Below are 135,364 nucleotides of genomic sequence, written 5' to 3' on the forward strand. Positions count from 1 at the left end.
CAGGGGTTGGACTGGAGGCTGGGAGGCACTCAGGGCTCTTGCTGTGGTCAAGGTTCCAGACAATGGTGGCTTTGAGTAGGGTGGCAGAGATGAGGTAACCGAGAGGCAGATGGGTTTCTGAGATAGTTAGGGTGCAAAACTGACCCTCTTCCTTCCTTCCCTGGCAACATCCACACACCACCACATCCATATCCATCCTCAAGAAGCCAACACGAAATCAACTAACTCCTGAGACCCTGCCCGTTTCTAGAACGGGCAGAGCTGGAGATGGTCCTTCACTGTCAGCCTTGGGAGGAGGATGGGCAGGGATTCCCCACTCCCGTGAAGGCAGTGGTGGAAGCCTACTCAGGACCTCCCAGATGGGAGATCAGCTCTCCTGAGACGCTGCCGTCAGGGCTGAGGTGGTAGTTGGCTGGCAGTACCTCGCACACCGATCTAATGGCTGCAAGCTTATACTCAACAAGCCAAGTGATGAGAAGCAGCAAGATGTGGTAGGACAAATGCTGACTGGAGCCTGCCTGTCTGGTCCAGACCTTGCTCAGTGACCTTGAGCAGGCACTGTCAACGGGCCTGTTTTGCAGCTTTAGCGGATGGAGGTTGGCCTTGAATCTCCAGGGATGGCAATATTAGAAATCCCCAGGCTTTCTCAGCACAGCACCATGGGAGGGGGATGGGGACTTCAGGGAATCAGGTAATCACATTTGTACACCCATTAAAAAGTTCACCTTAATCAAGTAAAATGCATGATGTTTCCAGAAGTAACGCTTTTTGACATAAAAAAAAAAAAAGGCAAGGCTAGTACAGACATGTGGCAGTTCTGCTGCTTCTGCTCAGAGGAATGAAGCAGGCAACCCTTAGCCTTGGCCTCCAGCACCAGAGCCTGCATGACCTTCTGACACTCTCACGCACACACACACCAAGGCAGAAAAGGTTTTGTTTTTGTTTCAGTTTTTAAAGCCTTTTTATTAAAAAAAAAAAAGAAAAAAAAAAAGAAAAAAAAACCCACCCAGAACCCAAAACCCAAATCAAAATATTTCCCATTGGAGGCTACTTCTTTTTTTGTCTTTTAAAAATTTTATTACACAAATATCTCCCATTCCCATGTGTCAGAGGAAAGATGTCCTTGCTCTTTCTAAAACCAATAGTGGAGAACGTTTAGAAAACGAAAGTCCAACTAGCTTCCCTCCTTCCCCGGCCCAAAACAACCCCAATGTGTCAACTGAGATAGCAGGACTTGCCCCCTTAATGCTTACATTTAATTTAAAATTTTTAGCACAACATTGGAGATTGACTCTAAATCAGCAACAAAAAATATATATTTACAATTTCTCCGAAAAACAGAAACAAAAACAAAAAACACAACCAAACCCTTTAAACATAGTGACTTTAGGAGTTTTATTTATGGAGCAGTTATTTTTTTAATCACCAAGTGATTTTATATTATATATATATAAATTTTCTTCCTTTCCTTTGTGGTTTTTCGCCCCGGTGCTTGGAAAGATGGAGGCGGGGTGTCTGGCCCTGCGGTCTGAGGAGGGCAGGCTCTCCTGGCAAGGCCACAACTCAGAGCAGGCTGCAGGAAATGTGACGGGACTCCCGGGATCCTCCGTCCCCAGAGACATTTCTTTCCTCCACGCGGACCAACCCTCACCTCTAAAAACCATTTCCCCCCCTCACAGTCCTAGAGAAAAAGGAAACCCAACAAGGGCATATGGTCCATCTGTTGCCACTCCTGGGCTCCCTTTCCTGCTGACCAATTTACGTGCGCGGTAAAAATGCTTGTTTTTCCAAACCAAAAACAAACGAAAATAAAAACCCCCTCCCCCCTCCCAACCAAACCATCAGCTTGGAAATTTCTGTGGATGAAATGTCCCAAAGTCAGAGGCACTCTCCCGGCACAATCCCTGCTCTGAAGGGGTCTCTCCACCTCCCCTTTTATAAAAAGACAACAAAACGAAACAATCTTTTCAGTACTTTCCACAGGAGCAACCAAAAAAAGGCAGGAAGCTTCCAATTATAGGTCATTAACAATAATATTAATAAGGTTTTTGCTCAATACCCAGGGTTCTTTACAGAGAAGTTCCCCTAACTGAGGCACTCTGGAATAAGTCACTGGCATTTCCTCAAAGTTTCAGCCCCAGGTCACTGGGGCCTGGAGACCAATGGAAGGGGCAGAGGGTCACGGGAGCAGACTGCTGCTTTTAAGGTGCAGCCAAGAGAATCAGCAGATTGGAAGAAACAGACACAATGCCACCCCTTACCAGGACCCAGTTTTCTTAGGAGGCCAGTCAATGCCAGGGTCAAAGCTGGGCTAGGTGGCAAAGAGGGATCCCCTCTGCCTCTATTGCTTTGGAAGTGGCAAGTGTGCAGTTGGCGTCTCTCCTCAGGGTGGCTCACACTTCAGACCCCTGGTGCCTGGGCTCCTTCCCCTCCCCCCGGAGGGTTTCAGGAGGAGGAGAGCCTGAGACTGGGCTGCAGGAAAGGGGCCAGGAAGGGAAGGGGCTGGAGGACGAGAAGGCGGGGCAAGGTTGTGCTATCGCTATCCTCACAGATGGGGAGCAGAGTGCAAATCCGCGTCTATCACTTATAAGCTCTTGCCACAGGCTGCTGCTATTGAGCATCTCCTCACACACTTAAATATTGACCCAAAAGAAATTCCGACCTTTCTTTCCTTTCCTTTTTTTTTCTTTTTCTTTTTTTTTTTTTAAAGTGCAAAAAGCTCTCTGCTGCCCTAGAGAGAGGATCTTTGGACAGGCCGTTCAATGCAAAGTAAAAGGGGGCAGCTGATGGGGCTCAACATAGGGCGGTGGAGTGGGAGACACCATGCTCCCCTCCCTCCCTCCCTCCACACACACGTGTAATACACTCAGCCACACACACAGAGGCACATGCACACCCCCTTCCACGGCTACAGGCAGAGGGCAGGTGACTGGCTTCAAAGCAGGACCCCCCCCCCCCGCCACAAGGTGCCAGATCAGTGAGCCACTGGGGCTAAACACGGGCTGGGCTCTGGGGCCTACACTACATCGGAGGCCCAGAGCCTGCTGGGAGGCAGGTGGGGAGCCAAGTTCTCTGCTCTCCCCAACTTGGGGAGATCAGCTGCTCCCTCTGAGGACACATATCCTGGGAAAGCCCTGTCCAGGCAGGAAGGAGGAACATGTGGAAAGGGCAGCGGGAGGCTAAAGAGGGAGGGGAACAAGGAGATGGTGCCTGTCTCAGAATCTGCCTAGGAAGCAATAAAATGGGGGTGTCCCTGGGGTACACAGTTCCAGCTCCTCTGAAGAGCTTCAACCCCAATAAGTGCAACAAGGACCTCATAGAGACTAGCAGGCAAGTCTGGGGTGGGGTAACCTCATTACGTGAACTACCACGAGCATCGGACAGGATCAAGCTAAAGGAAGAGGGAGAGCATGGACACAGATGAGAGGTTTTATACACCTCAACAGCACCAGTATGATCGGCATGGGTCTGGCCTTCCTGGGGCTGCTGGCCCCTCCTGCATAAGCCGGGAGAGTGTGGTGGAGGAGAGACACGCACTGGACACCACAAGGAGAACCTGGCCACGGAGACAGGGCCGCTTTCTTCCCTGGAAATTTGCTCAGAACCAGGCACGGCTGGGGACCATGGATGGGGAAAAGGGCCCCCGGGCCCCGCACAGATGATGGTTGCACAGACACCCCAAACTGAGAGCCCGGCCTCCTGGCCGGTGAGTGAGCAGGCGGGCGGGCAGGTGAGCAAGCGAGCAGGCACCTTGACAGCACGCAGCCTGTGCTTTCCCCTTGGATTCGGATCAATTTGCTACTCCCTTCTCCTCAGGAGGGAGAGGAGCAGGCAGGTAAGCCTGGTGTCTACCACCCTCTCTGCCCGGCCTGTAGGGAAGGGCTCAAGGGACAAGAGAGCAGAGAGGGAGTGTGACGCTGGCCTCAGAGCCCGTGCAGGGTCGGGGAGAGAGGCTCTCCTGGCTGGGGAGTCAGGGGAAGATCGGTTTCCTGTTCAGTCTGGGCTGCGTGTGTTTTAGCTGATCTTCTGTATCAGCTTCTCGTCAGACAGGCAGTAGAGACTGTTGATGGACAAGTCTGAGATGAAGTGCTCGCAGGCTTTTCGAGTGATCTGCTTGCATCCTCGAAGGTCGATCAAGGTGACATTGGCGATGCGCCGTAGGTAGATCAGGGTCTGGTCTGTCAATTTATTGCAACCTGTGAGGACAGTGAGCATGAGGACAATGCTGTGTACACACAGCCAAAGGAGCCTGCCTCCGCCACCCAGTTCCCCAGCTCTTTCCCTTAAAATGCTAAGCAAAAGCCCTCTTTGTCTCATAACTACCTGTCTCAGAGACCAGAAGTGCCCCCTGATGCCTCACTCCCTGCTCCGCAAGGTTGACCAAAATGCAGCGGGCAATGGCCACGCCCTCAGGCACCTGACAACTACCTGAGGCCTCCATCCCCCAATCAGTGAAGAGAGAGAAATCCGTGTCCTTTTCCAGATATGAGGAAACAATTTAATTCGGTTCAAACAAACCCAGGTCCTCTGTTTTACTGGTCAAGCTCCAGGGAGGGCTGAGCCCTTCAGGAGGCACGGGGCACTGTCCTTCATGAAACGTCACAGCGGCGTACCTGCCATGTTGAGCTCTGTGAGGGAGTAGCGAGTGGAAGACCCAACAGCGGTGAGCAGATTGGAGGACTGATCTGTCAGGTGGCTGCAGTGACTGAGGTCGAGTCGAGAAAGGAGGGGCATGTGACGAATGATGAGGCGAAGCGTGGCGTCCGTGATGTCAAGGCCTGCCAGCCGGAAGTCAGTCATGTTCCGGAGCTTGCTGCGATTGTCCTGACCTGCACAGGCAAGGAAAGAGCCTAGGTCAAAACTCTTACCTCTAGTCCAGCTCCAAAGCTGCAGGCAGCTTCAGCTCCTTCCTAGCCAGGCCTCCTTGCAGGGGTTAAGCAGAACTGCCCACACCCAGCCCTGCCTGCAGGGAGTGAGCGGGGTGTGGGGGCAGTTTCTAGGAAACCAGACACGTTTTCTTTCTTCCCAGCTGCTAGATTATGCCTCATTTACACAGCGAAAGGGTATGTGTGGAACGCTCCACCCCTCTCCACACTCCCACACTTTTCCAGGCCATAACTCAAACAGCTTTTAATGTCCCACCTCAACCATGCAGACTTCCTGGACTTCCTCACGATTACACTATCTGGGTCCCAAACTCCAGTACCCCCTATGTCGATTCCCTCCTTTGCCTGCAGGCAGGGAGATGGCTGTAAATAGCTAACCTGTGCTTATATACAGCCCATCACTCTGTTCTCCATTTGCACTCATCCACAGCATCATTTCGGATACTTCCTTAGTTTCTGAGACAAAGTTTGTCAAAAGACAAAGCTACCCTAAGATGAAGACGGAGAGGTCAGGCCCAGAGCATACCTGGTTTATCAGCCGGTGGAGTCAGCAAGTCCCGAATTTGAGGGTCCTTGATTCCTACTGCCCACCGAAGATCAAGGGTCCTGAGAAGGGGGCAGCTGGAGGTGCTGAGGGCAGACACTGCAGACCAGGAACAGCCTGCTAGGAGGAGGTCTTTCAGTCCTACAACGGAAGAAACCAACCTTACACTCGATTACATTTTCCAGCTTTGGTGGTAAAACCAATTGCTTAGCTCCTACCAGGGTAATATAGTGTGAGTGACTTCCTGTCTTCCTAAGACCTCAAAATGCTGAGGGGAAGAAGGCATTCTAAGGGGCCAATCATGGCAGTATCATATTCAAATCTCTGCAGTGGCTGTGCCAACAAGATTCATTGTCTTTGCTGTCCGGGTGATGACTGACTAGTCCAGTTAGTCTGGAGTGGTGCCTTGGGGACTGGCAGTTAGAGGGCCCTGGGTGAAGCCCTTGCTAATAAGCAGGATGATGACAATGGCATGGGACTGCTGCCCGATATTGCCCTAAAGCAATTTTATTTATTTTTAAGATTTCATTTATTTATTTGACAGAGAGAGAGAGCACAAGCAGAGGGAGAGGGACAAGTAGGCTCTTCACTGAGCAGAGAGCCTGACGCAGGACTCGATCCCAGGACCCCAAGATCATGGCCTGAGCTGAAGGCATTCGCTCAACCGACTGAGCCACCCAGGCACCCTGCCCTGAAGCAATGTAAAGCAGCACTGCCTACAGCCAGCCTTCCCTGCCTGCTCACCTGGCAGCCTGTTGACGAGCCATGTCAGTTGTTTCTTGGAGATGTTGGTCCAACTGAGGTCAAGGCTGACTGGCTGCCTCTTGATGATACCACTGAGAGCCTGGGGTACAATAGCCTTACACCTACTCAAGTCAATTTTTGTCCAAAGTCTCTTGTCGCAGCACCTGTGATAGAAGGAGAGAGAACTAGCCATCAATAACCCAGTACCCCTTGTCAGAGGAGCTCCCATCAAAGGGTGCTGTGGGCTTCTGGGAGAAGCAGAGCCTGCGGAGAGCCACCCTGCTACTTAGGCTCTTCTACAAGCAGACGAGTACCACGCCCTGGGTTTTTTGTTTTGTTTTGTTTTTTTGTTTTGCCTCAGAGAAAAGGGCTTGTCTTTTACTGCAACCCTACAGGGTAAGTAGTGGATAACTTGACCAGTTCACCAATTTACTCTGGAAGGGCTGAGAACACAATTGTTAGGAACACACAGCAAACAATATACTATAACCCCTCATTTGTATTAAAATATGGCTCCCACCAAAGCTGGTAGAAGGAAGTATTAAAAATTTTAATTTCTTCTTACTGCCTGAAGACTTAGGCTTGCCTCCATTCTCTCCCTTGTCAGTCAAACCCAGCTGCCCGGGTGATGCAGGGCATTCCTCGGCACATATACAATCCAACCTGCCTTAAGCTGTACAAAGAGCCCATTACTGTATCAGACCAAAAGAGGCTCTTTATCATCAGGCCAGGAGAGTCTTCTCCCTGTCTTGGGTTTCTTCAGTGCTATCTTTTTATTTTCTGCTCCAGTCCAGACCAGAACTGGAAAGGAAAGGCCTGCCTTTCCACTGCAATCTACAGTCCACAGGCCACAAATAGCACTGTAACATGCAGGCTTCTGTTTAATATTTTACAGCCCCTGCCCCCAAGCCTGGCTCAGAGTCTGGTCAGCAGGGGAAGGGGAGACAGCACATAATACGAGTCTTATGTGACTTGGCCTGGAAACTGAGAGATAGAGCCAGGCAGGCCCACTAGCCCTACAAAGAGAAAATATTAGGACACTTTAGGTAGATCACATATTAATTCAGATTTGGGAAATAAACTCGCGTTTGCAAAGAATGAGGTCTTTATTTAAAGACTGAAAATATTTCACCAATGGCACATGAGACTTGTATGGCAAAAACAAGCTGCTTATGATAGAGCAGTGAATCTCTGACTTTAACATGTATCAGAAGCCCCTGGAAAACGTGTTTAAAAACAGATTGCCTGGCCCCACCCCCAAAGGTTCTGACCCAGAAGTACTGAAACAGGCCCTGAGAATCTGCATCTCTAACAAGATCCCAGGTAATGCCAGTGGTCCACCAGTGGTCTGAGCATCACATTTTGAGAACTACTATAACTGGGCTTGACCCAGATACAAAGGATATGATAGGTCCTAGGGTCTAGGAGCCAAAGGAAAAATTAATGCCCTATGGAAACGTTTGTTCATCATCTCGAGGGACTTTCCCCCCCTAAGTGTCTTACTGTTGAGCTTGAGAAGGAACGGTAGGTCTCATTAGGAAGGATGAATAAGTCTCAGGAAGCTTCAAAACTGGACTCTGCTTCCTGGAGAAAGGAATTCTGGTCCAGATTTAGGGCATAAGAACAAAAACTGGAAAACTGTGAACACATTCACATTTTGAAAAGCATGTCCACCTCTTTTGGCAGATGGAGAGGTAACTGAGGCAGGAGCTTAAGAGCGGTCATCTGTGTCACCAGCAACAGGGGTGACTGGCACAGCACAGGCTCTTCAACAACTGTGTGATGAGTACAGGTGACTTGAGGGGGGAAAACTAATGACTAAAGTTTTAGCACAAACTGTACAAATACATCCCCTAAATCAATTTCATATATCCAGTAAAGAGAAACAGGAAAATATGGAGCAGGGAGAGGAAGCAAAGGGCCAAATTTCCCTGAGGACACCTGTAGGCACAAATGGCCACATCTTTAACAGGACCCACTATGTAGGGAACAGACTGAGTTGATTCAGTCCTTGGGGACCCAGCAAGCCTCCAGATGCCAAGACGCATGCAGTTCTCATATGGAAAACCTGCCACCTACTCCCGTACCCCTATTCCTGATCCCTGTATCCCTGCTCACCATTTATACCACGTCTTGCACACTCGCATACATTCACAAAGTTCTCTGCGGCTGAGGTAGCGGAAGACAGACATCCAGACCTCCCGCTGCATCCAGCTTTCGTCTCCATCCTGAGCCCAACTGCCCCGGCCATTCAGCCTGGCTGCACCCCCCTCCTCTGCACTGTCATCTTCCTCCTCCTCCTCCTCCTCTTCCTCCTCCTCTCCCCCCAGCCCCTCCTCATCCCCACGCTGGGGGGTTCGGGCTGGGCAGTGCTGCACTAGCACACGGGGGGAATGGCGAAGGTTGGCAGAGGAGGCCGTGATGGCCTGCAGCTTGGGCACAATGGAGGTCCCGTGGAGCTCTTTGGTGGGCCTCTGCAGCGTGACAGTGAGGTACGATCCCCGGATCTTGGCTTTCTCAACTTCAGACAGCTCCTTTTTGCCGCTGGGATTGTTCTCCTTTTCCCGTACCATGGTGCGCTCTGTGGCCTGCAGCCGCAGCAACTGCCGCCGTTTGAAGCGCTCATCGCGGCTGGCACTGTGGTGGTCGCTGGGGCCAGCCCCAGGGGATGACCGAGTCACCATACCCCGGGGGGAGACTGGGTCATGGATGAGCTGCAGCATGGAAGTGGGTGAGTGAGGCGGGGGCGTGAGGGGCTCGTCGCAGCTCCGCAGGGGCCGCAGGACTTTGGCTTGCACGGCTTCTTCATCACTCTCTTCCATTTTCCGCTTCTGCAAAACAGGCCCGCAAAAGCCCCGTCAGCGCCTTTTTCCAAAACCCTCTAAATTTACGTGAGCCTCACGGTTGCTCTCAGGAGACTCGAAAGAAGACAGATCGCCGCTCTTCTATGCTGAAAGGGGTACCTGCAGGCTACAGGGTGGTCACTTCCTCAGAGTCTACAATCTGCCGGATTGGCAACGGAGCTCAAGTCTGTGCTGGAGAAAGCTGATTACAGAATAAACCCTTAAAATAGGTCACTTGGGAAATCTACCTGTGACACAGAGGTTTGTGTCCAAGTATAGAGGAGTGAGATCCAAATTTGGGCTGCATGATTCCACAGCCCACCTTATGCATCTCTTGCCCCAAATTTTGGGATTATAATTCCCTGGATAAAGATATCCTTTAAAGAGGCCACAACTTTACCCCTATGCAATCTGACCATTTTTCATTGTCTCTAATTTAGCTCCTTCACCCTGGAGATGCTTCTGATGGTAGATGCTCGTGGTAGAAGAAAAGCAGCATACAGATGCCGTTTCAACTAGGACACAGAATCTGACAGCAGTAAACACCACTTTAGCTCCACCAGTGTCTGAGCTGGACTCTACCAGGTTGCTGCTTCCACTTCGTACCCCACCCTATCCCTAGAGAGCAACTGTATGGGAGTTAAAGCAGAGAATGAGAACCTCTGTGAGGAACTGCAATGCTTCAGAGGCATCTGCGCTGGATGAAGAAGAGGAAACTGGGTTGGGTTCAGTGAAGCCAGCGTTCCACAAAGGCCCACAACCTCATCCTAGGCCACTTTTCTCTTCCTGGAGCCCACTGTGACTTTGCCGTGATGACGCTGAACCAGTGTTCCACTAGGGACCAGTGAGTAGCGGTTCAAACTTTCCTCAAGGAGACAGTTTCCGTCCCTCAGCAACAAGCCCCGCTCCCTGTCTATACCTTCTCAGAGCACTATGGTTGGAAGAGAATGACCACCTTTTGGGTGCCGGCTTTTACAATGCAAGAAGGTAACCCTAAAACACAGCATCTGTCAGCCCATCTGTTACAGGAGGGAGGCAAACACCCACCACTACCCCCTCTGCCACTGCTGCCAATGAGAAAAATGTAAAAGCTTCCAGTGTAACAACTTGAGGTAAGGAGAACTTCAGCACTAGTCAACTCTAAATCCCTGCACTCCCAAGATAGACTGAAAATTCAACTACCTCAGTGTCCAAGTGGGAAGAAATAGAAAGAAGACAAGGAAACTTGTCTCTACTCCTGTGCAATGGACCCAGGGGAGACCACCGGGGTCTGGATGGCTGCCACTAGGCCAACTGCCTCCTCCGCATGTGCCCTCAACAGGCCTTGTTCTTGCTGGTCTGAGTAACCAGAGTCCTTTTGGCCCTTTAGCATTACCCACCGGGCCAGCAACCTCCACTACTCAGGGCCAAGGTCATGGCACTGGTCCCCCTGCAGGGAGGGGCTACCTCTGTAGGACATGTTTGGGCACATGGGCAGGACTTTCTGCAAGGCCACAAAGGTGAAGAGGACAAAAATGTGAGCCTGCTTAACTGGAAATTCCAGCACACCACTGTACTTACCTACTGCCTCAGGTCACTGCCTGCCTTCTAGTTTCATTCCTCAGGAGCAACTGTGCTCACCTCACTGCCCTCCTCAAACAACCCAGCTGTGCTACCTCTTTTTTAGGGTCCCAGAGTGTAAAAGGACCTCAGCAATTTGCAGACTCCAAGTGGAACAGTATTCAGTAATAAAAAAAAAACCCCAAACATTAAAAACTCAAACAAAAGAAAAAAAATAATTAACCAAAGAGAGGAAAGAGGTATCATACACAATACAAAATAATCTCTGTGGGTCAGAAAAACCATGTGAATAAAGCTGCAAAGGCAAACGTATTCTAACCATCCCCCAAGCCCAGCGTTTCCTTTCTTCTCCAGTGCAGTCTGGAAAAAGCTCCCTTACCTGGGCTTTCTCCGAGCTGTCCTCCTGGTAGCACTTTGGACACTCCCAGCAATTTGGCAATTCCTCATTAAGCAGCCCTTCTCCATCCATCTAGAGTAAGACAGGGATATTAAAAATCTATCTCATTAAAAACAAACAAAACGAAATGAAACAAACCCCAGCCCTTTTTTAAGATTTAATTTTTTGAGAGAGCGAGCGAGCGCACAAGCACGGGGAGCCACAGGCAGAGGGTAAGCAGGTTCCCCACTGAGCAGGGAGCCCGATGCGGGACTCGATCCCAGGACCCTGGGATTATGACCCTAGCCGAAGGCAGACGCTTAACCAACTGAGCCACCCAGGCGCCCCCACCCCAGCCTGTTTCTTAAGGCTCCTTTATCACACAGTAACAGCCATGTGGTTGGGAAGACCATGGAAGTTACCTATTCGTAAACACGTTGACCCATAGGGGAGGAAAAACCCAGCCACTGGGAGACTGGCCACCCTCACTCTTGGTTACTTGATCAAAGTTAGATTCCATGAGGAGATTCCCAAGAGTCTGGGTCAATGTGGGGTCTCTCCTGACATACAGATGTATATATTTATCTCTTCTAACACATTTATTTTCCTGAAAGTTTCCTGCCACTTTGCAAAAGGAACTGACTACACAATTCAGAAGGTGCCAGACCTCATCTCGATTGTGAAGCACAGTAATTATGACTGCTTGGGTTCAGACACTAATGGCCTGGTCTCTGTGACAGTGTTCTCAACTCTAAAGTGGGGATAAATAACAATTCCTATCTTACAGGGTTATAGTGAGGATTAAATAAATTACCTGTTAAGTGTTTAGGAAAATGCTTAGCATATAGTAAGCACTTTATCAACATGGAGATGATACCATCTTATTGATCCTAAGATGCATAGTTTTTCACATTTGAATATTTCTAAAATTGGGCGGCTTCTCACAATTAACAGTATCTTACAATCACTGTCAGCCAGATGGCAGTCATGATATAGTTGTCACCCTTGGAAAAATCAACAAAACACCAGCACCGATGCCTTTTAAATTGAAAGAAATATGAAGAAATAGGGTAGACCGGACTTCACAGGGCTGTCTTCAAGATGTAAACAAGAGGGGTGCCTGGGTAGTTAGTCAGTTAAGCATCTGACTCTTGATTTTGGCTCAGGTCATGATCTCAGGCTCGTGCTCACATTGGGCTCCGCGCTCAGTGGCGAGTCTGCTTGAGATTCTCTCTCTCTCTGCCCCTTCCCCCACTCACGTGTTCTTACTCTTAAATAAATAGATTTTTAATAAAAAGATGTAAACAAGAGAATGCATGTAAAACAGTGGTTCCCCAGGTGCCTGCGTGGCTCAGCTGGTTAAGGGCCGACTCTTGATTTTGGCCGGGGTCATGTCCACAGGGTTGAGAGATGGAGCCCTGCATCAGGCTATGAGCTGGTAGTAGAACCTGCTTAAGATTCTCTCTCCCTCTGTCCTTCCCCTCCTCCCTCTCAGAATCAATCAATCAATCAATCAATCAATCAATCAATCAGTGGTTCTCTACCCCAGCTAAACATCAGTATCATTTAAGGAGCTTCCGTAACACACTTAGGCCCAGGGTCCATGCTTAAAGAGTGGACATGACTTCTTAAAGACTGCATCGACTTCCTTATTACCTTAAGAGGCCCTCAAGTGGTACCAAGCCTGATACAGACTGAAAACTCATTAAACATTAGCTGATACTATAACTCTCACCATCTTTCAGGAACTCATATCCAGAGATACAATGAAGTACATAGCAAAGATGCTTAAAGGCACAATGCATTCCAAAATAGACCAGGCAGTTCCACAATGGCCTAGGGGCTCCAAATACACTCTTTGGAGGCCAGACTGCAGGAGAACCGGAACTAGAACTATTATTTTATGTCCTGGGCTATCTTCAGGGTCTGGCACAGTGGCAGACACACAGTCTTCTAGACATCTGAATCAAGGACAGATGTTAGACCATGACATGACCCATAGCTGATGGTCCACATCAGGGATGCTGGTAGCCTCTTGTGACAAATTCCCCCTCTCTGCTCCACTCAGTGCCTTCACTCTACCAGCTGAGGCCTCAGGTGCCCCTTAGGCCCCTCCTCACCTGGAGGCAGCCAGGATGAACAATCTCATTGCAGATACAGCATTCCATGAGTTTCTTCTCGAAGTCCTGTGTCTCCTCATTTTGATCAACCTCTCCACAGAGGGAACACGTGACTGAGTGAGGCAGTCTGGGCTACAAGAAGACAAAGATAGAAACCAAGAAAAGAGGAGACTCAGATCCTTATCAGTTCAGCTTCCCTTTAACTCAAGATGGGTGATTTGCTTCCTGTAATTCTGTTGGGAACACTCAGGGAGCATGGAAACCGGGTGAAAAGAGGTTTCTGGTAGAGAAACCAGTGGAGGAAGAAGATAGAACAAACCAGCTGAGAACTAGAGACAGAGACCAGTTTACTCTCCCCAGTCTGTCTCAGGCCTCACAGGTCCCTCCTTTCTAATACACTTAAAGGGACAGACAGCAGTGATCTGTCCTTGAAATACTGCTCTCTCATTTGAAAACTGGGTGAGGAAAGATGAAAAATTAAATAGGATCATTTTTAGTATTAGATACCTTCCTTCTGAACCCAGACAGAAAAGGAACAAAACAAAGCAAGCCAAAAAGAGAGAGATTGCTTTCCATCTCTTAAGTCTTTAGAACTCTCACTACCTATACTTCAATCCCTTTGGCACCACCCCTTCTCCCCCTCCCCCAAGTTCTTTACCCAGCAGGCCACTTACTGCCAAGCACTGCCGAAGGACACAGGACTGCTTCATGCGACCAGGCCCCCCAAACTTCTTCATGTCCCTGCAGTAGTGGCAGACTCCACACTCTCCTTGCACACAGGCTTTGCATTTCCGACAGCGCACTCGTCTCCGCCTGGCTCCTGACACTATGGGGGAGGCGGCAGCTGGCCTCACAGGTGTTAACCGAGGAGCCGGTTTCATAGTGTGAGGCTTTGTGATGGGGATGGTAGGAACCCGCACCTTTGGCCGGGCGGGGAATTTTAGCTGGAAAGAGAAAGCAGTGAGGTCAAATATATCAAGTAACTTTAAGGACTCGAGAGTGTAGAAGATTACAAAGCCGTGGGCAAATCTGCCCACTGCCTGTTTTTGTAAATGAAATTTGACCAGAACACAATGACGCTCATCTGTTTATGTATCGTCTATGGCTGCTTTCACGTGCAATGGCAGAGTTGAGAAGTTGCCAGAGACTGTATGGCCTGCAAAACTGAGAATATTTATTTATTGCTTTTATTATATTTATCATCTATGTATTTACCTTTACAGAAAAGGTTTGCCAATCCCATCAGGCTTTTTACTTCAGCCACATCCCTCTCACTCTGTTGAACTGTTGACAGTCCCCCCTCCCTGAAGCTTTCTATGTACCAAAGTCACTCCAGGGGCCCTCCAATATTTCCTTAGCCTGAATATTACTACTCAGAAGATACTCGTAAAGAAGACCCTAAACTACTTGAGGGTGAGATGGATCTTGCTCATTTCTTTAGTATTCTGAATCTGGTACATAACAGATACTCCAAGAGCCCTTAAGTGTAGAATATTATCTCTCAGGTACACATTTATAATTTTATTACTTGCATCTGTCCTGGTGATCTTTTCAAGAACAAGGACTGGGTCTTTTAGTTCTTTAATTTTCCACGGTACCTTAAACATGTTTCTGACACAAAACATTCAACAGCCAGAAATGACTAAACTGTTTTGAGGCAGTCTCATGTGGTTAAGCATAGGCTAAGTGGGACCCCTCCACCTAGGAAGTGGTTCTTTTAAGACATCTTTCACAGCTATACACCTAAACACTCCTGGAATGTGATGGTTCTGCAAGTTTCAACTGGGGAACACCAAAGAATGGCCTATGTATTTGCTGGACTCATGGCCAGGATCAGAATGCTAGCCCTTACTTTTATTTAATAAATAACCTTGACAAAGGACAATACAGGAAAAAATTATACAGGACCTAACTGAAGAGGCATGAAAACTCCTGACCATTTATTTGCTAACAGGTAATTCCCTTCCTTCTTTTTTCCAATTTGATACTGAAAAATCCACATTAAGGGGTTTCTTGAGTGTGCACTCACTCCATCTGGCCATTTATATATGTAATTATTTTGACTAGTTTTAAAAAATATCTGTGAAAATAACTGAATCATGGGGCCAGAAGGATAGGAACCAATCCATTCTGGTGAATAAATGCACACTTTTGCATCTAAACCTGGAGGCAGGTTCCTAGTTTAGTTCCTAGTTCCTAGTTCTGTTAGGAGAGTCACCTCCAAAAACAGCCAATTATCCTGACCTAAGAGTTAAAACAGAACTGAATAATGATTTTCTGTCAGTTTATATTAATGCACCAAAAGCTGTCTGCCTCTCGTTGTTCTTTTTCTTCCTGGAATGGTGATGGTCAGCCAGCAAATGCTTCAGCAGCCTGAAGATCAAGAAGAATAGTTTCTTACCTTATCCCTTTTTGGCCACTGTACTATAGGGACTCCAGTGAGGGCTAACTTGGGATCGCTGTTGGCAAGCTCCTCCAGCAAAATCTAAGGGTAGGACAGGACAGAAGAGGGGGAAAAAAAGCAGGGCACAGTGAACAAAGAGCCAACCACTCCCAACAGTATCTAGACTTAGCCCCAGTCCCTAAAAGCAATGTGGGAAGGGCAGGCTGGCAACTGTGTTTTCCCTTCACTTATAGAGACTCATTGCAAAACAAATAAACTGAAGATGAAAGAGAAAACTCCAACTAGTGTAGTACTATCAAGACTTTGAATTTACCTTTGTTCCCAGCCCCACACTTGCATACTCACTGTACTGTTAATATGTGCGCTGAAGTAACTAGCTACGTGGCGACAAGTGTTACTTGTCACACAGTTCTATATACGGCAGTAAAACTTTATATTGCCCCTTTACTTTTCAATACCGGTCAATGAATATTATCAAGAAGTAAGTACTGCCTTCATTTTGTAGATCTCAGCAAAGTAGCAAAAAAGATTGGCTAGTACTGGATTAATAATATGAACGGCAGTCTTAATGACCTGATTCAACCCAGAGCTCTAAGGCTGATTACAGAAATCTCAACTTCAAATCAACCAATCAATTGACCAATCTCTCTCACACACATAAAGTCAATTATTTGGCTTTATTCTTATAAATGGAGCAGGAACAATTGTAGGGACAACAGTTTTGATGGCTTTAACCAATCTACTTTGAATGACTTGAGGACAATGCTACAGTAAGAAACTGCCAGTTAAGTCAATCATACTGGTTGAGTGTTATCTGGAAGCAAGTCTTTATGTTTTAGACAGAGATTTCTGAATCCCAAACCTTCTAGCAGAATGAAATCCCTCTTCCTCTGACCTCATGAACCCTAATGCAAAGGTAACAGCAAAATAACACAAATCCAGAAGATAAGTTACAAGATTCCTTTCAGGTTGCCCTAGTATATTAACTGTTTCAACAAAAACTAAACTTTGATCCTAGACAGTGAGCATTCCTGGGCCATCTTTAATAATCATTTCTATATTCCTGTGGACTCTATGCCTAGAAGACCAGGACTTTTTGAAGCATGAAGCACTTCGTCTACCAAGCATTTTCACCCTTAACCTAAGGATCATGATCCAAATCCCGGAGTTGGGACTCAGAAAGACCCTTTAAAACTCACACCCAGGAAGCTCCTCCACGAAGATCCCCTTTGCCAAGTCTCCAGATGCCTCTCACCCTCCCCCAAACTGATTTCATTTGCAGACGTTTTATTTACTTCAAGTTGCTATGGCATCCTATTCTGAAGCCTCCTGTTTAACACCGCACAGCGTGGGGGTGAAGAGGCGGGGTGCGGTGCCACGTGGGACTAGGCTCTGGTATGGGCTCCAAATCTCCCTCGGGTGAAAAATTCAGGTCCATTCAAAATGTGTGCTAGGGAGTGCACAGTTCCCCTCCCCCACATCGTACTGCTGAGGAGTAGGACTCTGCCCATTTCCTCTGCCGGAGAGCAATGAGCTGTCCACAAACAGGGACTTTCCACTTTCAGCAAAACAGACCGCACAGAAAGATCTGCGATTGTTTAAGAGTAGGAAAGGAACCTAACTGTTCACCAAAGCAATCTAATTCTACCTGCAAGATTTTTTGTGGGGGATAAGGAAAGGTAGGTAGAGAAACTGTCTCTGCGTGGGGGGTAGGGGGCAGCTGTTCACCCATATACCCCTCACTTACTGGGGTCTGTGTGGGTGTGGAGGGAAATGCAGATTTCCTTCCAAGCCTTATTTTTTTGGGGCCATACGACCAAGCTCGCCCTGCTTCATCAAAAAAGGCAGACTCCAGCTGAGGCCCTCTAAGAAACCATATAAAGAAGCCACCACCCTTCACCAGAGGGGGTTTGGGACGGGGAGCCGAGAGCGGGGGTGGAGTGCGGAAAGGCTGACGCCTATCTGGGCTCCTGGCATTCGGGAGAACATTCAAACACAAGCCCACACCCCACACATCACAGGAAGGGGAAGAGAACAGCGGGCGTCTGGGCAGAGAAGGGAAAAGGATTCCCAAAAGCCAAGCGACCCAATTCAAAAGCATATCCCACCAGGAGAGGGAACAAGTGCAGCGACGGCTCACGCAACACTAAGTAACCTGAGCATTGTCCTGGACTCGCCCGGCAGGCTCTTCTTCTGCCTCTTCGCTGAGACAAAGTCCCTACAGTTACACACATCCCGAGTCAGAAAGGGTTTGCCGCCCGCCCGCCTGACCTTGCGTTTTTCGTTGCTCTGGAGCTGCCGAGGCTCTTGGTTGAAGTTTCCCCAGCGTCTTTGTTTTGTTTTCTGTATTGGAAGTTGTGCTGAAGGAGTTAGGTTTTCTCCCTCTAGGAAAATCCCAATTTACTTGAAAATTCTGGAATCTCCCAAAGTACATCAGGCAGGGCAGTCCAGTTATAACCCTTCAGGCTACCCAGAGGGAGCAGCGTGTCGTGCTCTGAGCTCCTTCTCAAGCCCTTCAGCTCAGCCGCGGCTTCCTGTGCCTGCGAACAATGCTGCTGCGTCACCCACATGCAGCTCCCAGAAATGCTTTGCAACGGAAGATGGCAGGAGGGGGAGCTGAGCTCGAGTGAGCGAGCCAGGCAGAGGGCCCAGCCGTCCTGCTGCAGAGTCGGGAGGGGGTGTGCTCGGCGAGGGCTGTCGGCCGGTGATTGGAGGAAAGGCTGCCCAGGAGGCAAGCTGGGCCGCGCCCCTGCCTCCTCCCTCCCACCACCACTGCAATAGGAGAACCCAAGGCCGGCCCCAAAGGGCTCCCTCTGGCCGACTTCGGAAGGCGCCAGCAAAAGGAAAGGCTTTAACCCATTCTGCATCTGGGCCCCGTGAGTGTCCTTGGCTCCGTCCACACCCTTCCCCTCAGGGTGACCTCTTATTGTTATAGACAGCACTCTTTCTTGCTGACCACTCACACACAATTCTCTCCTCTGCTCTTCAAGCAAACAGCAAGTGACCCGAAGTTCAGCCTGTGCAGGAACCAGGCACCCGGAGCTGAGCTCCTCTGAGTTCCTTTCTCCTGGCACACCCGCCTGCTTCACCTGCCCTTGCTGCTCTCCCAAGCCCAGGATCCAGAACGAGCATACATATTTCCAGGAAAACCTTCAGGAACGACACATTTCAACCAATACTGAGATATTCAATACATATGTCTGTTTAATATCAACTACTTCTACAACAGATGCCTGCCTCTGGTTGCGACTGGGCACTCCACCACCGGAACAGAAATGTCTAGGCAGCTCTTCTAGCAGTTCCATCATGACCGAGTCAAGCTAGCTGAGGCTCAATCTCAGGTCGAGGTGCTTTACTCTCCTGCCTCGGAACCAGCACAAGGAGCCACTGCATTTGTGTTTGCCAACTCCATATCCACTAGTCTCCTCAGACTCTCCAGGACTCCAGCACTCCTGCACATTTCCTATTCATTTCCTATTCCAGTCGTTTATTTTGCCTGCCCCATTCTTCATGTTCCCTGGATGAAGCTGGCGACTCTGCATCTTGTCAGACACCTCAACCATGCCATTTCTGACAGCCCCTCGAGTGATGTGTGTCACGCGCTCTCCATGCATTGATCACGGTCAGGGCGAAGCTCAGACTGAACAAGCACTCTCTCAAGCTACAGCGTACTGTATTCTTGGAGCCAGATTTATGTAATTTTTAGACTCTCATAAATGTAACTTGGCTTTTTCAGAAATTACAGAAGCTGCTTTGAAATAAACATCTCAGGCCACTAAGAACCTAGCTGGGAAACATTCTTACTTATTTCCAGGACAGTTGTTTCAGTGAGTTTCTAGTGCAGAGTCAGTGGCTAATAGGCTTTATGGGGCCTAGGCTTTGCTGTCAGGGGCTACGTATTTTAATTTTTACAGTAGTTTACCAAGGAAAGGAGGGAGGGAGTTCTGTGCTTTTTGGCTGAGCTCTTCCTGAAAAAGTTTCTATGATCATCCCAATCCTAAACCTCTAGTTTGTACTTTATCTTAAGACTCAAAGACCAAGGCAATCAGCCTATTATGTTTGAAAAACTTTCCTTAATAGTGTGAGAGGTCTTCTTGGAAAATCCTTGTTTTGGTCTTAGTCCTATCTAACCTAGAGGGATGATAAAGAATGAACACTTAGGAAAAACATATTATCGTGTTGTAGCAAGTGAAAACCGTAAAGGTCACCAGGAAAGGACAAAAACCAGACAGGATACTAGGAAACTCCAAGTAAATTTCCAAATCACAAATTAAACAAGGCCAGTTTTTTTCTATTAATTTAGAATAAAAGATAGGCAACAAAGATCAGAATTAGTAAGAACATGGCATGTAATACAATAATAAAATGAAAACATTTTGAGGAATTATATGTATTTTAACCTAACCTTGTATGCCTTGTAGCTGTTAAATTATTTAAAACTTTCTATTTAGGGGTGCCTGGCTGCTTAGTCGGTGGAGCATGAGACTCAGTCTTGGGGTTGTGAGTTTGAGCCCCATAGGGGGTGGAGAGTTTACTTAAAAAAAATAAGTATTAAGTAAACAAAACTTTTCACTTAGTAAGAATGTGTGAATTAGGGGCGCCTGGGTGGCTCAGTTGGTTAAGCGACTGCCTTCGGCTCAGGTCATGATCCTGGAGTCCCGGGATCGAGTCCCACATCGGGCTTCCTGCTCAGCAGGGAGTCTGCTTCTCCCTCTGACCCTCTTCCCTCTCGTGCTTTCTATCTCTCGTTCTGTCTCTCTCTCAAATAAATAAAATCTTTAAAAAAAAAGAATGTGTGAATTATTACAAATAACAGTAAAAACTGCAAATGAAGTTTTATTTACAGAGAGTGCCTCTTCCCCCCCCAATCTGGTTTATGGATTAAGATCTAATAATGGGTCCTCTACCAGTTCTTCTCTTTAACTAGTGTCAGAGTCACCCCCAAAGTGTCAGATGACGCAAACTTGTGATTAGTGTCTATATTTATCTGAAACCATGACTCTCTGCCTTCAGTTCCATCGTACTCCTGAGATGGAACCTACTGTAAATTTTTAGATCACGGTTACAAAATGTTAGAATCTCAGATCAGAGCAGGAATAGTAGCCTATTGCACCACAAATAAGAATTCTGGAATTTATAAATTGAGAACCATTTATATAATGTTGGTAATGAATATGTATCATCTAACAGGAAAGTTTATTAACTTTTAATTTTTTATTTTTTTAAGAGCTCGCCTGAAATTTTTATTTTATTTAAAGATTTTATTTATTCATTTGACAGAGAGAGAGAGAGAGAGAGAAAACGCGTGCGTGCACGCACAAGCAGGGGGAGCAGCAGAGGGAGAGGGAGGCAGGCTCTCTGCTGAGCAGGGAGCCAGATGTGTTGCGGGGCTTGATCCCAGGACCCTGAGATCATGACCTGAGCCAAAGGCAGATGTTTAACCAACTGAGCCACCCAGGTGCCCCTAACTTTTTACTTATTTATTTTATTTTTTAAAGATTTTATTTATTTGAGAGAGTGAGAATGAGAGAGAAAGAGAGCACATGAGAGGGGGGAGGGTCAGAGGGAGAAGCAGACTCCCCGCTGAGCAGGGAGCCCGATGTGGGACTCGATCCCGGGACTCCAGGATCATGACCTGAGCCGAAGGCAGTTGCTTAACCAACTGAGCCACCCAGGCGCCCTCTTTTTATTTATTTATTTATTTATTTATTTATTTTTTAAAGTAGGTTCCACGCCCAGCATGGAGCTCAAAGTGGGGCCTGAACTCATGACCCTGAGATCAAGACCTGAGCTGAGATCAAGAGTCAGGATGCTTAACCAACTGAGCCACCTGGGCACCCCTTATTTATTTATTTTTAAGTAATCTCTACATCCAACGTGGGGAACAAACTCACGACCCCAAGATCAAGAGTCGCATGCCCTTTCGACTAAGCCAGCCAGGTGCCCCTTAACTTTTGAATTAATAAGACTGGCACCTCCTTCCCTCAGGATAGAATCCACCCACCCACACTCAGTGTTCAGTCAACACTCTATGTCATGCATGGTACCTGTAAACCTAGAATGCACTTACTTTCTCAGCCCATTTAAATGCCTGTTCCACCACTGACTTGTAAGCCCCTTGAGGGCTTGATCCATAGCATGTTGGCATATTTACTCCAATACTCAGCCTGGTTCCTGGCACAGAGTAGGCAGGCATTATTCAGAGTAGTGGAATAAATGAATTTCAAAGATTTGTAACATCTAATTTTCTGTAATAGTGATATGGCTTACTAAGTACTCTACTAACATTATCATTAATTTTCAGAATAGCTCCACCGAGGTAGATGATATTTTACAGAAGAGAAAACAGGCTTTCATAGATCTAGTATCTTGACCAAAAGTCACGTTTGCTAAGCTTATCAAAATAGCTCAGAGAAACCAAGAAGGTAAATACACAACACTGAATTCGTTTCACTGAGGTGGGCAGCCTATGTACATATATTAAAAGCTCCTTTATGACCAAAATAAATACAAACAACACAATAAAGTCTGATTAAAAACTCAGTCTTCCAGCTGACGCCCACCACATTGCTGTGACCCACTGGCAACAGTTGGCATGTCCCACTCTCCAGCACCCCTGCAATGCACATGCAAAAGAGATTTTTTTCCCGCATTAATGGGATTGTACTATACACAGCTCTAAGTTCTGTCTCTAATCAACATCTATCAAGCACAAGACTTCCTGATTTCAGAGATGCGAAAGTATCTCACAGTGGGAGAGAACTCCATTCTACCTTTAGTACACTTTTAGGAGTCAAAGTTACCACACCCTCCCAAACATACACACTCCTGATTACTTTCCCCTGATCTTTACCAGTAAGTCAACACTTTTTAATGTCCCCTTTTTTCTCGAATCCCCTTCCAATTTTATATTCTATGATCTTTCTTCAACAATGCGGAATTTAACATTTAGAATCTTCAAAGCCCTTTCCCCCCATCACTAAAATGGACTTTTCTTTCAGGGATACGGAATTATGGATCTTTCATCTCACCACTTCTGCTCTCATCTCTTCTGCTAGTTCTTCTTGAGAGCCACACAGGCTGCATCAAGAAACAATTCCTCTCTCTGCAGGAAGAGTAAACTCTGGGTTTGCAGCTGTCCTCCACGGCAGCATAGGCTTCTACGCTATACGCACCAAGTTCTCCAGCACTGAAGGCTCCAGCTGTGCAGTAATGGCACCTACCCAATCCAATGCTTCTTTACTTTTGGGTGATGTTCAGATTCTCAAAGTATTCAAGCTCTAAACTCACACTGTCTTAAGCTCAGATTAAACATAAATGGTCAAATGCAGGAATAATTAATCCACTTGATCTTAAGTGAAACTACCTGCAGAGCTGGAATCTAAATCTGTTGTCTTCTGGTATCAGCTGCATTTTAACTATGGTATCGGGTAAACAAGACAAGGTGCGGGACAAGCCCCTCCAGGAATAATCAAACACTGTCAGCCCACTAGTCATCCTGGTGGCCACTCCTTCTTCATGCTCTGGTCTCTATGCCATTCTATCTTAGCCCGTGATGGCAGCCATGTTTTTCATGATTCCTGACAAACACAAGGAAGCTCTCTCTAGACACTTTTCATTGCTAAGAGCCCTCTTTAGAGATCTCTCTAACTCATTCCCTTTCTTGCTGCTTCCTTTTATTCTTATAAGTATTTAACCCAAGTTTTTCTACATTTTCCCCTATCGCTCTGCCTCCTCAAATATCTTTATTTAACTACTATAGTTAAGGGAGTTTCTGTATTTCTATCATGACACTTGACCTTGTACAACTGACTAGTGGATTATAATATGGCTTCCTACAACTGGATTCAATGGAGTCAAATCCCTTATTCTTTCTCATGATTCAGAAATATAGATATTGAGACCAAAAGAATGTCAGTGAGATATAAACTTAGAAATCTTTTTTAGGGATCCTATACACAAGTTAATTAATTTAATGTTTCCTATATGTATCTATGATGGAATAGCTACATAAAAAAGAAACTTCTGAGGGAAAAAGGGAAAGATGCTACAATCAAACTCTCAGGAAAGTATAAACATGTATGTCCCATCACAATGGAAAAGAAAAAATTTAAATGTTTTTGCTCACTCTAGGTGGAAAGTGAATTTAAAATCTAGTTTGTGAGTCTGGAAAAGCATAGTTAAGCTTGTTTTGTGGCATATTAATCATTATAGAAATAGGACCACATCTACACCTGGAACTTTGTTATTTCCTCCCCTAAATACAAGCCACGATGATACCACCTGTCTTTTCTAGAAAAAACCTTATTAAACAAACTATAAAACCAACTGTCCCATTTCTATCACTACCAGAGAGGACCAACCTCACCAGGTTACCACTCTTTTTTAGCCTCTTTAGTTTTCTACCCTTTCACTGATGCATAAACAATAAGATACAAATAAAAAGTTTATCATAAAAAGAAAAAAACAGAAGAAAAGAAAGTTCAGGTCCTATCCTAGACATTAGAATTCTTTCCTGAGGTGGCTGGCAGAAGTGGCCAAGGAAAAACGTGAATCAGGAAATCAGGATGGAACAGACATACTGAGATATTAAACCCATCTTCCTTAGGGTCACATGAAATTATTCAATATAAATACTTCTGTGGCTTAAAATAATCTATATGACAAGTTTTGAAAATACTTATTACCAATTGCGAACCAGCTTTCTAATTCACATATCCATGCCCTGCAACCAAACTGTCGCTCCAAACAATGACTTAAAAAGAAAACTGATATTCCCAGCTTTATAATTTTTGGTGTTCATGGTAATGGTTATTTGTGAGGAAAGACGTAAGAGAACTTCCTCCAATTTAGACACCTGATATCTGGATTCCTGAAAAGTAAGCTCATTTCTTTGAGGCCAATACATGAAGGATGGGACAGACTCTGAAAATTACTAATACTGGGAGACCTCTGGAAAAAGTAGAAAAATATACAACATGAAGAACCCTGATATAGCAATCAGATAAGTTATGTTATGTTGTTGTTGTTTTTTTTTTAATCTCTATGCCCAACGTGGGGATTGACCTCACTACCCTGAGATCAAGAGTCGCGTGCTCCACTGACGGAGCCAGCCAGGCGCCACAGGACAGATTATGTTTACGACACTTTCTCAGAAGCTGTCCCAATGATTTTTTAAAATTTAAATCTTAACAGTAGATAAAAATGAAACTAGGGGCGCCTGGGTGGCTCAGTCGTTCAGCATCTGCCTTCGGCTCAGGTCCTGATCCCAGGGTCCTGGGATCGAGCCCCGCATCGGGCTCCCTGCTCCGCGGGAAGCCTGCTTCTCCCTCTCCCTCTGCCTGCCGCTTGCTCTCTCTCTCTCTCACTGTCAAATAAATAAATAAAATTAAAAAAAAAATGAAACTAAATATATGACACCTACTCAAGAAAGAGAAAAACTTCTTTCTTATCTGCTTAGGGTGAGACTACTAGAGATTATTATTGGCCACTTTTATTCTGAAACAGGCCTCTTTACCTGCGGGTCACTTGTTTAATATTTCCTAATACTAATACTTTCTTAGGCCCTCCTTTATTTTTAGAATGAATCTGAAATCTGTGTTTTTAGGTCTAAATTTAAGTCCTAACTGAACATACAAATGTCAGTATTTTCCCAGCAGGGACCTAACCTCACTTTAAGAATTTAAACACTGTGAGCGTGTGCGTACACACGCGCACACATACATATTAACTTCTTTCTGAATGGACCAGATTATCCAGAATTCCTGTACTTTCTAAGAATTGAGAAACTGCCTGCCCGAGCCAGATCAGTGGCTATTATGCAACATAACCAACCCTTACCTTCACGTCAGCAATAAGAGCATCTTCATCTTCTATCCCTGTGGGGACACATTTCTTGTGCAGTGGCAGAGACTCCAACTTATCTACAAGACAGCGGAGTCCTTCGAGCTCAAAATGGGTCAGATGCACCTGCCTGTCCTTTCGGGGACTACACTGGGGATCCCACACTTGGCCATTGTGAGAGCCCCGGCTAGAGTCAGAGGATGAATCCCCTGACAAGGTCTTCTTCAGACTTGGAAGACTTCGGCAGGTTTTGCCCAGTCCGTCATAATCCAGGTTGACCCCATTGGCCACGGGGCTAGTGAGGACAGACCGCCTGTTGCTCGGGCGCCTCGGTTCTCGATCCACTGCTTCTTCATCCCCATTTCCAGATTCTAACCCATTTAACTCCAAATCTGCCAGTAAGAAGAAAGAATATAGTAAGAACATGACACTTGACCCACGTGATCAACAAGAGAAACAGGCAGCATGGGAGGGACCCTGAGGTTATAAATGACAAAGCTGTCGACATTTTAAAATGGTCTCTCCTCGTCCCAACCTATTTGCCCACTGTTGAAAATCAGTTACAGCTAAGAATAGGATCCTGAGTTAGTGGGACGACCAAGGTAATGATCAATTGATTTTTCAAAAGATTAAGAAGGGTCTGTGAACTGTGTGCTAGAAATAAGTCAGCTGAAAATGGCTGTAAATTAGTTTCAAGTCCAAACTGAAATTTGGGGTTATAATTTCATTAATTTTTTATTTCATTTTACTTATTTATTTGACAGAGAGAGAGAGCACAAGCAGGGGGAGTGACAGGCAGAGGGAGAGGGAGAAGCAGGCTCCCCACTGAGCAAGGAGCCCGAGCTGGGGCTCCACCCTGGGATCATGACCTGAGCTGAAGGCAGATGCTTAGCCAACTGAGCCACCCAGGCACCCGCTTCATTAACTTTTTAAGAAGCAGACAGTACAAAGCACATTTGCTTTTGTTGAAAGTTTTGGTCATAAAATTAAACTTTGGAATTGAAATCCTATCAATATGGCTAACAAAACAAAACAAGTATTTTTTAAAAGATTTTGATAGTCAAAAGTTTTAATGAAAGAAAAATTGTTAAATGTTCACTGGTCCTTTATCATGAAAACAATATAAGAAACAGACTCTCAACTATACAGAACAAACTGATGGTTACCAGAGGGGTGGTAGGTGGGGGGTATGGGTAAAACAGGTGATGGGAATTAAGGAGTGTCCTTGTTGTGATGAGCACCAGGTGCTGTATGGAAGAGCTGAATCACTATATTGTACACCTGAAACTAATATTACACTGCATGTTAACTAACTGGAATTTGAATAAAAACTTAAAGTATAAAAATTAACTAACCAATCCAAAGGGGGGAAACAAGTAATATGTTTACTATTAATAATTTAGAAAATGTAGGATGGTGCAAAGAAGTAAGTTAAGTCATCCCTTATCCCTCCACCCTTGAATAACAACTCAACAGCTGATGTACTTTCTTTCCATCTTTTTTTTCTTTTTTAAAGATTTTATTTATTTATTTGACAGAGAGAGACACAGTGAGAGAGCGAGCACAAGCAGGGGGAGTGGGAGAAGCAGGCTTCCCGCAGAGCGGGGAGCCCGATGCGGGGCTCCATCCCAGGACCCTGGGACCATGACCCGAGCCGAAGGCAGACACTTAACGGCTGAGCCACCCAGGCGCCCCCCTTTTTTTTTCTTTTTAAAGATTCTATTTATTTATTTGAGAGAAAGAGGGCATGAGTGGGAGGAGGGGCAGAGAGAGAGAGAGAAGCAGACTCCCTGCTAAGCAGGGAACCCACTGCAGGGCTGGATCCCAGGACCCTGAGATCACAACCTGATCAGAAGGCAGATGCTTAACTGATTGAGCCATCCAGGCATCCCTCCATCTTTTTCTATGTGTATGTGCATGACTATGATTGCACTGGGATTATGCTGCATATACAATTCTGTATCCTGCTTTCATGTACTGGGTGACCATTTTTTATTTTCAAACAAGAATATAAACTATCCTCAAAGGAAAATGCTGAAGCAAAAAAATATCTGGCTCAGATTGAAGATTCCGTGAAAGATGTGACCATAGGATATTACAGTGTTGGCTCCTCCACACCTTAGGGCATGAAAACAGCCTAAAAATGTGTAACTAAAAGTATTTTGCCATCCAATAAAATACTTCTCTTGATATAAGTTGGGGAAACATTAAAGCATAGAGGTTAAGGATATAGATTTTAGAGTCTTACCAACTTGATTCAAACTGTACTTTCACACTTATTAGCTATAAGATCATGGACAAGTTTTGTAATCTCCTTGAAACTTAATGTCACCTTTTGTAAAATGAGGATAATAATACCTACCTCACAGGTAATAATTAGAACTTAATGTATATAAACTGCTTAGTAAAGTGCCTGGAATATAGTAAGAGATAGCATGACGAAGTTTCGTTTTTACTGTGCCAAAGACCATTCTTTACATAATAAAATAGAGTAGACAAGTGATCATCTTTCTTAAGGAGCTAAGTATTAACAATTCAGACAAAGAGGAGATCCAGATATTTCACGTGGCCTAGTAATTCATATCTGGGTAGGAGATCAGCTATAACCAGTGTTCAACTCCAATGAATGAATTTGGTAGTTCCAAGCGGGTAAATTCATGTTCGTGCAGAACACTTACCCATACTGAGGGACTCTTTTTGAAATTCCTTAGTTAGGTGGGAGCGGTTTGTTATGCAGTACACATAGCGCTCCAACACGTACCAACACATCTCATAGTAGAATGGATAACGGAACTTATTTGGAACCTACGTGGGAACAAAATAATGGGAAAAACAAGCTGATAACAATTTTCAAGGAGAGAGAGTAAGATAAATTGAACCACTGCAAAAATTAACCCAGGAAAAACACTCTAGTCAACACCTAGGGAGGCATCTGGAACAAGAACCTAAGTGGATCTGTCAACCTAAAAATTGTTGGTCTCGGGAAATAATCACTAAAATTAAAAGGTATTTCAGAACCACCAAGAAGGTGTCTTGGGAAAGCATCAAAAAGTAAGTTTTGGGACAGAGAGTAAAGTGTTGAGTAAGACACAACATACTTGAGAAAACTGTTTCAGGGTTCTTAGGATGCAAAGGCCTGCCAAGCAGTCCTACCTTTACTAGTTTTAATCTGAATTAGAAGACCATGAGACAAAGAATCTAATGGACAACAAGGACATGAGATGAAGTTATATGTTTTTATTATGTCCTTACCTATGAAAGTATGATTAGAGAGACTCATTCTCAAGCTATGTCTAGTCTAGGACATAAGACTACGTATTTTCCCACCACCAGCTCTCAGCTGGTCTGTAGAGTACTTTGCAGTCTGCCCCAATGGCAGGTCCACAAATTAGATTGCTGCTCCACTAGGCCTAATCAGCCACTGCCTTTAGTTCCTTTCATTCTCTCCAGAAGCAGCATAAAATCATTCCAGCTGAATAATAACAAAAAGAACTGCCCTTCAGATCTAGCATAGTCAAAACAAAGGAAAATCAGCATGGATTAATCAGTGAGGAAGACCAACAATGGGGACTACCCTATATATATTTTGCTGTCTTCTTTTAGAGGACAGCTTTCAAAAAGAGAAGCCCAACAATACTTATATATTGTTTTGAATATGCAACTGAGAACGTTTTAATCTCCTTTTCAAAGCTCCATGTCAGGCAGTATTCCTGAATCAAGGAGATCTGGATGGAAGGCCCTTTTCAAAACCCTTCACCAGGTCACAGAGCATGACTGTGGAATGAGAGTACTTTTCTAGGCAGGAGAGGCATATACTTTTCATTAGGTTTCCAATTCAGAGGATATAGGCTCTGAATCTGGGTATCTTAAGTGACTACAGTTTTAACAAAGAGGTTTTTCCTCCTTTATTTTAAAGTCAAATTAGGGGCACCTGGCTGGCTCAGTCGGTAGAGCATGCAATTCTTGATCTCAGGGTCATGAGTTCAAGCCCCACAGTGAGCCTAGAGCCTATGTAAAAATACATAAATAAAAGTTTATTTTTAAAAAGAGCCTATTAATTTACTTTTGGTAAGGTGTGTGGGGGGAACCACAATTAATATATACTAGGTCCCCCCAAGTTAAACACAATACACAGGCCTCCCTGCTCACCTTTCACACATATTAACACTTTTCTGGAAGGGTTTTATTAAAAGTTCAGGACAACCCAAAATTCTAAAGCCGTTTGGGATTCTGTTGAGAGCTGAGTAATATTGACAGTTTAAAAAAAAAAAAAGAAAGAAAGAAAAAAGAAAAAGAAAATAGGGCATTTAAAAGTACTGCGGGGCCACCTGGGTGGCACAGTCAGTTAAGTGTCCAACTTTTGGTTCCGGCTCAGGTTATGATCTCAGGGTTGTGAGGTCAAGCCCCGTGTGGGGCTGCACGCTCAACAGGGAGGCGGTTTAAGCTTCTCTCCCTCTGTGACATGGGGCTCGATCCCAGAATCCTGGGATCACAACCTGAGCCAAAGGCAGACACCTAACCAACTGAGCCACCCAGGCACCCCAGTAAACAAGGGCACTGGATTGTCATCGTCTTTTTTTTTTTTTTAAGATTTTATTTATTTATTTGATAGAGAGAGCACAAGCAGGGCGGGAGCAGGAGAGGGAGAAGCGGGCTATCCGTTGAGCAGAGAGTCCGAGGCAGGGATCAATCGCAGGACCCCAGGATCATGACCTGAGCCAAAGGCAGATGCTCAACTGACTGAGCCACCCAGACACCTCCTTTTTTTTTTAAGATTTATTTTATATATTTGAGAGAGAGGGGCAGAGAGAGTGTGCGTGTGCGCGGAAGAGGCACAGGGAGAGGGAATCCTGAAGCAGATTCCCCGCTGAGCGTGGGACTTGATTCCAGGACCCTGAGATCATGACCTGAGCCGAAATCAGGAGTTGGCCCCTTAACCGACTGAGCCATCCAGGCACCAGCACTGCACCTTAATTCTAACAGGGCAATCCCTATAACTCCAACAATACTACTCTTGTGTGTTCGATTATAGGTAGCTGCTAACCAAAATACAGGTTTCAAAATAGGCACCAAAATGGTTGACCATGTTCACAATAAATAGATTCCTAATTGTGATTTTTTAATTTTTTAATTTTTTTAGATTTTATTCATTTGAGATAGAGTGAGAGAGAGAGAGAGAGCATGAGCGGGGTGGAGGGGCAGAGGCAGAGGGAAAAGCAGACTCTCCAGTGAGCAGGGAGCCCCACACGGGGCTTGATCCTAGGACCCAGGGATCATGACCCCAGCTGGACGCAGCTGCTTAACCAACTGAGCCACTCAGGTGCCCCTAACTGTGATTTTTAAAAAAGATTTACTTATTTGAGAGAGAGAGCATGTGTGAGCGCATGAGCAGGGGGAAGGGACAAAGGGAGAAGCAGACTCCCCGGCTGAGCAGGGAGCCTGACACGGGGGCTTGATCCCAGGACCATGGGATCATGACCTGAGTCAAAGGCAGACGCTCTACCTCAACTGACTGAGCCACCCAGGCACACCCTAATTGCGATTTTTAAAAAATTTAACATTGAAAACTTTCAAACGCACCAAAAAGTTTTAAGAGCAGTACGGAATGGAAAACTTTCAAATGCACCGAGAAGTTTTAAGAGCAGCACCAAACACTGCCTACAGCATTATTTGAGATTCACCAGCTATTAACATTTACCCACATTTGCTAATCTCTATTCATATACAGTTATTATTATTCTGTTGAACTACTTGAGAGAAAGAGGGGAACATTATATCCTTTAAAGACTCTATACTCTAATTGCTATTTAAGGTCAATACCATCTATACCTTAATCATATGTAATTCAGCCCTTACCAACTTGGGTTCTGCTAAAGAATTAAGCCCTGTTTCCCTAAGACATGGGTTGGCCAGCAAACAGCAGCAAGTGGATTTGGTCTGCTGCCTATTTTTGCAAGGTCTGTGAGCTAAGAGGGTTTTTTTTACATTTTTAAATGACTGGAAAAAAAACAACAACTAAAATTAGAGCATTTTGTTATATAGGAAAACTATATGAAATTCAAATTTCAGTGTCCATAAATAAAATTTTTATTTTATTTGAGCCATGCTCATTCATTTAAGTATTTCATTCCACAAGGCAGTTAAGTACTTGCAGCAGATACTGTACGGCCCACAAAGCCTAAAATATTCACTATCTGATCCTTTACAGAAAAAGTTTGCCAACTCTTGCCAGGGCATCCACTGCACTGTAAGGAACTAACTTTTTTCCTATATATCTAGAATGGTTATCAGCTACGTACCCTCCCAGGGAAAACCAAGAAAATAAGATGCACAAATCATTTTCTAGAGGACTTCATTCTCTCAAGGAACCCAAGCTAGGAACAGCAGTATGCACATTGATTTATTAGTACAACAGTCTGGGTGGTGGATAGTAATCGCAGTAAAGAAAGATACATGAATTCAAAGTTGTGACTCCTGAGTTGATAAATCTCATTACATCGAATTATTCTAAGAGCATAAAAATTAAAAACATCAATTACCAAATGTCCACTTCTAGCCCTAAAAAAATTCAAGATACCAAGAACCTCAAAGAATTAGAGACCCCCAAAACAAGCATGTAGATCTCGTTAAAGTTTTCTTCTCAGTGTCCCCAAAATGTGAACACTGCATTTTAACTCCGAGAAAAATGGAAGTTTGGAGATAACTACCAATGAATCTCTTATAACTTCTGTCTTAAATGGAGATCAACTCTTTCACATCCAGTTGTTAGGCAGCATTACTTACCCGTGTCCGATCTTCGATGTTGTATATTTTTAACTGCATGGGGATATTGAAGCTATGCAAAAAATTGCCTCCAAAGACTAATGTGTCTGTAGGAGTATACACAGCATGAATCCAGCCTAGAAGAAAGGGAGTGGAGGGCAGCGGCTTAAGCACATGTTATAATACGGCTCTCAGAGAACTAGTAAAAGACCCCTAGGATCACACATTTTACTCTGATTCTGCCACTTAGTGGTTGGTCAAGTTATTTAATCTCTTGTAGCCTCAATATCCTCTATAAAACCAATATCCTCTATAAAAATTAAACTTTATATGGTTGTTAGTAAGCATTAAATCAGAAAACGCATGTAAAGTGTTTAGCATACAGCACGTTTGACAAATGCTGCTTCTATTTATGTGAGGGCACAGTACAAGAGAGTTTACATGTATTTCCATTTACCCCTCACAAAAAAAGTGACAGAGATTTAAATATTTGACCAACATAGTATTAGCAGGTAAACAAATAGAATTCTAATACACGTCTGTGACTCCAAAATCTGTGCTCTATTTATAACTAGTGACCTGATAAAAATATCACTAATTTCTACACTCCTTGCAGCCGTCCCTTAGAACAGGTAGCTCTTATCTGGAGGTTAGATATCACCTGCTGACCAGGTCTTATCCTTAAAGATTCTGATTACCTAGAGCTAATGTGGGGCCCAAACATGTAAATCTGAAAAGCCACCACTGGCAATTTTTTTTTTTTAAGATTTTATTTGAGAGAGAGAACGCACAGCGCAAGAGAGAGCATGAGTAAGGAGAGGGGGAGGCAGGCTCCCCTCTGAGCAGGACCCTGGGATCACGCCCCACATCTGGCTCCCTGCTCGGTGGGAAGCCTGCTTCTCCCTCTCCCATTCCCCCTGCTTGTGTTCCCGCTCTCGCTGTGTCTCTGTCAAATAAATAAATAAAATCTTTAAAAAAAAAAAATCCAAATTCTTAGCATCTGATACTCCATAATGACAGGAAAGGACACTATTGTTTTCTGCCCACCCAATCATACCCATTCCTGGTGGTAATCCATCAATTCCTTTTTCTGAAAGAAAAAGTGGCTAAACAACCCATTTTTTCCCATCTTGCTTACCTGAGGGAATGACGAAGGTATAGCCCTGCTTGAGCTCAATGCGCTGGCAATCTGACACCCGGTCACCCAGAAAGATGTCTCCCTGTTTCCCTGACAGCAGCCAATTCTCGTACAGCTCCAGGTTGTGGGCTGTAGGGGGGATGAGCCAGAAGACCTGTGAGTTAAAAAACTTCAGTCTGTTAACAGCCATTGACATGACCCAGTCGTCTCCCTCAACTGATAAACAGGTACAAAGTTAAGGCCAACAGGGAGAAGAGCAGCAAGCAATTCTCCTAGCTTATAGGACCTGACCATTTGGGAAATTCTAGAGGCCCTAAGGAAAGAGATCTTTTTTTGTCCTTCACTTGTTGAAATGGCATTAGAGCTTCCCAGGGCTTTGACTATAGAGTCCATAACCCATCCAGGATTGAGAGAGAAGGGGGGCATTCAGTTTGTTACCTAGGAAGTCCCTTACCTGCCCCTAGCTGTCTGGCCTCTAGAGTTCTAAGAAGTACAGGTAGGTATAATATCTTCAAGAGACAGGCCTAGGTCACTTTGTTCCAGGGTAGTAAGTGATCCATATCACTGAAATGGATCCAAAGTAAACAAAATGACTTTGGATTTGGAGGTACAGTTGTTCTAAATTAGGACCTCACATTTAAAAAGCATTGTCTGTTTTCATTGTAGTTCTACTTTTTCTCTCACAAAAGGGTAGCAATAAGAGTATAATACTATAAACCTCTAACAATCCCCCAGATTTCTGTTCTCACATAGTATTCAGAAACAATCTGACAAGATGGAATATAGTTCTTTATGAATGAGAATAATCTTTCAAAATCTGTTCATATCTTTACAGAGATCTTAAAGGCTTCCTCTGACCACATTCCAGATCAGTGCCTTCATACAGGGAAAGGTGGTCTGGATTCTAATTTGCTGATATCGTTGTCAATCTATACAAATTTTGTGTTGCCTTCTATTACATTTTTACACTTCCATGTAGAGAAATTATCTTGTCTTCCTAAAACCACTTCCCTGCCCTCATGTGGAGAATTCTGTCCTGGGAATCTAAAAATAGGACTGTTGAGGTTTACTAAGTACTGCGCTAATATTGGTGTAATGATAGCAGACTAGATGAACACTAATTCCTACTGAAGTCTAGCCAAGAAGGTCAACTTAATCTAGGATTCTCCCTAGAATAGGGGACAATTCCCTAATAGATTCATTTCCAGGGTATATTAAGCATGCATGAACTGAAGCAGAGTCATAAAACCAGCTTCAGATTCCAACCCCCATCATGAGTATGACCGTACCTTTCCCCCTTGATGGATGTGATACCAAACAGAGGTACCACCAAAGTCCACATGGAAGTCAGTATAGCAGCCTCGAACACTCATTAGACAGTACCTGACCCAAAAAAAGCAGCAGCATTAGTGCACTGATTAAAAAAAGAGAGCCTGCCCTACCCTAAGGCCACACTCTCCCCTTCTGCACCCCATTTTCCACCTATCAATTCCCAGTGAGAGGAATGCAATTTCAAGTCATCATATTACCAGACAATACATTTTCTTTAAACTACGTAATCATGGTTATGACACTATTATATACACCCTTCCCTTTGGAACTGTAAAGCCTACTGTTTTAAAGAATTTATTTTTTTAAAAGATTTTATTTATTTGAGAGAAAAGAGAGAGAGAGCATGAGAGGGGGGAGGGTCAGAGGGAGAAGCAGACTCCCCGCTGAGCAGGGAGCCTGATGTGGGACTTGATCCTGGGACTCCAGGATCATGACCTGAGCTGAAGGCAGTCGCTTAACCAACTGAGCCACCCAGGTGTCCAAGAATTCATCTTTTTGATCATTCAGGACACAGAGCAAGGCTCTGAAGGGAGGAACCAGTCCTTGCTATCACTTTGATTTCCCAATGCACCTCAAATGCAGGGAAAGCCACTTACTTCTGCACTTTGGGGTACTGCATCTCCAAGATGGCATTTGTTGATTCAGTCTGACTTTCCTTCAAATGCCTTGGCCACATGTTGTCTACCCAGTCAATGAAATCCACCTTTAAAGAGGAAGAAACATTTAGGATTCAATGGAAGGATTAGAATTAAAGAAAATTTTAAAGTCAGGAAACCAGAATTTCCCAAAATACACACTGAAAGACTACTATTTATTTATTTATTTAATTTATAATTTTTTTTATGTAGGCTCCACACCCAGCCCAGCGTGAAGGCCAACACAGGGCTTAAACTCATAACCCTCAGATCAAGACCTGAACTGAGATCAAGAGGCAGACACTTAACCAACTGAGCCACCCAGGTGCCCCTGAAAGACTATAATTTAATTGTAAACAATCTGTTGGTGAATCATAGGGTCAGTAGGCAAACATTCCAGAAATAATTATTCAGTGAGAATAAAGACTAATGGTTCCATCAACATGACCATAAAGATAGCACTAATCAAAATGAAGTCATTAAAGAACACAGTAGTATCTCTTCTGTGTCAATATTGGTATAATCAGCTGTCTTTTTCTGATTCAATAATATGCACTGTCTGGAAGGTACCATAAACTTATCAAAAGATGTAACACTGTTAGAGCAGCTAAGATGTCAAAAATAAAAATAAAAATAAATTTAAAAAAAAAGAAAGAAAAAGGAAAGAACTCCAATAGGGATTTGTAGCCTTGCACAACAATGTGCTATAGAATCTACTAGGTTAGGAATCAGAACTTCCAGGTCTGTCATGTTTTCTCAGGATCACATGCAAGTCCCTGGAACTCATTTGTAAAATGAGGATAATTAACTCAAGAGTGATATTATGACGATTACATGTAAATACATGCTAAAATTTTTAAAAAATAATGTTATCAGAATTTAGGAATTTAATTATTTTATAAGATTTTATTTATTTATTTGAGAGAGAGAAAGCATGAGAGCGAGCACACCAGGTGTGGGGAGGGCCCAAGGGAGAGGGAAAAGCAGACTCCCTGCTGAGTGGGGACTCAGTACAGGGCTGGATCCCATCATGACCTGAGCCAAAGGCAGACACTTAACCAACTGAGCTACCCAGGCACCCCAGAATCTACTTTTTTTTTTAAAGATTTTATTTATTTATTTGACAGAGAGAGACACAGCGAGAGAGGGAACACAAGCAGGGGGAGCAGGAGAGGGAGAAGCAGGCTTCCTGTGGAGCAGGGAGCCTGACACGGGGCTCGATCCCAGGACACTAGGATCATGACCTGAGCCGAGGACAGACGCTTAACGACTGAGCCACCCAGGCGCCACCCCCAGAATCTATTTTAAATAATACGTGTTGAAAGAAGAAGTGACAGCAGTATGAACTTATCTGCACTTTACAATGAATTGTAGCATGTCCTGTACCTTCAAATGTGTGTACCACCCCACCACTGACCTCCAAGAAACAGTCTCAGGTAGCTAAAATGTGGGCCAAACCACAAATCCAGGACAATATTGACACTGCAAATATCTAACTTAAGGCTATAAAACACATGTATCTGGTAAGCTTTACAACAAAATCTATATTTGATCATTTATTTCCCTCACAATACAGACCTGGACAAATGCATACCATCTGTGCATAATGATATGAGGCAGGCGTCTAGGGAACACTCAGATGTAAACTGTGGGGGAGTGGGTACGAGGGATCACCAATGACATGAGAACTGAAGAGCAACTATGAAGGTTAACTTGCTGCATTACTTTAAAGGATTTCTGTTCAGGAAGCCAATAGTTTTAACCAAGCATTCACTGGGCCTAGAACACTGAATGAACTCTAGCTTCCTTTCTTTCCCTCAAACAAAATCTACTTTTTGTTCTCTTTCATGTTCTCTTCATCTCCCATCTCCTGGTATTCTCCTTTGGAAAGCCTTTGAAGAATAATGAAGATCTTACTTGCTCAAGACACTACAAGCTCTTATGTCTGGATGGGGGAAAGGAAAGGTGAGGAACACACGGGTATTCAATTCAAAGAAATGAATTTCTTTGCCCAGAATTTCCCACCTGCAGCAGTAAGTTACTCATTCTGGCCTCTCTTTAACTGGTATTATTAGGTATCGTCTGACTACCGAGAGAATATTGTGTTAAGGTATTCATACTTTTTTCCTTAGGTTAATCTTTAGGCTCTGGATAGGCCTTTTGCTAAATGTCCTGATCTGTGTGAGAGCAAGTCTCCAGTAGAGGTAACCACCAGTTCTACCTGTTCTGCATCAATACTAGGGCCAAACTGGTAAGAAGTTGAACACCCAGGAACTAATCTATTCATATGCTGTACACACACACACACACACACACACACACACACACAAACTTCATGGCCTTCCATGAACTAATTTCCCCACCACCAAACAAATTTGCACATTGTATATGTTGCTTTTCATCTACCTCTCAGGTATGGAATGACAGCAGAAAACGATCTCTCTCTTCTCACCAGATAATCCGGCTTTATGCTAACACCCCATAAAAGGCACTTAAAGGTTGCCCACCTTTCTCTCCCTGTACCTACTTTTACACAGACTACCCCTTCTGCCTGGAATTCTGGTCTTCGTTCTCTCTGCCTCCTTATTTCCTTCATGTCAAGCTTAGGCATCACTTCTTTCAAAGAGCTTCCCCTCCCTAATTCTCCTCCAGTTTATGTTGGGGGGGGGTCCTTCCTATTGCCCTCACAATACTCTGTATTTATTCACTTTTGAGGCACTCACCATTATTGTGGTCTGCAGAAATGTCTATCCTCTGGTCTTTCTTCCCCGTCAGACTCTAAGCTCTTTGAGAATGAGAATGACCTTATTTTCCACAGGTCCTCTAGCAACTAGCATAGTGCTCAGCATGTGGCAGGCACTCGAACTAATAATAAGCTAACTCTGAAGGTGTGAATGTCAGAGGGAACAAGAGATTATGTCATTTATGTGAAAGATTATTACACGAATGAGATTTATTCAAACTCACTGAAATGTACACTTAAAATGAGTATACTTTATTGTATGTCAACTGTACCTCAATAAAGTTGGTTTTTGAAAAAGCATTACTGAGATACATTAGAAAAGACCTAGATAAATGGAGAGATACACTGTGGGGGGAAAAAATACTCCCGTAAATAAATAAATAATACCCAGCAGAATAAGCATATTACCGCTTACATCGTAAGGTTATCAAAACCTTTTCTGTTTTCAGCAGGTGACCTTGGTAATAGCTCACTCAATCTTTCCAGCCATGTTTTGGGTCCCTAAAAAAAACTGGTGCATTGTTCTCTGCCCTCTAAAAAATTTTCTATTTTTGGGGTGCCTGGGTGGCTCAGTCGTTAATTAAGCGTCTGCCTTTGGCTCAGGTCATGATCCCAGGGTCCTGGGATCGAGCCCCGCATCGGGCTCCCTGCTTGGCGGGAAGCCTGTTTCTCCCTCTCCCACTCCCCCTGCTTGTGTTCCCTCTCTCGCTGTGTCTCTCTTTGTCATATAAATAAATAAAATCTTTAAAAAATTTTTTTTTCTATTTTTGAGCCCTTCCATAGTTCTACTCCTCCATTTAATGGTCCGTTATTTTTCTGCTATAAAATGATGCAGCATTTTTATCATTAAAAGGACAAAATGAATAAATCAAGAATGTTACAAAAAAGCGTTATGTGTAATGACACATTTCTAAATTTAAGAATGAAAAGGTATGAGTAAGTTTTTTTTTTTAAGATTTTATTTATAAATCTGAGAGCAAGCGAGCGAGCACGATAGAGAACCCATGCAAGCAGGGGTAGGAGCAGAGGGACAGGGACAAGCACAGAGCCCCCACGTGGGTCCCGATCCTACAACGTGAGATCACCATCAAGCCAAAACCTTAACCAAATGAGCCACCCAGGTGCCCCATAAGTTTTACTTTTACAGCTACAATCACTTTATTTTTCAATTGGAATTCTAAAAATATGAAGTGTTAATTTATAAATATTATAAACAATTTGATTCTTACATTCCTCCCTTATTCTTTATTTATTTTAAACCACTGAATTGTACATTAAAAAAAATTTTTTTTTAAAGCTCTATGCTCAACGTGGGGCTTGAACTCATGACCCCGAGATCAAGAGTCACATGTTCTACCTACTGAGCCAGCCAGGTGCCCTTTATTCTTTATTGAGGGGACCATATTTGACATTTAATAATAAGACTAAATTTTTTTTTTTAAGATTTATTTATTTGAGAGAGGAGTATGTTGGGGGGAGAGGGAGAGACCATCTTTTAAGCAGATTCCACACACAGAGCCTAACAACGGGCTTGATCTCATGACCCTGACATCCTGACCTGAGCCAAAACCAAGAGCCAGACGCTTAACCAACTTCGCCACCTAGGTACCCCTAACAAGGCTAAATTCTAACCACCTGTCTTCTTGTATTTCCACACGACCAAATAATATAAAAAGAATTTTTATCATTTTAGGGAGATAAAGTTTTCCTAATGAGAAATTCTGTATTTATTTTTCATTTATTCTATTTTCTTTTTTTGAGAGACAGCAAGTGGGGAGGGGTGGGGAGAGAGAGAGAGAGAGAGAGAATTTTTTTTTAAATATTTTATTTATTTATTGGAGAGAGAGGGAGAGAGGGAGTATGAGCAGGGGGAGAGGTAGAGGGAGAGGGAGAAGAAGGCTCTCCGCTGAGCAGGGAGCCAGACACAGGGCTCGATCCCAGGATGCTGGGATCATGGCCTGAGCCGAAGGCAGACGCTTCACCAACTGAGCCACCCAGGTGCCCCGGGAGAGAGAGAATTTTTTTTTTTTTTTTAAGATTTTATTTATTTGAGAGAGAGAGAATGAGAGATAGAGAGCACGAGAAGAAAGAGGGTCAGAGGGAGAAGCAGACTCCCCGCTGAGCAGGGAGCCCGATGTGGGACTCAATGCCGGGACTCCAGAATCATGACCTGAGCCGAAGGCAGTCGCTCAACCAACTGAGCCACCCAGGCGCCCGAGAGAGAGAATCTTAAGCACGCTCCATGCTCAATGCGGAGCCTGATGCAGGGCTTGATCTCACAACCCTGATATCATGACCCGAGCTGAAATCAAGACTCAGATGCTTAACCAATGGAGCCACCTAAAATATTTTTTATTTTTTTAAATATGGGACTGGACATGGAGCCCAATGTGGAGCCCAACATGGGGCTTGAACTCACAACCCTAAGGTCAAACTTGAGCTGAGATCAAGAGCAGGATACAAGGGACGCCTGGGTGGCTTAGCTGGTTAAGCATCTGCCTTCAACTCAGGTCATGATCTCAGGGTACTGGGATTGACCCCCCCATTGGGCTCTCCACAGGGCGGGGAGTCTGCTTCTCCCTCTCCCTTTCTCAAATAAATAAATAAAAATCTTAAAAAAAGGGGCGCCTGGGTGGCTTAGTCGTTAAGCGTCTGCCTTTGGCTCAGGTCGTGATCCCAGGGTCCTGGGATCGAGCCCTGCATCAGGATCCCTGCTCCGCGGAAGCCTGCTTCTCCCTCTCCCACTCCCCCTGCTTGTGTTCCCTCTCTCGCTGTGTCTCTGTCAAATAAGTAAATAAAAATCTTAACAAAATATATATCTTTAAAAAAGAGTAGGACACTTAAGTGACTGAGCCCCCAGGCACACCAAGAAATTCTGTATTTAGCTGTACCATCTCCAGTAACAAGAAGCAGTGACAAAAAATTATATACTGTCTCTTCAGATAATAGTGAACTACTGAGAACATTTTCCTGTTGGTCTGTACATTTCAATGTGTTAGTGATAATAACAATGTCACTTACTAGTAGGCTGAATATAGGTGTGTACATATAAAATAAAATATTAAAAGCAATTATATTTTAACTTTGAAAGTTAGAAGGTATAATTAGGATAATTTAAATGAAGATAGAATAAAACACTGAGATCTTGACTTTATTTTTTATTATTTTAAAAATTTTACTTATTTGAGAGAAAGAGAGGAAAACGAGCAGTGGGGAGGGGCAGAGGGAGATGGAGAAGCAGATTCCCTGCCGAGCAGGAAGCCCAAAGTGGGGCTCGATCCCAAGACCCTGAGATGACGACCTGAGCTGAAAGCAAACTACCAACCGACTGAGCCACCCAGGCATCCAAGATCTTGACTTTAAAAGAAATTATTAGAATATTGCTAGTTCTGCTATTGTAGGTGAAATATGTAACTCAAGTGAGTTCTGAGACAGGAATTAAATGAATAAAAATGGTCCAAAAATGACTAGGCATATTTTAAAAGTGAAAGAGGGGTTTCAACATTCTGTGGACAGTCACTACTTTGCAAAGAGATGAGCTAAATCAGTATCTACCTTCAGGAGAGCTAAGGATCAAAAACAAACAACTTTCCTTTAGGATGGCTTGTCAGTTTATTGATACTAGTCATCCACTGGAATCTGCTCCAGAAACCATCTCATAAAAATGATCACTTTTTTGTGTCTCTAAACTAGTTTCCCTTCAAGCTTTTCAGCAAGTGTAAACCTACAAGATAAAAATTAGGCAAACTTCATACTGACAGTTCTTTTAAGAATGAATTTTTTTTTAAAGATTTTATTTATTTATTTATTTGACAGAGAGAGAGACAGCAGAGAGGGAACACAAGCAGGGGAAGCGGGAGAGGGAGAAGCAGGCTTCCCGCTGAGCAGGGAATGTGATGCGGTCCTTGATCCCAGGACCCTGGGATCATAACCTGAGCCAAAGGCAGATGCTTAATGACTGAGCCACCCAGGCGCCCCCAAGAATCAATTTTAAGACACTTCTCCATTACATTCAAAGACCAATGTTATTCTTAAATTAGGTTACTGGTGATCAGAATTAAATGGCCCCTCCCTATACAAAATTAAGTGATTTTTAAAAATGAGAATTTTCTAAAAATGAAGGTTATTATCAAATTGTCTTGTTCATCAATTTCATCTTGGTATGTATAAAAAGTTGTAAATTCTCCCATCATATAAACAACCCTCTTGGTGACAATGATAATGTGGAAAAAATGTGGAGACTAACCGTGGAGGGCCTCTGCACCATGTTCTCCAGCCTGGTGTGGCTGAACTCTAGACTGATGACATTATAGAGTTTTTCTCGCTCCTCCTCTGGGGTCTCATAGTAGCGTGTCCACTGAGCCATGGTCATTTCAATGCCTTTCTGTGTGTTCACATCCATGACATCCACCATGCGACGGCTCCCTGCCACGAAAGATGTGTATCAATCATCTCTTCTGAGCCACTATTATCCTTAAATATATTAAGAATATAAAATACAAGTGTCCTTTATTTAGAATATTCAGGAATAAACAGAGAGAGTTGTCGCTCAAGAGGATAATCAACAGAAAATCAAACCACAAAGAATGGGAAAGACAACAGATAATATTAAAAGCAATTCCCTATGGCATATTTCTGTATGGTCAGGCAACGAATCTTATATTCAATATCTCACTCAATCCCATCAATTCTAAATGTTAAGTACTAAAATCTCCATTTCACAGATGAGAAAATAGGTATTAGGTAATTTGCAGGACAAAAATCCTAGAACTCAAAAATCCTGGACCAACTCTAGAGTCAATGCTCTTATCCACCAAGCTACACAGTTTTGAGGACCTAGATCCTTCCCACAATTTGAATAAAGGATCCACTATACAGTGATACATTGTTTTGTTTAAAAGGGTTATTTCCCAAACCTGTTAAGCATTTGACTTTTTTTTTTTTTAAGATTTTATTTATTTGACAGAGAGAGATACAGTGAGAGAGGGAACACGAAAGGGGAGTGGGAGAGGGAGAAGTAGGCCTCCTGCTGAGCAGGGAGCCTGATGCGGGACTCGATCCCAAGACCCTGGGATCACAACCTGAGCCGAAGGCAGACGCTTAACGACTGAGCCACCCAGGCGCCCCTGTTAAGCATTTCTAATATAAACCCCCTTTACATTCATTTAACAAATATTTGCTGAATGATAAAGACACCATGATGGACATAAAGATCAGATTCTCAACCAACTGTAACAACTACAACAAAAGGCAGAATGTGTAAAATAGCATGGGGGGAAAACAAAAGCTTTAAAGTCAAAGATACCTAAATTTAAATCTCAGCTCTAACAATAGTTGGGAAAGTTATTTAACTTCTCCAAACCTTAATATCTTCTATAACTTGGGAATAATATCACCTTGTAGGCTGCTGTGTGGATTTAGTCAATGAAGTAAAATGTTTAACACAAAGTAGGTGTCAATTAAACAGTAGTAAAAATAAAAGAAAAATATCTTTTTTTTTTTTTTAAATAACACTGGACTGACCAGAGAAACCTTTTAGGAAAACCTGGGGAAGAAGAACCATTTGGGCCTTGGAATAAACAGAATCTAAATAAGAAAGATTCAACAGAGAATTGCAAGCAGAGGCAGCAGTTTAAGAGAAGATATGGAGAGGCAGGACAGCTAAAAAAGTTAAGATAATAGTGGCCAAGAAAGGGAAGGAGAGAATAAAAAGCTGCTGGTAGAATATTAAGAATACTGTTCAATTTGTAAGAAACTAACAAACACCTACTATATGCCTGGTCTTCAAGGATACAACAAATAGTATTAAGTTTATAGGCTAGTCACAGATAAGAGATAATAGAAGGACAAGAATATGGCCATAATAAAGTAGATGTGGCAGAATACAATAAAATACAACTGATAATGTAAGGCAATGAACCACACCTACCCTTCATATGTTGGAAGAAAATGTGAATGCCTAAATCAAAATTGCCTTGAAATACCATTTTACACCCACCATGACAGCCATAAGTCAAAGAAAAAAAAAAAAAAGAAAGGAAAATAACAAGTGCTGGCAAGGAAAACTGGAACCCTCAAGGCTTTGCTGGTAACAATGTAAAGTGGTGCAGCTGCTATGGAAAACAGGGTGGTGGTTCCTCAAGAAGTTAAAAAGAGAATGACCATATGACCCAGTGATTTCCACTTGTAGGTATGTATATGTTCAAACAAGAACTTCTACATGAATGTTCATAGCAGCTCTAGTCACAACAAAGGATGGAAACAACCCAAATGTCCATTAATAAATGGATGGATTAACAAAATGTGGTTTACCCACACAGTAGAAATTATTCAACACTAAAAAGGAATGAAGTGCTGTTACATGCTGGAACACAATATAATACATATATAACAGACACAAAAAGCTACATATTTTGTGATTCCATTTATATGAAATATCCACAACAGGCAAATCCATAGATAAAATACAACAGTGGTTGCCAGGACTGTGCGTAGGAGGGAATGGGGAGTGACTACTTAGCAGATACAGAGTTTCCATTTCAGGTGATGAAAAAGTTCTGGAACTAGATACTGGTGATGGCTGCTCGTTGTGAATATACTTAATGCCACTGAATTGTATACTTTAAAACTATGATAATGGTAAATTTTATGTTTTTTGTATTTTACCGCAATTAAAAAAAAGTAAGTGAATACTTTCCTTCAAGAATGCGTATCAAAGCAAAAGCAATTCCATTCTGCCAACAGTACCAGAGCACCTAAGACTCTGTATGTACCAGAGCACTTAGATAAAATAATGAATCATAATAATAGTTAACATTTATCGAGCATGTACTATGTGTCAGACACTATTCTGAACACTTCATATTTAAGTAACTTGTCCAAGGTTACACAGCTAGTAATTAGAGTTGAAATCTGAAACCAGGCAGTTTTGAGTCTATACTCTCAACCAATATATCCCATCACCTAAAGTTTACATGACAGACTGGCTTTCTTCTTTATGGGACATGAACTGACACTGGAAATGTAGCATTTACTTGAGGAAGAAAAGAAGACTGGATTAGCCAAAGTACATGTAGTGATAATGGATTACTGCAATCACCAATATTTTGTTCACTGCATTTTGACAATCGTTAGTTATCCAAGAAAAAAAAATCTGGACTTCAAACAATCTGGATGGATATAAAGTTAGGCATCAGTTGAAATTTATGCTAAGTCTATTAGGTTAGATATAATCATCACTCTATTTTAAAGATTTATTTATTTAAAAGAGAAAGAGTGCACACAAGTGAGCAGAGGGAGGGGCAAAGGGAGAGAATCCTTCAAGCAGACTCCCCACCGAGCATGGAGTCTGATGCGGGCTCCATCTCACAATCCATGAGATCATGACCTGACCTGAATTGAGCCAGCCACCCAGGTGCCCCACTGCTGTATTTTAAATCATGGCAAAGATATCTATCACTACCCAAAGGTCTATTTGTAAAATATAAGGTTATGAAGGGGTTCCAAAGATCATTATTAGCAGTGAACATATTACTGAAGAAATAGGAAAGTTGGAAGGAAGTGGGAAAAAATCCAAAAGGAGACTAGTGATTGAGTAAGTGACTGAATAAGTCCTTATATGTGTATAGCTCAGAAATTTGGATACCATAAGTCTATGATGGAATCCAGAGTATTTTTAATAAGTACTGCAGATGATTCTGATGCAGTGCATTTGCAGATCACAAACCATAAGAATGCCTGACCAATAGAGAACAGCTATGGTAGTCCATTAACTTATTACTGTCCTGGAGGTCTGTGAGGAAAAGAAGTCCAATGATACACCTTTAGTACTCAAGAAGATTTTTTTTTCAATTTTATTTATTTATTTGATAGAGAGAGAGACAGCGAGAGAGGGAATACAAGCAGGGGGAGTGGGAGAGGGAGAAGCAGGCCTCCCACTGAGCAGGGAGCCCGATGCGGGGCTCGATCCCAGGACTCTGGGATCATGACCTGAGCCGAAGGCAGACGCTTAACGACTGAGCCACCCAGGCGCCCCTCAAGAAGATTTTCTGAGGTCCCCTGAGAGAGCCCCTGCTTTGTGAAGAGTGGGAAAACATTTTAATTACTCAACAGATTTACTGAGTACCTACTATACTCCAGAGATTGTGCTCGATACTAGAAAATACACAGTGACAGGCAGATAGCTGAAATCTAACAAAGAAATAGTGAGGGAGTGAAAAATACAGGGAATTAGAGAACTTTCCTCTACCTGCGCTATCAGTAACTTTCACCTCTTGGATAAACAAGTTATCCAGCTATCTAAAAAGGGCCCTCAAGTGGCTAAGAGACAGTACTGCAATACTTAATTTCCAAAGCGAGGCTGCACTGGAACTTCAACATAGAGGACAAAACTTTAGTTGTAATGTTGGGAGAAAAGCATCAGAAAAACCTCCTTTGTTTCATGACCTGCTGGAAACACTTCCAAAAGGTTTTAATCCACACTGCTTTAATGTGTATAGAAGAGTGACCATGTCTGAATTCCTAAGGATTCTGGTGGGTCTCAGGGCTACACTGAACACCAAATGGTCTGCAGAAAATTGACCTGAATCTTTACTGACACCGGGAAGTTTTTTTCTTTAATTAGATCGATCCAATTTGCTTTCTTTTCCTAAATTTTGAAATATAAATCAGACGAAAGACAAGTTAACCAGTCACTGACAAAGAGACATTTTAATATATCTATTTCTCAGCTTACACAGATTGATTGATTGATTTTAAGAAATCTCTCTACCCAACATGGGGCTGGAAACCTCCCCCAGATCAAGAGTTCCATGCTTCAGCTTAAAAAGTTTTAAAGGTTGACCAAGTTACCAAATGTAGCACTGGTGAAAATTTCCAGGACATTTCTGTACTGCTTTTAGGGAACAGAAGAGAATCACAGATATGAATGAAGTTTCATTCTTGGTTCAGAGATATAAAATGTCCTCCAACAGGCTCTTCATAGAGAGAAGAAGGGACACACAGTGATAAAACAGTAGGTAGGAAAGAAGTAGAGTTCTATGCCTATGCCTAATGAGTACTAAATGAAGCAACTTTGTAACTCCCTTTGAGAAAATTCTCAGTTGCTAATAGTAGTTTCTATCAAAAAACTACTTCAAGTAGTATACTTCAATCAAATATGTACTTGCATGTTCCTAAGCCTTAAATCTCAGTCCGAAATTTAGAACTCGGTCCCAAGTCTTAAATCTTTGCCTAAAAGACACAAAGCCCACAAAGCTTACTTACCCACACACATTTTGACATCATTCACAGTGAAGTCTGGATCTGGCATCCTACGAAACAAACACCAGTAAGTATAAATGGGAAGCACACCTTCTCTAGTCAGTGTGTTTTTTCTTAGAGTACTAAAAACTCCTAAGTTGAGACACACAAAATCTTACATTTAGGTTTAACAATATATTTTAAATATATATAAAACAATGTATTTTAAATATAAATATATGAAAGAACATCTCAGGGTAACAGACTTTTAGAGATTTAAATTTATTTCTTTTTTAGCTCACCCGTATTTTCTCATTTAACTATAACAACCATGAAATGTTTTTGTAACAAAAGAAGAAACATACACCCTTTTAAAATCTAAATGGGGATTATTTTCAATTATCTACTGATTTGGGTTATCAATACTGCATTGTCTATAGCCCTGGTGAAACATGGTCATTTCACAACCATATCCAATCAGGCCAAGCATACTTACTTTATTCCAAGTCCATCAGAATTCTTGAAAATCAGAGGGTCTCTTAAGCCACCCCGCTGGATATACTCTACATTAAAATCTGTCACCATAGGAAAACATAATAAATTATTAGAAAGGCAAGAGGTATAGTTGGAAAAAGATGAAAGGACCATAAAAAAAGATCCTAAATAATAAGGTGGAGATAGTGTTTACTGTTTCTGTGTATATAGTTTCGCTCTGTTAGACAATACATGTTTGTTATTAAGAAGCATCGCTCAGGATACAGGAAAAGCACACTGAGAGGCAAGGTTCAAGGGTTTTGCTAAGTCTATATTTACACAGTAAATTCAGAATTTAACCAACGGGGGCGGGGGGGTAGTACTATAACTGAGTCATCTTCTAAATCCTAAACAGAAATTATCAAAACCTTGTCTAATAGTCAAATTTAATTCTGTCCACTACCATACATACATAACATCCTTGTCAGTTTGCCAAGGAGTAAAAAAGCTGCATGGTACACATGGAATCCCACCTCTGTTTTGTTTGGGGGGAGGGGGTGCATGCACAAATGAATCTTTACTTTACTGTATTATTTTTAATTAAACCCAAAACAAGGGATGGGAGGAGAAGGGAAAGGCCTTCAGGGAAAAACTCCAACAATGCTCCTGGCCCTAGAGGATTAGGGGTGGGTGGGTGGGTGTGGGTGTGGGTGTGGGTGTGTAGCATTGTGTAATAAGAGAAAATAAACAGCATCACAACAGGGAATATTTAGCTGCACAGATGCTGAGCCCACAGTTCCCAGAATCTACAACTTCCTACATCAAGGGACTATAAGTTCCTTGAACCAAAAGGATACTGACCTTTTCCCTCCATAAAAGTAACAAAATTTGCGTTATATTTGTTAGTGTGGAGCTTCTCTTCCAAGTCAAAAGTTCTCTTCCCTTCAATTTCATCATCTGAAATGCCGTCATCCTCATAGCGCCGTCGCATGGTACCACGCTGAGGAGAGAGGGACATAAAGATCAAATCATGCACTTTTTCATGCCCATCTAAAAGAGCTCATAAACACACGCACACTTTAATTTCACATACTTTCAACTTCAGTTGTTATGTCAAACATCGATTTTCCTTGCCTTATACATCTTTCTCTCAACTAAAGGTCAGCTAATGTCCTCCGAATGTTCAGAGCATAACAAAATTTTGATGAGTCACTGGTTCCCTACTTGTGAATTTTACCTCTGCTACCTCTTTGAGCCTAGAGATATAAATTTACAATAGAAATATAACCAAGTAAGGTCCACTAAAGATTGGGGACCAACTGTCTTTATAGACATTTCAGGTCAGGATACAAAATATAGTGTTTTCATAGGGGAAAGAACTGTATTTACATTAGTTTTCTTTTTTTTTAAAGGTTTTATTTATTTGAGAGAGAGAGCATGAGAGAGAACACAAGCCGGGGGTAGAGGCAAAGGGAGAAGCAGGCTCCCCGCTGAGCAGGGAGCCCAATGCAGGGCTCAATCCCAGGACCCTGAGCTGAAGGCAGACACTTAACCGAATGAGCCACCCAGGTGCCCCTCTACAATAGTTCTCTACAACAATCTTTAGGAACAGACTAAAACATTTGAATTAATGAAGCAAAAACTCCTTTACATCAGATAAAAGAGTTAACCTAAATAATAGCATTCCAAATAGTAAACCATCAATATTTAGCTTTAAGGATATCTCCCTAAAGAAAATATACAGGGTGGGTGGGGTGCCTGGGTGGCTCAGTCGTTAAGCATCTGCCTTTGGCTCAGGTCATGGTCCCAGGGTCCCGGGATCAAGCCCCACATAGGGCTCCCTGCTCGGCGGGAAGCCTGCTTCTCCCTCTCCCACTCCCCCTGCTTGTGTTCCCTCTCTCACTGTGTCTCTGTCAAAGAAATAAATAAAAATCTTTAAAAAAATAAAATAATAAAAGAAAAATAAAGAAAATATACGGGGGTGCTGGGCTGGTCAGTCAGAAGAGCATGCGAATCAGGATGCCTGGGTGGCTCATTGGTTAAGCATCTGCCTTCAGCTTGGGTCACGATCCCAGGGTCCTGGGATCATGTCCCGCATCGGGCTCCTTGCTCAGCAGGGAGCTTGCCTCTCCCTCTGCCTTCAACTCTTCTCGCTTTCTGACAAAAAAATAAATAAAATCTTCAAAAAAAAAAAAAAAAGAAAATATATAAATGGCCAATGAACACATGAAAAGATATTCAATATCATTAGTCATTAGGGGAAATGAAAATTAAAACCACAAGGAGACACCACTTCACACACACTAGGATGGCTATTATCAAAAGGTGGACAATAAGGGCAGCGCCTAGGTGGCTCAGTAGGTTAAGTGTCTGCCTTCAGCTCAGGTCATGATCCCTGAGTCCAGAGAAGGAGCCAGCCTTGGGCTCCCTGCTCAGCAGGGAGTTTGCTTCTCCCTCTCCATTTGCCCCTCCCCCTACTCGTGCTCTATCTTGCTCACTCTCTCAGATAAATGAAATCGTTTAAAAAATTTAAAAAATTTTTAAAAATGTGGACAATAACAAGTGATGGTGAGAATGCAGAGAAACTAGAAGCCTTGTACACTGCAGGTGGGAATGTAAAATGGTGTAGCCACTCAGAAAAACAGCTTAGCAGTTCCTCAAAAAATTAAACACAGAGTTACCTTATGACTAGCAATTCTACTCCTAGGTACATTTCTAAAAGAATTTAAAACCTATGTCCACACAAAAACTTGTACACAGATGTTCATAGCAGCATTAACCCAAATGTCAACTGATGGATGAACAGATTTAAAAATGTAGTATATTTACACAGTCCAGTATTATTTGGCCATAAAAAGGAATGAAATACTGGTATGTAGCTACAACAAGGAAGGATCTTAAAAACATTATGCTAAGTGAAAAAAGCCAAATGCAACAGACCAGGTATCATAGATGATATAATTTTATTTACATGAAATGTCCAGAATAGGCAAATCCACAGAGACAGAAAGTAGATTAGTAGTTGCCAGGGGTTGGGGAAAGGAATAGGAAGTGACTGTTAATGGTTTGGGTTTCTTTCAGGAGCCATGAAACTATTCCGGAATTAGAGAATGGTGATATTTGTACAACTCTGTGAATATACTAAAAAACCAATTAATTACATACATTTAAACAGGTGAGTTTTACAGTATATGAATATTTCACAAGCTATTATTTTTTAAAAAAAAGATAACATGATGCTTCTGCTGCAAATTTACCTTCTAGTATATTTACTTTAGCCAGTGCCAAATTTTGCTGAAATTTCTTGAATACACACACACAGGACAATCAGTGTGGGCGTGGTAGAGGCAAGGGTAAATACAGTAACCCTACCCTAGGATGTGCTAAGAACAACCAAACCTGGAATTTAAAGTTAGATATTGGGGAAAGGTCTTTTGGGGAGTGGGGGTCAGGGAAGGGGCAGAAATGAGTAATAAGAAATAAAAATTAAAGCAAAGAAAAATGACTATTACACACCAGAGGAGAGCCAGATTTAACATACCAGGGTACATCTGGGTTGAAACACTGAGGGATACCTGCTGGCTTTTCCATATCCGGCAAAAACTCATAACACTCTTACCTAGCACCTTTGCTGCCCAAAGTCCCAGCTCAAAGGCCAAAAGAAGACCTAATTTTGGGAGATGTTTCACTTATTTCAATAATGCCATCACTGCTCAAAATATTTTTAGATACATTTATGGGGGGTATTTTCACTGACAATTTCTAACATGAGTTTGTTTCTTAACAAGCTTTAATTCACTTTATTTTTCTTGTATAAAACAATGTGGTGGCCACAGATGGAGCCTGGATCCTCTTCATGGAGACTTTGGTGTGAGTTTTTACAAGATGGTCAGTGCATTCCTTTTTTTTTTTTAAGATTTTATTTATTTATTTGAGATAGAGAGCACGAGAGGGAGGAGGGTCAGAGGGAGAAGCAGACTCCCCGCCGAGCAGGGAGCCCAATGTGGGACCCGATCCTGGGACTCCAGGATCATGACCTGAGCTGAAGGCAGTCGCTTAACCAACTGAGCCACCCAGGCGCCCCGGTCAGTGCATTTCTAATAAGCAGACTTGGGTGAACACAGTCTCTTTCCAGAGGTCGGGGTGAAGTAGCTGTAGGTCTTGGAAATGGCGTCAAAAGTGGCCTTAGCAGGGGCGCCTGGGTGACTCAGTTGGTTAAGCGACTGCCTTCGGCTCAGGTCATGATCCTGGAGTCCCAGGATCGAGTCCTGCATCAGCCTCCCTGCTCAGCAGGGAGTCTGCTTCTCCCTCTCACCCTCCTCCCTCTCATGCTCTCTGTCTCTCATTCTCTCTCTCAAATAAATAAATAAAATCTTTAAAAAAAAAAAAGCGGCCTTAGCAATGTTGCCCACAGGGGGCATAACAGCCCCTGGGCCAAGGTATAGCAGTCATCAATACCAGCCACCATCAGTAGCTTCAGAGGCACAGTGGCTGAATGAATTTGTTTTTGTAAAAGACATCATCGGATGGCTCAGTTAAGCATCTGCCATCGGCTCAGGTCATGATCTCAGGGTTCTGGGATTGAGCCCCGCATCGGGCTTCCCTCTCGGCATGGAGTCTGTTTCTCCCTTTCCCTCTGCCCCTCCCCACCATTTGTGCTCTCTTTCAAATAAACAAAATCTTAAAAAAAAAAAAAAAGATATCCTCAGTTCCCCTCCTTATCACACTTCATTTATGTGTCTTTGAAGAGAACTCCAAAATATGATTGCAAGTATCACAGAGCAAGGACAATACCATCAAAATAAATGTAGATGTCCCCTCCTCTCATTTGTGCTGTAACTTTTTTTTTTTAAAGATTTTATTTATTTATTTGAGAGACAGAATGAGAAATAGAAAGCACGAGAGGGAAAGAGGGTTAGAGGGAGAAGCAGACTCCCTGCTGAGCAGGGAGCCCAATGTGGGACTCGATCCCGGGACTCCAGGATCATGACCTGAGCCGAAGGCAGTTGCCCAACCAACTGAGCCACCCAGGCGCCCCTCGTGTGCTGTAACTTCTAACACGCTTGTCAAAAAAAATCCCAGGCATGTTTTTTTTTTTTTTTTTTTAAGATTTTATTTATTTATTTGACAGTGAGAGAGAGATTGAGCAGGGGGAGCGGCAGGCAGAGGGAGAGGGAGAAGCAGGCTCCCTGCTGAGCAGGGAGCCTGATGCGGGGCTTGATCCCAGGACCCTGAGATCATGACCTGAGCTGAAGGCAGACGCTTAACCAACTGAGCCACCCAGGCGTCCTGCCCCCCCCCCCAGTCATGTTTTCAAACTTCAGCCTTTCCTAGGTCTACCATTACTGATTCTTCTTCAATAAGGAGGACATAATCACCCTGATTATCCCAACATTTCTAACATGGTAGCCAGAAGTTCCCCCACCTTCCTTCCTTTTCATATGCTTTTCTTTTTCCTATATTCAAGAAGATTCCTTCTTCCATTTACATTTTCAATATAGAGAGTATAAGGATATGCGGAAGGCTCTTGCTCCAGCCAAGCCACTTAAAAACAACAGAAAAATGAATCTGGATTGTCTTCTTTTTGATTGTTGCAACTGGTAAATCAGCAATAATGTGAAAATTATTTGTATCAGTTTTTAAATTTCTTTTTTAGATTTTATTTATTTATCTGTCAGAGAGAGCACGCACAAGCAGGCGGAGCAGCAGGCAGAAGGAGCAGTAGGCTCCCTGCTGAGCGGGGAGCCCAACGTGGGGCTCGATCCCAGGACCCTGGGATCATGACCAGAGCCGACGGCAGATGCTTAACCAACTGAGCCACCCAGGTGCCCCTGTATCAGTTTTAATACTGTCAAGAATGTTTGTTGTTTTTTTGTCTGTCCCCCTAACGTAAATTCTGGTGAAAGTAAACATCTATAGCAAATCTCTAAGTGCCTTTTTTTAAAAAAGATTTTATTTATTTATTTGAGAGAGAGAGAGAGAGAGAGAGAGCACATGAGAAGGGGAAGGGAAGAGGGAGAAGCAGACTCCTTACTGAGCAGGGAGCCCGATATGGGACTCGATCCCAGGACTCCAGGATCATGACCTGAGCCGAAGGCAGTCGCTCAACCAACCAAGCCACCCAGGCGCCCCTCTAAGTGCTTTAAAAATATATTAAATCCTGGGGTGCCTGGGTGGCTCAGATGTTTAAAGGTCTGACCCTCAGTTTCAGCTCAGGTCATGATCTCAGGGTCCTGGGATTGAGCCCTGAGTCGGGCTACCTTTCAGCAGGGAGTATGCTTGAGGATACTCTCCCTCTCCCTCTGCCCCCCGTCCCCCCTCTAAACAAATAAATAAATCTTTAAAAAAAGCACAAAAACATTTTCAATCTTTGCAATAAGCTTGGAAATCAGTAGGCAGTGACACAATCTGCTACAGGTAAAACCCAAAAGACAAGGCCACTTTAATACTAAGGAAAGCAGCCACCAATCTTCTCTAGCCCATCAACATTACCAAATAATTCAAAATGGTTTACCAGCGTGCTGTGCGTTTTTGTTCCAGGTGATTTCCATACAGGCAATTTTAGGCAGCCCAAAGGAAGTTATTGGCCTCCCATAGATGCCAGCCCTCAGTGAACCCAGTGTCACAGAAAATAGCAGGCACAAACCGAACACTGAAATCTATTCCAACCACATTTTCACTCAAAAGCTATTTGTACTTTGCAGGGTCAACAGTGAGTTTATTTTTTTTTTTTTAAAGATTTATTTATTTATTTATTTGACACACAGAGAGACAGCGAGAGAGGGAACATAAGCAGTGGGGGTGGAAGAGGGAAAGCAGGCCTCCTGCCGAGCAGGGAGCCTGATGCGGGGCTCCACAGGGCCTGAGCTGAAGGCAGACGCTCAATGACTGAACCACCCGGGCGCCCCAGCAGTGAGTTTATAACTAATAACTGTTTATTCTATTTAGATGACCAAACTATATAGCAAACTCCTATTTTCCAGGATCCAAATGATGAAAAGAATTTTTAAACTGCCTTAAAAAATATTCACCACCCTTAGTCAAGTGGTAATTAACTATATTAAATGGTAAAAATGGCCATATAAATGACTACTTAGACTAACTCAAGGACTGATAGATCAAGCTCAAGGGATATAGATATTAGTCATACTAATATCTCTCCTAGATGATTAGCTGAAGACAAGACAGTGAGGCAAGGTTAGATGCAAATAGGTTATCAATCATTACACAGAAACTTTTCGCACTCTCTTTTCTAAATATGTAGTAAAAAAGAATGATGGGAAGGGCGTTGTCTTAAGATGCCTTTATGTAATACACCTAAAAAGTAAAAGAGCAGAGTCAGGAAATCAGGAATTTTGAGCAGGGAATATTCCCTGATGCCAGAAACCACCTGCCTCTCTTAGATATTTGGGGGAGTGGAATGAGGTGAGAAAGAGAAATCATTTTTTAAAGGTCAGATAAAACTAGACTTGTCCTATAGGAAAACGGCTAAGCCATCCAAGGCTAACATACACTCTGGTGAATATAATGTGATCATTAACATGTTTATTACAACAAATAACACTGAAAAGTGCTTATGGAATATTAAGTTTAAAATTCAGTACATGGGGGCGCCTGGGTGGCTCAGATGGTTAAGCATCTGCCTTTAGCTCAGGTCATGATCCCAGGGTCCTGGGATCGAGCCCCGCATCGGGCTCCCTGCTTGGTGGGGAGCCTGCTTCTCCCTTTCCCTCTACTGTTCCCCCTGCTTGTGTTCTCTCACTCTGTCAAATAAATAAATAAAATCTTAAAAAAAAAAACAAGACAGCACATGAGGGGCATCTGGGTGGTTCAATCGGTAAAGCGCCTGCCTTCAGCTCAATTGGGCCCCACATCAGGCTCTCTACTCTGCGGGGCGCACGCTTCTCCCTTTCCCTCTGCCCCTCCCCCAACTCGTGCTCCCTCACACTTTCTCAAATAAATAAAATCTTAAAAAAAAAAAGGACAAAAATGATAATGATCCTCTCAATAAATGCAGAAACAGCATTTGACAAAATTCAACACCCTTTCATGATAAAAGACACTGAATAAATTAGGAATAAAAGGTAACTTCCTCCAGCTAATAAAGGGCATCTACCAAAAACCCATAGCTAACATCATACTTAATGGTAAAAGACTGAAAGCTTTCTCTCTAAGATCAGGAACAAGACATGGATGTCTGCTCTCATCACTTCTATTCAACACTGTATTACAAGTTCTAGTGAAGGGAATTAAGCAAGAAAAAGACATACAAGTTTGGAAAGAAAAAAGTAAAACTACCTCTATTCACAAATGACAGGATCTTGTACATAGAAAATTTTATGGAATACATACACAAAAAAATAGTTAATAAAATCAGTTATATATTTATACATTAGCAATGAAAAATCCAAAAATGAAATTAAGAAAACAATTCCATTTATAATAACATAAAAAAATACAAAGAAATAAATTTAACAAAAGAAGCCCAAGACTTGTACACTGGAAAAATACAAAACACTGTCGAAAGAAATTAAAGATCTAAATAAATGAAAAGACATCCTGTGTTCATGGACTGCAAAATTTATTATTATAATGTCAGTACTCCTCAAATTGATTTATAGATTCAACACAATCTCTAATGAAATCCCAGGTGCCTTTTTTTCTGCAGAAATTAACAAAATCTTCTTAAAATTCCTATGGAAACGAAGGGAACCAGAATAGCCAAAACAATCTTGAAAAAGAATGTTGGAGGACTCACACTTCCTGCTTTCAGAACTTACTAGAAGGCTATATAATAATCAAGACTGTGTGGTGTGGGCATGACAGACATATAGATCAGTAGAACAGAACTGAGAACCCAGAAATAAACCTTTACATTTATGGTCAACTGATTTTCAACTTCAAAAAGGATGCCTACCTAAACAATGCAATGGGAAAAGGAGCCCAGTGCAGGGCTCGAAATCACGAGCCTGAGATCAAGACCTGAGCTGAGATCAAGAGTTGAACACTTAACTGACTGCGCCACCCAGGCGCCCTGGGATGAGAGTCCTTTTAAGAAATTGTGCTGAGGGCACCTGGGTGGCTCAGTTGGTTAAGCGACTGCCTTCGGCTCAGGTCATGATCCTGGAGTCCCGGGATCGAGTCCCACATCGGGCTCCCTGCTCAGCGGGGAGTCGGCTTCTCCCTCTGACCCTCTTCCCTCTCGTGCTATCTCAAATAAATAAATAAAATCTTAAAAAAAAAAAAAAAGAAATTCTGCTGGAACAACTATATATCCACATGTGACAGAATGAAGTTGGACCTCTAACTCATACCATACACACAAAAAAAAAAGGAAAAAAAAAGACCAAACATTAAAAATGGATCAAAGACTTAAATGTAAAGGCTTAAACTGGAATTCTTAAGAAAATGTGGTGTAAATATTCATGAGCTTGGATTAGGCAATGGATTCTTAGATATGACATCAAAATAGTCTAACAAAATAAATGAACTAAACTTCCTCAAAATTAACACTTTTTGTGCTTCAAAAAACACTATCAAGAAAAATAAAACTACAGAATGGCAGAAGATATTTGCAAATCATGTATCTCATAAGTATCCGGAATATGTATCTATATCTAGATAGACATCTAGAATATACAAAGAACTCGTACAACTTAAAATGACAAAAACATTTTTAAAAAACAGGCAAAGGGCAAAGGGTTTGAATAATTATTTCTCAAGGATATATAACCAGCTCCATAAGCACATGAAACATCATCAGTCATGAACTCATCATTAATCATTAAGGAAATGCACATAAAAGCCATAACAAGACACCACTTCATACCCACTAGTCAGATAATAAGTGCTGGCGAGGGTGTGAAGAAAGTGAGACCCTCATACACAGCTGGTGGAAATACAGCATAGTACAACCCCTTTGGAAAAAATCTGGCAGGTCCTCATTAAACAGTTACCATATGACCCAGAAATTTCATTCCTAGCTATGTACCCAAGAGAATGAAAACATACCCCCCAAAATTTGTAACATTATTCATTATTGCCAAAACGCAGAAACAACCCAAAGGTCCATCAACTGAAGAGTAGATAAAAATAGCATATCCAGGGGCGCCTGGGTAGCTCAGTTGTTAAGTGCCTACCTTCGGCTCAGGTCATGATCCCAGGGTCCTGGAATCGAGCCCCGCATCGCGCACCCTGCTCAGCAGGAAGCCTGCTTCTCCCTCTCCCACCCCACTGCTTGTGTTCCCTCTCTCGCTGTCTCTCTCTCTGTCAAATAAATAAGTAAAATATTTAAAACAGTATATCCACATAATGGAATACTGTTTAGCAATAAAAAGGAGTGAAATCCTGATACATGCTACACCACAGACGAACTGTGAAAACATAATGCTCAGAGAAAAAAAAGTCACAAAAGACTACATATTATATGATAACATTTATATGAAATGTCCAGAATAAGCACTTCGATAGAGACAGAAAGTAGATTAGTGGTTACCAGGAGCTGGAGGAAAAAGAGATGGGGAATCACTGCCAATGTGTTTTGGGTTTCTTTGAGGTACTGAAAATGTTCTGGAATTAGATAGTGGTAATGTCTGCACAACTTTGTGAATATATTAAAAAACCACTGAATTGTAAACCTTAAAAGGGTGAATTGTATAGCACATCTCAATAAAAAGTGGCAATCTGTAAAAGAAAATAGGTAATACACATATATTTTTAAATAAAGCAATACAGGGGTGCCTGGGTGGCTCAGTTGTTAAGAGTCTGCCTTCAGCTCAGGTCATGATCCCAGGGTCCTGGGATCAAACCCCGCATCGGGCTCCCTGCTCAGCGGGAAGCCTGCTTCTCCCTTTCCCACTCCCCCTGCTTGTGTTCCCTCTCTCGCTGTGTCTCTCTCTGTCAAATAAATAAATAAAATCTTTTAAAATAAATAAATAAATAAAGCAATACAGGGGTGTCTGGGTGGCTCAGTGAGTTAAGCATCTGCCTTCAGATCAGGTCGTGATCTCAGGGTCCTGAGATGGAGCCCTGCACTGGGCTCCCTGCTCAGCGAGGAGCCTGCTTCTCACTCTCCCTGTACCCCCGCCCGCTTTCTCTCAAATAAAAAAAAAAAAAAAAAAAAGGCATAGTTTGATAATATCAGAATAGGGTTTGATGTAGACTAATTCAAGACACACTGCTTAATAACATTTTCTGATAAAGCGCAATTTTTTTCTAAACAATTGCCATAGCCATTTTGGTTGATTTTATATGAATAGACAAGTGACTAAAAAAAGTTAAGTAGTTAATGAACTACCATGATGTGTCAGGAATGCAAAAGCAGTTTGTTAGTTCTAAAAATTTCCACTCCTATCAACTGATAAAATTCACCACATTAACAGATTAAAGGACAAAAATGATATGATCATCTTTATCTGTGCTGTCCAATATGGTAGCAACTAGCCACATGTGGCACTAAGACCTAAATTAAGATTAAATACATTTTCAACAAATGATGCAGGGAAAACTGGATATCTGCATGCAAAAGAATAGAGCTGGGCCCTTACTTCACACCATATACAAAAATAAACTCAAAATGGATCAAAGATCTAACCAAAAGAGTTAAACCTCTAACATTTTTTAGAAGAAAACACAGGGAAAATCTTCGTAACATTGGATTTCTTAGGCATGACACCAAAAGCAAAAGAAAAAAAGAGACATACTGGACTTCCTCAAAATTGAAAACTTTTATGCAAAGGATACTAACAACAAAGTGAAAAGACAAACTACAGAATGGGACAAAATATCTGCAAATCATGTATCTGATAAGGGATTAATATCTAGAATATATAAAGAATTCTTATAACTCAACAACAAAATAACCCAATTCAAAAATGGGCAAAGGACTTAAATACACATTTCTCCAAAGAAAATATACAAATGGCCAATACAGGGGTGCGCCTGTGTGTCTCAACTGGTTGAGCGTCCATCCAACTCTTGGTTTCAGCTGAGGTCATAATCTCAGGGTTATGAGATCAAGCCCATGTCAGGCTCTTGTGCTCAGCGTGGAGTCTGCCTGAGATTCTCTCTCTCCCTCTCTCCTTGCCCCTCCTCCAGCTGCACAGGCGCTTGCTTGCTTTCTCTAAAATAAATCTTAAAAAAAAAAACCAGGGGCGCCTGGATGGCTCAGTTGGTTAAGTGACTGCCTTTGACTCAGGTCATGAACCCAGGGTCCTAGGATGGAGCCCCGCATCGGGCTCCTTGCTCAGCAGGGAGCCTGCTTCTCCCTCTCCCTTCTACCTGCCACTCCGCCTGCTTGTGCTCACGCACTCTCTGTCAAATAAGTAAATAAAATCTTAAAAACAAAACAAAACCAAAAACAAATGACCAATACACATACAAAAAGATGCTCAACATCACCAATCATCAGGGAAATGCAAATCAAAACCACAATGAGATACACTTCACATCCATTAGTATATTATAAAAAAAAAATGACAAGTGTTAGCAAGGAAATGGAGAAATTGGAACCCTTATACATTGCTGGTGGGAACATAATACAGTACAGCCTGTATGGAAAACAGTAGGGCAATTCCTCAAAAAATTAAACACAGAATTACCATATGATCCAATAATTCCACTTTTAGGTATATACCCAAAAGACTGAAAGCAGGAACTCAAACAGATCCTTTCACACTAATATTCATAACAGCATCATTCACAATAGTCAAAAGGTAGAAACAATCCCAATGACCACTGACAGATAAACATGTAAAGAGAATGTGGGATACTGATACAATGGAATATTACTCAGCATTAAAAAGGAATGGAGTTCTGACACATGCTGCACCTTGGATGAACCTTGAAGGCCTTATGCTAAGTGAAATAGGCCAGATTCAAAAGGATCAATATTGTATGATTCCACTTATATGAAGAACCTAGAACAGGCAAATTCATAGAGACAGAAAGTAGATTAAAGGTTACCAGGGGCTGTGGGGAGGAGGAATGGGGAGTTACTGATTTATGGTTAGAGTTTCTATTTGGGGTAATCAAAAAGTTTCAAAAATAGTGGTAATGGCTGCAGAAAGCTGTGAATGTAATTAATGCCACTGAAATGTACACTTAAAAAATAGTTAAAAATGGCAAATTTTATGTTATATATATTTTGCCACAATTAAAAAAAAAATCACACAATATACCAAAAACCACCCCTAGAGAACTGATGTATAATTTTATCATTTTAAATTCTATATCAAATAGGTTTTTTTGCCTAAGATAATCATCCTATGAAAGTCAGAAAATAGGATGGCATTATTTTACAAATGAGGGGGGAAAAAAGGTAAAATTGACCTAAGTTAAGTTTTTTGGATAACAGAAAAACAAGAAAGCAAAAGTGTCTATAGGGAGAACTTATCTAGTGTCAATTCTACTATTACTATTTTGCTGTGTGATTTTAGGCAGTTAAGTAAATCATTTAACTTCTCTAGATCCTAATTTTCCCTTGGAGGTAAGTAATTTAAGGTCCCTTTGTGTTCTAAAATAAAGTCCTCTACACTCTGGTTCCAACTAAGATCTCAGTCTTGCTCCCATATAAACTATACAATGTGGAAAATCTGCTACATACCAGTCCCCCCACCCCAGGTTTGTCTCTCTTTATTCAAAGAGTATCTAATTTTAGACCCAACTCCCCGCGTCCTGACCAGGGAGAGACCTGGCAGAGGTTGGCAGGGTAACCCTCCTAGGGACTTCCACATCTTCCTGTCCTCTCATAACTGCTGCCCCCTTATTAAACAAACCTTCACATATCTCAATCTACCAGATGTTAGAAGTAGTTCTTTCTGGAGAGCTTAGGCAATTCTCATCCCCAAAGGCACAAAGAAATCAGAGAAGGAATAAGCTGCATAAAGTAGGAAAAGGCTGTTACTATTAATGACACCCAGAAAGGCTACTGCTCTGAAGGCAAACAACAGCCCTATAAGATTATCATCCTCTGGGGACACCTGGGTGGCTCAGTCAGTTAAGCATCTGCCTTCGGCTCAGGTCATGATCCCGGGATCCCAGGGTAAAGCCCCGTGTCAGGCTCCCTGCTCGGCAGGGAGTCTGCCTCTCCCTCTTCCCACCCCCCGCCCCCACCGCCACCCCAGCTCGTGCTCTCTCTTGCTATATCTCTCTCAAATAAAATCTTAAAAAAAAAAAACAACCCACAAAACATTATCATCCTCCCTACTTTACAAAAAAATGAAGGACAGAACTTGCCCAAGTTACAAAGCTAGTAAAATTGGTGTGAGTGGGGCTTGAACTCTGACACTGGTTCTAGAACCAATGGTCTTCACTGCGGCACTATGCTGACGCTAGTTTGGAATGAAACTTCAGCTGCACTGGTAGCTTGAGGCAGCTGGAAGAAATTGGCAATGGAAGGAGACTCCAGACAACTGAAATGGCTCTGGCAAAGAGAGGTGAAGTGGTGGGACCTTTTGGAAACAAATGAGACGCTCTATAAATTAGAAAATTGCTTTGTAGATAGGAGGTTAACAAAAGATCTTCCCCCAGGGTGGGAGATTTCTGGTATTTGCTAAGGGACACGACATTTCTAGCTCTGCCACTGTTTATTCTACCATTCCTGATCTCTCTCGCTCTTTTTTTAAGATTTAAAAAAAATTTTTTTAAAGATTTTATTTATTTATTTGAGAGAGCGAGAATGAGAGACAGAGAGAGAGAGAGCACATGGGGGGGGTGAAAAGGAGAAGCAGACTCCCTGCTAAGCAGGAGGGAGCCCGATGTGGGACTCAATCCTGGGACTCCAGGATCATGATCTGAGCCGAAGGCAGTTGCTTAACCAACTGAGCCACCCAGGCGCCCAGATTTTTTAAAATTTTTAAGTAATCTCTACACCCATTGTGGGGCTCAAACCTACAACCCCGAGATCAAGAGTCACATGCTCCACCAACTGAGTCAGCCAGGTGCCCCCTACCATTCCTGATTTCTAATTCTAGTTTTTACCTATGTTACTGGTCATTCATCTATTCTGACTGAAAAATATTACTATTCCTAACCAGAGACCATTTTATATCAGAGTGCTTTGAACTCAGTACATTTATTGTGTATGCTATTAAAATTTGTTCTCATTCTCTAAATTTGTAGTCAAAGTGACATTTATTTACACACCTTCTGTAAAGATGAAATTGCCAATACTTTTTACCAAGATTAATTCTTCATCTCCTATTTTCTCTACGATTCTGATCTTACTCCACTGCCTCAGAAAAAAATTTTAATTACAGAGCCTCTGCTGGTGATAGTATAAGAAGTCAAGAAACAACTAGATTTTCATGGCCCACATCATGATACTGCTATTTTAAAAAAAAGTCTGAGGGCATATTTTTATGAACTTAGATGGATTAAATCTGGTTTTTGCAACATATGCCAAATCCCCACTTGATTAGCCTTAATATGCACTTATATACACTTTAAAAGAAGAAACATGCTCAGGCTCTCATCCTCCCCCACCCTTCACAAACATATGAATACATACATCTCCCCAAAATCAAGTGAACTTTATAAAGTGTTCTCCTTTTCTCTGTTCCATGTTTTTGAGAAATCAACATTATCTACCTTAAGGCTACACAGAGGCAGATATATATACACACTGATAGACTGCTATCTATACCCCCCATACTGTGTGCATGTGTGTACTATAAAAATTATTATCTGAACACTTATTCATTCATAAAACACAGACACACAGAATATGGAATAACAGCCAGATGCTCCCCATACAAAGAAAAAGGCACAGTTCTTGCCCTCAAGAAGATTGATGGCCAGTAGGGGGAGACAGACATGTAAATAAATCACAGTATTACAATTCAATGTGACATGTATTAAGACAAGTAACAAATGTTATTACAGCTCAGAAGGAAGAACAACTAGCACAGAGGGGTTGGGTAAGGCTCCACCATAAGAACTGATATAGGAGGAAATGTTTATTCATTAAGTATAACTTCACTAAATACCTACTAAGTTCCAAGGACAAAGAATACAGACTTACGTTGCACCTCTATGAAGAGGTGACCTCTTCAAACTTTTCTGGGTTTCCCCCTCACCCTACTGGATTTCTCAGTATCTCATTAATAAGATATAGGTAGATAGAGAGAACGCAAGCATTTTTCAAAAATAAAAGGTTATAATCTTGGGGTGCCTACATGACTCAGTTGGTTAAGCGTCTGACTTTGGCTCAGGTCATGATCTCAGTCAGGGTCCTAGGATAAGGCCCCCATGTTAGGGGGGAGTCTGCAGGGAGTCCGCTTGTCCCTCTGCTCCCCCCCAACCTGCTCACTCTCTCAAATAAATAAAATCTTTTTTTAAAAAAAGGTTGCAATCTTTATTTAGAAAATCTGAATAATTTCACTATATCTTACTTAATGGGGGATTTTAATGGGAACATCCTAAGGTAGTACAAAAATAGCGGCAACCACTGCCTCACAGACAGTTTTCAACTTTTGATCTATGTAACACTTATTGTCCCCAAAATAGTAAGAGACCTGAGCACAAGGATTAAAGAAGAACCCACCCTTAGTTTTTTGGGTTTTTTTAACTGCTTTACTACATTAAAAGAATGTGTACTGATCAGTTGGCATGGCTGAAAAAGCTTGCATTTCTTTTTGAAAGTTCAGCTATGTCAGCCTTCAAGTATTTTCTGGGCTTAGATCAACAGTACATAGAACACTTTCTATATATGAAATCTTTAGGGGACCACAGTTAATTCCAAGAAAAAGACAAAATAATCCATAAAAGGAAGGTATTATCTACAGAATTTGGCAAGAAGCTTATTCACAACTAAGTCTCTCTTGATTTAGGGGGAAAAAAGGCAGCTGAGAAGGCAGAATGCTCAAAGAGACAACACAAAGTGAACTTTCTCCTGAAAGTTTCCCTCAGAACTAGCGTCAAATACCTACTATATATATACAGAATGATCCTAAAATTCTCTGAAAGAGTCAATATACACTTACCCTGACCACAAATATGCCCTCCACAAAACCAACTGGCTGAGAAATGAGTTAAAGTGCTGGATCCCTTCCACCAACATTGACTGCTTTTCTACATACCATGTAGTATAATCAACTGTTCAGTGTGCTTGCTGCAGATTTAACCATGGTATCTCCACAATTCTGCAAAGGAAAAAACTATGGCTACAAGTAGCAAAATCACCCTCTGAAATTCAGGATGAAGATAAGGCATCTCAACGACATCCTGAAGAAAAATAATCTGAGTTCAGATGTTATACCAAAATCACACTTTTTGCTCCCTCAAAGGAACAAAAATTTGAATATACATACTCTTCTCCTTGGATACTGGCAAAAGAAGTATCAGCAATATTACACTTTCTATCAACATGCAAATGTTCAATTAGTTTATCCACAAGTAGCCTGGGGTAAAGATGTGTAATTCTTCACTCTACCTTCTGTCTCATTCTTTCAAATCTTCACTTCCTTTTTGTGGCCCCAGAACAATTTTTAAACTTATCACTTTCACTATCTGACATTTAAAAATTAGTCTAAGGGAAATCATACCCCCCCAAATATAAAAGGTTTGCTTTTTCTAATTATTTATCTCCTAGAACAAAAAAGGGAATTTTAGAAGGCCTAATTATAATTACTAGGAAACAATCTTTAAATTACCCACACACAACAAAAAATATCACCTACCAAAAACGGAAACAATAATGAACTCAGAAATATTCAGTTTCTCGCTCAACCTAACGAATTTCTTAACTTTATTTTCAATAGCCAATGAACATCCACTGAGATTCAAATACTCCCTGAACACTTCTGTTTACTGCTTGATTTGTTTCTATAGCAACAGACACCCAGAACACAGAAACAAAGATAATGGTTTTTTCACCATCTTCTGTAACTGATGTAACTGATGCAACTCTAAGTCATTAGTATAATACATGGTACAAGCCATGCCATTGCAGCTCCTAGAAGGTAAAGATTAGTATACCTACTAGGCAAGAACAATTTATAGAAAAAGGAAATGAAAAAACCCTAGAAGTTTATCTTAAATCTAAAGGAGAAGTAAATGATCTTTCTGCCCGTCACTGAGAAAGGTACTGCAGACCTCAGAGGATAGCTTGTTCTGAGAAACACTGACTTGAGACATTGCTCAGTAAATAACACAAACAATGAAATATGCCACACATGCATCTTCTCCTAAGTCTTTCAGTTAAGTTTAGGGAGCCAGCAAATAGTCCCTGGAAGCCAGATTATATAAATGCACCTATTTCCAGTCTTGCTATATTGCTCTCATCAGAATGCTTTCCTCTATGTCCCTTCTCTCTAGAGCTGATATGTTTTGATTCACAAAAGTCAATCTCCTAAGCAACATATGACCTTTTTTTCAAACTGTCAAGCTTGAGGTTTAAAGGGGCATGAAATTTCATGTCTAGAAGTAGAAGCTCCAGAAGTAATTGGCAAAAGATCAAGAGCTGATATTTTAAACTGTCCCCCACAAACATACACTCCTCCCCTCTCCCACTATCATGACTACATTATAATCCTGGCAAGACCTCTTTCCTTCTGAGCTTTCAGTCACCGGTGCATCTGTGCCAACTAAAGTTAAAGCAGAGAACACTATGTTTTCACTCCTGTAACTACCTAGGAACATTAGTTTAAGACTGGTAAACTGGGGGCGCCTGGGTGGCTCAGTCGATCTAAGTGTCTGCCTTCAGCTTGTGTCAAGATTCAAGGGGCCTGGGATGGAGCCCCACCTTGAGCTCCCTACTCCACAGGGGGGCCTGCTTCTCCCTCTCCCCTTGCTTATGCTTGCGCGCTCTCTCTGTCAAATAAATATATAAAATCTTAAAAAAAAAAAAAGACTGGTAAATATTTTCTTGTTGCTGGGCCTTTTAATGCTCAGGGTCAGTTTACCAGTCTTTCTTTTGTTTTGTTTTTTAAAATTTTACTGATTTATTTGTCACAGAGAGGGAGGGAGAACACAAGCAGAGGGAGAAGCAGGCTCCCCGCCAAGCAAGGAGCCCAATGCAGGACTCGATCCCAGGACACTGGGATCATGACCTAAGCCAAAGGCAGACACTAACCAACTGAGCATCCCTCAAGAAAATATTTAATAAAGCAGTTATACTCAAGCTACGAAGAGAACCCAATAGTGCAAGTTAATGATCATATCTTTCCTAAATTTCTCTAGACTTAAGTATCACATCTACAATATTACCAATCACCTTCAGCCAAGTTCAAATTCTTAGAAAATTCACTTTCAGGGGCCCCTGGGTGGTTCAGTCAGTTAAATGTCTAACTCTTGATTTGGGCTCAGGTCATGATTTTGGGGTTGTGAGATCGAGCCCCACATCGGGCACCACACTGGGCACACAGCCTGCTTAAGATTCTCTCTCTCCTTCTTCCTCTGTCTCTCCCTCAAAAAAAAAAAAAACAAAAAAAAAAAACAACACCTTCAGGTACAACTCTATTCATTATTTATTATCTTTAGCAATACTACATAATGAGAACAAAGGAATTGGAGTAAGAAGTGGGTGTGGGCCTGGGTCTAAGTACCACCTCGATGAGCATCAAATTCCCTGTAACACCTTTTTCTTGGGTGAAAATGTCAAGAATTTCACCTAACGCACAGGATTGTTGTGAGGTTTAAATGAGAACATATGGGGCACGTGGGTGGCTCAGTTGGTTGAACATCTGCCTTCCACTCCGGTCATGGTCCTGGGGTGCTGGGATCAAGCCCCACGTCAGGCTTCCTGCTCAGCAGGGAGTCTGCTTCTCTCTCTTCACCCTCTCCCTCTGCCCCTTCCCCCTGCTCATGTTCTCTCTCTCTCTCAAATAAAATCTTAAAAAATATATATATATATGAGAACATATAACAAATACTGTGCAAACTGTGAAGTGCCCATAAAAACAGAGGTAATATAGAGTAGCGACAGGGTCTGGACCAGGTTTCCAGGGTCCAAATCCTGGTTTAGCCTCTCACTATATATGAGCTACTTAACTAATAGAAGCCATCAGCCAGGACTGTATGTAGATTAAATGAAACAGAAACAAGGTAGCCAACACAGGCTCAAAAAAAAAACTAGCAATTGTAGTTTTGAACATGATTATAGACTGGGAAACCAACTATCTTTCCCAAAAAGAATGGGTCTATGGTGTCATACTTCACATGCCTCTTCTCAAATAGCATTAAACATGAGATAAGATTTTTTTTCTTTTATCATCCCAAGTAGTAGGCTTTTAATAAGTTTTCCAAGTCCATCCCTTTGGAACGGAGCTCTTTTTTGATTACACCATCTCTAAACCTCTTCACACCAAATGTCTAATCCGAGGGATGAAATTTTATGAAAACCAACAACTGCATTCTCTCCACCCCCTCACTGCCAGCAATTTAATACGAAGTGGTTTAATTTCTGGAAGATGTTATCCAGGAGAAGGCCCTGCTCTAAGTAATAGAGTTAGTTCTGTTCCTGATTGCTAGGTAGAGGGAGCTTGAAGGAATTGTCAAATCTGAACAAGGTCTAGAGCCAGAAGACAGAATAGCCCAATGAGCTCATGCTAGAACAAACTTCTGGACATCAAGACAGTCAGAATGGGGCGCCTAGGTGGCTCAGTCAGTTGAGCGTCTGCCTTCAGCTCAGGTCATGATCCCAGGGTCCTCGGATCAAGTCCTGCATTGGGCTCCCTGCTCCTACCTCTGCATGCCACTCCCCCGCTTGTGCTCACTCACTTTCTCCCTCTCCCTCTGACAAATAAATAAAATCTTAAAAAGTATATTTTAAAAAAAACACAACAACAATCAAATTAGAGCAGAAGGTTGAAAGTAGACTCAAGGAGGGAAGAGCGATGACCAACAAAAATAAAAGGCTTAAACAAAATTCACACCCGCTTGCCTGTGTTGCTCTAAATCTCAGAAGATGCTTTAGAAGTAACCATGATATATATTTACAAATCGTAAGAATTAAATCATCCAAATCTAAATTATTTGGTATCTATTGTTATGATTCTCTTATATTGTTGGAATGTAATGAGAGAAACCCTGGTGAAAAGTATGCCAATTATGTTAGAATTTCATACTGCCAAGAGGAACGGGATTAACCAAAGAAATTGATATTACTTAATACATTGTAATTCATCCTTCACTATACTTCTTAGGAAATCTGTTCAGTAGTGGGAAGAAAGTTCCTAAGACAGAGTAAATAATCAGAAGAGGGACCTAATAGCTCTTTTCCCACCACCATCCTCATGGGAATTCTAAGCCTGTGTGTCCCATGGCCTTTGTTCGAGGACTTATACATCTTGAGTGCTTACTGAAGGCGGAGTAGTGTCTAAGGCACACCAGAAAGAAACAGAAGAGAGCTGCTATTTTCAAGAAGCCCACAATTTGTATGGAAAACAAAACCCAGTTCATTAAGAACTAAGTTTAGAGGCACAGGCAAGAGCAATGAGAACAAGAACTTAGAGAAAGTTTAAACAATCCAGTTTCACACAGGTGAATGTGGCTAAGAAATGCAACAGCTGGGGGCACCTGGGCGGTTCAGTCAGTTAAGCATCTGCCTTCGGCTCAGGTCATGATCCCAGTGTCCTGGGATCAAGCCCTACATCGGGCTCCCTGCTCAACAGTGAGTTTGTTTCTCCCTCTGCCCCTCCTCCTGCTTGTGCTCACGTTCTCTCTCTCAAATAAACAAATAAAATCTAAAAACAAAAAGAAAGAAAGAAAAGAAATGCAACAGCTATATCAATGTGGCCAGATGTTACTACATAGTCAAAAATAATAACAGCTAAAAATAAAAAAATAATAATAGCTAACATAAGAATGCTTCCTATATGCTAAGCATTTTCAAGGCCATTTTTCTAGCTCATTTAATCCTCACAACAGTCCTATGAAATAAGATAGTAAAATATAAATTTTAGTTATGAAGAAAGTAAGAATCAAAAAGGTGGGTAATTTGAGCCAGGATAATTTAACAAGTAGCCAAATTGGGATTTCAATCTAGGTCCAAAAGGTTGGTTACAAAAAAGTTACCAAAAAGTCTACATTCTAGTCAAACTCACAGAAGCAGAAAGTAAAACTGTGGCTAGGGGGAGGAGGAGTGGGGAGGTGCTGTTCAAAGTTTTTAAGGTTTCAATTACACAAGATGAAAAGTTTCTAGATCTGTTGTACAACACTGTGCTTATAGTGAACAAAACTGTATACATAAAAACTTGTTAAGGGTAGAGATTTCATGCCATATATATTTTTCTTTTTTAAATACACACACACACACGTGCGTGCACGGTATCACACCCTCCCCTCCCCAAGTCGACATTCTTAACTCAAACTTCATAGTCTCAGGAATCCCTCACACTCAAAAAATTACTGAGGACCCCAAATAGCTTTTGTTTAATATAGGTTATTTATGTCAATATTTACCGATGACAAATTAAAGCAGAGGAATTCTCTAAATATAAAATTGTAAAACAAGACAACACACTATGCTTGTATTTCCATATAGACTCAAAGAAACGTCAGGACTTCAGAGTAATGATTCACTGGACCACAATGAGATTATAGAGATTATAGCAGGCAGGTATAAATCAAAAGTAAGAGCACAATAGGAGTACTGAAAATGGAGTTTAATGTCTGAAAAAGCATATTTATATCCTACTACCTTAGGAAATTATAGAAAATACAAGAATACACAATTACACATGCCATTAACGTGGCAAGTAATGTCATCACACATCATATAGTTCTGGAAAACTCTACTGTTTCTGGAAAATATCCAATTAGAGAATGAGAGCAAAAAAAACCCATCTTAATTATTACTATGGAAATAGTTCTGACTATGCAGATCCCTATAAAAGAATACTGAGTATATACCATATTTGAGAACCACTGTTCCACACCAATCATCTTTAAACAATGAGTTACAAAAATCAATTTAGATCATTGGGGCATGGGATGCCTTGGTGGCTTAGTCAGTTAAGCGTCTGCCTTCAGCTCAGCTCATGATCCCAGGGTCCTGAGATTGAGCCCCACATCAGGCTCCTTGCTCAGAAGGGAGTCTCCCTTTGCTTGCTCTGCCTGCCGCTCCCCCTGCTTGTGCTCTCTCCCCCTCTCTCTCTTGACAAATTAAAAAAAAAAATCTTTAAAAAATAGATCATTGGGGCACCAGGCTGGCTCAGTTGGGAGAGCATACAACTACTGATCTTGGGGTCACAAGTCTGAGCTCCACCTTGGGTGTAGAGATGACTTAAAAATAAAAAACCAAAAAAACCCATCAATTTAGGTCATATATGCATTTTTGAAAAATGAAATAATAATAGAATAGAATGAAATGGAAAATATCAGAAAATGTAGTATGGGTAAGTTCCATTTCCTGAAACTTTTGTTAGTTATGTATATCCAGTTGTATGCAAAGTACTAGGTGGTAACACAGAATAATATATTTTCTACTGCAGGTCAGTCAAAAATTGTGGAAAAGACTGTACAACAACTAATTTCCCTATTCTACCAAAATAAAGGCCATACACATAACGTACACTCTGTAGATGGAAAACAGAATTTGTGATAAACCAGACATTTTCCAAGAAGGCAATTAAAGGGGCGCCTGGGTGCCTCAGTCAGTTAAGCGTCTGCCTTCAGCTCAGGTCCATGATCGAGCCCCACATCAGGCTCCCTGCTCTGTGGAGAGCCTGCTTCTCCCTCTCCCTGCTACTCTGCCTGCTTGTGCTCTCTCTCTCTCTCTCTGTCAAATAAATAAATAATCTTTTTTAGATTTTAATTAAAAAAAAAGAAGGCAATTAAAGGTTTCAGATGGATAAAATTCCTATAGACTTAAGAAAGTCACAGTTCACCTTACCATATCCTGCTGTTAGTCACAGCCATCAATAAAGCTTTTCCTACCACTTTCTCTTCCACAGTCAATTCAGGGAAAAAGGAAGACAAGAGAGGTTATCCAAGTTCCATCAGCCACAAATAAAGGTGTTCTTTCCTTCCTTCTAAACAGAGCTCTTGTTTTTAATCACAGGATTCACTTCCGAAATGAAGGGCCTGCCTTCACAGCAACCTGGTCAACAATCACTTTGCTACCGGCATTAGAGTTACTGCTCTCATCCTGAATCTATAAGATTTCTTGGGTCAAAATGGCAGCATTCCGACTGGACAATGGTTCAAGTTGTAGATCTCTCTTGGTATCCTGGCAAAAGAAGGCCTGCATCTGGTGAACTTCAACAAATGGAAACAGCACACAGTGAAAGGCAGAGCCAGCCTGCACCAACAGCTGAAGCTCCACCCACAGCCTGGGCTCAATCCAGGACATCCAGAAGTCTTAATGGTTTTCCTGAGAAGCCACAAAGACCACTCTACTGGAGGCAGTGGTGAAATATAAAATCACCGCCTTTTCCTCTCTACCAGAACTGAACTACAGAATTTTATTTTAGAAACTGTTTCTCTCCCAACTAGTCCAGACAGACCAATAGGAAGCCTGATGAAAATTATCAAAGACAGAGGCAGGGCTAAACTCAGTGATGTATCATAATGGCATATACTTTTAAAAAGTGTGGTAACATGCATATAACTTAAGATTTATCTTCATAACTATTTTTGAGTGTACAGTTCAATGGCATTAAGTCCATTCATAATGTTATGCAACCATCACACTCTCTCTTCTCCAGACCTTTTATATCATTCCATACTGAGACTCTGTACTTAGTGGCATATACTTTTCAAAGACCTAATTTTTTTCTATCAATGTACCCTAAGATGCAAATATATCCCCCTCTAAGAATAGACACAATCCCACTATTGTCTTGAAACCTAGAGGGATAAAGGCAAATTCTGGGAGTAGAAATCTTTCTTTTTACTGCTGTCTCCCCCGAACCTAGCACATGCCTGACAAATACAGATTCAAATATTAATTTGCTACATGGCCCAAGTATGACCCCACAAATTACTTACTTATCGTAAAAGGAAAAATACACCTTTACAATATCTGCTGGTTACCACCTTAACCAATCTTAACCATCACTACCAGTGGGACATTCTAGTACTGGGTACCTCCTGACTTGGTATGATTTGAAGTGCTCAATCACCCAGGAAGCATTCTTGCCAAGATGTTTAATGTGAATCTAATCCTCTAGACCCAAGTTCCAGTTTACAAGCGATACATTTTAGGAAAACAAACTATACAATGAAGAAACAAATTTATTTTAAATGATAATGTCACTCATACAAGTATAGTCAACTGATCTTTGACAAAGGACCAAAGGCAATTCAACATTTCAATGTGGAAAAAACAGTCTTTTCAGGAATTGGTGCTGGAACAGCTAGATATTTATATTCTCCCCCCAAATCCAAATACTGACCTACCACATTTCACAAAAACTAATACAAAATGGATCAGACACTTAAATGTAAAACACAACTATAAAACTTCTAGAAGAGAGGCAATTGGGTGGCACAGTCTTAGGTTAAGCGTCCGACTCTTGGTTTCAGCTCAGGTCATGAGCTCAGGGTCATGAGACAGAGCCCCACATTGGGCTCTATGCTCAGCAAGGAGTCAGCTTGGATTCTCTCTCCCTCTGCCACACCCCCCAACTCTCTCTCTCTCAAATATCTTTTTGGTATATGTGCTGCCGAAGCAAGCACAAATAAATATTAAAAAATAAAACCTCTAGAAGATAATAGAAAACTTAGGCTTGGCAATGACTTTTTAGCTATAAAACCAAAAGCACAATCCATGAATGAAAAAACGGGTAAGTTGAGCTTCCTTAAAATTAAAAACTGCTCAAAATTTTTCAATTTAATTAAAAAAAATAAAAAACTGCTCTGTGTAAGACACTGTTAAGAGAATGAAAAGATAAGCCACCGACTGGGGGGAAAAAAATTGGCAAAAGGAGTTGAAAGCTTAAGTCTACACAAAAACCTGCACACAAATTTTACAGCAGTTTTATTTATAATTGACAAAATGTGGAAGCAATCAAGGATGTTCTTAAGTAAATGGATAAACAAGCTGTGGTACATCCAAATAACGGAATATTATTCAGCTCTAAAAAGAAATGAGCTATTAAGCCATGAAAAGACATGGAAGAAACTTAAAATGTGTATTACTAAGTCAAGAAGCTAATCCGAAAAGCCTAACACACATAACTGTATGATTCCATCTATATGACATTTTGGAAAAGGCAAAACTATGAACAGTAATAGGTTAAGTGGTGCCAGAGGATATGGAGAGGAAGAGATGTAGATGTAGGCAGGGCAAAGATTTTTAAGGCAGTGAAAACTATTCTGTATAAATACTAGAATGATGGAATACATATAATTATGCATTTGTCAAAACCCATACAGCATACAATACCAAAAGTGAACCCTAATGTAAACTATAGACTTCAGGAGTAATGTCAATGTAGGTTCATTAAGTGTTAATAAATATACCACTTGTGGTGTGAGATTCTGATACTAAAGGAAGCTATGTGCACATAGCAGGGAAGGGATATATGAGAAATCTCTGTATCTTCCACTCAATTTTGCTATGAAATCTAAAACAGCTCTAAAAAATAGCCTATTTGGGGGTGCCTGGGTGGCTCAGATGGCTAAGCGTCTACCTTCAGCTCAGGTCATGATCTCCAGGTCCTTGGATCAAACCCTGCACTGGGCTCCCAGCTCCGCAGGGAGTCTGCTTCTCCCTCTCCCTCTCTCCCTGCTCATGCTCTGTCTCTCTCAAATAAATAACATCTTAAAAATAATTAATTAATTGCCTATTTTCTTTAAAGTATGTCCATACAAAATCTGCACACAAACGTTTACAGGAGCTTTACTCATAACTGCCAAAACTTGGAAGCAACCAAGATGTCCTTCAGTAGCTGAACAGATAAACTACGGTACAGTCATACAATGAAATATTACTCATCAATAAAAAGAAATGAACTATCCCAGACACAGAAACATGGAGCAACCTTAAACGCATATTGCTAAGTGAAAGAAGCCAGGCTGAAAAGGCTACATATTATATTTGGATTCCAACTATATGACATGCTAGAAAAGGCGAAACTACAGAGACAATAAGAACATCACTAGCTGCTGGTGTAAGGGAAAGGGGAAAAGGAGATGGGGAGGCATACATAGGTGGAGCATAGATTTTTAGGGCTGTGAAACTATTCTGTATGATATTGTAATGGCGGATGCATGACGATACACATTTGTCAAACCCCACAGAATTATAAACACAGAGAGTGAACTCTAACATAAACTATGGACTTTGATAATATCATGTCAATGTAGGTTCATCAATTGTAACAAATGTGCCAACTAATGCAAGATATTAATAGCAGGAGAAACTCGGGGGCAGAGGAGGGGTATGTGGGAACTCTACTTCCTGCTCAATTTGTCTGCAAATCTAAAACTCCCTGGGTGGCTCAGCTGGTTAAGCGACTGCCTTCAGCTCAGGTCATGCATGATTCTGGAGTCCCAGGATCGAGTCCCACATCGGGCTCCCCGCTCAGTGGGGAGTCTGCTTCTCCCTCTGGCCCTCTCCCCTCTCATGGTATCTCTCACAAATAAATAAATAAAATCTTAAAAAAAAAAAAACACCTTTAAAAATAAAGTTTTGAGGGTGCCTGCGTGGCTCAGTCAGTTAAGCTTCTGCCTTCAGCTCAGGTCATGATTCTGGGGCCCTGGGATTGAGTCCCGCATCAGGCTCTCTGCTCAGCAGGGAGTCCGCTTCTCCCTCTCCCCCCTGCTCTCTCTCTCTCAAATAAATAAAAATCTTAAAAAATAATAAGTAAAAATAAAGTCTTGGGGTGCCCAGGAGGCTCAGTTGATTGAGCGTTCAATTCTTGATTTTGGTTCATGTTAGGATCTCAGGGTCGTGGGATCATGCCCCACATCAGGTTCTGCAGAGAGTCTGCTTAGGATTCTCTCTCTTTTCCTTTCCCTCTGCCCCTCCCCCTGCTCATGTGTTCTCTCACTAAAATAAATATTAAAAAATAAAGTCTTATTAGTTTAAAAAAAAAAACAGAAAACACTAGTTATGTCACAAAAACACAAAGACAGAGGGACTGTTCAGAGTCAGCAAACTTTTACTACAAAGGGCCAGAGAGTAAATATTTTAAGCTTTGTGGGACATATGGTCTCTATCACAACTACTCCACTCTGCCACTGCAGCATGAAGGCAGCCATAGACAACACATAAATGAATAAGCATAGCTTTATTTATGGACACTGAAATTTGAATTTCATATAGTTTTCATATGTCATGAAATACTATGCCTCTTTTGATTTTTTTTTTAAAGATTTATTTATTTGAGAGAGTGAGAATGAGAGAAAGAGAGTACATGAGAGGGGAGAGGGTCAGAGGGAGAAGCAGGCTCCTCGCCGAGCAGGGAGCCTGATGTGGGACTCGATCCCGGGACTCCAGGATCATGACCTGAGCCAAAGGCAGTCGCTTAACCAACTGAGCCACCCAGGCGCCCTTGATTTTTTTCAACCATTTAAAAATGTTAAAACCAAAGAACTGAAAACAGGTACCTAAACAAATACTTACATACAGATGTTCCTAACAGCACTATTCAAAAGAGCTAAAAGGGGGCGCCTGAGTGGCTCAGTAAGTTAAGTGTCTGCCTTTGGCTCAGGTCATGATCCTGGGGTCCTGGGATTGAGACCTGCATTGGGCTCCCAGCTCAGTGGGGAGTCTGCTTCTCCCTCTCCCTCTGTCCCTCCCCCCATGACGCTCATGCTCTCTCACTCATTCTTGCTCTCAAATAAGTAAAATCTTTAAAAAAAGAAATAGCTAAAACACAGAAACAATGCCAACATCTGTCAACAGATGAATGGATAAACAAAATGTGGTATACCTATGTCAATGGATTATTATTCAGTCATAAAAAGAAATGAAATACTGCTACATGCTACAAATGTGAATGAACCTCAAAAACACACTAAGTGGAAAAAGCCATACAATAAAAGGTCACCTATGGTATGATTCCATCTATATGCAACATCCAGAACAGGTTAATCCACAGACACAGAAAGTCAACTAGTGTTTACCAGAAGCTGCAGGAAGGGAATGGGGAGACTGCTTAATAATACAGAGTTTCTCTTCTGGGTGCTTAAAATGTCTTGAACTAGACAGAGGTGATAGTTACACAACCTACTGAATATACTAAATGCCAATGAATTATACATTTTAAAATGGTTAATGGTTAATTTTATGTTATGTGAATTTTACCTTAAATTTTTTATCGATATAGGAGAAAAAAATGTAAAAGCTATTCTTGTCTGGTGAGCTGTATAAAAACAAGTGGCTAGCGAGACTTGGCACATGGATTGTAGTATGTTGACCTCTGTTCTAGATAAAGAGAGACTAAAGAGTCATAATTAAATGCAATGACTAAACAGGATTGACTCCTGAATTGAAACCGCATCAGGCTCCCTGCTCTGCGGGGAGCTGGCTTCCCCCTCTCCCTCTGCCTGCTGTGCTCTCTCCCTGTCAAATGAATGAATAAAATCTTTAAAAATAAATAAATAAATAAAGTTTGGGGAAAAATGTATTTCATGAATGTAGAAAACTGGCTTGGAACTGCCCAACACAAAATCAGACATGTTAAGATTAACGTTCTACATTCCTCGGGAATAAGAGTTGATAAGAGCTGGGCTGAGGAATATACCTGGTTCCAGATTCCTTTGGACAAGTAATGCTTTTCTATGGACAGGCTTAACCAGGTAGGAGGACTGGTTGGACCTGTGCCTTGCGAACATGGGTATAAGATGCATCATGATCACTACAATACAGGAATTCCTGAAAAATAACACATGCATGCACATAACACAAAATCCACATAATTTGGTACTGCAATCCTATATTCCCACTGATTTATAAAATTAAATTTAAAAAAATTTTCCCCCAGGCAGGGGGATGGGTTAAATGGGTGATGGGTATTAAGGAGGGCACTTGTTTTGATAAGCACCAGATGTTGTATGTAAGTGATGAATCACTAAATTCTACACCTGAACTGATATTACACTGTATGTTAACCAATTGGAATTTAAATAAAAACTTGGAGAAAAAAAAACACTTTTCCCCCCAAGGGAAAAAAAAATCTAACTATAGAAATTAAACGACTGCTTAAACATTTTTTTTTAAAGATTTTATTTATTTATTTGAGAGAGAGAATGAGAGAGAGAGAGAGAACATGAGAGAGGGGAGGGTCAGAGGGAGAAGCAGACTCCCTGTTGAGCAGGGAGCCCGATGCGGGACTCGATCCCGGGACTCCAGGATCATGACCTGAGCCGAAGGCAGTCGCTTAACCAACTGAGCCACCCAGACGCCCTGCTTAAACATTTTTATTGTACTAAAATTACTCAACATCTCTGGAATGACCCGTATGAAATTCTACAGCAAGAAAAAGTTATTTATTCGTAGTGCAGGTTGTTCTAGCAACCCAAGAGAAAGATAATGTCATCTACATGTGTAATTTTTTCTAGCAGCTGTATTTTTTTAAGGTGAAATTAACTTTTAATATTTCATTTAATCTAATAAATCTATTCATATGTAATCAATAATAGCATTTCAATATGTTGGTATCTCTTTCTGCCCATGGGTCCTGTCCCCATGCTTTAATAAAAATCACCTTTTTGCACCCCCCCAAGAAAAAAGGGCATTTTAATATGTCATCATTATAAAAACATTTAGGGATAATTTACATTCTTTTTCCATACTAAGTCTTCAAGATGCAGTGTGTATTTTACACTCTCATCTCAATTTAGATGAGCCACATTTCACATGCTCAATAGCCATATGTGACACTGGCTTACTATACTGGACAGGACAACCTAGCTCTTGGAAGAAGCAACAGAAGCAAAGCTTAAAAATGAGCTACCAAGAAAGCAATTTAATGTATGTTTATGAATCTCCCAAGGCAACATATGCTGGAATTGTTCTATATTTTCATATGATAATCAAGTAAACAACCCTTCACCAAGGCATAAACTTACAAACTAACTTCAATCCCCACTCTGGAACCCTCCATGATATCGTCCAAAGGAAGTTCTCACATCTCTATTCTGAGTAAGAGGAACTTTACTACACATCCCCATACACGTATATCATCGGATCGGGAGTTCTGTCCTTTGGCTTTCATCACCAGGTTCAGCCTGAAGACTGGAATGAAGGAAGAGGAGCTGAGTCTTCTGCTCCACTCTCCACCACCACTCTCCCAAAGTGATGAGAAGTAACACCATTTTAACTTGGCATTTTCCTTTGTCCACCAACCCCTCTCCACATAATTGTATTCACCTGACTTCTAACTCCCAAAAGAGAGATCATGCAAATCCACACTCTCCAACTCAGATCCCTGCTCCCAAATTAACTGTGGCCTCTTCCTCCTGACATTCCCTTACTTAAAAAGAAAATTCTGTCAGAACAAGTGGCTTTCAGAGAACTAACATCACTTCAAGATCAAATTTCTTCCATAAGTGGCCTGGAATCTACTTCCCAATGTGTACAGATTACAAACAAAAATGCCACAGGTCACTACAAAAGTAATTTAAATATACTTGAGGATCGATGATAAGCTAATAGTTCAATAACTCTTTCCTACTACCCTTCCCCAAATGCCTTTCTTGCCCCAAAAAGAAAGTGGCAAAATTTTCACATTTTTGAGAAAAGGAAATATTTCTTACTTGTCAGACTACAAACAATATCTTTGACCCCTAGTTGTGGAATTTAAGATAAGCTGAGAGACAGTAAATTTCGTAAGTTTTGATCTATTTATTGGCCAGAAAAGCAAATGTACCTTTTTGAGCTAGATGGCTGAAGCTATGTTTATTTCTTATGGTTTCTTCCCTTTGATTAAACCTTTCCAGGTGTATAAAAAAAAAAATCTGTCATTTGGCTCAAGATCGTAACAAATTGTTGACTTTTGCTATCCTTTGGTTACTGAGCCTACAAAATATAGATTCTAATACCTAATAATTGTAAATATTTACAAAGTTACTAAATCACTATCTTTTTAATTCTTGATCTATAAAGTAGAAACTGTGTGTGTACAGAAAAAGACATGGAAGATACATGAACTGATAAAATGGTTACTTCTGGGGAAGGGATCAGGATTGGAGAGTTCAAGAGCCTCTTTAACCTAATCTGTAAAACTTTAATTTTGTGCAATAATGCATTCATATTTTATTTGCATAATTAAAAACCAGTCAGATCTGAAATACACAGAACTAGTTGGTTACATACTCAGTTTTGAAAATTATAATATTTATTGAAAGTTCATTGTTTACAAAGCAGTTTACATTCATTATCCCATTAAATCCTCAAACAACCCTAAAAAGATACCATTACTGTCCTCCCCCCCCATTTAGAAATGAGTAAACTGAGAGAGAAGTTAGGAAGTGCCCTGTTCAAGATCACACAAATGTTGGGACTCAAAAGGAACTCCAAAACCACACTAAAGCCAACAGGAAATTTAACATACTAGTTATAGTCCTGCTAAGGGAATACTGAGTTAATTCGGGAGTGAAAACACTTTTTAACTTTTGCCCTCGTTAAAGAGCTCCAAAAGAAAATCTGCTTATTTGTCAGCCTCAATAAAGCAAGCACTATGAACATTCTGAGGTATTTGATTGGCTTATTAACTATGCTGAACATGGTTGTAGCATCCTGAACCTACTTAAAGTTTTAAGAGATTTAAGTAGAATTGTAGTACTGAGCCAGGTACCACAGTCCCATACCTCAGCTATTTTGGTTAATTCTAAGTGAAGTACGATAGACAGTTTCAGCTGGACTGCACTTTATGGTATGGATCTGTTTCTAATAAAGGAAAAAAATCTATGATTTGAGTTTTATCTACCCAAGAAACCCCGTAATTTTCTTTGCACCAACTATAAACGATCTAGTAAAGACACTTCGTTGAATCAATACGTATGTACCAATTTGATTTACATCACCACTAGAAGATCAGCTAGGAGTCTTGCTACAAGAACCTCTAATGTAAGGGAACTACTCAATCCCTGGGGAAGCCCTTGATCCCTGAAATTCTCTTTCCTTCTAACTTTAATAAGGTTTAGCTACATCCAATGACTCTTGAAATCCAGTGAACAGCCTATCTTTTAACCTGACCTTTCCCAGGATGGCACAAGAGATGTGGTTAAGCCTGGATGAAATACACACAAGGCTTATTTCTACTCTTATACACCAAATCTTTCATAATAGCATTGTTTTTAAGTTGATTACATACTCTGGACTTACATAGCAGACACTTTAATAAATATTAGCTCTGTTTCAACTTCCATCTTGCATAGTTTTTCTGGTTATTTTTATCTAGTTCAGAAAATCTTCACTGTTAGTGCTACAAATTAACTTTAGTACTCAGTCAAGTTCTGAGAGAGTTTCAAACATTAACATGATCCTAAATGAGATCAGAAAGCTATGTATCTTTGAAAACTTTTATAAAATATTTATCTTCCAATTAAGGAATAAATAGATAGGGGCGCCTGGGTGGCTCAGATGGTTAAGCGTCTGCCTTCAGCTCAGGTCATGATCCCGGGGTCGTGGGATCGAGCCCCACATTGGGCTCCTGGCTCAGTGGGGAGCCTGCTTCTCCTTCTCCCTCTCCCTCTCTCCCTGCTCAGGCTCTCTCCTCTCTCTATCTCTGTGTCTCAGATGAATAAATAAAACCTTAAAAAAAAAAGGAATAAATAGATAAAACCCACTAAAATGATACGGAAAACATGGCATTATAGTTTATAAGCAATAATAAGGCGCCTGGGTGGCTCAGTTGGTTGGGCGACTGCCTTCGGCTCAGGTCATGATCCTGGAATCCCGGGATCGAGTCCCACACTGGGCTCCCTGCTCAGCGGGGAGTCTGCTTCTCCCTCTGACCCTCCCCCCTCTCATGCGCGCTCTCTCATTCTCTCTCTCACATAAATAAATTTTAAAAAAAACTATGTATCTTTGAAAACGTTTATAAAATACTTATCTTCCAATTAAGGAATAAATGGATAAAACCCCCTAAAATGATAGGGAAAACATAGCATTACAGTTTATAACCAATAATAAACTGAAGAGTTTTCTATAGCAAAAAAAAAAAAAAAAAGAAGAAGAAGAAGAAATGGTTACTTTCAATCTACAGTTTTGGTATTGCTCGTTTTATATTCAGTGGCATCAGTTCATACTACACATGCTGTTTCAAGTTCCTTTCCCAAACTCTATTCTCCCATCTACCATCTTTCCTTATAAATGATGACCTCATGACTTTTTAAAGAACATCAAAACCTTAAAAGTTAACAATTATAGTTTTCCTTTTCCACCATTAGGGCAATCCCTCCCTCTTTCATCCTGCACCCAACATAAAGTTACCTCCTCACCCTCTCAGTGGGTCTCAGTAAATTCACTCAGATATTAAGACAACTAAGTTCCTTTTTTTTTTTAAGATTTTATTTATTTGTGGGGAGGGGAGAGCACGAGCAGGGGGAGGGGCAGAGGGATAAGCAGACTCTCCAATAAGCAGTGAGCCCAATGCAGGGCTCGATCCCAGGACCCCAGGATCATGACCTGAGCTGAAGGCGGACACTTAACTGATTGAGCCACCCAACTAAGTTCTATATTGTGCTTTTCCCACCTTCCTTTCTAAAATTATGATTTCTATGGCTCTCTTCCCTCACCAGTTCAAGATTTACCATTTCCAGAAAAGCCATTATTTAATCCTGATTCCTGAATTCCTATCACCACAATCCATCCAGTTCTATCTACTTATAACCATAAAATAACTCTTTTGCCAGTACATCTAGACCAACCAAATAAAGCTCAACTTCTGTCTTCTCTTTAAAGTTTCTACAACTGATTGCTGTATTTTGCTTATTGATGACAATTTAAAAAAAAAACAACTCAGGAAAAAAAATTTTTTTAAGATTTTATTTATTTATTTGACACAGAGAGAGAGAGAGAGAGAGAGTGAGAGCAGGAACACAAGCAGAGCGAGTGGGGGAGGGAGAAGCAGGCTTCCCGCCAAGCAGGGAGCCCGATGCGGGGCTCGATCCCAGGATCCTAGGATCATGACCTGAGCCGAAGGCAGACGCTTAACGACTGAGCCACCCAGGCGCCCCAAAAACTCAGAAAATTTTAACAGGCCAAATGTGTATGTGTATGTTGTGTTGTGTTCTACTAGACTGTAACAATTAAAATACAGAATAGTGCCTTTGACATACTTCATAGAATACATAATTCTAGGGGCCCCTGGGTGGCTCAGTTGTTAAGCATCTGCCTTCAACTCAGGTCATGATCCCAGAGTCCTGGGATCGAGCCCCACATCGGGCATCGTGCATCGGGCTCCCTGCTCAGCGGGAAGCCTGCTTCTCCCTCTCCCACTCCCCCTGCTTGTGTTCCCTCTCTCTGTCAAATAATAAAATCTTAAAAAAAAATACATAATTCTAAAATAATTTAGGAAATACTGGGGCACCTGGGTGGCTTAGTCAATTGAGCCTTCAATTCTTAATTTCAGCTTGGGTCATGATCTCGGGGTCATGAAATCGAGCCCCACATTGGGCTCCGTGCTGGGTATGGAATCTGCTTAAGATTCTCTTTCCCTTGGGGAGCCTGGGTGGTTCAGTTGGTTAAGCGTCGCCTTTGGCTCAGGTCATGATCCCAGGGTTCCAGGATGGAGCCCATCCTTAGCTCCCTGCTCAGCGGGGAGTCTACTTCTCCCTCTGCCCTCCCATCCCTCCCCCTGCTCGTGCTCTCAAATAAATAAAACCTTAAAAAAAAAAAAAAAAAGATTTTCTCTCTCTCCTTCTGTCCCTCCTCGCCTCTTAAAAAAATTAAAAAATTCTTGGGGCACCTGGGTGGCTCAGTCATTAAGCGTCTGCCTTCAGCTCAGGTCATGATCCCAGGATCCTGGGATCGAGCCCCACACTGGGCTTCCCATGGGAAGTCTGCTTCTCCCTCTCTCGCTTCCTCTGCTTGTGTTCCCTCTCTCGCTGTGTCCCTCTCTGTGAAATAAATAAAATCTTTAAAAAAAAAATTAAAAAATTCTTAAAAAATAGAAAAAAGATTCTTACGTTTAAAAACAATAAAATAAAATAAATTTAGTAATTAAAAAGTTATAAAAATATAAAAGTTCAATGGTGCCTTTGGACCTTTTCTCTTGAAATCATCTAGTTCTCTTTCCTACAATAAAAAATATGTATTTAGGGCGCCTGGGTGGCTCAATTGGTTAAGCAACTGCCTTTGGCTCAGGTCATGATTCTGGAGTCCCGGGATCAAGTCCCACATTGGGCTCCCCGCTCAGTGGGGAGTCTGCTTCTCCCTCTGACCCTCCCCTGTCTCAGCTCTCTCTCTCCCATTCTCTCTCTCAGATAAATAAGATCTTAAAAAAAAATATGTTCTTTAATTTTAAAATTTTTGGTAATTTTTGGGGCTCCTGGTTGGCTCTGCTGGTGGAGTATGCAACTCTTGATCTTGGGGTTGTGAGTTCAAGCCAAACGATGGCTATACAGATTATTTAAAAATAAAATCTTTAAAAAAATTTACTTGGTAATTCTTAAAGATTAAAGCATATCAGAGCAAGGACAATAAAGAGATGATCAGTGAAAAGTTTTTGGGAGAATCTCAGAGTACCATCCCACCATTTTTTTTCATAAATTATTTCTAAGTACAAAGAACAAAATACAGTTTTACAGGAAAGACCCGACAGTCATACCTGTAACAAAGTTATCAAACCTAGCATCACCAAGAGTGAGGCAACCTGATACTGTGTCTCATGGTAGGATGCAATAAATACACACAAGTGATACAGTATTTTTGCCAAAATATTTAACCTGAATCTAACCACCTAAAGCCTTATAAACTTAAAATTTAACTAAAATGCTCTTTTTCTCATGTTTTAGTCTCAATTTTGCCACTATCAAAGGGTCTCTGGGAGGACCCCCAACAACCCCCATAAAGAATGGAGTTGTAGAATACATATGAATTTGTTATCAAAGAGACCTAACTTTGAATTCTGGATCTGCTACCTACTAAACTTACATAAACCCTGGGCCTCAGTTTCCTCATCTATAAAATGAGATTGTATAAAATACTGCCAACTTCAGAGGTTGCTTTAAAAATCAAATAACAGGGCGCCTGGGTGGCTCAGTTGGTTAAGTGACTGCCTTCGGCTCAGGTCACAATCCCAGAGTCCCGGGATCGAGTCCCACATCAGGGTCCCTGCTCGGCAAGGAGCCTGCTTCTCCCTCTGACCTTCTCCCCTCTCATGTACTCTCTCTCATTCTCGCTCTCTCAAATAAATCAATCTTTAATAAATAAATAAATAAATAAATAAATAAAAATAAAAATCAAATAACATGGGACACCTGGGTGGCTCAGTTGGTTAAGCGACTGCCTTTGGCTCAGGTCATGATCCTGGAGTCTTAGGATCGAGTCCCACATCGGGCTCCCTGCTCGGCGGGCAGTCTGCTTCTCCCTCTGACCCTCCCCCCTCTCACGCGCTCTCTCTCTCTCATTCTCTCTCAAATAAATAAAAATCTAAAAAAAAAAAAATAAAATAAATCAAATAACATATCTAATAAATGTAAAATGTCTAAAATACCACCTGGCATATTAGAGCTATTCAGTATATGTAGGTTGCCCTACCATAACACACATTTGTTCTCTATGATGTGTCATGGTTAACAAAGGATTTTTATACAGTCTCATCATCTGATTCTCCCTGTAAACCATAGCTACAAGTCAGTGAAAATAAATACTAACATAAATCTTCCTGCAAGGAGTTAATTTTTCTAACATTATAAAAATCAAAGCATTTGTATTCATTTGTACATGCTCTCTATACTGGCAGTACTGGTTTTGCATACTCCCAATATGCACAAATTTCAGTTACCACAGTTAAGTAAGATCAGTCCCCCAAAAACATCCTTCAAATTTTAATTACCATGGTATATAAACTGTGAGGAGTTGAATAAAATAAAAACTTTACTGTGGGTTCCTCAGTCCACAACAGATGTGCATCATGATCAGTAACCAATCTCATCACTTCTTTCAAAGTCTCTTAGTGATGAGTCACTGGCCATGTTCTGTACACACAAACAGCAAATAGTGTGTAATTGTGTTGCCTCCTAGTCTACCAGTGATAAACCCATTTACAAAAACGGACAATCAAGAGAGGGAATTGGCCTACAAAGGTCAAAATGAAGCAAAGAAATGAGGGGTGCCTGGGTGGCTCAGTAGCTGGTTGAGCATCTGACTCTTCATCTCAGCTCAGGTCTTGAGTTCAAGCCCTGCACTGGGATCCACACTGGGCATGGAGCCTACTTAAAAAAAAAGAAAGCAAAGAAATGAAAAGTGATAATACTGGAAGTAAAATCTGAATAGGAAATAAATTGAGTTACATGCATCAGAGGAACTCAGTACAGGCTAAGTTTTCAACATAAATAAGGAAAGCGATTATGACAACAAGGATGAAGATGTCCCAGAGGAAGTGACACCAGCAAAAAAAAAAAAAAAAAACTCTCAAAGATATTACATGACACTGAAAGTGCAAAGGATTAATGATAGAAGCCATGGCATCCAAAAGATATTTGCTCCACATCGTAAGTTATATGACAAGAGCAGGCAAGCACTACTTAAACGACTCAATGTTTTTTTATGTCTTTTATTATTACTTTTTAAAGATTTTGTCAGAAAGAGAGAGAGCGAGCACACAAGCAGGGGGAGAAGCAGGCAGAGGGAGAAGCAGGTTCCCTGCTGAGCAAGAAGCCCGATGTGGGAGTCAATCCCAGGATCCTGGTATCATGACCTGAGCCGAAGGCAGACACTTAACAACTAAGCCACCCAGGTGCCCTGACTGATTGCTTTTTAAGTAGGCTCCATGCCCTACACAGGATTTGAACTCATTACTCAGATATTAAGAGTCACATGCTCTACTGAATGAGCCAGCCAGGTGCCCCTAAAACACTTTAATATTCAATGTTTCTAATCCTTTAGTGTACCTAAATAAAGAAGTATACCAAATATCAGCTTTACTACTTTTTCATTTCCTCATACATTTATAACCAACAATGAAATAGTTTTTTTAATACTTTAACAAAAAATTTAAAAGGTCACTTCATAATTTTTCCCGTTGATCATCTTGTGTGGTTTCAGCTTGCATACTCATTTTTATAGTCCCACACTACCATGCAAAGTGAAGACTGCCGGTACATATATATGTGGATATATATGGGGGTTATGTATATATATATTTTTCTCACTTAGCCCCAAACCATCTAAGAGTAGTATACCATGGCTCTTTCACCTCTAAATACTTAAGTGTATGTTTCCTAAGAATATTTTTTAATCTAACCACAGAACAGTTGTCAACTTCGATAAATTCTTCAAGTTACTTTTTAAGAATCTATCTATTCTTCAGGAATGAAAGATGGAATCAATGCCTGCTGTTCAAAGACAAAAACAGTAGCTATGAAATTCAGAAATTAGTTTTTCCGATGTAATATCATTCAGGCAATTATACAGTTTAACTTTGAAGTTTTAAGACAATATCAGTAGTAAAAGTGAAAGGATAAAAATAAAGTAAAGGGGGGCCTGGGTGGCTCAGTCCGTTGTCGACTCTTGATTTTGGCTCAGATCATGATCTCAGGGTTATGAGATCGACCCCACCCACATTAAGCTCCATGATGGGCATGGAGCCTGCTTAAGATTCTCTCTCCCTGCCCCCTCTTCGCTCTCCCCCACCCAACTCGCTCTCGATCTCTCTAAAAAAAAAAAAAGTAGATGGGTAAAGAAAACTTCCTAAAGCCAGTCAAATATTCAAATTCAATAATTTTAAACACTTCCTACATATATAGGGAATAAAAAATAATTTTTGTAACCCTTACTTTAAAATGTTATCCTTCCAGGAATTCAACAATCACAAATGGAACCTCATGATGCTACACAAAAATGCTAAACTAAATCCATGATAGGGTTTGGTTTAAGTACACAGTACAAAAAAATTATCACAATTAGTCAGGAAGAGAAATTTATTTATGTATTTATGTACATATATATGTATTTATTTTAAGGTAGTTTATTATTATTGTTTTATGTAATCTCTACCCCAACATGGGACTTGAACTCAGGACCCTGAGATCAAGAGTCCCATGCGCCACCAACTGAGCCAGCCAGGTGCCCCAGGAAATAATATTTAATTGAATTCATGACATTTTTTTAGCATCTGCCATGTGCCAGACACTGTCAATATGCTGGTTACTAAGTGTGGCATGGCTCCTGCCCTCAGAATCTATAGAGAATAAGTAGAAAGACAATCGCGTTATATTTTGCTATCTGCAGAAAAGAGAAGCGGAGAACCTTATCTAGCAGGAAAGGAGGGAGATGTCAAAAATTTCCTAAAGGATATAACTAACATCTAAGCTGAAACTTGAATGATAAACAGAATTAAAGAGAGGAGGAAAAGTGTTCAATTCAAAAGAACTGCATATGCAAAGGCCCAAAGTAAAAGAGGGCACAGATCTCTAAGAAAAGAGAAAATAGCTGAGCACAGTATCATTTTCAGTTAATGGGAAAAGAGAAAGAGAGAATGTAGTGTAATGGAAAGAAATTCAACCTGTAAAGACCTGGTTTCCAGGTTTTGCTCTACAACATTTTTTTTTCATTTCAAAGATTTTATTTATTTGCGAGAGAGAGGAGAGAGAGAGTATGAGGGAGGAGGGTCAGAGGGAGAAGCAGACTCCCCGCTGAGCAAGGAGCCCAATGTGGGACTCGATCCCGGAACTCCAGGATCATGACCTGAGCCGAAGGCAGTCACCTAACCAACTGAGCCACCCAGGCGCCCTGCTCTACAACTTAATAGTTATGTAACTTTAAGACAAGTCTCTTTACCTTTTCGGGCCTTTATTTCCTAATGAGCAAAATGAGGACACTACCATATTCCCCCTCAAAAGGCTGTCTCTAGGGATCAAATTTTTAAAAGCATATAACAAGCATAAAAGCAAAAGAATGATAAAAAAGAATTCTGCTCACCAAAATATAGCATTAATATATAAAGTGATAAATTACAGACTGGAAAAAGTATTTGTGGCTCATACGTCCAAGAAAGAACTCGTATCCAAATATATAAAGAATCTACAAATCAACAATTAAAAGATGAACAAACCAATAAAAAGGGGGGCAAAAGATCTGAATAGACATTTCATCAAAGAAGATATACAAACGACCAATAAGCACATGGAAAGGCATTAAACATCATTAGCTATCAGAAAAATACAAATTAAAATAATCAGATACTACTTTATACTCGCTAGCATGGCCAATATCAAAAACCAAATGAGGGCACTAGGGTGGCTCAGTTGGTTAAGCATCTGCCTTCAGCTAAGGTCATGATCCCAGAGTCCCACATTGGGCTCCGTGCTCAGCGGGGAGTCTGCTTCTCCCTCTGCCCCCTCCCCCTGCTGGTGCTTGCTCGCTCCCTCCCTCTCTCTCTTTCTCTAATAAATAAATAAAATCTTAAAAAAACAAGACAAAAACATGCTCTCAGGTATATGGGGCAAGGGCAGCTGTCATACATTGTTGGTGGGGTGGAGTATAAAATGGAATAGCACTTTAGGAGTTTAACGATCTCTAAAGTTACACATATATTTATCATATGACCTAGCCATTATGGCTTTGTATATGAAAACATGTCCATACCAACTTGCATAAGAATATTTATCACAGCCTTATTCATAATACCCCAAACAGAAAACCACCTAAATGTCCACCAAAAAGAGAATAAACAAATCATGGTATACATACACAATAGAATATATTCAGCAATAAAAAGGAACAAACTATGAAAACACATGGACAAATCTCAAAGACATATTATTACATGAAAGAAGCCCCTCCCAGAAGAGAACCTGCTATAATTCCACATATATATGGGAAAACCTATCTATGGTGATACGAGTCAGATACAGGGATGGAAAGGGACACTAACTGCAAATGGGCACAAGGGAACTTTCCATTGAGATGGAAATGTTCTCTGTATACTGTTTTGAATAGCGACTACACTGCCAAAACTCACCAAACTGAACACAAGACCTGTGCATTCTAATGTACATTACATATATCTCAATTTTTTAAAAAATGACATCATGGGTACACAATCAGCAACATCCAGAAAGTGGGAAATTCTGTAAGACAAGTGACCACATTTTTCCACCAGAAAAGAAAAAGAAAAAAGGGGAGAAGCGACCTATACGTTAAGAGAGACTTCAGAGGGGTGCCTAGGCGGCTCAGTCGTTGAGCGACTGCCTTCTGCTCAGATCATGATCCCAGGGTCCTGGGATCGAGACCTATGTCGGGCTCCCTGCTCACTGGGGAGCCTGCTTCTCCCTCTCCCACCCCCCTGCTTGTGTTTCTCCCTCACTGTGTCTCTCTCTGTAAAATAAATAAAATCTTAAAAAAAAAAGAGAGAGATTTCAGACACACAGCAACATCCAAAACATATGGATGGACCTTGTCTGAAAAATGAGATAACCAACCACTAAAAAAAAAAAAAAAAAAAGATTTGGGAAATTTGAATAATAAAGATATTAAGAAATTGTTCAGGGGCACCTGGTTGGCTCAGTCAGTAGAGCATGAGGCTCTTGATCTCAGGGTTATAAGTTCAAGCCTCACACTGGGTATACAGATTACTTAAAAATAAAATCTAAAAAAAAAAGAAAAAGAAAAAGAAATTGTTCATTGTTTTACTGTGACACTGGTAATGTGGCTATGGTTTTAAAGTCTTTGTATTACAGAGCATCATGAATGAATCTCACAATGTTGGGTAAAACAAGCCAGACACAAAAGAATACACTGTATTATTCCATTTCTTAAAAGCTCAAAATCAAGTAAAACTAATTATAGTGCTGGAAGTCTCCACTGGGGAAGAAAAACAAACTAGTGATTGGGAGAGGCATGAGGAAGCTTCTCAGGTGGTGGCAATTCCAACTCTTGACAGAGTGGTAGTTACAAGGGTATTCATTTTGTGATCATTCACTGAACTATAATAAGTTTATGTTTTATGCTCTTTTCTGTTATGTGCATTATACTTCACAAATAGTAAGTTTTACTTTTACTACTGACTTACTAAAAACTTAGATATATAAAACTGAAGTATTTATAGATGAAATAAATAAATGCATCTGGGATTTAACTCAAAACTGAGAGGGAGTGGAGGACACAGATGAAAGAAGAGTTCCTTGTGTCAATGATTTTTGCAGTTGGTGATTAAGTATAGAGTTCATTACACCATTGTTTACTTTGAGCACGTTTAAATTTTTCCATAAGTTTTTTAATGTTTATAACCTCAATTACTGCACTTCTAAGGAACAAGGATATACTCAAAGAAAAACAAATACATAATTAAGTTCACCATGTTTTTATTTTGAATGCCCCTCCCAAGTGAATATAACCTAATGCCCGATAACACAAAAACGAGCAAATAAACTAGAGGAGTCCACAGTGTAAACTTTCACAAGAGTTTTTAGTGACATGTAAATGACAGTGATAAATTCAGAATGATATAAAATTGTATCAAGCATAATCAGGTACATAAAATACTTTTATGCATGGGAAAAAACTAGAAGATATGCTAAAATGGTGATGCTGGTTAAGTTTGGGAGGAGTGACTTTCTTGTATTTTTCACAACTGGCATATGTAACTTTTATCACTAGAGGGGGGAATGTCCTCTTAAAAATACTGATTCTGGGGCGCCTGGGTGGCTCAGTCATTAAGCGTCTGCCTTCGGCTCAGGTCATGATCCCAGAGTCCTGGGATCGAGCCCTGCATCGGGCTCCCTGCTCAGCGGGAAGCCTGCTTCTCCCTCTCCCACTCCCCCTGCTTGCGTTCCCTCTCTCGCTGTGTCTCTATCAAATAAATAAATAAAATCTTAAAAAAAAAAATTGATTCTATCAAATTTGAGGGAAGAAACAAAAACATTAATAAACTGTGGAAGAGTGATCACTATTACATTCCAAAAGACTGATCAGTATGGAAAAAGGTAAACAAAATTTTACCCATGGGAAAATCTTATTTGAATTTTTCTCAAGTCTTTTGTATTATCCCTGTATTTAATTACAATTCTAGGAGTCTTTTTAATATCAATTAATCCCTTAGTACAACGAGCCAATAAACTATTTTTAGACTTTAACAGCATATAAAAAAGCATTATACCCAAAGGAACTTCTTTTCAGAAACTGAATAGAAGCTATTTCACAGCTAAGCCAGTGCTTCTGGTGTAAAGTCCTGTGGCAATGAACCTATCAGATGCTTGTGAAATGAACAGATTTTGATTCAAATGGACATGTATCAGCTTGCCATTTTATTCCCATTAGAGCTTTAGCAGAAGCCAATGAATTTTACTAATATGGGCAGGTATACACAGTCATTCAAATCATTATTACAATAGAACAAGTTTGAGAAATTTTAGCCAATAGTTTTGTTTTCAGATGGGTCTTTTTTTTTTTTTTTAAGATTCTATTTATTTGAAAGAGAGAGACACAGTGAGAGAGGGAATACAAGCAGGGAGAGTGGGGGAGGGAGAAGCAGGCTTCCCGCTAAGCAGGGAGCCCGATGTGGGGCTCGATCCCAGAACCCTGGGATCATGACCTGAGCCAAAGGCAGATGCTTAATGACTAAGCCACCCAGGCGCCCCTTCAGATGGGTCTTAAAACTAAGTCTATCATCAAATTAAGGAGATATATCAGGTGATTAGAAAATTCTCAACCTATGAAAAATGAGAAGGCTGTTCTTACACAGGGAAGGCTGAGAGGCACAGAGATGTGCTAAGGCAGCCTTACTTCATCTAAAACCACCACACACACTTGACCATGGCATTAGAAATTCCTATTCTGCTTTGGCTCACGGCTGGTACAAAGTTCCAGCTTGACTTAAGATGGCACAAGTATCAAGAGGGGCTTTCTTGAATGTGCTATTATAATGGCCACATGGATTCCATAAAGGGAGAAATGCAAAAAATATAATTTATTTAAATTATAAAAACCTTTAATAAGGCTTTGTACAAAATTTTTACAATGCTTTTTTTTTTTTTTTTTTTGATTAAACTCTACACCCATTGTGGGGCTCAAACTCATAACCCGGAGATCACAAAAGTCACATGCTCTACCAACTGAACAAACCAGGCACCCCCAGAATTTTTAAAATACAGAATCTGGAATAATTTTGTGTCACATATGAAGAACTGGTAAAAAACGAAGAAATAAAGTACAGAAGAAAATGGATCTCCCCAACTGTTTGTGTCCTCCATAACATAATGTTTGGGATGGTTCCTAATATTTTCATAAATGACACAGAAGACAACATGGGGGTAACACTGTGAACACAGGGAGATAAACTGGGAAAGCTCACAAGCCAAGTGAATGAATGTTATATGATTAGCCTCTGACTTGGGTAAGGTAAAAGGCCCAGAAAAATAAGTAATTCATATTCATTCATTCATACTCAATAAAAAGTCATCCAAATCTATACTGATACCTCATGACATCAGCCAAGAATCTCTGGTAGGGTTTTTCATAAAGTGCACTCAATAATTGGTGAATTAAATATACTACCATAGACATAAAAATTAACATAAAAAATCAAAATTAGGGACATTTGGGTTGCTCTGTTGGTTAAGGGGCTCTTAGTTTGGGCTCAGGTCATGATCTCAGGGTCCCGGGATTGAGCTCTGCGTTGGGCTCCACACTCAGTGGGGAGTCTGCTGGAGGATTCTCTCTCTCCCTCTTCCCTTCCCCTCATGTGCACACCTGCTCTCTCTCTCTAATAAATAAATCTTAAAAAAAAAAAATCAAAATTAGGGGCACCCAGATGGCATAGTCGGTTGAGCCTCTGACTCTTGATTTTGGCTCAGGTCATGATGGGTCATGAGACTGAGCTCCGAGTCAGGCTCTTCACTCAGTGCAGTCTGCTTAAGCCTCTCTCTCTCCCTCTGCCCCTCCTCCGAACTCTCACTCACTCATTCTCTCTCTAAAACAAATAAACAGGGGCACCTGGGTGGCTCAGTCGTTAAGCGTCTGCCTTCGGCTCAGGTCATGATCCTAGGGTCCTGGGATCGAGCCCCACCTCAGGCTCTCTGCTCAGCGGAAAGCTTGCTTCTCCCTCTCCCACTCCCCCTGCTTGTGTTCCCTCTCTTGCTGTGTCTCTCTCTGTCAAATAAATAAAATCTTCAATAAAATAAAATAAAAATAAAACAAATAAGAAATATAATCAAGCCTCCTGCATGTTTACACTTCCTCTAACGTATCCCCATTACCAACTGCAAAAGTACGTATAACTTTACATGATTGACTCTTCACATCTCAGATTCCCTCCCATTCTTATGGTCCAGGAACACTCAACTCCTGGCAATGCTGTTTTGATCTTGTAATGCTGTTTCGTATATATTTGCTTCTGGATATGCTGGTTCCTCTGCTTGGAATTTCCTTCCTTGCCTTCTGACCTGCTTAGACAATACTTAACGTTCCAATACCAAACTTAGTAGTTACCTCCTCTTTGAATCTCCTCCTCAGTCATTCCCTCCTTTCTCTTGCCTCTGTACTTTGTACTTCCTAAATTTCATTTATCACAGTATAGCATAATTATTTGTTTATATGGCTCTTATCAGAGTATGAGGACAGGGTACAAGATATTCATTTCTGTATACCTAATATTTATTAAACACCAACAGTAAGCCTGACAATGTTTGTTGAATAAATGAGCACAAAACCAAAAAGGACAAAATTTCTGAACTTATAATTCTTATAGTTTTGATAACCACATCAAGAAACAGTTAACAGGTAGAAAAGATGTGGAGAAAGGCAATTATAATAATTAAAGAAAAAAAAAAGAAGCAACTTCCATGTAAGGAAAGACTAAAGAAAACAGGTTTCTTCAATTTAGAAAGTCTGAGATGTGTTATAACTAAAGGTACAAAAGGTAAATGGAACAAATGATACTGTTGACTAAATCCTAGAAGTTTTCAACTAGGCAGCAACACTGTATCTTAAAGGAGTTCTTTTTAGGAATTCCATTTCTAAAAGATTCCATTTAACAGAGAGTAAATTTAAACTCAAGGTACTAAGCCAAAACAACAATGGTGGAAGTAGGCCACATATGAAGCATTTAGCATGGTGCCAAGCAGAAAATATACATCTGAGATACGCTATTATATGGTTTCTATCAGTAAAGTGTGCAACTCCCTCTACAGGAAGTCAATGAGTAACAACAATCAGCACTTTTCAGTCCACAACAACCTGCTGCAGGTAACACTGAGGCAAATATTTATTGCTAAGAAAGCTCCTTGGTAATCACTATATTGTACACCTTAAACTCATTTAATACTATATGTTAACTATACATGAATTAAAAGAAATAAAATTAAATAAGCTCCTTGGTACAGAAGATGAATATGTGTAACTGCTACTGCAAAAAAGCTACCTCCACTTTTTGATATGTCTTATTCTGCCATACCACTCATTGAAGTCGACCTCATAAATGCCTGTACTTTACCTTTCCCTTCCTTCAATCACCCATCATGGAGAAATTTCCACTGATAGAAAAGCACGTGTGTGTGTGTGTGTGTGTGTGTGTGTGGTGTGCATTCATACAGATATAAATACACATGCACATATTTTGCTTTGTGCAAGCAGCATTAAGCAGTTTTCACATACTTCTGAACTGACTGCCTCTGATTCAGACACTATGGCTATACAGCTATGATCAGTTTAAAAAACGTCCACAAATTCAACTGGTAGAAAACACATGAAGAAAGGCTTTAAAAATAACTTTTAAGCTCTGAAATTTAAATTAAGGTAGTTAATTATAGTTTTCGGGAACACACAGAAAACAGAAAAACTGCTAAAATAATTCCAGTGGTTCTCAAACTTTGCCATCTACCAGAATCACCTGGTGGGCTTGTTGAAGTCAGCCACTCCCAGAGTTTCTGATTTAGTAAATCTGGGGTAGGACCTAAGAATCTGCATTTCTAACAAGCTCCCAGATGATGTGGTAAGGAGCACACTTTGAAAACAACTAGTTTAAACTATCAGAACTGAGAAAGACCTTGCAGATGAATAAAATAAAGCTTGGATAACAGTCTTCCTGATTACTAATCTAAGGTTATTCCCATTGTTAGAGTTCAGTTATTATATTATACAGATTTATGTATTTTAAGAAGTGCACAACACATTTTGTTCAATTCAATAGACATTTTTCTGAACACTTAAATTAAGACATGATCCTTGCCTTAAAGATGTCTACTCTAGGGCGCCTGGGTGGCTCAGTTGGTTAAGCAACTGCCTTTGGCTCAGGTCATGATCCTGGAGTCCCGGGATCGAGTCCCGCATCGGGCTCCCTGCTCAGCGGGGAGTCTGCTTCTCCCTCTGACCCTCTTCCCTCTCGTGCTCTCTATCTCTCATTCTCTCTCTCTCAAATAAATAAATAAAATCTTTAAAAAAAAAAAAAAGATGTCTACTCTAGCTGGATGAAAAGACTCATGGTCAAATAATTCCAACACAAAGTGGTCCCACAACAGAAATACATATAAAGTGCCTCAGGGGGATGCCTGGGGGGCTCAACTGGTTAAGCAACTGCCTTCGGCTCAGGTCATGATCCCAGGGTCCTGGGATCGAGTCCTGCTTCAGGCTCCCTGCTCAGCGGGGAGCCTGCTTCTCCCTCTCCCTCTGCCTGCTGCTCCCCCTGCCTGTGCTTTCTCTCTGTGTCGAATAAATAAAATCTTTAAAAAATAAATAAATAAATAAATAAATAAATAAATAAATAAAATAAAGTGGAGGAGAACTCAAGAGAAGACTGTCTGCAGGCTTTGGAGAATAATTAGGAGCATACCAAGAAGACACAATAGGGCTGCAGGGAGAGCATTTTAGAGATGCACATTCACAAAAAAAAAAAAAAAAAAAAATCCATCTAGCACCTACTGTGGACCAGATACTGTACCAAGCATGGGGATAAAACGGTGAGAAAAGGCATCATAGCAGGCTTTAATGATGCTTACAATCTGAAAGGGAAACAGACAGTCAAACAATAATTCAAGTAAATATAGTAAATATAAAGTTGCGATTTTGATAGGTGTTATGCATAAGAGATATTTTATACTATACTATAAGAATTTGTAACTGGAAGATCTAGTCAAAGAAATGCTTCCCTAAGAAAAAGGTCTGGAGGATAGTACCTTATTCTATATACCATGTTCAAACCTTTGCACATGAAGAGTGTTTGTAGACACTATTACTATTAAATGGGCATTTTGTGTCCTTTTAAAGTTCAAAGGAGGGATCTTGGTAGGCTACTACTCAACTCTGCAAGACAAAAGGACTGTCAATTAACTTCTTCACCACGCCTAGCACAGACTATGAATACTCATGCCTATTATCCAGGAAGCCCATTTCCCAATATCAACAAACAGGGGAACTGAACTAATTATGAAAGTGGCTCAGTGAACACAGTATAAGAGCAAGGGTAGCTAGATGGTCTCAAGAAATAAGTAGTCTGTTCCTCCTTTCTCTAACGACCAGAACAAGATATGGCAAATTTTTGTTCCTTGCCTCTCCTTCTCTTTGATTCTGTTCTAACCATCACCCTTTTTTTAAAATTTTTTTTAAAGATTTTATTTATTTATTTGAGAGAGAGAGAATGAGAGAGAGAGAGCACACATGGGGGGGGTCAGAGGGAGAAGCAGACTCCCTGCCGAGCAGGGAGCCCGATGTGGGACTCGATCCTGGGACTCCAGGATCATGACCTGAGCCGAAGGCAGTCGCTTAACCAACTGAGCCACCCAGGCGCCCTAACCATCACCCTTCTGATAACTGTCAGCACTGAACCACAGAATGGAGTAGATTAATTTTATTACATTATACTTTGTCTTCATGAAAAGTTAACCAACCAGCAATGTGAGTCTCAATGATATAAATGGTATTACGTTATGTGTGTGCCAGGGAAGTCATGACTTATCCTCATGGAGCATATAATAAAGACAATTAAATTTTCTATCTTGTATCCAGTTAGATATCATAAGAGGTAGGGAGAAAAAAAGAACAGGATTTAGAAAAGGTTGCTTTCAATACACCGGACTAAGGAAACGGTATTGCAAATGGGCTTTAGAAGATGAGAACTAGGGTAGGGACAGGGAGACAAGATAGCACAAGTGTGTAGAAAAAAAACAAGAAGGTAGTTTGGTTTGGCTGGAACATATATGAATTAAGAGTAGCTAGTAAGGGGTACCTGGGTGGCTCAGATGGTTAAGCATCTGCCTTCGGCTCAGGTCATGATCCCAGGGTCCTGGGATCGAGCCCCGCATCGGGCTCCCTGCTCCGTGGGGAGTCTGCTTCTCCCCCTGCTCATGCTCTCTCTCTCTCTCTCTCTCTCTCTCTCTGTCTCAAATGAATAAAAAAATCTTAAAAAAAAAGACGAGTAACTAATAAGACTGTAGTAGTCAACTGGGGCCTGAATATCAGGCTAAGGAGTTTGTGCCTACAATGGCAAAACCCTTCAAGTTAACCAAGCACTTATAAACAACTTCCAGGGACGCCTGGCTGGCTCAGTTGGTTAAGCGTCTGCCTTCAGTTCCAAGTCATGATCCCAGAGTCCTGGGATCAAGTCCTGCAACAGGCTCCTTGCTTCAGCGGGGAGCCCGCTTCTCCCTCTGCCTACAGTCCCCCCTGCTTGTGTTCTCTCTGACAGATAAGTAAAATCTTAAAAAAAAAAAAAAAATTTCCAAAAGGTTAAGTTTTATTTTCACTAACCCACACATGAACAGTTAAAGTTCATAGGAGTGCCTGACTGGCTGAGTCAGTAGAACATACGACCCCTGATCTCAGGGTTTTAAGTTCAAGCCCCACATTAGGGGTAGAGTTTACTTAATAAAAAATTTAAAAATAAAGTTACCCACACCACCACTGACTTTACAGAGTGGGAATATTACGGAGGACAGGAACAACATGATCAGAACCTTGGAAGCACAGTATTAAGAAATAATGGTAAAAATATCCGCCCCCCCCCCCCAAAAAATCCAAGGAAGAGGCTACTACAATAGTCTAGACTAGAGTCCAAACTGTTTGGAGTGGTAGTGAGAACTACATAAAGATGAATATGAGAGGGGCGCCTGGGTGGCTCAGTGGTTAGACATCTGCCTTCAGCTCGGGTCATGATCTTGGGGTCCTGGGATCGAGCCCCGCATTGGGCTCCCTGCTTGGCGAGGAGCCTGCTTCTCCTTTTCCCACTCCCCCTGCTTGTGTTCCCTCTCTCACGTTCTCTCACTGTCAAATAAATAAATAAAATCTTTAAAAAATATGAATATGAGAAATCCATCAAGTCTTAGCTACTGATTAAATATGAAGGATGACAGAAGAAGGAATAATAGATGATAGCACCATTAACAAAAAAAATGCAGTGGTCCCTTCCAACTTAAAACAAAATGTAACAAACAAAAACCTGAGAGAACCTTCTCTGGATTCTGCACTTTAACTTACAGCTGTGACCTGCTCCCCTTTTCTCTTCACAGCCAAACTTCTCTAAACTTCTCTTCATTCACTGTCTCTGTTTAATCTCACACTTATTTTGAAAAATGTCTTCTGCTCCAAATGCCACTGAAACTCATGTTTAAAATCAGCATTAACCTCTATGTTGCCAAATCCAATGAAAATCTCCGTCTTCAATATACTCAGCCTCCGGGTGGCATCTACCTCAGCTGACTACTACCCTCTTCTTTTTTTTTTTTTTACACCATGAAATGTTGTTTAAGAATACAAACTGGAGCCAGACAAACCTGGGTTCAAAAACCAATAACCTCTCCAGTTATTATCTGGTGGTCTGGGACAAATTATATAGCCCCTTCTTATGTCATTTTCCTGATCCATAAAATTGAGATAATGAAAGCACCTACTTCATAGTTACAAGTGTTTTAAATGAATAAAAACACACTAACACTTAACACAGTGCTTGATAAACAGTAATTACCACAGTCCCTTGGCTTCCAAGACATCAGTACTCTCTTGATTTTCCTCATACCTCTCTGGCCCCCCTTCACTCCCTCTGTAAGCTACTCCATGTCTACCCAACTTCATTTACCATACATATGCCAACGAGACACAGGTATATGCCAAAAAGCCCTTCCTGTGGTCCAGAATCATAGTCTGCTACCTACTCAACAGTTCTACCAGATGTTTCACAAGTACCTCACATTCAATCTGTCCAAACTTGCTCAAAACTGAGCTTATGCTCATCCCCTCAATCTCCATACCTGCTCTTCCTTCAGTGTGCCCTATTCTCAATAAAAGGGCTATTACTACCACAAGCCATTCACATAAGAAAACCTTGAGAGTCATGCTTACATGTTACCCCCTTAAAGTCACCCTCCCACACATCCAAGGAACCAAAGTCCTATGATTTTGTTTTCTAAGTATTTCTCAAAACCTCCCTAATTCCACTATCCATATTCTCAACCATACTTCCATCGTTTCTTATCTAAATAACTGCAATAGCCTCCTAATTTGCGTCATCAAATCCATTCTCACTCCCTCTCTGATCCTTTCTCTATGCTGCAGCTGTTATTAGCTCATATATATTACTCCTCTGCTAAATTTGTGCCTTCCCACCGTCTTCAGAATAAAGCCCTACTTGACCTGACCCCTGACTACCTTGTCAAGATTTTAAGTCTCTCCTCCACTTACTTCTCTGCAGTTACCCTAGCTCTTTTGGTTTTGTGTGGTTAGTAGGTTCTTCAAACAGGTCAGATTCCTTCCAACCTCAGGGTTTCTACATATGCTAATCACTTCCTCCTTGCCAGGTTATCTCTTACTCATCCTTCAGGTCTCAGTTTTAAAAGCTTTCTCAGAGAAAGTGTTCTCTGATGCCTCCTCCCACTCCTGAAATTTAGATTAGGTCACCTTATCATATATTCTCACTGCATCCTATATTTACCTTTGTAGTCCTTTGCGTAACTATAATTGACATTACTAACAGAAGTATTTAATTACTGACTTCCCTACCAGACTGGAAGCTTCACAACAGAGGAACCATGCCTGTCTTGCTCATCACTGTATCCCAAGAGCTTTGCATGGCGTCTGACACAAAGTTAAGCGCTTGTAATATTTTCTCATTCATACCACAGGGCTTTGCATTAGCTGGTCCCTCTAGCCAGAGCTCTGCTGACCCAGATCTGGTCCCCTTAAGCCCTTGAACTTCACCAGAATGGCTCCTCACCACTCAGGTCTCAGTCACAAAATACCATCTTTTCAGGCAGCCCTAGTAACCATCAATCTCAAGGTACAATCCTCACCCTAACAAGTACAGATGACCCTTGAACAACACTGGTTTGAATTGCATGGGTTCACTTACATGCAGATATTTTCTGATACACAGAAAATATACGTTTGTTGGCTGTGTATGTTACGGAAGGCTTCTGGTCAAAATAGAGTACTTAAGTTTTGGGGGAGTCAAAAGTTACATGTGGATTTTCAACTGTGTAGAGAGGGTCAGGGCCCCTAGCCCCCGCTTGTTTAAGGGTCAACTGTATTTCATCACCCTCTTAATTTCTTCAAAGCACTCAGCACTACTTGAAACCACAGTATTTGGAAGTTATAAAAAAGTAAGGCCCAAGTAAAGTAGCTGTCACAGCAGAAGCACCTAAAAAACATTTATGCGAATGAATCTCCCGAATGAGAAAGTATTACCTGGGGAATACCCAAAGTTCATCAACAAAACATATACAAACTGTCCTCCAACAAAATCAAAAAAGAGGCAGTATAGCTTAGAAGGCTTGGGAGCCAGACTACCCGCTTTGAATACTCTTTCTCTTCTTAACTGGATAACCTCAGACAAGTTACTTAATTGTACTATGCCTCAGTTTCCAAACCAGAAAATGGGAATCATAGAGCCTACCTCAAAGGGTTGCCGAGAATTAAGTTAGTTAAAATGTGTAAAGTGCCTGTTCCAGGCACATAGTATATACTCAATTAATTAATGTGTACTATTATCCATCAGATTGGGCTTTTTCCTACCTTGTCTCAAATAAACGGGGTGACTTTTCCTTTATCTTATCCACCCAAAAAGGCTCACAATTTTTTGTTGTTGTTATTCACCACACAACTCCAAGGGCATCTTTCAGCAGATTAAGATATGTGAATGGCACCTGCTGGAACTGTGCAATATGGTAGCACCAACCTCAAGTTCTGGCAACCCCCCAGAATTATGATGATCAGAAGATTAAGATGATCAAAAGACACAAGAAACAGAGAAGTACTTTGGAAACTATAAAAGTACTTTAAGTGATCACTATACTTATGAATCTACATTCTCTTGAGGTCACTGTCAGAAGCAAGAGTGTTGGCCAGATTACTGCCCTGACAGGACAGACTTTCTAACTTCTGAGATCCAGGGATACAAAGAGATGGATTAAGGTTGAGGCTACATACTGAATTCACACTGAGGGCCACAACCAGCTCATGAAGCTGTTTCTTAAAAATGATCATAGGGTATTGAACTACAGAGCAATTCACTGTATTTCAGTATTTGCTCACATCAATACCACAACTTTTAACTCATTTTTCTATCCTTCAGAGAGAATATCAAAAGGAAATTTCTTGTTGTAATCAATACAATGAATACTTATGCTGGTTATCCAAGTAAGTTGCTTTAGGATAAGTTAAAAGGAGTAATAAATCCGCACCTTGGTGGAGGATTTTCCATACCATTTAGTTTTGTGAAAATTTGACAGCAACAACAAAACCCTTTATGCTTACTTTGAGCAAAGCCCTGCGAAAGGAAATCTGAGAGTGTTTTTGAGATGTTTTGTGTTAAACTTAAAACTCTAAGATTAACAGCAGAAAACCAGGATGGAAACATACACAGAACCTATCTACTGGGTATTTCTCTTTAAATAGGGATTTTCAGGGGTGACTGGGTGGCTCAGTCGTTAAGCGTCTGCCTTCGGCTCAGGTCATGATCCCAGCATCCTGGGATTGAGCCCCACATCGGACTCTCTGCTCAGCGGGAAGCCTGCTTCTCCCTCTCCCACTCCCCCTGCTTGTGTTCCCTCTCTCGCTGTCTCTCTCTCTCTGTCAAATAAATAAATAAAATCTTTAAAAAATAAATAAATAGGGATTTTCAATCTCGCATTGTTCACATTTTGGACCCAATAACCGTCTGCTGTGGGGGGCTGACCTGTGCATTTAGGATAGTTTAGAAGCATCCTTAGCCTCTACTCACTAGAATACCAGTAGTACTCCCCTAGTCTGACAATCAAAAATGTCTCAAAAAAAAAAAAAAAAAGTCTCCATATATTGCCAAATATCCCAAGGGGGCAAAAAATCACACCCAGTTGAGAATGCCTACTTTAAGTAATCTGTTCCACTTTTCTAAAATATCCACCCAATGTCCTCTCCTCTCCTTTTCAAAACTCCCTCCTGATCTTGCTGATAATGCAGACTTAATCCCAGAGTCCACCTTAATTCTTCATTTGTCTCCAAAATCCTCAGAAATCACTAAGTACAACTCCTTCCATGACAGGTCAGTTCTCTTGTTCAAAACAGCTGGTGATAAAAGTTGATACTAGGACTCAGCACTCATGATCCTCAATCAAGAACTCTTTTCCATAACATGCTGCTATCCATCAGTCAGCAAGTTTTGTCAGTCCTTCACTTTCCCTTCCTTTCCATTTCCACTAACTATACCCCAGAACAGTGGCTCTCAAACTTCTGCATGTATTGGAATCACCTGGCTTGTTAAAACGCAGATTGCTGGGCCCCAATTCCAGAGTTTCTGATTCAGTAAATACAGGGCAGGGCCCCCCAAATGTGCATTTCTGACATGTTCCCAGATACCCAGATAATGCTGAGGCTGCTGGTGAGGGAACCACACTTCAAGAACCACTGTCCTAGAGATCAGGTACCTAATACCTTAGGAGATAACTTACTTCAAGATTCCTTTGGACACACCCCTGACTTGAAACTGCAAAAATATTATTCCTAAAACACCACTTTGATCAAATTACTATTTGATTAAAAACAAACCACAACTTCCAATGACTCTCTATTTTCCATACCTGGCCTTCATAATTGTTTAAAATGTGTTCCGAATATTATCAATGGTGCCTCCCAAAACAAATCTTCTACTTTAGTCCTATGAATCTAGTCAATGTCCTCAGACCAGGCCTTATAAGCATCCCATTCCATAGTAAAGCTTATGCTGTCTTTACCTCCTGCAAGGCCACCCTCTTCCCTCCTCCTCTCTACCTACCTGAAGGAGGCCTTCACCACTGTATTTGCCAAAACCACTCGCTTGGTCACTATCTGCTGTCTTTTTTTATGGTTTAAGTTTTTACCAAGTACTCACAGATAGAGAAAACCCCCAAGAACCTAAAATTTAAAACAGAAAACAATTATATGAGTGACATGCATAAATAAAAAGCTTGACATATACACAAATACTGCTGTTTTAATAGATCAAGTGCAGTAAATTCAAAGTTCACAAAAAGAATGTGCCACCTTTTCCTAACGTGATGGAACACCGGCTGTCAAATATCTGTAGCTACCTCATTTAGGGTGTTAGGCAGACACCTGTAAGGGAAGAAATTTTAAAAGTAGTCTCAAAAAAAGAGAAAGCACTCAGTCTGCAACTCCCTACGACAGAAACGGGTACCATTTGTTTTCTGTATGAAATAACACAAGAAACATGGGGTTCAAGGTCTGGTTCCACCCCTCACCAACTTGGTGATCTTGGGCAAGTCACAGACTAAAAACTCCATTTCCATAACAAAAAAAATTAAAATTTAAAACTATACCATCTACCTTACAGGCCAGTTTTGAGGATTAAACAAGATAATGTGTATGAGAGAACCTAGCCTCGTACTCAGCACATAAATACTGAATTGATGTAAAACCACAATGTGACAATATAGTATTATTCCAAAAATGAGATTACACAGGGCAAATTAATGAAACCTAGTCAAGGATGTCCATTTACCAAGAAAAAAGAAATTTTTTTTAAGATTTTATTTATTTATTTTAGAGGTAGGAGGAGGCAGATGGGGAGGGAGAGGGACAAGCAGACTCCTCGCTGAATGTGGAGCCTGATCCAGGGCTCAATCTCAGGACCCTGAGCTGAAACCAAGAGTCAGCTGCTTAGCCAACTGAGCCACCCAGGCACCCCAAGAAGAAAAATTTTAAAGATATAAAATAATGGCATGTTTCTCTATATGGTATACAGTAAATATTATCAATTATCTGTCTTGCTTAATGGCCAAAATGAAGACTTGAGAATAACACAAACACCATCACTAGCAACTTCACAACTTTAAGGTTGTCTAAAAGCCAGCAAAAACCTTGAAACAGAAGATTTACACAGGATTAAGGGAAGAACTTAAAATTCAGACTGAGCTTTTAAAGTTAACTAGACATTTTCTTCATTGGTTTTAATGGCCCAAATACTGTAAATGTGTTCATCTGGCATGTGTGTTAAGTATAAATTTTTTCTGTCACAGCTTAAAGCTTCTGGTTCTATGCACACTGCAAGACCTAATACCCAGATATTTTTGCTCATCCCTACACACAAACTCTCCTCCATTCCAGTGATTTACTGCTGGCCGTCAAGAAACTGGTAGCAAAGAAAAGTATTTATCAGGGCTTTCAACAATATCAACAGATACTTATCAAGCACTTTCTGTGTTGTAGATGGAGTACTTTCTCTCTTTTTGAGGCTACTTATTGAGCACTTTCTATGTGTCAGGCACTATTTGAAGCATCCAGTATATACCATAAACAAAACAAAGTCCCAACTCTCAAGGAGCTTACACTCCAAAGGAGAGATATGCACAAACAAAACAAACAAGTATGGTAATGATTAGTGCTCAGCAAAATAAAACAAGAGAAAGTGATAGGGCTTAAATACAGTCCTCATTATGGGTCCCCAAAATGTAGCTTACTGTGGAAGATTGATGCATAAGAATAAAAAATTAGCTCCCTCATTATATGCATTTTGAATCACCCAAAAATGGGCAACAAGTTTTTCCTACATCATCAGGAAGGAGGCTGCAACACTCAGAACAATGTACTCCTCCACCATCACAGATTGAAGGTTAAGTCTAATGAAAAATATAAATAAACAAATTCAACAATTTAGACCACCTATAATTTTTTTCTAGTTGTTAACAATATGACACTTTCGTGCTAGGGAAAATACGGCTTAAAACTAGGATTTTATTTTGCCTAGTCCGTTCCTGGTCAGAAAGACCTTACTGAGAGTGGGGTCATTCAAAGTGGGACTGTTTGTAAAAGGGATAATCTGGTAATTGCTGCTGAATCTGGGAAGACAATTTTTAAGTGTAACCCAAAGAATGGTGAGAGTATCATTACGGCTTCAGTGCCCCAGTTTCTTACAAAAGATAAATGATTTAGCTATTTTAAAGAAAAACATATGTAAGAAATAAACAGCACTGAACATCTAATAGTATAACATCCTTTAGAAAATCTCTTCATCTCATCATTGAGATTGACAATCAAACTGAATCCTCAAGAAAATCAACATGTCTCCTTCAGGTAACACTACTAGACTTGGGTGAATTCAAGAGAAACAAATATTCAGGTTACATAAGTTCTTTTACCCTGAAGTATACGGTCTTCACTTTCTTTTACATTGATTTAGGTGTCCATTTGTTTCTACAATTGCCTTTGGCAGGAGCTAATGAATTTTTTCCATACTAAATTTAATGATATGTACAATATATTATACAAGTTAAGGACACATATCATAGTCCAGTGTATTAAAATATATAGCAAAGATCATCTTTTCCAATAAAAATGAAAAAAGTCCCAAGTTAAAACGATACTACATAGCACAGAAATATTAACGTAAGCATTTTGATGCATGCTATTTTGCCCTTGATTTTCTATGCAATAAGGATTACTCAGAATTGGTATGATTTCAAAAACCTAAAAGATCATCAATTATAACTGCTAAGGATCTAATTAACATTTTAGATTAAGTAACTGTAAGATATTATGCTGAATATTCCCTACAAATCAATACTTAAATATACATGGACAGAAACAAACATCTAAAACTACTCCAACACTTTGGCTGCTGAAATCAAATGAAGAAAAAAAGAAGTTCCATCTTTAGTACTTGTCAATATTTCTCAATTAGGTCCTCCATCTAAATTTACTAAAAATACAGAAATAAATCATCTTTACCTCAGGACAACCACATACCCCCCCATCACCGAAGCTGAAGCTTCTATCCCTCTCACTTGAATACCCTTTCCAGGTACATCAACTTGCCTTAGAGATCTGTATGGCTTTGTTCTAGGAATCCATACACAAAACTACTAATCTTTTCATTAAAAAACAAAACAAAACTATGTTTTGCTTAAGAATAGTAAAACATCATTCATTTCCCACACTGCAAAACAAGCATTCTAGTTCCAGAAAGTAGAGCTTATGCCCCAAATCTATACATATACACCAACTTCAAAGGTAAAATTCTCTTCTACATGTAATAAAGTTTGGCAAGAGGCAAGCCATTTTTTTTAAACTAGCTATTTCTGACTTTAAAAAATGACTTGTCACAAAGTTGATATAAACATATCAAAATTTACCAAATTCAGTCTGTGCACTTGAAATAGCTTTATCAGTAAGAAGCATTAAAATAACTTACTCAGTTTTTAATAGTATTCTTACTAGTAAGAATACAACTTTTTTTTTAAGATAGGTAAAAGATCCTAAATACAAAAAAGTCATTCCGAAATGAGTCTGGACTCAGACTTTTAATACTGATACCATTTTCTCTCTCAAGAAGCTATTTTGGAGGTATATCACAAGGGACGGCCATTTAGGTTTTATCCCCTAAAACAACAAGTAAGTAACATTTAATAACACTATAATCAACGTACTAAGTAATTCAATTTGACAAATATATATTGTTTGAGACCACACAAATTTTAATCACTAAGCTAAGTAAGCAAACCTATCATTTGTCTCTCTTTCAAACTTTATGTTCTATGGCCAATAACTGCAAAACAAAAGTAAGTTCTACACTTTGACCTCCTTTAAAGACAGACACAGTGTTAAAAAACTGAACTACTATAAAAATTAGCCATTATCAATGTAATATGAGGACTCACCACAGAGACAGACATTAAAAGTTTGGTAGGCAAACTTGTCACTCAAATAAGCTGCCAATATGCTCTTATCAAAAGTTATGTTACAGAAAGAATTTACACTTCAGATATAATTTTGTCATGTAATTCTTAGAAAGAAAAACAGATATCACTCACCCTAAACTTCAGAATTACCCAAAATTCCAAGTAAAGATCTCCACCAAATATCTGATGTACCCTCTAATACAACACTGCTGCAACAGCACATGAACCAAAAGAAAAAATATACTAGATATGGAAAGGGTTAATGTGTGCAACAGGTAGCAATCACTTTACAATTAAAAAATCATCTTACCAGAACAAAAGTCACAGATTCCCTGGATCTCCTTACCACTACTACCTCCCTATCTTGTTAAAAAATGTGAACTTTTTCTGGCTGAATGAAAGGTTCTTCCTTTGAAAGACTGGATCCCAAGATCCAAGATCCCTCTAGTATTTATGTAACAATACAAAACAATGTATTGTTGAGCTTACAATAAGCTCAACAATTCTACAAGCCTGACATGATAAAAATGAATCCCTGTATAGCTGGGAATAACCACCTGGGAAGAGAATTCTGCAGCATCCTCTTCTATGTTCCCAAAGAAAAGTTTAAGAAATGTCAAAACAAAAATAAACCCTAAGCATACAAAATTTCACTACTGACAAACATAGTTTATTTCTGAAAGTTAAAGAACCATAGTTTATTTCTAAATGTTAAAGAACTATATTCTCAATACATGCTTTGGGAAACAAGAGGCAAATCTCTGGAATAAGTCTTGCCAGAACATATGCCTGCTGGATATACTTGCCAATGCACTCCACACCTTTCTAACAGTCACGTTTAAACAAAGTAGCCTTTTCTCAAAAAGAGTGGAGATCATCAGAGAATGATTACAGAATCACTGTTTTCCTCCAAACTCAGTCTAAAACACAGAGCCAAAGAAAACCACCATAAATTCCTTTAGTAATCTTCTAGGTCTCTCAGTTCACCAAATTTCACATGATACAGACAATTCTTTGGCTCTCCCCATACCTTACTCTAAAGACACAAATTCAAATTTCTCAAATGAATATACGGTGAGAATATTAATAAAGTTCTCTTTGACTAGGGGATGCAAAAATCAAATTCTTGAACTCCAACAGGGAAACTTCGAGCGGAAAATAGGGCTTAAAGGAACAAATATTCATATGCACATATAAGCAAATTCCCTCCAAATCATTACTAAGTAAAAATTTCTTTCAACAAGATGTATCTCATACTTCCTTCCCAAAATACAAAATACAGAACTTCTGGCATTCTACCCTTTCTCAATCAATCCCCACCAACCCTCTAAACTTATCAGTGTTACTTGTGTTAAAAATAAAAATCCATAGGGACACCTGGGTGGCTCAGTTGCTTAAGCGTCTGCCTTCAGCTCAGGTCATGATCCCAGGGTCCTGGGATCGAGTCCCACATCGGGCTCCTTGCTTGGCAGAGAGCCTGCTTCTCCCTCTACCTGCTCTGCCTGCCGCTCCCCCTGCTTGTGCTTTCTCTCTCTGACAAAAAAATAAATAAAATCTTTAAAAAAAAAATAAAAAAATAAAAAATAAAAAAAATAAAAATCCATAGTTCTACTTCCCAGCTCAAAGCCACAAATCCTGACATACCATAATCTACAAAAATGATACAGAACTAACGTTCCTCAGTTTTGCCCCTAAAATTTACATTCTAATCTAACTTAATCAGATTTATTACAGTGTCAGTATTGCAAAATTAGTAATCCCGGTCATGATGTAATCCACAAAATCCTTTGATTTACAACAGTTTCCATAGAAGTTAAGGTTACATATAAGTCCATTTCCAAACAGGATGAATATTAAGGCTCTAATTGCTTGGCCTAAAAACCAAATGAGATATTAATACATAGTCTCTCCTCTGGTATACACAAAAGCCACCTGAAAAGTTTTAATCACAGTAGGTTCACAAATGGAAACAAAATAGTTATTATGCTTCAAAATTGAGAAAAAAAAAAAGGGAGAGAGAGAGAATAAAATACTAACCAATCTCTGGCTGTAACGAATCCTTTCTTCTTCGGGTTCCATCTCTCACTCTTCTGTTGAAATTACTGTAAAGAAACCACTCCAGGGCTGCCTTCCTCTTCCTCCTTAGGAACCAGGTTGCAACACTAAAGAATAATGATATGAGCAGAGATGAGAACTCATCCCCAAACTCAAGCTTTCTTTTCACAGAAAGAAGTATTTAAGATATGTGTAAGTTAAAGGCTCTCTGACAAATCTGATTCCTCTTCATCAGTTTGGGACCCCTCTGCTCTGGGGCAAGTGTTTCCACGCCATGACCAACGTTAATCACATTACAACTGTCGGAGGCCTAGGGAAAAGGAGATGATGTTGGTTTCAGTTCCTTGTGGATGGGCCACACCACTGTTTCTTCCCCACAGGATTACAATAAGCAAGCCTCCCTTTGATGGCAGCAGTAGGGGGGAAAAAAAAAACGTGTTGGTGGGGGAGACTTGTATCTATAGAGAACTGACCAGGTGAAGCCAGCACTGAACAAATCCAGATCCCAACCAAATTAGCTCTCTCTCACTGATAATTAGAAACTAAAGGAAAAAAGAGCAGACCATATTAAAAAAGGACAAAAAAAATCAAGATATAGAAAGATTCCAAAAACAATTTCCCATACCCCTCCAGTAAAGCCGTACACCATCATTGCCTGCCTTCCTAGACTCCCTGGATCTTTCTCATTCCCAAACCAACACTCCACCCCAACACAAGATGTGTACAACTCTAAAACAAATTCAAGAGAGTTGCAAACCAGGGACAAAAATTCCATTAGATCTTTTTGAATAAAGTAATAAAATGAGCGAATCCATCTATAGAAATAAGTAAAATACATCTTTTCCAAAAATTACGACCGATTTGCGCGACGGTCGATCCATAATACCAAGAAAGGTTTGTCTTTTTTTTCTAAATATTCTCAAGGATAATGGCTTCCACAGGGAATGCAGAATTTTTTTTTTCCTTTTTGCAACTACATTACAGCCACGTTAATAGCATCCTTTCAAAACTGCTACAAGACCAAAGGACCCAATGACACAGTTTGCAAGAGCAGTTCGTGGCAGGGCCCTCCTAGAGGAAGCCCTTGTCCCAAGTCGGGAGGGAGAGAAACCGTGTTTGCACCCCCTGGGCGAGGACCGCCGGGGACTGAAAGCAGCCAGGGCCGGAGAGGAAAAATGGCAAATCTCGCCGGGCTCCCCGAAGGAAAGGTGATTCAATGGTTCACCCATCGGAAAAAGAAATAGAAACTTTACATTAAGACTTTAGATAACACGGTGAACCAAACTTCCAGGGGGGGGTGGGGGGGGCTGGGAGGGGGAATCTCACCGGGGATTTTGCTCGTGAGTTCTTGTCCAAGTGAGAAGTAAAAGATTCCAAAAACTGAGAGGAAAAATTAAATCCCAAACGTCGTCTTCGTTTTTTTCCGTGGATCAACCCAGTATCCAGAGAGGGTCAGAGCGACCCGGAAAAGAGGAAACAGTTGCTGAATCAAACCTCCTCTTCAGGCTTGGGAGACCGGGAGTCAGAGGCGTCAAGAGAGGGGAGCGCGACCCCTCGGCGCCGAGCCCGGGGCGCCCCCGCCTCCCCCGGGCCAGCGGTCAGCAGCCCGAGCCCGAGCCCCGGGCCAGCCCCGGCCGCGGGGAGCGCCCTCTTCGCCGTGCCCTGGGCGAGCAGCCGCCCGGGCGCCTCCGGAGCCCAGGAGCGGCAGCCGATCAGCTGAGACCGGCCGGCCCGAGGCTCCCCGCGCCGCCCCGGCCCCCCGGAACGCGGGCCCCGGCCCCGGGGGGCGGAGAGGGCGGGAGCGGCGCGGCGCGCCGGGCTGGGGGCCCGGGCTCCCCTCGCGTCTCCCCCTCAGCCCGGGCTCCGCGCTGCGGGACGAGCCCCCGGCTACTCCCCAGTCGCAGAGGAGGGATTCCGGGGGATGGGCCCCCTGGCGTTGCCCCTCCTCCCGGAGCGCCCCCTGCCCAGGATAGACGGAGCGGCGACAGGCCCAGCCGCTGGGAAGGTGCTCTGCGAGCCGCAGCCGCCGCCGCCGCCGCCACTGCCGCCGGGGAGGGGTGTTGTTTCCCTCACACAGGAGGAGCCGCTGAAGCAGCCGCCGCCATTTTGAACCCGTCAGACTCTCACATACACACAGCTCCTCCGCGGCGCACTGCGCAGGCGCCACCCCCCACCCCTCCTCCGGCTGTCCTCCACCCCCACCCCCTTCAGGCCTCCCTTCGTTTCTTACCGCTCTCCCGGGCGCACGTGAACGCGCACGCGTCACTCCCCTCTAACGCGGACACTCCGCGGCGCGCGCACGCGCGGATGCGTCGGCCTCGAATCGCCCGCGCCCGGCGACGCCGACGCGGCTCCCCGCCCCCCTTCGCGTCAGCCTGCCCGCCCTCCCGCCGGCCCACCGCCCCCGCTCCCCCAGGGCCTTCTTCCTGGGCTCGGGCCCGACCCGCTGCTCGCGCCTGCGCGCAGGCCAGGATCCTCCTCCGCGCGCCCTCCCCTCCCACACGCCCTCGCTGGAACACACACACTTCGCCTCTGTGACCCCGCCCCTCGCCGGCCAGCTGCTCCGGCGGCCCTCCCCCACCTCCCGCGGGAGGGTGGTGACCCCCCCCAACCCCCCACAAAGCACAATAACCCCCCCAAGCAGCAGGGAGAAGCGCCCCGTTCCCCTTCAACCGCCCTTTGCCCCAGTCGGCCCGTCACAGTCACACAACCTGAAGGCCGGGTGGCCTGGGCCAGAGCAGCCGTTGCCCGCCTCAAAGCGGGGTCTCCCGGGGTCAGGCCGCTGGGCTGGGCCGGTCCGACCTCGGCGCCCTGTTCGGGCCTGCCCAGGGCGAGTGGGCGCACGGAAGGGGCGCCTTCCCCCTGGCTGCCCTCCCCTCGCCCGCCGGCCGGTGGGCCGAGGGCGGCCTGCCCGCCATCCCCGGGCAGGCCCCAACGCCCCCGCCCCGGGGCCCGTTCGCCCACGACTCGGGGGGCTCCTCGGTGCAGCGGCTCGGCCTCGCCTCACCCACTCCTCGCCGCTCCGAAGGGGCAGGAAACGGGAGTAGCATGTCTGTCCTGGGCTCGGCTCCCCCTGGGGAGCTCCAGGAGCTTGACAAGGGCGTCCACAGGTACCAGGCGCGGGAGTGGTCTCCGCGACGGCCCGGGGGCGGCGGCGGCCGGCGCTCCCACTGCGGGCCCGAGGCGCCCGGGGAGGTGGCCCTGCAAGCCCCCGCTCCTCGGCCACGCTCAGGTTTCCGCAGCGCGGGTGCCCCGGCGCCCCGGGTGGGACGTGACCCCGCCCCCGGCGAGTCGGGGCGCCCCCCACTCCCAGGGCCGACCCCGCCGCCCCGGGCCGCGGCGGGCGCGGGAGGCCCGGCTGGGAAGATGTCTCCTCTCCGTGCGCGCAGCTTCGCGCGAGGGTCAGCGACGGGGCAGCGGCCGCCCGAGCCGTGCCGGCCCTGCCCACGAACGGGCTCCCGCGGCTCGACAGCTGCCCGACGGGCTAGCAGGCTGCGGACGTCGACAGAGCTCGGCCAGAGGTATCTGGGCAACGCCATGCGAGCCGCTCAACTGCGATCAGGGCATTTCCCCAGCCAATCTCGTGCTTTGGGGCCCGTTTAAATTATAAATCCCATAAAGGACCGTGGCTTGGGCGTTACGCATCCGGGTCTACACTCTTGGCTTCGCTACACTCTTGCTGAGAGGTGTCACACAGATCTTTTTCTCCCTGCCTTGGGTTTCCTACTCTTTAACTTCTGATCCTGGGATTCAGGAATGCAGGAGAGGGGAAAGAACATGGAGTGAATCACATAACTTCTATAAACAACCTTCAGCTCTTTTAGGAGACCAAGAAAGACTATTGAAGTAATGATAGCTTCTGTTTCTATCAAGGTTTGAGCTCTAGGGTAAAGGCACTATGTAAACCCAAAGTAGTATTATTTATTACCACAGGATGTTTTTCTACATGCACATGTTGGGAGTTTTAAAAACGTTCTCTACTTTGTTTCACAGCATCCTTGGCAGTGTTGTACTCATTTTAAAGGTAGACAACTGAAGTATAGAAGGGTTAAACAGCTTGCCTAATTACTCGAACGGAGAGGAGTCCAGCGCTCTGCAATAGCTGACTGCAAGATCTCCCAACAACAAAAAAAGGTTCGTTAGTGCACTTGTGATGAGCCCCGGGTGATGTATGGAACTGAAGAATCACTGTGCTATACACCTGAAACTAAATTACAATATATGTTAACTGGAATTAAAATAAAAACTTTGAGGGGCGCCTGGGTGGCTCAGTCGTTGAGCGTCTGCCTTCGGCTCAGGTCATGATCCCGGGGTCCTGGGATCGAGCCCCGCATCGGGCTCCCTGCTCCGCGGGAAGCCTGCTTCTCCCTCTCCCACTCCCCCTGCTTGTGTTCCCTCTCTTGCTGTGTCTCTCTCTCTGTCAAATAAATAAATAAAGTCTTAAAAAAATAAAGTAAAAACTTTGAAAAAATCATTTGTTAATATGGTCTTACTCGCTTGCATTCCAGTCACTGGGAAATAGTCTGATACCAGTTTTGTTCAGACTTCTTAGATTCTCAGGAGCACTGATGTGAAGAAGATCTTCACCAAAACCCTATCAGGTCAAAAGCCTTTTTAAGTCTTTCAGACTACAGTAAAATATATTTTTAAAGCAGCAGTCTTTCACACCGGTGCTATGGTCCCAGAGGCAACTGGATGTCTGTAGGTATAGAAAAAGGCAGCAGCTTGTTTTAAGTAGAAGAGAAAGACTTTTGCCATTGTCAGATTAAGCAAGTGTTAGGCCTCACTGCTATTTGCAAAATAAATGGCTTTATTGACTTCCCACCTATCCTTATAACCCATGGGGTACTTGGGGGCAAAGAGAAGAAGAGGTTCTCAAGTAGTTCAACTTGGTCTTGCCCTTTTTCTTAAGGTCCCGCGCCCCTCAAGTAATTAACCCTCAACACTGAGTGAGTTGCTCACCTTCAGCAGACACCTCCTATAGATTTAACCCAGGTAGGAATGCTGGGAGGAAACCGAAGAAGTCTCTCAGAGCAATAATAGTCATACTTGCTTTGAACAGAACTGCAGGTAAAGGTTTGTCAGATTACAACCAGCTCTTTTCCAGTTGAAAGCCATTTGTTAACTAGTCTGGGGCGGGGGAGGGGGGAATAGCGTTTAAACAGATATACACGATGGGTTTTCCGCAGGCAATCTTTGTTAATATTTGAAAGCAGATGTGCAGGGTAAGATAAGAGATAGTGAGATGGCAGTGATGCCCCCCAAATCACAATTGGCAAGGATGTATTTTGAGCCTCACTGCTTTGCCCTAAAAGAGACATTTTTCCGGAATAAAGCTTGGGTGATTCCCCAAGAAGGGCTCGAGAACTATGAACTGTAGGGCTTCAATTGTAGCTGCAGGGAGATGCAGAGTGGTGGATGGGAAGAAGGAAAGAAAGGTGCCTTCTGGAAACATTGAGAAGAGGATCCCTGGCTGGAATAAGCTGGCACCTTAATAAGATATTAACAAATCTCTGCCTTCTCGAGCAAAGCTGAGACCCAACAAATGCTAAGAGTCAAAATCCAGATCACCCACTTCTTTGGGGAGACTTTAGTGGGTGGAAGGAGAACTACATAGTCTCGTCGACCAAGTTAAACTATTTCTAATTTCTCTGCACCCTTAAATGTTAAGGAGGAAATAGGGATGTCCCAAACAGTGGAAGTCTAAACCAAAATAGAGAAGTTCATTTTGAAGATTCCCCTGTGTGGTGGCATAACCAGTGATTAAAAAGCTTTGACGTCAGAGACTAAAGGTCTACCCCTTTACTCCTCAAAGCCTCCGTTTTTCATCTATGAAGTGGGAAAATGCCTAACTCTCAAATGAATAATGTTTTAAAGCTCAATGTCTGGCACATAATAGCCTCCATTTATGAGCATTTACTATGTTTCCGACCTCTAGTTTTAAGGAAAGTTTTGAGTAAAGATACTTCAGTATTTAGGGTAAACCGACATGGAGTGTAAGTAGTCACTCAGAGCTTCTCTTTCCCTTTCTAGCTCCTAGCCTTTCTTTTCTCCCCACCCCTGATGTCTCTGATCTCCATTTTCCTCTCTTCCTGGATTGTGTCTGCCTCTCTCTCATCATCACTTCCCTCCTGAAGTCTCTTTCTTTCCAACCTTCTCTCCATCACTCTGCCACTCCCCACCTGCTGTGTTCATTCCTCTCTCCCAGCTCAGCCTATTGTCATCTATCCTCAGCAGAGCAGACCTTGCTTGCCCACTTCCCCTTACCCATCCATTTGGAGCACTTAATCACATACTCTCTAGTTTTGCTAATCACTTCCTGAACATCTCCCTCCACCTCCTTCCACTAGACTCTAAGGTCCTTCAAGGCAGGAGCCAGGCCACATTTGTATCCTTCAAAAAAACCTTCCCAAATCAATATCAATGCGTCAAACTTGGGGGAGGTAAAAAACCAGGTGTTGGGTGATTGTGAGTTTTAAGGGATAGAAAGCTTTCTTTTGAGTATGGATGTAAAATCTGAATTGATCAGGAGGAAAAGTGGAAGCCAGAAATGCCCTGAGGATTGTCGTATCTTTGAACATGAATGGCGCATGAGATTCTTGTAAGTTTCATGGAGCATGGCTGATCCCTTCTGTAGGACTATGGGACCACCGCCCTCCCTGGCCCAATGCCTCCTTGCTGCCATTTTTTCTGGGCGTGTAGCCTGCCTTTGTGCGGACATGCCTCTCCTGACTTGTGGGGTTGACTTCCGCTGTGAGGGAAGCTGCAGCAGCATCTGGGATCCACCTGCTCTTTTTAGCAGCCTTGCGTCACCTTGGGGCCAGGCCACCGTCACTTCCACTTCTAAAAGGGAGGACTCCCTGCCTTTTCCAGGAGTGGGTCTTGAAAGATGCCAAGCCCTGTGCGCCACCACACTTGCGCTTGGTTGGGGGTTCTTTCTGGCACCCTGGGGGTTTTCAGGTCTGTTTGCAACCTTATGCTTGCTCACTGGCTAAACTGCTGAGAGTTTGCGGTGCTGCAGCCACATCCCCAAGGGGCTAATTGCCTAGACACTTAGGCCTGTTCCTGGATCTGCCTAGTGGGTCTGATCTTTGCCCATCTTCTTCAAGAACATCCATTGCCTTTTGTCAGCTTCGGCTAAGTCTGGTCCTTCTTTGGCCGATTTGTGAGAGGTTCTTACCAGATGTATGTTATTAGCCCAGGCCCTTAACCTATCAGGAACCCTGTTCTCTCTTTAATAAAACAGAGATAACGACTCCTGCCCTGTTTCCTGCTGGGATTATTGTGGAACCAAATGGACTAATGCACACGAAGACCCTATGGAGGCTAGAAGACAAGACATTTACACAGGATCAATGGTTCTCCTATTTTTTCTCACTTCTTTTTTTCCTACATGAAGGATTTGTTTTGCTACTGAGGACCCTGTGCCCAACACTAAATTAAGTGCTAAGATGGAAACAGGAGATTTGAAAAATTAGAAAGCTTGGCTTTTTACCCTTGAAGACTTCACGTCGTGGAGGACATACCGTGAAGAGGTAACATGCTTAGAGAACAACCACCATTACAGTCAACCACCAGACGATCATGTAGACAACAGGAACTGGAGAGAGAATTCCACTTGGATGTGGGCCCCGGGGGAGAGGAAAAGTTGCACATTTTTGTTCATGTTCATTGCTAGATCCCCAGTGCCTCGAACAGTGCCAAGCATGGCTGGCACTCATCTGTCCGTGTTTCCTGACTCCATGAATGAAGTAGTGTGGTGATGGTTTTGAGAGACTGGAGGGCTTTGAGCCTTTGCAGATAGGTTTGGTTTTGACAGAGTAAGAGAGGCACATAGGTCCTGGGGCAGACGGTTGATGGGACAGCAACTGTTGGAGGTGAACTGTTCTTGCGGCTTGTCACTTCAGCCGGAATAGAGCTGATGGAACCCAAAGCCCCTACCAGGAGGTAAGGATGCAAATCTTAGGCCAAGTGCTTCACTCTCTTTACTCCAGTTTCTCTTGTGATCTAGTCTCTCTGCTCTGCTGATCTCCACCACCTCCAGTTTCTGGGTATTGTCTTCAGAATCCACATTGGAAGCACAGCTTTCAATGTGAGATTATGAGCTTAATATCCCCAACTTCTTTTTTCCAAAGCCTCTTTAATTATATTGTTCGTATATTGGACGTGTGTAATTTTAAAATGACGATCTTTTTTCCCCAAAATGCTTGCTAAATATTTAAACTCTGAAATGTATTCAGTTGTCTTTTTCTTTCTGGCGAAATCTATTTTCACACTCCCTGGGGGAACCACAAGAAAATATTGACTGCATTTAAGGTGAGATTTTCATGTTGTATTTTTTGCAATTATACTTGATTTGCCACCCAGTTTGGAGTTCATGTTTTGATTTTGTCACAATTACTAGTTCTGCTTCTACCATTGATCTAATTATCGTCTTGTTGGTAAACTTTCTATCCCTGTATAATTGCTTGGTTTGAGGAAACTGGGAGACACTATATGTCTGTGCTTTAGCCTTTATTACTGAAACTGATTACAAGATTTACCAATATCCATGCTTTTAATAAACATGTTTATAATGGTGAAGGCTTATGTTTTGCATAAATGTTAGTATTTTCCATAATATATTTAAGCATTTTCTGTTTCATTTCAGCATTTAGTACTCATTTACTATTTCCTTTTTTTTTTTTTAAGATTTTTCATTTATTTATTTGAGAAAGGGAGAGAGAGCATGCTCGAGAGAGAAGATGAGCAGGAGGGGCAGAGGGAGAGGGAGAAGCAGACTCCCCGCCGAGCAGGGAGCCCGAGGCAGGGCTGGATCCCAGGATTGGGATCGTGTCCTGAGCCAAAGGCAGGTGCTTAACCGACTGAGCCACCCAGGCACCCCCATTTACTATTTCCTGTATTTCATGCATTTTTATAGTCAACCAATTCAGAAAAGTGGGCAAATTGAATTCTCAAATCCAGCTTGCTGGAAGATAAATATAGAATCTGCAATGTCTTTCTTTTTCTGAATCCACATTATTCCTCTTGAAGGGACCATATTTCTTTCTATATGCATTTAAGTCGCTCCTTAATACACAGGCATGTAATTTGGCTGCTATTGATAGAAGAACGATGTCCTTAATTTCCGATACCGTCTCTTCATTGTCTAGTGCACTTCTGATGAAACTGGCCACCCACTGTCTCACATTTGATTGGATCTCCGAAAGACTATCAGTGTCATCAACCACGAAATACATGCCAGTTTTTAACTCCCTGCTGGGTCCTCAAGATCTTAAAGTCTAAAACTTGGACCTCGCCCTCAAGGAGCTTACTGTTTAAAAAGGAAAAAAGTCAAAACCCTCAACCTGCCTAGGCAGACAACAGCATGGCAGGGCTGGGAGAGGGAGAAGTGGGGGTGCTTCTAGATGCGTCAGGAGCGGCAGCAATACTTTTGTCTCTTTTCTAGGACTTCCTGGTACCCTCACTTGGTGCTGCACTACTCCCTTATAGTCTGTTAGGTCCTCATCTATGAGGGGACATTAGCATTGAATCACAGAGTCTTAGAGCTGGCATGGAGCTTGGAGGTCATTTAATCCAACCCACTCATTTTAAAAACTGGCCATCTGAGACCCAACGATGTTAAACAGCTTGGCCAAGGTCACGCAGCTAGTTTAGTAATGAAATTGGAACTATAAACCATGTCTTCTGATAGCTGCTTTTTTCTGCTGCTACTCAAATTGATGGCAGTTTTAACCATTGGATCTAGCATCATTCATTTGTTCCTTCCCCAGAAAGAGCACCAGACTGTATAAGACTCGGTACTTGGTACTGGGGTTGACTGCAACATGGGTGTGCACAAGACCCATGTTGTGTGTGTGTAAGGGGGAGGTCAGGTGACCATATAAATTAGCCTCTAAACTGAGACCCTTTGAAGCAGAAAGGGTCTAAATTATAACTAGATGTACATCAAGTATAAACTAGGACGAGTGCCATGGTGGACATCGGGTCTGTGCAGGATATATACACGGTCTGTACGGGATACTGTGAGGGCACAAAGATGGGAGGGGCCAATTCTACTGTGGGGGGAGGGGTGTCCAGTCAGGGAAGTCTTCTTGGAGGAGGTGATGCTTGAAAGTTACTAGGGCTTTGATGTTAACCAAGAAGACAATGGGGGAAGGGCATTTCCTACCTCTGGCATGCTCTGGACATAGCAGGACAGCCAACAAAAGCTGAGCCTGCAGAGGTGGGGGAATTCTATCCTAGAGGACCTCTCCCACCATATTCAGCAAGCAGATGGGGGCGCAGTGACCCCCAGTCTCCCTTGGATCCCAGCAGGTATTTGGTCATCCAGGCAGCAAATATTTACTGAGGATCCACTAGGTAGCAGGCACTGCTGTAGGCCCTGAGAATACCGTGGACACGACAGGCAGGTGGCCGGTGTGTGGTCCGGCAGGGACCCTGGAGATGCACTGACTGTATTCCCAATCCAGCTGCATCGCGCAGTGAATATGTCACTTTGCTCAAGCCACAGAGCTCTTTGGGGTTCGGTTTCCTCATCTGTAAAATGGGGACGAGTCCCTCCTCGTAAGGTGGCCGTTACCGGATCTAAATGGGTTAACAGTCCCCATGCTAGAACAGCACCTGGACCAGAGGAAGCGCTCTACGAGTTTGTGAAATAAAACCGAGCTCACAGTTAGCTGGCAGAACCACAGCAAATTAATTATCAGGAAAATTCTATAAGAAAATAGGAAGATGGGCGCCTGGGTGGCTCGGATGGTTGAGCATCTGCCTTCGGCTCAGGTCATGATCCCAGGGTCCTGGGATCGAGTCCCGCATCGGGCTCCCTGCTCCTTGGGAGCCTGCTTCTCCCTCTGCTTCTCTCTCTCTCTCTCTCTCTCTACCCCCCCCATCTCTCATGAATAAATAAATAAAAAATCTTTTAAAAAAAGGAAGAAAGAAAATAGGAAGAAAAAAAAGAAAATAGGAAAACTTCTCCAAGGAAGTGACCTTGGAATTGAGATTGTATAACAGAAAGGAACATTCCAGAGAAAGGGAAGTGCTTAAGCAAAGGCTCTCAGTGAGAGCAGGCGTTCATGTAGACAAAAGGCAGCAAACCAGAGGGGCTGGGGTGGAGACTGGTATGAGATGGAGTCAGAGTGGTGAGGCTGGGTCATACCGAGCTTGCCACAAGCTGGAAGTACACTCTCAGGGCAGGGGCAGCCCAGGGTGGTCATGAACGCAAGGAGATGACACGGTCAAGTTTATATTTCAGAAAGAACTCTCCTGCAAAAGCAGAATGCTGGAGAGAAAATTCAGGTGTTCCGTGGATCACTTTGAGAGAATCTGAGGCCATGGCCTCCGGCAGTAAATCTGGTATGGAGAGGAGAGACGAGGGGTAGAGGACAACTTCCACAGGCTCTGGTCACACACGGGAGCGAGTGGCAAGTGAGGCGGGGGGAGGGGTCACCAGGGTGCTGCCGCCTCAGCTGCATTTGCTGTGCGCCCCGCCCCCCGCCCAAGTGGGGAATCGAGAAGAAGCGGGGCCAGGCCAAGAGGATGGGATGAGACCGAGGCTCTGCCAGGGCTGGAATGGAGAACAGTCTGCACCCAGACCATGGGAGGCACAACATGGCCCACAGAGAGTGGAGGAGACCAGAACTGCAGGGACAGGCCTGCAGCTAGTGCCCAGCCCTTTGAAGGTGCTCGGTTATTGCTTGAAGAGTGAACCAATGTAGGCAGTGTCCAGCCAAGAAAGAGGAGCCCGTGAAAATGGCTGAGAAGGAAAGACCAGAGGGGTAGGACCCAAAGAAGAAAAGCAGCATGGAGAAGAGTGTCAAGCTGGAGGGAGGGGTAAGATGCAGCTGGAGGACCACCCCCGGGGCGGGGGAGGGGGGGATCATTATGACATCACCTTTGACAACAGTGTCAGTGCGTGGGAGGGGCGGGGTCAGAATGCCCCGGGCTGAGAGCGGACGGGAAGAAAAGATGGCAAGTGTGCCCCTTTCCCTCATGGAACGTGGCTCTGAAGACAGGAGCAGAGGGCAGACAGGATGGGGCGGGGGTTGTGATGGGAAAGAAACGAGCTTCACTTGGGGATGGAGGAGGCAGGGTGGTAGGCTTTGGCGCTCCAATCCCTTTCTCTCTGGCGGAAGCCGTGTCTTACTGCTCTGAACTTCTTTGGAGGGAGAAGGGGGTGGATTAGGGAAGCCTACCTTCTGTGACCCCCGGGCATGCCAGAGGTCAGTGAGGAAGGAGAGCTTGGAGAGCCCAAAGCAGACCACAATGGCTCCAGCTGACCAATAAACAGGGGTTTCTGCCTCCCTCAGGCTCAGCTCTGCTTCTCTCCCACCATTGCCCTTGGACTTTCTGCAAGGCCTGGCCCTCAGCCCTTAGCTCGTCCTTCCCTCCAAGTCCTCATTTATTCTCCTAACTTCGAACATCATCTAGGTGGGGGCGACTCCCACTGCTATTGCAGCCCTGACCTTCCCATATAACCTGGCCAGTAACTTCACTGTTGGAGCTTCCCCTGGACTCTCCCGTGGGGAACGAGGTCTCCTGCATGCTCCTCCCCTCCAAACTGGCTCAGGCTATGCTCCCTCCTCCCTGGGCCCTCCTCTGCCCCCATACATGTGCGCCAGGCCTTCCCTGCTGCCCCATGTGGATTCCCAAAGCGCTGGAAACCACCCACCCCGTTTGGCATTTGCTGCATGATCTTTTGGGTTTTGGAAATCTCTAGTGAGTATCTCGTTCTCCCTCCTGGGGATAAGCCCCCTGAAGACTGGGGCTTCCGTGTGATGGTTTCCTCCACTGCATCTGGAATCAGCCCTTGAAAACAGCCATTTCCTCATTAACGCTCGTGAAGGTAATGAATGTGAGAGGAGGCCACTGGGTAGGGGCCGAGGGCACAGGAACCAACTCGAGGGCTTGCCAGGAAAGAGGTGGACTTTGTGAAGTAACTGTCAGAGGAGGACATCGCGGGCCCCAAGTATTGGCATGCGAGTGAAGGCTCAAACGGGATGAAATGATGGAAGAGGCCATTGAGTGATTTTGTCAGGAAGGCCCAGCCAGCGGGTGTTGGCGACGGGAGAGGAAGAAGTTGCTGGCGAGTTTAGCCTGGGATGGGAAGCAGGCTGGTTGCCGGCAGCCGTGAGAGGCTCTAGAAAGGACGGGTATCCTGTACTCGAGGCAAGAGATAGGGCATCTGTGGCACCAGGGCTGGGCACCCCAATCTGTCAGCAGTTGCTAGAAGCTGGTAATGGGGAAGGTTGATGGCCACAGACTAGACTGAGGCAGTGACAGAGGAGTAGAGTGGGAAGAGTGGAAAGGAGGCAGAGAAAGACCCGTGTTTGGCAGAGGGCATGGAATGAGGAGGGTGGAGGTGACTCATATAGGCTGAGCTTCGCCCTGTGAGTGGGAGTAAAAGCCTGAAGAGAGGCTGATGAATGCTGCATTTCTTGGTGGTCCTCATCCAACTCCATTGAGAAGGGTTGAAGAGGAAGGGTTGGAGAGGCCTCACGGGTGGCCTTAAGGGAGAGTAGTGGTGTCTTCCTTCCATGAAGTTGAAGGGGCCAGCCCTCCTCACCTCATCCAATGCATTATGGAGGGGGGTTGTGACTTAGGTTTGACCCAGCAGAACCCTCTCTTTCAGGATGTTGATCCTGAGCCAGGCGAAGCTCCTGGCTTCCCACCAACCCAAATGTGGTCCATCAGCCCCCCAGTCAGTTCTGAGAGCCAGCTCCCCCTGCAGAGGGGCATACTTAAATTCCCCTCTGCTTTGGTTAGCTGGGGTCCCTTTCTGTTGCTTGCAACCAAGAACTCTGACTAAATCTGAGAGTTCAATCCTGCGGACTAGAGGTTGAGGATGCTGTCAGATTCCTGTGCGGATGTGTAGTCCAAGGAGGAATTCAGAAGAACGGCAGGTTGGTTCAGCATTTTGGTTTCCTACGTGCCAGATGTTTTAGGCCAGGTACAGAGGATAGAAGGACAAATGGGACGGGCTCTGGTCTTTTTTTTTTTTTTTAAGATTTTATTTATTTATTTGAGAGAGAGAGAGAATGAGAGATACAGAGCACTAGAAGGAGGAGGGTCCGAGGGAGAAGCAGACCCCCCGCCGAGCGGGGAGCCCGATGCGGGACTCGATTCCGGGACTCCAGGACCATGACCCGAGCCGAAGGCAGTCGCCCAACCAACTGAGCCACCCAGGCGCCCATGGGCTCTGGTCTTAATGTAAAGCAGGTGAGTGTGTTTTCGGTTGAGTTCACCCAGAAGCAAAACTCAGAGCAAGGGTTCAAGTGCAAGTAGTTGATGTGGGAAGTCCTAGGGAGCGCTGATAGGGAAGTGGGGGCATGAGACAAGGAAGAGAAGAAGGCCAACAGAGGTGTATCATCAAGCAAGCCACTACAGTGAGTTACAGGAGCTCAGCCTGGCTAGGGCTTTGGGAGACCGTAGAAGATGCCTCACAGTTTCATTTACCCACCAACTGCCATCTGTCATTGGTGGACGTTGGCCTCCAGAGGCTATGAGCTCCCCAGCACTTTCACCAAGTTCTGGCAGAGACATAGAATGTGTGCTGCTGAGGAGCCGCGGGCGGGCCACCCCATCCAGGGCTGTGGAATGCAGTGGAGGGAGGGTTCTATGGGTTCTCTGAGCGAGCTGGGACACCGACGGGATGGTGGGCATCAGAGGAGAGCAGTCAGTTCCAGAGAGAAAATGTCCTCAGACTTGAGTGACATTCTCCACTAAGGCTCTCTAGGCAGGACGGGTTTTGAACTTGAACTTGCAGATGTGGTAAAGGAAGTCCAGCTGGAAAGAGAACCTGTTGTGCCAAGGTCCCACCCCAGGAGGAGGCAGTCTGAGCAGAGGCAGCCTGCTTGGCTTAGAGGTGGGAGGCAGGAGGCAGGAGGGGGGAGCGCCCCCGCCAAGGCAGCAGCATCTCACCAGCCTCCCTGGCCTTCACTGGCTGCCAGAGATGCCCTTTAAACCTTAATTGGGTTGCCTGGCTGGTTCCATCGGTAGAGCATGCAACTTTTGATCTCAGGGTTGTGAGTTCAAGCCCCACATCGGGTGTAGAGATTACTTAAATAAATACATTAAAAAAAAAATAAATACAGATGAGGTTGTGTTCCTGCTCTATTGACACACAGAAGGCTGCCTGTGTTCTGTGACAAGTGTGAATGAAGTTCTCAGAGGGCTGCCGGCTGCTCGGGAGGCTGCAGAGGGGCCTCTCCCAGGAAAGTGAACTTGACGGGCAGGCCTGGGTGGAGTGCAGGAACACGGTGAGGAAGAACTTTCCCCGGGCATCATCCGACGGGGGCATGGCAAGGTTTGAGAGGGACAGGCACTGCTGCAGGCCACGGGATGAGACACGTCCACCTGACACGTGGAGGAGCCCAAGATGGGAGTCACTGTGTCAGGTGCTGGAGAGCCCTAGGTTTGCAAAGGGTGAGGAAGACACACAGCCCTTTCTCTCGAACAGAAGCACAGTCCAGTGGAGGAGATGAAAAAGGCTACAGTAAATGATGGAGGGAGGTGACAGCTGCTGGGGCAGGGCGTGGCAGCCGCCTGGGAGTGGAGGAGGCCGTGGGAAACAGAGTAGTGTGGTCTGATCCTGCCTTGGAAAGGCAAGCCCTGCCTCCCGCACCCTCACCCCCACACACTCCTCCTTCCTGCCTGCCGGCTCTATCCGCCCAGCTCCCCGCCCCCGGGCACCTGCCTCCCCCATGCCCAGCAGTCCTGCCTGCCCGGCACTCCTGCCCCTTCCTCTGTCCTTGCAAGGCTCAGCAGGTTCCAGTTAACACAACCGTGCTACAGCGCTAGAATTATCACCCAGAGAATACCCCATGTCCCTTGTCCTCTTTGACCTATGTTTGCATAAGGACACTGAGTTTCATGCAGCCATGTGCTCTCAGGGGCCCAGACGGGGCCTGGGGCCTCGTAGTCTTGTGACAGGTCTGAGGACAGCAATCCCCTCGGACGAAGCCCTGAGCCGTCACAGCTTAGCTGTGCCAGGGGTGACGCCATGGCTCTTTGGGTCCTGAGGTGATGTGCCAGATAAAGAGCTCCTCACAGGGTGCCCTTCTGGAGCGCACAACTCAAGCTTTACTTCGTCTCGAGATTCCCTAAGGTGGGCACGACGTGTGTTAAATCGAAATTCTGCTCATTTCTGAGAGAGGCCCCAGCCAGAGCCTAAAGTTGCCTTTTCTTTCTTTCATTTTTCTTTTTAAAGATTTTGTCTTTAAGCAATCGCTACACGCAGTGTGAGGCTCAAACTCAGGACGCACCCCAAGATCAAGAGTCGCGCGCTCCACCGACTGAGCCAGCCAGGCGCCCCTAAGGGGCCTTTTCCGTATCCCCCTCAGCAGTTGTGCCCAGGTGGCCAGGGGTTGGCAGGGGCTGCAGTCAAGGGCAAGCAGCAGAGCGTGGCCCCACTGCAGGAGGGCTAGTCCGCGCTCACAGGTGCAGTGATCCCCAGGCTCCCTCGCGTCCCAGCAGGCTCCCCTGGGAGCTCCTACTGGGGCGGGAGCTGCCCTCTCCAGGGCAGTTTCCAAAGGAGGGCTAGTCAGGGCAGCTTTGTGGGACTGGGGCAGAGCCTCCTCTAAAAAGTGGGTACATGGCTGTGGGGCCAGGGTCTCTTCCCAAAGGGAGATTTGTCCTGAGTCTTGCCCACAGCTCTGAGTGATGTGATGTCCTAGGCGTCAGGCGTGTACTTGGTGGGAGCTGACAGAGCAGCTTCAGGGGAAGGGAACCAGGGTGGGGGCACGAGTTGGCGTTGGGTCTTTGCTCCTTAGGGGAAGAGTCTCCGTCCTGGCCCTGACTAGTTTTCAACCCGAACTTATGCTGGGGCATCCTCCATCCCACCTGTGGTTCTTGCCCTGCCCTGCTCTACCCTCGGCCCAGAGGCAAAAATTCTCCAGGGTCCCCCTGCCTGGCTCAGCCCGAGAAATTCTTCCCTTGCCTCCACCACGACACTCCATTCCAGGGCCCAGCCCCATGCGTAGTGACCACAGACCACTGCCCTGTGAGGCTGGACCGGGTACAACTTGGGCCAGAGGCTCAGAGAGGCTCCAGCCAGGTGAATGGGGGAGCTTGGGGCCCCTGCCGACCAGTGGACAGCTGTGCCTTGTGCCCCAACGGCCTCAGCCTCCCTGACACAGGTCCTGCAATCTCCGCCCCTCCCCGGCAGGCTTTTAATACATGCCATAATCCCTTCTGCTGACGAGGCCGGCAGAGGGCTGGGAAGAGGGGCCAGCGAGCTTGGAGAGGCCCTGGGAGCTGTTCGGCCCACAGCCCAAACACCTTAGGAGGGGCTGTCCTGGGCCGTCCCAGCCAGGGGTCCCTAGGGCAGGCGGTCAGCCCAGGGGCGGGGTCATGCCCTGGGGCTCCGAATTGAGTTGGTCTGGAAGAGAGTACTTAGATCTGGATAATTGACTGCTGTGTCCTGGCTTCCCCAGACTCCTGGGGTCTGGGAACTTGGGCTTGGGCGGATGCGTCTGAGAGTGAAAACGTGTGAGCAAGCCCATCAGGGGCTGTTTACATTTCTATTGTCAGAGGCCAGCGTCTGTTTGCTTAAACCTCAGGAGGTCTCCCCTGGCTCTTTTGGGTCTTGGCTTCAGCTCAGAACTTGAATTTCACAAGTCAGCGTGAATTGCACCCATTTATCTGTCTTGCCCGGAGGTGGGGCAGTTTAGGCTTAGATAGCCCACGTGCATTTAGTGAACATTAAAGGCCTCTGAGGGAGGCCCCAGGGCATGTCACTAAGCCTCTGGGACCTGCCCTCAGCCTTTTTGTCATCTAGACACCAGTCAAGGTACACAAGGAAACCAGCTCCGACAGTTAGGGTCTTTAGAGGCCCTCAGCTGAAAGATCATGTGGTCCTACCCCAGCGTGGATAATAGGATGTCTGATCAACACAAGAGTTCTCCTGGTGACTACTTGGATTAATTTTTTAAATAATATTTTTTAAAAGACTTTATTTATTTATTTGAGAGAGAGAGAGAGTGAGCAGGGAGAGAAGCAGAGGGAGAGGGAGAAGCAGACTCCCTACTGAGCAAGGAACCTGACGTGGGGCTGGATCCCACGACCCTGAGATCATGACCTGAACTGAAGTCAGACGCTTAACCAACTGAGCCACTCAGGCATCCCCTTAAAGAATGTTTTTATTTTAGAAGTTTTAGATTTTTTTATATACATATACATATATATATATATATAAAAGTATTAGTACGGAGTTTCTATGTATCCCTGTGCCCAGGTTTCCCTATTACTAGCATCTCATATTAGCCTGGGACATTTGTTACAAGTAGTGAACCAATGTTTCTTTTGTTTTGTTTTAGTATTTTTTTTTAAGTAGGCTCCATGCCCAGCATGGGTCTTGAACTCATGACCTTGAGATCGAGAATTGTATGCTCTGCTTACTGAGCCAACCAGACACCCCTAGTAATAAACCAATATGATACATTATTAGCTAAAGTCCGTACCTTATGTGGATTTCCTCATTTTTTACCTAATGTCCTTTTCTGTCCCAGGATCCCATCCAGGACATTGACACTACATTTGGTAGTCACGTCTCCTTAGGCTCCTCTGGTTGTGATAGTTTCTTAGATTTCATGTGTTTTTGATGACCTTGACAGTTTTGAGGAGGACCTGCCAGGTAGTCTGTAGAACGTCCCTCAGTTGGGGTTTGTCTGATGTTTTTCTCCTAATTAAATAGGGGCTCAGTTGGTGGAGCATGTGACTCTTGATCTTGGGGATAGAGATTACTTAAGAAAATATTTTTTTTACAGGTCTGTGATTCATCAGTCTTATATAATTCTCAGTGCTCATCATATCACATGCCCTCCTTTAAGTCCATCACCCAGTTACCTGATCTCTTCACCCCCCTAAAATAAACTTTTTAAAAATAAAATAAAAAAATAAATTGGGGCCATGGGTTTTTGGGAGGAAGATCACAGAGGTGAAGTGCTTTGATTAATTCCTAATATAAAAACTAAATTATTTCCAAAATTGTTCATTTTTTCTCCCCTCCCTCTGCCCCTGCCTTCTTTCCTGCCTTCGCCTTTTCTTTTTCTTCTGTGGTGCACCTGCTTTGCCTGCCCCAAACACTTCCTCCATCTCTCTGTTGGGTGGTGGAGGACTAGACCCATCCAACAGAGCTAAGGAGTTGAGGGGCCGGGTGCTCAGTGGGCTGGGGGCTGTGGGTGGGGGAACCTGGAGGGTCTCTGGGAGCAGGAGGGGGGGCCAGTGAGGTGTAGCGATTGAGACATGGATTTCCTGGGCTCAAATCTCAGGGAGTCTTGTATTTTCTGCATCTATGTTAAGAGCACCCACCTTGTTAGGGTTGTTGGGAGTATTAATTGAGCTGGTAGAGAAGAGACCCACCAAAGGGGGTGCTTGGGGTGAGTCCTAAAAAGTCCTGCTTGACTGGGGTGGTGGGAAGTGAGGAGCAACACTCCCCTCTGTCCACTCCCCCCGCAAAGGCCCTTCAGCAGCCCCCTCAAGGTCTGATAATCAATGTATCTAAAACCAAAAATGTCAGGGAGCAAGCCAGAGTTTTTCCTTCTCTAAAACCTTTCTTCTCTAGTTTACTGATTCCTGGACTCCCTTTAACAATCCCGAATAAAAGCTGCACTAGCCCTTCGATAGAGGTTCATGTAGAGGACAGCCAGTCACTCCAGTCGGATTTAGGGGCAGAAGACCTGAACCCTGTCCCCATCAGCCCTGTGTGATCTTGGGTGGGTCCCCCAACCTTTCTCTTTACCTGAGCACTGGGTGTGCTTGGAGGCGGCACAGGGCCACTGAGTGGTTAACACACACTACTGATCAGCCGGGCTACTATTTAAATAGAATTTGTTTTTTGTTTTGTTTCATTTGGTGCCCAAACCCCAGGTGTGAACCAGCACTTGTTTTTGAATAAAGCTTTCTTATTTTCATTTCTTGCGAAATAAGTGGTCCAAAGTAAAACTAGAAACAACGCAGAAAATGTGCAGCAGCAGACAGTTTTTTTTAAAAACTTGTTAGAATATTCACTAGAGGAAATAACATGCAGCCACTAAGAATGATATGCACCTAAATGCACCATGATATCCTGGATGGGATCTTGGAACAGAAAGGAGACATTTGTGAAAAAGCTGGTGAAACCTGAGTAAGGTCCAGAGTTTAACGCACTGTGTTAATGTTAGTTTCTTAGTTTTGATAAATGCGTGTTAACATTAGGGGAAGCCAGGTGAAGGGTTTATGGGGACCTGATGTACTATTTTTGTAATTCTTATTTAAATCTAAGATTGTTCCAGAATAATAAGAATGTGTAGACTAAAAATGGGTTTTGTTTTTGTTTTTGTTTTAGGCTAAAATTTTGGGGAAAAAAACCCCAGAATTCAGAATTGTACGACGGTATGATTACAACTATGCAAAAGTGTTTTCATAGAAAAAAAGAGGAAAAGAAAACATGCAAATTATCAACAGTTGTTTTGGTTGACCATGATGCAGAGTAATTTGAATCCTGTTTTCCAATTTTTCCTTGATAAGGGATCTCAACCACTCAAAGCTCTTCAGAGGCTGTGGGCCTCGGAAGGGGCTGGTTAATTTCTGCAGAAAAGGCCTTATGGAAAGGCTATCTGATCACTCTGTCAGTATGAAGGCAGGGGAACAGGTCCCCATGGGCCAGGTGACAGCCACTGAGCACTGCCCCTGGGCAGTCCACCCCCACCCACTGCCTGGACCATGCACACATCCAGGCCGTGTTCGAACCCTAGACCTGTCACTTGCTAGCTTGTGACCTTGGACAAGTTTCCTAACCTCTCTACCCCTCAGTTTCCCCATCTGTAAGATGGACCTGCTGACAACTGTACCTACCTTGTACGGTGGTTATGAGGACTTAATGAGTCTGGCAGGTAGTGAGCCCTATATACTTGTTAAAGATAAAAAATATTGCCCATGTCACCAGAATGAATTTAAACATTCCTCTTTGTCTCCCTCCAGATTCAAAGTCTTAAGTGTGGGAGAGATAGCAAGAGGAGTCGATATTGGTGGTGTCCTAGCTGCCAGGTTAAGGACAGAGTGAGGGTCCAGTGGGTGGTCCAGCTTCCACAGAAGAAGGGGTGCTGCCTCCCGGTAAGGCTGCACAGAAAATCAAGAAACCAGGGGCCGGTTCAGGGACTGGCTGTGAGGTGCTCAGGAAAGAATTGCCTAGTGCATGAATGAATAGACAAACAAAACAAACAAATGCAACAGCTACAAGAAACAGAAAAGTTAGTTAGGGAGGTGACCCCAGGAAGCAGGAGGAGGGAGTGGGGGCAGTGAGACTGGAAAGAGAAGCTCTTCATGGTGTGTCCTGCAGGTCGCCACTGGGACCATGGGGCATTTTGATCTGCCCCTCCACCCTTTGGTCAGGGGGGGTCCCTGGGCTGGGGTAGGGGCAGGGATAAAGGTGGGGTGAATGGGAAGTTGCACGCCATGAATCTAAGCACCCAACCAGTGACAACAGCCTAAAGCACTCTTTATTGGGGGCGGGGGGGGGGGGAAGAGCTGGGGTGGGGAAGTGAAAAGAGTTGGAGAGCCTGGGGTGTCTGAAGTTGGGGGACTGGCCAGCAGGGAGCCCTGCGGGATGTCTCCGGTACTGTGGAGGCAGCCCTTTGTCACAGGATAAAGCACCTGCACCTGGAGGGAGCACTGGGAGAAGACAGTCAGCGATTCTGCTCACCTTTCCCAGCACCCTCCGGCTCCCATCACAGGGTCTGGGGCTCTGCATGGGCTAGTTCTCCAGCAGGAAGGACCCCACAGTCCTCCAGATCCTCCCCCTTCTTCCCTTCCCTCCTCCGCCAGCCCCCCAGGATAGTTCTGGCCAGGGGAGGGCGCGCCTCCAGGTGCCAGCCCACAGTGCCTTACTTTCCCGGAATGCTCCCTTGGGTTCCTTGACGTTCTAAAGTATTTTGATAACCTCCCACAACTATGTTATAAATTCTGGGGTGGGGTCAAGGGAGGGGAAGTCAGGAGCCAAGACCCCCATCTGCCTCCCCAGGTATAGCACGGAGGAAATTAAGCGAGCCTGGGTTCCGTGGCCCCGTGAACGGCGCTTCCGGCAAGTGGCCTCCTTTGATCTCACTCCAGCCCACGCACTTGACTGTAATCCCGTGAGGCGTAAGTGCCGCGCTGGGATGCTAATCCTAGATTCTGACGCTAGAGCCCCAGCATGATTTTCATTCTAAGGCCTCCCGTACTCGCTGAATGGTCAAGTCCTTGGCCACTCCGAGCCTGTTTTTTCCTCCGGTAAAATGTTGGGATGGGCACGGCTACTGGCTGGCGGCTCGTGGGAGTGGTGTGGTGCCCCACAGTGCTCCAGGCGGGGTGATGGGGGCACCTAGGTGTCCGCTCCTGGCCTGCCCGCCGGCCTCCCCTGTCCTGGGGGAAAGGCTCCTCTCCTTGGACCCTGCTGCCCTCTGCTGGTGGAGGTCCGGCTAACTGGCCAGTGCCCAGCGGAGGTCCGGAGCCTGGGCTGGGAGTCCCGTCCTGCGTGCGCAAGAGCCCAGCTCTCCCATTCACTGCTTTTGGTCCCACTCTTTAGCTTTCTGAAACGGTTTCCTCCTCTCTGAAGTGAGGGGATGATGACTGAGTGAGGGAGGATGTGCACAATGTCACTGACGGTGCCTGGCCAGACAGGGCTCTGCGATGCTCTTCGGGTGGGCAGACAGGAGCACCGGTCCTAGAACAACCCTGTTTCAGATTTGTGGGTGTGAGGGGAGAGCTCTTTGTCTTGCATTCAGCAACAACCCCCGCCCCCACCCCCAGCTCCCCTCTTATTTATCTCCGCGGCAGAAGCAGGCTGAAGATGCATGCTCCCTCCCCCACTGGTTGTGTCCACATTGGAACTCCCATGGAGGGTGGAGGATGGAGGTTTGGAAGGCATGGGCCACGTCCTGCTCACTCCCACACCCCCCTGCTTGGTGTTCAGTGTTTGGAACGGGGGCGGCACGTGGTAGACAACCAATACGTACTTCCTAAACAAATGCACTGAGTGTCTGCCTTGCGATTAGGACCAGGCTTGGTGTCTCCTCAGACGTGCGCCCCACAGGAAATTCCAGCCCATCCTCCTGCCTCCCCTCGGAGGGTGCAGGGTTGGAGGGTTGGGCCAAATCTGACCTGTTAAATGGAAGCATTGAGTCGGAGATCAAGCCCTAGAAGGCATGCAGGGTGGCCAGTCAGCTAGCCTGCTCTCGTGGATCGTGGATCGTGGATCTCTCTGCCCCTCAGCCTGCTCTCAGGTTTTGTTGGTTCCATCACCAGGGGCTTTGGGATGACTTCCTGGGGGGGGGGACATAAGTTCTCATCCTCCAAAAGAAGGGCCCCCAGGAGCAGAAGGAGGCCAGAGAAAACAAAGAGAGTGGCCCAAAGTGGGGTGATCTGGCAGCCACCCTCTCCTCCCTGCACCCAGATGTGGGGTTCAGGGTGCCGCACAGGCAGAGCGAGAGGGAAGATTCGTGACTCACGGAGTGTGCCCCACCCTCCCGCCCAAGGATGCCAGGGAGCGGCCTGTTCTGGAGGAGGTGACTTGGGGTCCCCACCCCCGCCCCTTGCTTTCCCGGCAGACAACCCCAAGGCTGGCGGAGGCGGTGTGGAGACACGAAGACACTGCGGTTTGTGGCTCTTGGCCCCGGCTGGCCTGTGCTCTGTGCCTTCCCTGGGCTCCCACTAGTCTGGCCGCCGCCCTCCCAGGCCGGGTTGTAAGGAACTGAAAGGGGGGCTTGGCGAGTGAGGAGAACAGCAACTCAGAATAAAAACCCTGGTTCCTCGGCCAGGCCGTCTCCAAGGGCTGCCACTCACTGTGCCCTCCCGTGACACCTGGGGTGGCTGTGTGGGGCAGCCTGGCCACATCCTCCTCTCCCAGTGCCGCCAACGGGGAAGGGGCTCGCCTTCTCCAAGTTTCTCACGCAGGGGAGAGGCCTGCATTCTTCCCTCACTCTCAGCGTCCCCACCCTTCCCGCAGTCCACCCGGGGCCACCGCCTCGGCTTCCCAGCCCAGCAGTCACCCGGCCTTGACCTGTGTGGGCTTGTTTCTCGGGTCGTGTCTGGACGTCTGCGGCTGCCCAACTGGTCTCCCGCCCCCGCCCGCCCAGCCGTCCTGCCCGGTCCGCCACCAGACTGTCATCTCAAGGAGCCCAACCCAGTCGTTCCCACAGCAGGGAAGCAAAGCCCAGTTCCCTAGCCAAGGGGCCCGTGTAAAGTCAAGGGACCCTATGGGGTGCGTGCTGTGCGGGGGAGTGAATGAGTCGGCAGGTCCCGGGGCTTCCCGGGCAAGGGGGCGTCTGAGCTGGGCTCTGAAGGATTTGCAGCTGGAGGCGGGGATTTGAACAGGCAGTGATCAGGAGGAAGGGCATGCCGACTTGGGCCAACAGCCCGAGCAAAGGCTTGGAGGCTTGGACTGGTCTGTAGTGCTCCCCGGTGTGGCTGGAGTGTCAGGTGTCCCGGCCTGAGGCAGGGGAGGTGGGCGGCAGCCAGATGTAGGAGAGTTCAAGTCCCCAGCTGGGGAAGCTGGACGACCTTCTCTGGGCAGAGGGGCTGCCGAAGGCTCAAGGTGACGTGACTGGATCCGTGCTCAGGGGAATGGCTGTGCGGGCAGGGGTGAGGAGGAGGAAGAAGGCGGGGAGATTTACGTGGTAACCCAGGCAGGACTGGGTGTGAGCCTCAGTTCATCCTGCGGGTATTTCTTTAGTGCTTCCTATATGCTGGGCACTGTTTGAGGCACAGAGGAATCCGACAAACCCAGTCTGTGCTCTTGCGGAGCTGGCAATCCAGTGGGGAGACACACCGGACCGTGCCACATGGTGACGAGTGGTTGGGACCCCTCCTCTGTGCTTATCCCAGGGCATTGCAAACACACCTGCCTTTGAGAGCACAAACTGCGATTCCCTGTGTAATATCCCTAGCCCTTGTCCTAGCATGGGGCACACCAGAGAGCTCCTGAGACACCAGGCTGTTGAAGGAACAAATGATGGAGTCCCTGGTTATTTCAGGGAAGGAGCCCATGCCAGCACCTACGTCTCCTGACCATTTGTTCAGCACCTTACCCTCAAGTATAGGACATCCTGCCCAGCTGTACTTCTTGCAATGTGTTCCCTGCTTCCTGCATGCTCCTTTATGGCCGGCACCGTGCTAGGCACCCGACAAGCATTGTCATTTCCTTCCCATAACAACCCTGTGGGATGGATATGATCGTTCCCATTTGCCAGATGGGATATTGAGCCTCAAAGAGTATAATGCTCACAAAACCGCATAGCTGTGGAAAATGGCAGCACTGACATTCGAACCCAGATCTGCTACTGACTCCAGAGATGGAACACTCATCAGTGCCAACAAGCCAAGCCACGTCCTCAACTAGGGGCTGGGGACAAAGAGACAAAGCAAACAAGGGTCCTGATTTCACGGAAGTTGAGGTCTAGTGCAAGAAGACGGATGTGCAAGAAGTCAGCGTGAAAAGCATTGTAGCAACATAACCTCAGGGCTCCAGGAACATATATTTTGGGAAATTAGAGAAGGCTGTCTGAGCTGGGCTTGGGG

General features: G+C 43.2%; 1 protein-coding gene across 2 annotated transcripts; it reads right to left on the minus strand.

Annotated features, from left to right (window-relative positions):
* Positions 1-1,370: 1,370 nt before the first annotated feature.
* Positions 1,371-109,940, minus strand: KDM2A (lysine demethylase 2A). 2 transcript variants are annotated; one of them, XM_028118477.2, is made up of 20 exons: positions 109,817-109,940; positions 48,506-48,644; positions 47,667-47,745; positions 47,195-47,241; positions 42,177-42,355; positions 35,149-35,255; positions 34,510-34,603; positions 33,221-33,374; positions 32,104-32,219; positions 27,999-28,125; positions 25,318-25,712; positions 15,475-15,558; positions 13,748-14,017; positions 13,074-13,205; positions 10,957-11,046; positions 8,293-9,005; positions 6,175-6,338; positions 5,413-5,571; positions 4,614-4,829; positions 1,371-4,196 (listed from the first exon to the last, which is right to left on the minus strand). In XM_028118477.2, the coding sequence occupies exons 1-20, from the start codon at positions 109,856-109,858 to the stop codon at positions 4,015-4,017; spliced, it is 3,489 nt and encodes a 1,162-aa protein (XP_027974278.1). In that variant the 5' UTR covers positions 109,859-109,940; the 3' UTR covers positions 1,371-4,014. The 2 variants fall into 2 exon arrangements, with proteins under 2 accessions (XP_027974278.1, XP_087874002.1); XM_088017876.1 differs by lacking the exon at positions 109,817-109,940 and adding an exon at positions 103,879-103,967.
* Between the last annotated feature and the right edge of the window lie 25,424 nt (positions 109,941-135,364).

This window comes from Eumetopias jubatus, unplaced genomic scaffold (assembly GCF_037043125.1).
Source record: "Eumetopias jubatus isolate StellerSeaLion01/CBP00866 unplaced genomic scaffold, mEumJub1_p1.0 scaffold_13, whole genome shotgun sequence".
Lineage (NCBI taxonomy): Eukaryota > Metazoa > Chordata > Mammalia > Carnivora > Otariidae > Eumetopias > Eumetopias jubatus.

Bases quoted from the DNA above. Each gene is read 5' to 3' on its own strand.
- KDM2A (XM_028118477.2), bottom strand. From the start codon at position 109,858: ATGGAACCCGAAGAAGAAAGGATTCGTTACAGCCAGAGATTG. The intron at 47,746-48,505 runs GTCAGTATCCTT...CTATGGTGACAG, and splicing joins TACTTTTATGGAGGGAAAAG to ATTTTAATGTAGAGTATATC. The intron at 32,220-33,220 runs GTAAGCAAGATG...CCTTTCTTCTAG, and splicing joins TACCTTCGTCATTCCCTCAG to GCTGGATTCATGCTGTGTAT.